Source organism: Tursiops truncatus, chromosome 18, assembly GCF_011762595.2.
Source record: "Tursiops truncatus isolate mTurTru1 chromosome 18, mTurTru1.mat.Y, whole genome shotgun sequence".
Lineage (NCBI taxonomy): Eukaryota > Metazoa > Chordata > Mammalia > Artiodactyla > Delphinidae > Tursiops > Tursiops truncatus.
In genome coordinates this window covers 78024860-78151963 of record NC_047051.1, presented here as the reverse complement: position 1 = coordinate 78151963, position 127104 = coordinate 78024860, and the positions used below count along the sequence as shown (strand labels likewise).

The 127104-nt window shown below is 46.2% G+C and overlaps 2 protein-coding genes across 8 annotated transcripts; one reads left to right on the top strand and one right to left on the bottom strand.

Moving 5' to 3' along the window:
* The first annotated feature begins 44210 nt into the window (after positions 1 to 44210).
* Positions 44211 to 53243, top strand: CHAMP1 (chromosome alignment maintaining phosphoprotein 1). The gene is made up of 3 exons (XM_019921162.3): positions 44211 to 44364; positions 47053 to 47172; positions 49715 to 53243. Exon 3 carries the CDS (start codon positions 49753 to 49755, stop codon positions 52231 to 52233), a length of 2481 nt encoding a protein of 826 aa, XP_019776721.1. The 5' UTR covers positions 44211 to 44364; positions 47053 to 47172; positions 49715 to 49752; the 3' UTR covers positions 52234 to 53243.
* Positions 53244 to 70643: 17400 nt separating this feature from the next.
* UPF3A (UPF3A regulator of nonsense mediated mRNA decay) lies at positions 70644 to 110810 on the bottom strand. Of its 7 annotated transcripts, none has more exons than XM_019921175.3 (11): positions 110552 to 110803; positions 109747 to 109853; positions 108009 to 108115; positions 106730 to 106828; positions 106503 to 106613; positions 103168 to 103223; positions 102932 to 103078; positions 97821 to 97981; positions 95812 to 96106; positions 86703 to 86851; positions 70644 to 71312 (listed from the first exon to the last, which is right to left on the bottom strand). In XM_019921175.3, exons 1-11 carry the CDS (start codon positions 110756 to 110758, stop codon positions 71045 to 71047), a joined length of 1707 nt encoding a protein of 568 aa, XP_019776734.2. In that variant the 5' UTR covers positions 110759 to 110803; the 3' UTR covers positions 70644 to 71044. The 7 variants fall into 7 exon arrangements, with proteins under 7 accessions (XP_019776734.2, XP_019776731.2, XP_019776736.2 ...); XM_019921172.3 differs by having other exon boundaries at positions 102920 to 103078; positions 110552 to 110802; XM_019921176.3 differs by lacking the exon at positions 70644 to 71312 and having other exon boundaries at positions 85812 to 86851; positions 102920 to 103078; positions 110552 to 110800.
* Positions 110811 to 127104: the final 16294 nt, after the last annotated feature.

Below are 127104 nucleotides of genomic sequence, written 5' to 3'. Positions count from 1 at the left end.
CCCTAACCCGTACGCTAACACTAACCCGCGCCCTCACACGCACGCTCCCCCTAAAGCGTTGCCGTACCCTCACCTGGACCCTAAACCGTCCCCGTCCCCTAACCCTAACCCTAGCCCGAACCCTAACCCTAACCCTTCCCCGAAGCCTGACCCTCACCCGTCCCCTAATCCTAACCCGTACGCTAACACTAACCCGCGCCCTCACACGCACGCTCCCCCTAAAGCGTTGCCGTACCCTCACCTGGACCCTAAACCGTCCCCGTCCCCTAACCCTAACCCTAGCCCGAACCCTAACCCTAACCCTTCCCCGAAGCCTGACCCTCACCCGTCCCCTAATCCTAACCCGTACGCTAACACTAACCCGCGCCCTCACACGCACGCTCCCCCTAAAGCGTTGCCGTACCCTCACCTGGACCCTAAACCGTCCCCGTCCCCTAACCCTAACCCTAGCCCGAACCCTAACCCTAACCCTTCCCCGAAGCCTGACCCTCACCCGTCCCCTAATCCTAACCCGTACGCTAACACTAACCGCGCCCTCACACGCACGCTCCCCCTAAAGCGTTGCCGTACCCTCACCTGGACCCTAAACCGTCCCGTCCCCTAACCCTACCCTAGCCCGAACCCTAACCCTAACCCTTCCCCGAAGCCTGACCCTCACCCGTCCCCTAATCCTAACCCGTACGCTAACACTAACCCGCGCCCTCACACGCACGCTCCCCCTAAAGCGTTGCCGTACCCTCACCTGGACCCTAAACCGTCCCCGTCCCCTAACCCTAACCCTAGCCCGAACCCTAACCCTAACCCTTCCCGAAGCCTGACCCTCACCCGTCCCCTAATCCTAACCCGTACGCTAACACTAACCCGCGCCCTCACACGCACGCTCCCCCTAAAGCGTTGCCGTACCCTCACCTGGACCCTAAACCGTCCCCGTCCCTAACCCTAACCCTAGCCCGAACCCTAACCCTAACCCTTCCCGAAGCCTGACCCTCACCCGTCCCCTAATCCTAACCCGTACGCTAACACTAACCCGCGCCCTCACACGCACGCTCCCCCTAAAGCGTTGCCGTACCCTCACCTGGACCCTAAACCGTCCCCGTCCCCTAACCCTAACCCTAGCCCGAACCCTAACCCTAACCCTTCCCCGAAGCCTGACCCTCACCCGTCCCCTAATCCTAACCCGTACGCTAACACTAACCCGCGCCCTCACACGCACGCTCCCCCTAAAGCGTTGCCGTACCCTCACCTGGACCCTAAACCGTCCCCGTCCCCTAACCCTAACCCTAGCCCGAACCCTAACCCTAACCCTTCCCCGAAGCCTGACCCTCACCCGTCCCCTAATCCTAACCCGTACGCTAACACTAACCCGCGCCCTCACACGCACGCTCCCCCTAAAGCGTTGCCGTACCCTCACCTGGACCCTAAACCGTCCCCGTCCCCTAACCCTAACCCTAGCCCGAACCCTAACCCTAACCCTTCCCCGAAGCCTGACCCTCACCCGTCCCCTAATCCTAACCCGTACGCTAACACTAACCGCGCCCTCACACGCACGCTCCCCCTAAAGCGTTGCCGTACCCTCACCTGGACCCTAAACCGTCCCCGTCCCCTAACCCTAACCCTAGCCCGAACCCTAACCCTAACCCTTCCCCGAAGCCTGACCCTCACCCGTCCCCTAATCCTAACCCGTACGCTAACACTAACCCGCGCCCTCACACGCACGCTCCCCCTAAAGCGTTGCCGTACCCTCACCTGGACCCTAAACCGTCCCCGTCCCCTAACCCTAACCCTAGCCCGAACCCTAACCCTAACCCTTCCCCGAAGCCTGACCCTCACCCGTCCCCTAATCCTAACCCGTACGCTAACACTAACCCGCGCCCTCACACGCACGCTCCCCCTAAAGCGTTGCCGTACCCTCACCTGGACCCTAAACCGTCCCCGTCCCCTAACCCTAACCCTAGCCCGAACCCTAACCCTAACCCTTCCCCGAAGCCTGACCCTCACCCGTCCCCTAATCCTAACCCGTACGCTAACACTAACCCGCGCCCTCACACGCACGCTCCCCTAAAGCGTTGCCGTACCCTCACCTGGACCCTAAACCGTCCCCGTCCCCTAACCCTAACCCTAGCCCGAACCCTAACCCTAACCCTTCCCCGAAGCCTGACCCTCACCCGTCCCCTAATCCTAACCCGTACGCTAACACTAACCCGCGCCCTCACACGCACGCTCCCCCTAAAGCGTTGCCGTACCCTCACCTGGACCCTAAACCGTCCCCGTCCCCTAACCCTAACCCTAGCCCGAACCCTAACCCTAACCCTCCCCGAAGCCTGACCCTCACCCGTCCCCTAATCCTAACCCGTACGCTAACACTAACCCGCGCCCTCACACGCACGCTCCCCCTAAAGCGTTGCCGTACCCTCACCTGGACCCTAAACCGTCCCCGTCCCCTAACCCTAACCCTAGCCCGAACCCTAACCCTAACCCTTCCCCGAAGCCTGACCCTCACCCGTCCCCTAATCCTAACCCGTACGCTAACACTAACCCGCGCCCTCACACGCACGCTCCCCCTAAAGCGTTGCCGTACCCTCACCTGGACCCTAAACCGTCCCCGTCCCCTAACCCTAACCCTAGCCCGAACCCTAACCCTAACCCTTCCCCGAAGCCTGACCCTCACCCGTCCCCTAATCCTAACCCGTACGCTAACACTAACCCGCGCCCTCACACGCACGCTCCCCCTAAAGCGTTGCCGTACCCTCACCTGGACCCTAAACCGTCCCCGTCCCCTAACCCTAACCCTAGCCCGAACCCTAACCCTAACCCTTCCCCGAAGCCTGACCCTCACCCGTCCCCTAATCCTAACCCGTACGCTAACACTAACCCGCGCCCTCACACGCACGCTCCCCCTAAAGCGTTGCCGTACCCTCACCTGGACCCTAAACCGTCCCCGTCCCCTAACCCTAACCCTAGCCCGAACCCTAACCCTAACCCTTCCCCGAAGCCTGACCCTCACCCGTCCCCTAATCCTAACCCGTACGCTAACACTAACCCGCGCCCTCACACGCACGCTCCCCCTAAAGCGTTGCCGTACCCTCACCTGGACCCTAAACCGTCCCCGTCCCCTAACCCTAACCCTAGCCCGAACCCTAACCCTAACCCTTCCCCGAAGCCTGACCCTCACCCGTCCCCTAATCCTAACCCGTACGCTAACACTAACCCGCGCCCTCACACGCACGCTCCCCCTAAAGCGTTGCCGTACCCTCACCTGGACCCTAAACCGTCCCCGTCCCCTAACCCTAACCCTAGCCCGAACCCTAACCCTAACCCTTCCCCGAAGCCTGACCCTCACCCGTCCCCTAATCCTAACCCGTACGCTAACACTAACCCGCGCCCTCACACGCACGCTCCCCCTAAAGCGTTGCCGTACCCTCACCTGGACCCTAAACCGTCCCCGTCCCCTAACCCTAACCCTAGCCCGAACCCTAACCCTAACCCTTCCCCGAAGCCTGACCCTCACCCGTCCCCTAATCCTAACCCGTACGCTAACACTAACCCGCGCCCTCACACGCACGCTCCCCCTAAAGCGTTGCCGTACCCTCACCTGGACCCTAAACCGTCCCCGTCCCCTAACCCTAACCCTAGCCCGAACCCTAACCCTAACCCTTCCCCGAAGCCTGACCCTCACCCGTCCCCTAATCCTAACCCGTACGCTAACACTAACCCGCGCCCTCACACGCACGCTCCCCCTAAAGCGTTGCCGTACCCTCACCTGGACCCTAAACCGTCCCCGTCCCCTAACCCTAACCCTAGCCCGAACCCTAACCCTAACCCTTCCCCGAAGCCTGACCCTCACCCGTCCCCTAATCCTAACCCGTACGCTAACACTAACCCGCGCCCTCACACGCACGCTCCCCCTAAAGCGTTGCCGTACCCTCACCTGGACCCTAAACCGTCCCCGTCCCCTAACCCTAACCCTAGCCCGAACCCTAACCCTAACCCTTCCCCGAAGCCTGACCCTCACCCGTCCCCTAATCCTAACCCGTACGCTAACACTAACCCGCCCCTCACACGCACGCTCCCCCTAAAGCGTTGCCGTACCCTCACCTGGACCCTAAACCGTCCCCGTCCCCTAACCCTAACCCTAGCCCGAACCCTAACCCTAACCCTTCCCCGAAGCCTGACCCTCACCCGACCCCTAATCCTAACCCGTACGCTAACACTAACCCGCGCCCTCACACGCACGCTCCCCCTAAAGCGTTGCCGTACCCTCACCTGGACCCTAAACCGTCCCCGTCCCCTAACCCTAACCCTAGCCCGAACCCTAACCCTAACCCTTCCCCGAAGCCTGACCCTCACCCGTCCCCTAATCCTAACCCGTACGCTAACACTAACCCGCGCCCTCACACGCACGCTCCCCCTAAAGCGTTGCCGTACCCTCACCTGGACCCTAAACCGTCCCCGTCCCCTAACCCTAACCCTAGCCCGAACCCTAACCCTAACCCTTCCCCGAAGCCTGACCCTCACCCGTCCCCTAATCCTAACCCGTACGCTAACACTAACCCGCGCCCTCACACGCACGCTCCCCCTAAAGCGTTGCCGTACCCTCACCTGGACCCTAAACCGTCCCCGTCCCCTAACCCTAACCCTAGCCCGAACCCTAACCCTAACCCTTCCCCGAAGCCTGACCCTCACCCGTCCCCTAATCCTAACCCGTACGCTAACACTAACCGCGCCCTCACACGCACGCTCCCCCTAAAGCGTTGCCGTACCCTCACCTGGACCCTAAACCGTCCCCGTCCCCTAACCCTAACCCTAGCCCGAACCCTAACCCTAACCCTTCCCCGAAGCCTGACCCTCACCCGTCCCCTAATCCTAACCCGTACGCTAACACTAACCCGCGCCCTCACACGCACGCTCCCCCTAAAGCGTTGCCGTACCCTCACCTGGACCCTAAACCGTCCCCGTCCCCTAACCCTAACCCTAGCCCGAACCCTAACCCTAACCCTTCCCCGAAGCCTGACCCTCACCCGTCCCCTAATCCTAACCCGTACGCTAACACTAACCCGCGCCCTCACACGCACGCTCCCCCTAAAGCGTTGCCGTACCCTCACCTGGACCCTAAACCGTCCCCGTCCCCTAACCCTAACCCTAGCCCGAACCCTAACCCTAACCCTTCCCCGAAGCCTGACCCTCACCCGTCCCCTAATCCTAACCCGTACGCTAACACTAACCCGCGCCCTCACACGCACGCTCCCCCTAAAGCGTTGCCGTACCCTCACCTGGACCCTAAACCGTCCCCGTCCCCTAACCCTAACCCTAGCCCGAACCCTAACCCTAACCCTTCCCCGAAGCCTGACCCTCACCCGTCCCCTAATCCTAACCCGTACGCTAACACTAACCCGCGCCCTCACACGCACGCTCCCCCTAAAGCGTTGCCGTACCCTCACCTGGACCCTAAACCGTCCCCGTCCCCTAACCCTAACCCTAGCCCGAACCCTAACCCTAACCCTTCCCCGAAGCCTGACCCTCACCCGTCCCCTAATCCTAACCCGTACGCTAACACTAACCCGCGCCCTCACACGCACGCTCCCCCTAAAGCGTTGCCGTACCCTCACCTGGACCCTAAACCGTCCCCGTCCCCTAACCCTAACCCTAGCCCGAACCCTAACCCTAACCCTTCCCCGAAGCCTGACCCTCACCCGTCCCCTAATCCTAACCCGTACGCTAACACTAACCCGCGCCCTCACACGCACGCTCCCCCTAAAGCGTTGCCGTACCCTCACCTGGACCCTAAACCGTCCCCGTCCCCTAACCCTAACCCTAGCCCGAACCCTAACCCTAACCCTTCCCCGAAGCCTGACCCTCACCCGTCCCCTAATCCTAACCCGTACGCTAACACTAACCCGCGCCCTCACACGCACGCTCCCCCTAAAGCGTTGCCGTACCCTCACCTGGACCCTAAACCGTCCCCGTCCCCTAACCCTAACCCTAGCCCGAACCCTAACCCTAACCCTTCCCCGAAGCCTGACCCTCACCCGTCCCCTAATCCTAACCCGTACGCTAACACTAACCCGCGCCCTCACACGCACGCTCCCCCTAAAGCGTTGCCGTACCCTCACCTGGACCCTAAACCGTCCCCGTCCCCTAACCCTAACCCTAGCCCGAACCCTAACCCTAACCCTTCCCCGAAGCCTGACCCTCACCCGTCCCCTAATCCTAACCCGTACGCTAACACTAACCCGCGCCCTCACACGCACGCTCCCCCTAAAGCGTTGCCGTACCCTCACCTGGACCCTAAACCGTCCCCGTCCCCTAACCCTAACCCTAGCCCGAACCCTAACCCTAACCCTTCCCCGAAGCCTGACCCTCACCCGTCCCCTAATCCTAACCCGTACGCTAACACTAACCCGCGCCCTCACACGCACGCTCCCCCTAAAGCGTTGCCGTACCCTCACCTGGACCCTAAACCGTCCCCGTCCCCTAACCCTAACCCTAGCCCGAACCCTAACCCTAACCCTTCCCCGAAGCCTGACCCTCACCCGTCCCCTAATCCTAACCCGTACGCTAACACTAACCCGCGCCCTCACACGCACGCTCCCCCTAAAGCGTTGCCGTACCCTCACCTGGACCCTAAACCGTCCCCGTCCCCTAACCCTAACCCTAGCCCGAACCCTAACCCTAACCCTTCCCCGAAGCCTGACCCTCACCCGTCCCCTAATCCTAACCCGTACGCTAACACTAACCCGCGCCCTCACACGCACGCTCCCCCTAAAGCGTTGCCGTACCCTCACCTGGACCCTAAACCGTCCCCGTCCCCTAACCCTAACCCTAGCCCGAACCCTAACCCTAACCCTTCCCCGAAGCCTGACCCTCACCCGTCCCCTAATCCTAACCCGTACGCTAACACTAACCCGCGCCCTCACACGCACGCTCCCCCTAAAGCGTTGCCGTACCCTCACCTGGACCCTAAACCGTCCCCGTCCCCTAACCCTAACCCTAGCCCGAACCCTAACCCTAACCCTTCCCCGAAGCCTGACCCTCACCCGTCCCCTAATCCTAACCCGTACGCTAACACTAACCCGCGCCCTCACACGCACGCTCCCCCTAAAGCGTTGCCGTACCCTCACCTGGACCCTAAACCGTCCCCGTCCCCTAACCCTAACCCTAGCCCGAACCCTAACCCTAACCCTTCCCGAAGCCTGACCCTCACCCGTCCCCTAATCCTAACCCGTACGCTAACACTAACCCGCGCCCTCACACGCACGCTCCCCCTAAAGCGTTGCCGTACCCTCACCTGGACCCTAAACCGTCCCCGTCCCCTAACCCTAACCCTAGCCCGAACCCTAACCCTAACCCTTCCCCGAAGCCTGACCCTCACCCGTCCCCTAATCCTAACCCGTACGCTAACACTAACCCGCGCCCTCACACGCACGCTCCCCCTAAAGCGTTGCCGTACCCTCACCTGGACCCTAAACCGTCCCCGTCCCCTAACCCTAACCCTAGCCCGAACCCTAACCCTAACCCTTCCCCGAAGCCTGACCCTCACCCGTCCCCTAATCCTAACCCGTACGCTAACACTAACCCGCGCCCTCACACGCACGCTCCCCCTAAAGCGTTGCCGTACCCTCACCTGGACCCTAAACCGTCCCCGTCCCCTAACCCTAACCCTAGCCCGAACCCTAACCCTAACCCTTCCCCGAAGCCTGACCCTCACCCGTCCCCTAATCCTAACCCGTACGCTAACACTAACCCGCGCCCTCACACGCACGCTCCCCCTAAAGCGTTGCCGTACCCTCACCTGGACCCTAAACCGTCCCCGTCCCCTAACCCTAACCCTAGCCCGAACCCTAACCCTAACCCTTCCCCGAAGCCTGACCCTCACCCGTCCCCTAATCCTAACCCGTACGCTAACACTAACCCGCGCCCTCACACGCACGCTCCCCCTAAAGCGTTGCCGTACCCTCACCTGGACCCTAAACCGTCCCCGTCCCCTAACCCTAACCCTAGCCCGAACCCTAACCCTAACCCTTCCCCGAAGCCTGACCCTCACCCGTCCCCTAATCCTAACCCGTACGCTAACACTAACCCGCGCCCTCACACGCACGCTCCCCCTAAAGCGTTGCCGTACCCTCACCTGGACCCTAAACCGTCCCCGTCCCCTAACCCTAACCCTAGCCCGAACCCTAACCCTAACCCTTCCCCGAAGCCTGACCCTCACCCGTCCCCTAATCCTAACCCGTACGCTAACACTAACCCGCGCCCTCACACGCACGCTCCCCCTAAAGCGTTGCCGTACCCTCACCTGGACCCTAAACCGTCCCCGTCCCCTAACCCTAACCCTAGCCCGAACCCTAACCCTAACCCTTCCCCGAAGCCTGACCCTCACCCGTCCCCTAATCCTAACCCGTACGCTAACACTAACCCGCGCCCTCACACGCACGCTCCCCCTAAAGCGTTGCCGTACCCTCACCTGGACCCTAAACCGTCCCCGTCCCCTAACCCTAACCCTAGCCCGAACCCTAACCCTAACCCTTCCCCGAAGCCTGACCCTCACCCGTCCCCTAATCCTAACCCGTACGCTAACACTAACCCGCGCCCTCACACGCACGCTCCCCCTAAAGCGTTGCCGTACCCTCACCTGGACCCTAAACCGTCCCCGTCCCCTAACCCTAACCCTAGCCCGAACCCTAACCCTAACCCTTCCCCGAAGCCTGACCCTCACCCGTCCCCTAATCCTAACCCGTACGCTAACACTAACCCGCGCCCTCACACGCACGCTCCCCCTAAAGCGTTGCCGTACCCTCACCTGGACCCTAAACCGTCCCCGTCCCCTAACCCTAACCCTAGCCCGAACCCTAACCCTAACCCTTCCCCGAAGCCTGACCCTCACCCGTCCCCTAATCCTAACCCGTACGCTAACACTAACCCGCGCCCTCACACGCACGCTCCCCCTAAAGCGTTGCCGTACCCTCACCTGGACCCTAAACCGTCCCCGTCCCCTAACCCTAACCCTAGCCCGAACCCTAACCCTAACCCTTCCCCGAAGCCTGACCCTCACCCGTCCCCTAATCCTAACCCGTACGCTAACACTAACCCGCGCCCTCACACGCACGCTCCCCCTAAAGCGTTGCCGTACCCTCACCTGGACCCTAAACCGTCCCCGTCCCCTAACCCTAACCCTAGCCCGAACCCTAACCCTAACCCTTCCCCGAAGCCTGACCCTCACCCGTCCCCTAATCCTAACCCGTACGCTAACACTAACCCGCGCCCTCACACGCACGCTCCCCCTAAAGCGTTGCCGTACCCTCACCTGGACCCTAAACCGTCCCCGTCCCCTAACCCTAACCCTAGCCCGAACCCTAACCCTAACCCTTCCCCGAAGCCTGACCCTCACCCGTCCCCTAATCCTAACCCGTACGCTAACACTAACCCGCGCCCTCACACGCACGCTCCCCCTAAAGCGTTGCCGTACCCTCACCTGGACCCTAAACCGTCCCCGTCCCCTAACCCTAACCCTAGCCCGAACCCTAACCCTAACCCTTCCCCGAAGCCTGACCCTCACCCGTCCCCTAATCCTAACCCGTACGCTAACACTAACCCGCGCCCTCACACGCACGCTCCCCCTAAAGCGTTGCCGTACCCTCACCTGGACCCTAAACCGTCCCCGTCCCCTAACCCTAACCCTAGCCCGAACCCTAACCCTAACCCTTCCCCGAAGCCTGACCCTCACCCGTCCCCTAATCCTAACCCGTACGCTAACACTAACCCGCGCCCTCACACGCACGCTCCCCCTAAAGCGTTGCCGTACCCTCACCTGGACCCTAAACCGTCCCCGTCCCTAACCCTAACCCTAGCCCGAACCCTAACCCTAACCCTTCCCCGAAGCCTGACCCTCACCCGTCCCCTAATCCTAACCCGTACGCTAACACTAACCCGCGCCCTCACACGCACGCTCCCCCTAAAGCGTTGCCGTACCCTCACCTGGACCCTAAACCGTCCCCGTCCCCTAACCCTAACCCTAGCCCGAACCCTAACCCTAACCCTTCCCCGAAGCCTGACCCTCACCCGTCCCCTAATCCTAACCCGTACGCTAACACTAACCCGCGCCCTCACACGCACGCTCCCCCTAAAGCGTTGCCGTACCCTCACCTGGACCCTAAACCGTCCCCGTCCCCTAACCCTAACCCTAGCCCGAACCCTAACCCTAACCCTTCCCCGAAGCCTGACCCTCACCCGTCCCCTAATCCTAACCCGTACGCTAACACTAACCCGCGCCCTCACACGCACGCTCCCCCTAAAGCGTTGCCGTACCCTCACCTGGACCCTAAACCGTCCCCGTCCCCTAACCCTAACCCTAGCCCGAACCCTAACCCTAACCCTTCCCCGAAGCCTGACCCTCACCCGTCCCCTAATCCTAACCCGTACGCTAACACTAACCCGCGCCCTCACACGCACGCTCCCCCTAAAGCGTTGCCGTACCCTCACCTGGACCCTAAACCGTCCCCGTCCCCTAACCCTAACCCTAGCCCGAACCCTAACCCTAACCCTTCCCCGAAGCCTGACCCTCACCCGTCCCCTAATCCTAACCCGTACGCTAACACTAACCCGCGCCCTCACACGCACGCTCCCCCTAAAGCGTTGCCGTACCCTCACCTGGACCCTAAACCGTCCCCGTCCCCTAACCCTAACCCTAGCCCGAAACCCTAACCCTTCCCCGAAGCCTGACCCTCACCCGTCCCCTAATCCTAACCCGTACGCTAACACTAACCCGCGCCCTCACACGCACGCTCCCCCTAAAGCGTTGCCGTACCCTCACCTGGACCCTAAACCGTCCCCGTCCCCTAACCCTAACCCTAGCCCGAACCCTAACCCTAACCCTTCCCCGAAGCCTGACCCTCACCCGTCCCCTAATCCTAACCCGTACGCTAACACTAACCCGCGCCCTCACACGCACGCTCCCCCTAAAGCGTTGCCGTACCCTCACCTGGACCCTAAACCGTCCCCGTCCCCTAACCCTAACCCTAGCCCGAACCCTAACCCTAACCCTTCCCCGAAGCCTGACCCTCACCCGTCCCCTAATCCTAACCCGTACGCTAACACTAACCCGCGCCCTCACACGCACGCTCCCCCTAAAGCGTTGCCGTACCCTCACCTGGACCCTAAACCGTCCCCGTCCCCTAACCCTAACCCTAGCCCGAACCCTAACCCTAACCCTTCCCCGAAGCCTGACCCTCACCCGTCCCCTAATCCTAACCCGTACGCTAACACTAACCCGCGCCCTCACACGCACGCTCCCCCTAAAGCGTTGCCGTACCCTCACCTGGACCCTAAACCGTCCCCGTCCCCTAACCCTAACCCTAGCCCGAACCCTAACCCTAACCCTTCCCCGAAGCCTGACCCTCACCCGTCCCCTAATCCTAACCCGTACGCTAACACTAACCCGCGCCCTCACACGCACGCTCCCCCTAAAGCGTTGCCGTACCCTCACCTGGACCCTAAACCGTCCCCGTCCCCTAACCCTAACCCTAGCCCGAACCCTAACCCTAACCCTTCCCCGAAGCCTGACCCTCACCCGTCCCCTAATCCTAACCCGTACGCTAACACTAACCCGCGCCCTCACACGCACGCTCCCCCTAAAGCGTTGCCGTACCCTCACCTGGACCCTAAACCGTCCCCGTCCCCTAACCCTAACCCTAGCCCGAACCCTAACCCTAACCCTTCCCCGAAGCCTGACCCTCACCCGTCCCCTAATCCTAACCCGTACGCTAACACTAACCCGCGCCCTCACACGCACGCTCCCCCTAAAGCGTTGCCGTACCCTCACCTGGACCCTAAACCGTCCCCGTCCCCTAACCCTAACCCTAGCCCGAACCCTAACCCTAACCCTTCCCCGAAGCCTGACCCTCACCCGTCCCCTAATCCTAACCCGTACGCTAACACTAACCCGCGCCCTCACACGCACGCTCCCCCTAAAGCGTTGCCGTACCCTCACCTGGACCCTAAACCGTCCCCGTCCCCTAACCCTAACCCTAGCCCGAACCCTAACCCTAACCCTTCCCCGAAGCCTGACCCTCACCCGTCCCCTAATCCTAACCCGTACGCTAACACTAACCCGCGCCCTCACACGCACGCTCCCCCTAAAGCGTTGCCGTACCCTCACCTGGACCCTAAACCGTCCCCGTCCCCTAACCCTAACCCTAGCCCGAACCCTAACCCTAACCCTTCCCCGAAGCCTGACCCTCACCCGTCCCCTAATCCTAACCCGTACGCTAACACTAACCCGCGCCCTCACACGCACGCTCCCCCTAAAGCGTTGCCGTACCCTCACCTGGACCCTAAACCGTCCCCGTCCCCTAACCCTAACCCTAGCCCGAACCCTAACCCTAACCCTTCCCCGAAGCCTGACCCTCACCCGTCCCCTAATCCTAACCCGTACGCTAACACTAACCCGCGCCCTCACACGCACGCTCCCCCTAAAGCGTTGCCGTACCCTCACCTGGACCCTAAACCGTCCCCGTCCCCTAACCCTAACCCTAGCCCGAACCCTAACCCTAACCCTTCCCCGAAGCCTGACCCTCACCCGTCCCCTAATCCTAACCCGTACGCTAACACTAACCCGCGCCCTCACACGCACGCTCCCCCTAAAGCGTTGCCGTACCCTCACCTGGACCCTAAACCGTCCCCGTCCCCTAACCCTAACCCTAGCCCGAACCCTAACCCTAACCCTTCCCCGAAGCCTGACCCTCACCCGTCCCCTAATCCTAACCCGTACGCTAACACTAACCCGCGCCCTCACACGCACGCTCCCCCTAAAGCGTTGCCGTACCCTCACCTGGACCCTAAACCGTCCCCGTCCCCTAACCCTAACCCTAGCCCGAACCCTAACCCTAACCCTTCCCCGAAGCCTGACCCTCACCCGTCCCCTAATCCTAACCCGTACGCTAACACTAACCCGCGCCCTCACACGCACGCTCCCCCTAAAGCGTTGCCGTACCCTCACCTGGACCCTAAACCGTCCCCGTCCCCTAACCCTAACCCTAGCCCGAACCCTAACCCTAACCCTTCCCCGAAGCCTGACCCTCACCCGTCCCCTAATCCTAACCCGTACGCTAACACTAACCCGCGCCCTCACACGCACGCTCCCCCTAAAGCGTTGCCGTACCCTCACCTGGACCCTAAACCGTCCCCGTCCCCTAACCCTAACCCTAGCCCGAACCCTAACCCTAACCCTTCCCCGAAGCCTGACCCTCACCCGTCCCCTAATCCTAACCCGTACGCTAACACTAACCCGCGCCCTCACACGCACGCTCCCCCTAAAGCGTTGCCGTACCCTCACCTGGACCCTAAACCGTCCCCGTCCCCTAACCCTAACCCTAGCCCGAACCCTAACCCTAACCCTTCCCCGAAGCCTGACCCTCACCCGTCCCCTAATCCTAACCCGTACGCTAACACTAACCCGCGCCCTCACACGCACGCTCCCCCTAAAGCGTTGCCGTACCCTCACCTGGACCCTAAACCGTCCCCGTCCCCTAACCCTAACCCTAGCCCGAACCCTAACCCTAACCCTTCCCCGAAGCCTGACCCTCACCCGTCCCCTAATCCTAACCCGTACGCTAACACTAACCCGCGCCCTCACACGCACGCTCCCCCTAAAGCGTTGCCGTACCCTCACCTGGACCCTAAACCGTCCCCGTCCCCTAACCCTAACCCTAGCCCGAACCCTAACCCTTCCCCGAAGCCTGACCCTCACCCGTCCCCTAATCCTAACCCGTACGCTAACACTAACCCGCGCCCTCACACGCACGCTCCCCCTAAAGCGTTGCCGTACCCTCACCTGGACCCTAAACCGTCCCCGTCCCCTAACCCTAACCCTAGCCCGAACCCTAACCCTAACCCTTCCCCGAAGCCTGACCCTCACCCGTCCCCTAATCCTAACCCGTACGCTAACACTAACCCGCGCCCTCACACGCACGCTCCCCCTAAAGCGTTGCCGTACCCTCACCTGGACCCTAAACCGTCCCCGTCCCCTAACCCTAACCCTAGCCCGAACCATAACCCTAACCTTCCCCGAAGCCTGACCCTCACCCGTCCCCTAATCCTAACCCGTACGCTAACACTAACCCGCGCCCTCACACGCACGCTCCCCCTAAAGCGTTACCGTACCCTCACCTGGACCCTAAAACGTCCCCATCCCCTAACCCTAACCCTAGCCCGAACCCTAACCCTAACCCTTCCCCGAAAGCCTGACCCTCACCCGTCCCCTAATCCTAACCACGTACGCTAACACTAACCCGCGCCCTCACACGCACGCTTTCCCTAAAGCGTTGCCGTACCCTCACCTGGACCCTAAACCGTCCCCGTCCCCTAACCCTAACCCTAGCCCGAACCCTAACCCTAACCCTTCCCCGAAGCCTGACCCTCACCCGTCCCCTAATCCTAACCCGTACGCTAACACTAACCCGCGCCCTCACATGCACGCTCCCCTTAAATCGTTGCCGTACCCTCACCTGGACCCTAAACCGTCCCCGTCCCCTAACCCTAACCCTAGCCCGAACCCTAACCCTAACCATTCCCCGAAGCCTGACCCTCACCCGTCCCCTAATCCTAACCCGTACGCTAACACTAACCCGCGCCCTCACACGCACGCTCCCCCTAAAGCGTTGCCGTACCCTCACCTGGACCCTAAACCGTCCCCGTCCCCTAACCGTAACCCTAGCCCGAAACCTAACCCTAACACTTCCCCGAAGCCTGACCCTCACCCGTCCCCTAATCCTAACCCGTACGCTAACACTAACCCGCGCCCTCACACGCACGCTTCCCCTAAAGCGTTGCCGTACCCTCACCTGGACCCTAAACCGTCCCCGTCCCCTAACCCTAACCCTAGCCCGTACCCTAACCCTAACCCTTCCCCGAAGCCTGACCCTCACCTGTCCCCTAATCCTAACCCGTACGCTAACACTAACCCGCGCCCTCACACGCACGCTCCCCCTAAAGCGTTGCCGTACCCTCACCTGGACCCTAAACCGTCCCCGTCCCCTAACCCTAACCCTAGCCCGAACCCTAACCCTAACCCTTCCCCGAAGCCTGACCCTCACCCGTCCCCTAATCCTAACCCGTACGCTAAACCTAACCCGCGCCCTCACACGCACGCTCCCCCTAAAGCGTTGCCATACCCTCACCTGGACCCTAAACCGTCCCCGTCACCTAACCCTAACCCTAGCCCGAACCCTAACCCTAACCCTTCCCCGAAGCCTGACCCTCACCCGTCCCCTAATCCTAACCCGTATGCTAACACTAACCCGCGCCCTCACACGCACGCTCCCCCTAAAGCGTTGCCGTACCCTCACCTGGACCCTAAACCGTCCGCGTCCCCTAACCCTAACCCTAGCCCGAACCCTAACCCTAACCCTTCCCCGAAGCCTGACCCTCACCCGTCCCCTAATCCTAACCCGTACGCTAACACTAACCCACGCCCTCACACGCACGCTCCCCCTAAAGCGTTGCCGTACCCTCACCTGGACCCTAATCCGTCCCCGTCCCCTAACCCTAAACCTAGCCCGAACCCTAACCCTAACCCTTCCCCGAAGCCTGACCCTCACCCGTCCCCTAATCCTAACCCGTACGCTAACACTAACCCGCGCCCTCACACGCACGCTCCCCCTAAAGCGTTGCCGTACCCTCACCTGGACCCTAAACCGTCCCCGTCCCCTAACCCTAACCCTAGCCCGAACCCTAACCCTAACCCTTCCCCGAAGCCTGACCCTCACCCGTCCCCTAATCCTAACCCGTACGCTAATACTAACCCGCGCCCTCACACGCACGCTCCCCCTAAAGCGTTGCCGTACCCTCACCTGGACCCTAAACCGTCCCTGTCACCTAACCCTAACCCTAGCCCGAACCCTAACCCTAACCCTTCCCCGAAGCCTGACCCTCACCCGTCCCCTAATCCTAACCCGTACGCTAACACTAACCCGCGCCCTCACACGCACGCTCCCCCTAAAGCGTTGCCGTACCCTCACCTGGACCCTAAACCGTCCCCGTCCCCTAACCCTAACCCTAGCCCGAACCCTAACCCTAACCCTTCCCCGAAGCCTGACCCTCACCCGTCCCCTAATCCTAACCCGTACGCTAACACTAACCCGCGCCCTCACACGCACGCTCCCCCTAAAGCGTTGCCGTACCCTCACCTGGACCCTAAACCGTCCCCTTCCCCTAACCCTAACCCTAGCCCGAACCCTAACCCTAACCCTTCCCCGAAGCCTGACCCTCACCCGTCCCCTAATCCTAACCCGTACGCTAACACTAACCCGCGCCCTCACACGCACGCTCCCCCTAAAGCGTTGCCGTACCCTCACCTGGACCCTAAACCGTCCCCATCCCCTAACCCTAACCCTAGCCCGAACCCTAACCCTAACCCTTCCCCGAAGCCTGACCCTCACCCGTGCCCTAATCCTAACCCGTACGCTAACACTAACCCGCGCCCTCACACGCACGCTCCCCCTAAAGCGTTGCCGTACCCTCACCTGGACCCTAAACCGTCCCCGTCCCCTAACCCTAACCCTAGACCGAACCCTAACCCTAACCCTTCCCCGAAGCCTGACCCTCACCCTTCCCCTAATCCTAACCCGTACGCTAACACTAACCCGCGCCCTCACATGCACGCTCCCCCTAAAGCGTTGCCGTACCCTTCTCTGGACCCTAAACCGTCCCCGTCCCCTAACCCTAACCCTAGCCCGAACCCTAACCCTAACCCTTCCCCGAAGCCTGACCCTCACCCGTCCCCTAATCCTAACCCGTACGCTAACACTAACCCGCGCCCTCACACGCACGCTCCCCCTAAAGCGTTGCCGTACCCTCACCGGGACCCTAAACCGTCCCCGTCCCCTAACCCTAACCCTAGCCCGAACCCTAACCCTAACCCTTCCCCGAAGCCTGACCCTCACCCGTCCCCTAATCCTAACCCGTACGCTAACACTAACCCGCGCCCTCACACGCACGCTCCCCCTAAAGCGTTGCCGTACCCTCACCTGGACCCTAAACCGACCCCGTCCCCTAACCCTAACCCTAGCCCGAACCCTAACCCTAACCCTTCCCCGAAGCCTGACCCTCACCCGTCCCCTAATCCTAACCCGTACGCTAACACTAACCCGCGCCCTCACACGCACGCTCCCCCTAAAGCGTTGCCGTACCCTCACCGGGACCCTAAACCATCCCCGTCCCCTAACCCTAATCCGAGCCCGAACCCTAACCCTAAACCTTCCCCGAAGCCTGACCCTCACCCGTCCCCTAATCCTAACCCGTACGCTAACACTAACCCGCGCCCTCACACGCACGCTCCCCCTAAAGCGTTGCCGTACCCTCACCTGGACCCTAAACCGTCCCCGTCCCCTAACCCTAACCCTAGCCCGAACCCTAACCCTAACACTTCCCCGAAGCCTGACCCTCACCCGTCCCCTAATCCTAACCCGTACGCTAACACTAACCCGCGCCCTCACACGCACGCTCCCCCTAAAGCGTTGCCGTACCCTCACCTGGACCCTAAACCGTCCCCGTCCCCTAACCCTAACCCTAGCCCGAACCCTAACCCTAACCCTTCCCCGAAGCCTGACCCTCACCCGTCCCCTAATCCTAACCCGTACGCTAACACTAACCCGCGCCCTCACACGCACGCTCCCCCTAAAGCGTTGCCGTACCCTCACCTGGACCCTAAACCGTCCCCGTCCCCTAACCCTAACCCTAGCCCGAACCCTAACCCTAACCCTTCCCCGAAGCCTGACCCTCACCCGTCCCCTAATCCTAACCCGTACGCTAACACTAACCCGCGCCCTCACACGCACGCTCCCCCTAAAGCGTTGCCGTACCCTCACCTGGACCCTAAACCGTCCCCGTCCCCTAAACCTAACCCTAGCCCGAACCCTAACACTAACCCTTCCCCGAAGCCTGACCCTCACCCGTCCCCTAATCCTAACCCGTACGCTAACACTAACCCGCGCCCTCACACGCACGCTCCCCCTAAAGCGTTGCCGTACCCTCACCTGGACCCTAAACCGTCCCCGTCCCCTAACCCTAACCCTAGCCCGAACCCTAACCCTAACCCTTCCCCGAAGCCTGACCCTCACCCGTCCCCTAATCCTAACCCGTTCGCTAACACTAACCCGCGCCCTCACACGCACGCTCCCCCTAAAGCGTTGCCGTACCCTCACCTGGACCCTAAACCGTCCCCGTCCCCTAACCCTAACCCTAGCCCGAACCCTAACCCTAACCCTTCCCCGAAGCCTGACCCTCACCCGTCCCCTAATCCTAACCCGTACGCTAACACTAACCCGCGCCCTCACACGCACGCTCCCCCTAAAGCGTTGCCGTACCCTCACCTGGACCCTAAACCGTCCCCGTCCCCTAACCCTAACCCTAGCCCGAACCCTAACCCTAACCCTTCCCCGAAGCCTGACCCTCACCCGTGCCCTAATCCTAACCCGTACGCTAACACTAACCCGCGCCCTCACACGCACGCTCCCCCTAAAGCGTTGCCGTACCCTCACCTGGACCCTAAACCATCCCCGTCCCCTAACCCTAACCTTAGCTCGAACCCTCACCCTAACCCTTCCCCGAAGCCTGACCCTCACACGTCCCCTAATCCTAACCCGTACGCTAACACTAACCCGCGCCCTCACACGCACGCTCCCCTAAAGCGTTGCCGTACCCTCACCTGGACCCTAAACCGTCCCCGTCCCCTAACCCTAACCCTAGCCCGAACCCTAACCCTAACCCTTCCCCGAAGCCTGACCCTCACCCGTCCCCTAATCCTAACCCGTACGCTAACACTAACCCGCGCCCTCACACGCACGCTCCCCCTAAAGCGTTGCCGTACCCTCACCGGGACCCTAAACCGTCCCCTTCCCCTAACCCTAACCCTAGCCCGAACCCTAACCCTAACCCTTCCCCGAAGCCTGACCCTCACCCGTCCCTTAATCCTAACCCGTACGCTAACACTAACCCGCGCCCTCACACGCACGCTCCCCCTAAAGCGTTGCCGTACCCTCACCTGGACCCTAAACCGTCCCCGTCCCCTAACCCTAACCCTAGCCCGAACCCTAACCCTAACCCTTCCCCGAAGCCTGACCCTCACCCGTCCCCTAATCCTAACCCGTACGCTAACACTAACCCGCGCCCTCACACGCACGCTCCCCCTAAAGCGTTGCCGTACCCTCACCTGGACCCTAAACCGTCTCCGTCCCCTAACCCTAACCCTAGCCCGAACCCTAACCCTAACCCTTCCCCGAAGCCTGACCCTCACCCGTCCCCTAATCCTAACCCGTACGCTAACACTAACCCGCGCCCTCACACGCACGCTCCCCCTAAAGCGTTGCCGTACCCTCACCTGGACCCTAAACCGTCCCCGTCCCCTAACCCTAACCCTAGCCCGAACCCTAACCCTTCCCCGAAGCCTGACCCTCACCCGTCCCCTAATCCTAACCCGTACGCTAACACTAACCCGCGCCCTCACACGCACGCTCCCCCTAAAGCGCTGCCGTACCCTCACTTGGACCCTAAACCGTCCCCGTCCCCTAACCCTAACCCTAGACCGAACCCTAACCCTAACCCTTCCCCGAAGCCTGACCCTCACCCGTCCCCTAATCCTAACCCGTACGCTAACACTAACCCGCGCCCTCACACGCACGCTCCCCCTAAAGCGTTGCCGTACCCTTCTCTGGACCCTAAACCGTCCCCATCCCCTAACCCTAACCCTAGCCCGAACCCTAACCCTAACCCTTCCCCGAAGCCTGACCCTCACCCGTCCCCTAATCCTAACCCGTACGCTAACACTAACCCGCGCCCTCACACGCACGCTCCCCCTAAAGCGTTGCCGTACCCTCACCTGGACCCTAAACCGTCCCCATCCCCTAACCCTAACCCTAGCCCGAACCCTAACCCTAACCCTTCCCCGAAGCCTGACCCTCACCCGTGCCCTAATCCTAACCCGTACGCTAACACTAACCCGCGCCCTCACACGCACGCTCCCCCTAAAGCGTTGCCGTACCCTCACCTGGACCCTAAACCGTCCCCGTCCCCTAATCCTAACCCTAGCCCGAACCCTAACCCTAACCCTTCCCCGAAGCCTGACCCTCACCCGTCCCCTAATCCTAACCCGTACGCTAACACTAACCCGCGCCCTCACACGCACGCTCCCCCTAAAGCGTTGCCGTACCCTCACCTGGACCCTAAACCGTCCCCGTCCCCTAACCCTAACCCTAGCCCGAACCCTAACCCTAACCCTTCCCCGAAGCCTGACCCTCACCCGTCCCCTAATCCTAACCCGTACGCTAACACTAGCCCGCGCCCTCACACGCACGCTCCCCCTAAAGCGTTGCCGTACCCTCACCTGGACCCTAAACCGTCCCCGTCCCCTAACCCTAACCCTAGCCCGAACCCTAACCCTAACCCTTCCCCGAAGCCTGACCCTCACCCGTCCCCTAATCCTAACCCGTACGCTAACACTAACCCGCGCCCTCACACGCACGCTCCCCCTAAAGCGTTGCCGTACCCTCACCTGGACCCTAAACCGTCCCCGTCCCCTAACCCTAACCCTAGCCCGAACCCTAACCCTAACCCTTCCCCGAAGCCTGACCCTCACCCGTCCCCTAATCCTAACCCGTACGCTAACACTAACCCGCGCCCTCACACGCACGCTCCCCCTAAAGCGGTGCCGTACCCTCACCGGGACCCTAAACCGTCCCCGTCCCCTAACCCTAACCCTAGCCCGAACCCTAACCCTAACCCTTCCCCGAAGCCTGACCCTCACCCGTCCCCTAATCCTAACCCGTACGCTAACACTAACCCGCGCCCTCACACGCACGCTCCCCCTAAAGCGTTGCCATACCCTCACCTGGACCCTAAAACCGTCCCCGTCCCCTAACCCTAACCCTAGCCCGAACCCTAACCCTAACCCTTCCCCGAAGCCTGACCCTCACCCGTCCCCTAATCCTAACCCGTACGCTAACACTAACCCGCGCCCTCACACGCACGCTCCCCCTAAAGCGTTGTCGTACCCTCACCGGGACCCTAATCCGTCCCCGTCCCCTAACCCTAACCCTAGCCCGAACCCTAACCCTAACCCTTCCCCGAAGCCTGACCCTCACCCGTCCCCTAATCCTAACCCGTACGCTAACACTAACCCGCGCCCTCACACGCACGCTCCCCCTAAAGCGTTGCCGTACCCTCACCTGGACCCTAAACCGTCCCCGTCCCCTAACCCTAACCCTAGCCCGAACCTTAACCCTAACCCTTCCCCGAAGCCTGACCCTCACCCGTCCCCTAATCCTAACCCGTACGCTAACACTAACCCGCGCCCTCACACGCACGCTCCCCCTAAAGCGTTGCCGTACCCTCACCTGGACCCTAAACCATCCCCGTCCCCGAACCCTAACCCTAGCCCGAACCCTAACCCTAATCCTTCCCCGAAGCCTGACCCTCACCCGTCCCCTAATCCTAACCCGTACGCTAACACTAACCCGCGCCCTCACACGCACGCTCCCCCTAAAGCGCTGCCGTACCCTCACTTGGACCTTAAACCGTCCCCGTCCCCTAACCCTAACCCTAGACCGAACCCTAACCCTAACCCTTCCCCGAAGCCTGACCCTCACCCGTCCCCTAATCCTAACCCGTACGCTAACACTAACCCGCGCCCTCACACGCACGCTCCCCCTAAAGCGTTGCCGTACCCTCACCTGGACCCTAAACCGTCCCCGTCCCCTAACCCTAACCCTAGCCCGAACCCTAACCCTAACCCTTCCCCGAAGCCTGACCCTCACCCGTCCCCTAATCCTAACCCGTACGCTAACACTAACCCGCGCCCTCACACGCACGCTCCCCCTAAAGCGTTGCCGTACCCTCACCTGGACCCTAAACCGTCCCCGTCCCCGTCCCCTAACCCTAGCCCGAACCCTAACCCTAACCCTTCCCCGAAGCCTGACCCTCACCCGTCCCCTAATCCTAACCCGTACGCTAACACTAACCCGCGCCCTCACACGCACGTTCCCCTTAAAGCGTTGCCGTACCCTCACCTGGACCCTAAACCGTCCCCGTCCCCTAACCCTAACCCTAGCCCGAACCCTAACCCTAACCCTTCCCCGAAGCCTGACCCTCACCCGTCCCCTAATCCTAACCCGTACGCTAACACTAACCCGCGCCCTCACACGCACGCTCCCCCTAAAGCGTTGCCGTACTCTCACCTGGACCCTAAACCGTCCCCGTCCCCTAACCCTAACCCTAGCCCGAACCCTAACCCTTCCCCGAAGCCTGACCCTCACCCGTTCCCTAATCCTAACCCGTACGCTAACACTAACCCGCGCCCTCACACGCACGCTCCCCCTAAAGCGTTGCCGTACCCTCACCGGGACCCTAAACCGTCCCCGTCCCCTAACCCTAACCCTAGCCCGAACCCTAACCCTAACCCTTCCCCGAAGCCTGACCCTCACCCGTCCCGTAATCCTAACCCGTACGCTAACACTAACCCGCGCCCTCACACGCACGCTCCCCCTAAAGCGTTGCCGTACCCTCACCTGGACCCTAAACCGTCCCCGTCCCCTAACCCTATCCCTAGCCCGAACCCTAACCCTAACCCTTCCCCGAAGCCTGACCCTCACCCGTCCCCTAATCCTAACCCGTACGCTAACACTAACCCGCGCCCTCACACGCACGCTCCCCCTAAAGCGTTGCCGTACCCTCACCTGGACCCTAAACCGTCCCCGTCCCCTAACCCTAACCCTAGCCCGAACCCTAACCCTAACCCTTCCCCGAAGCCTGACCCTCACCCGTCCCCTAATCCTAACCCGTACGCTAACACTAACCCGCGCCCTCACACGCACACTCCCCCTAAAGTGTTGCCGTACCCTCACCTGGACCCTAAACCGTCCCCGTCCCCTAATCCTAACCCTAGCCCGAACCCTAACCCTAACCCTTCCCCGAAGCCTGACCCTCACCCGTCCCCTAATCCTAACCCGTACGCTAACACTAACCCGCGCCCTCACACGCACGCTCCCCCTAAAGCGTTGCCGTACCCTCACCTGGACCCTAAACCGTCCCCGTCCCCTAACCCTAACCCTAGCCCGAACCCTAACCCTAACCCTTCCCCGAAGCCTGACCCTCACCCGTCCCCTAATCCTAACCCGTACGCTAACACTAACCCGCGCCCTCACACGCACGCTCCCCCTAAAGCGTTGCCGTACCCTCACCTGGACCCTAAACCGTCCCCGTCCCCTAACCCTAACCCTAGCCCGAACCCTAACCCTAACCCTTCCCCGAAGCCTGACCCTCACCCGTCCCCTAATCCTAACCCGTACGCTAACACTAAGCCGCGCCCTCACACGCACGCTCCCCCTAAAGCGTTGCCGTACCCTCACCTGGACCCTAAACCGTCCCCGTCCCCTAACCCTAACCCTAGCCCGAACCCTAACCCTAACCCTAACCCTTCCCCGAAGCCTGACCCTCACCGGTGCCCTAATCCTAACCCGTACGCTAACACTAACCCGCGCCCTCACACGCACGCTCCCCCTAAAGCGTTGCCGTACCCTCACCGGGACCCTAAACCGTCCCCGTCCCCTAACCCTAACCCTAGCCCGAACCCTAACCCTAACCCTTCCCCGAAGCCTGACCCTCACCCGTCCCCTAATCCTAACCCGTACGCTAACACTAACCCGCGCCCTCACACGCACGCTCCCCCTAAAGCGTTGCCGTACCCTCACCTGGACTCTAAACCGTCCCCGTCCCCTAACCCTAACCCGAACCCTAGCCCTAACCCTTCCCCGAAGCCTGACCCTCACCCGTCCCCTAATCCTAACCCGTACGCTAACACTAACCCGCGCCCTCAGACGCACGCTCCCCCTAAAGCGTTGCCGTACCCTCACCTGGACCCTAAACCGTCCCCGTCCCCTAACCCTAACCCTAGCCCGAACCCTAACCCTAACCCTTCCCCGAAGCCTGACCCTCACCCGTCCCCTAATCCTAACCCGCACGCTAACACTAACCCGCGCCCTCACACGCACGCTCCCCCTCAAGCGTTGCCGTACCCTCACCTGGACCCTAAACCGTCCCCGTCCCCTAACCCTAACCCTAGCCCAAACCCTAACCCTAACCCTTCCCCGAAGCCTGACCCTCACCCGTCCCCTAATCCTAACCCGCACGCTAACACTAACCCGCGCCCTCACATGCACGCTCCCCCTAAAGCGTTGCCGTACCCTCACCTGGACCCTAAACCGTCCCCGTCCCCTAACCCTAACCCTAACCCGTACCCGTACCCGTACCCTAAGCCTAACCCTAACCCCTAACCCCTATCCCTAGCCCTAACCCATAACCCCTAACCCTAACCCCTTACCCCTAACCCTAAGCAAGTCCACAAGTAAACCTCTTGCCCTCCTGGAGAGAGTGATTTAATTTTAAAGAGTAAAGACACAATCAGCTCAGTAATTGGCCACGGGGTCTTGAGGGGCCAAGGCTAACCTGAGCTGGAGGAACATGGATGCTTGCCTGGATGCTCAGAGGCCAAAGGGTGTTCTGAGACCTGCTTATACACCCATGCAGATGGAACAAAGGATCCATCCAGTCCCAGGAGGGCCCCACCAGCCCTCAAGAACACAGCACCGGACTTCCCTGGTCGCGCAGTGGTTAAGAATCTACCTGCCAATGCAGGGGACATGGGTTTGAGCCCTGGTAGAGGAAGATCCCACATGCCACGGAGCAACTAAGCCCGTGCACCACAACAACTGAGCCTGAGCTCTAGAGCCTGTGAGCCACCATTACTTAGCCTGCGCTCTAGAACCCGCGAGCCACAACTGCTGAAGCCCACGTGCCTAGAGCCTGTTCTCTGCAACAAGAGCAGCCACTGCAATGAGAAGCCCCCACTCACCACAACTAGAGAAAGCCTCCGCGCAGCAATGAAGACCCAACACAGCCAAAAATAAACTAATTAATTAATTTTTTAAAAAAAAGGCAGCACCTGGGGGCTGGCAGATTGATGCACCAAGTCTTATATAAACACACACACGTCTACTTAGTACCTGCATGTCAGGGCCATGCTGGACCTGGGGCTGCCCAGACAGAGTGGGGCCTGCATCACACTTCCCAGAACGGAGGGTGGAGGGAAACCCTGCATGACCTCTGAAGCCCTAAGAACACTTGACTAAGGCTGAGCTCAATTTGAAACAGTGAGTGACCAGAGCAGACATTTCATTCATCTATCAATCAGAATCCAGGACTGGAGGAGCAGAAAACAACGGCCGAGCTCAACCTTGACGCTAATCCTGACATGGATCCTCACGCTAAACTCTGGTCCTGACCCGAAGTCCTGACCTAACCTTAGCCCTAACCCGTACCCTAAACCTGTACCTTACCCTAACCCATACTCTACCCGTATCGTACCTGTACCTCAATTCTAACCCATACCCTAACACCCACTCTAACACAGAACGCTAGCACCCTGAGACCAAAACCATAAACCTTAACCAATAAGCAAAACCATAACCATAACCAAACCATAAACCATAAAATACATTCATTAACCATACACATAAATAAGTCATAACCATAAAACATAACCATAAAACATAAACCCTAACAGCAATCATAAACCATACACAGCCTCAGCCCTCACACCAGTCCCAGCCCTAATGCTAAGCCTCCAAACCACTTACACTGAGCCAAATCTAATCAGATTATACAAATACATCTTAAAAAAGAAAACTATGGAATTCTCTGGTGGCCCAGTGGTTAGGACTCTGTGTTTTCACTGCCAAGGGCTCGGGTTCGATCCCTGACTGGGGAACTAGGATCCCACAAGCCATGGGATGTGGCCAAAATAAATAAATAAATAAAATGAAATAAAACCACTATTTAAAAAAAGATTTAAAAATAAAGACAAAAAAGAAAACTACCCCAATATAACTTATAAATATGAATGCAAAAATCGATCATGAAATAATAGCAACATGAAACCAACAGAACTTTAAATGGATAATGCCATAAGCAAGTATCTCTACACCAGAAGTTTCAGGTTGCTCAACATATTAAAAGTAAGCAATGTAATAAATCACAATAATGGTATGAAGTAAAAACACATACTCATATCAATTAATGCAAAAAAACTACAGTGAAAATCCAGTGTTATTTCATGATAAACACTCAAGAAAGCAGGACTAAAAGGAAATTTGTTCAATATGGAAAAGAGTGGTACAAAAAGCCACAGCAAACATCATGCTCAATGCTGAAGACTGAAAGATTTACTCCTGAAATCAGGAGCAAGGCCAGGAAGCTGGCCCCCATCACCGTTACTCAGTAGTGACTGGAAGTTCTGCCCAGACTCTTGAGGAAAAAATTAAAGGCATCCGTGGGTGAATGGAAAAATTAAAACTGTGTCTCTTCAAAAAACGTAGGTCACATCATCTTATATATAAAACTACCTAAAATCAGCAAAGAAATTAGTTGAGCTAATCAACTAATTAAGCAAAGTTATAGAACAAAATATCAATTCATGAAAATCTGTCTTATATGTATATGCTAGCAAAAAATAATCTGAAAAAGAATTTATGAAAACAATTCCATTTTAAATAATGTCAACATCAATATTTAGGAGTATATTTAATCAAGGTACAAGACTTGTTTTATGCATGTAAAGTTGTATGTTTGAAATTACTGGAAAGTAAATTACTTTTCAAAATATCATGTATGCCAATAGCACGCCAGAAAAGCAGAGAAAAAATCAAACTTCCATATAGAAGCCAAGATTTACCCAGATCCAGTTCACCCAAAGTCCACATGTCATTTAGAGGCACTGTGGGAAGGTTATATTAGGAGCCACTGTCCTCCGTGTTGTGGACGACCTGGATATGATAGAAACAGTGGGATTTTTGAATTCCAATTTTCCACCTCATTCCACAAAAAAAACTATTAGAACTAATAAATAAATTCAGTAAAGTTGCAAAATCAATACACAGAAATCAGTTGCATTTCTAAACACTAATAACCATCAGAAAGAGAAAGAAAGCAACCCTATTTACAAATGCATCAAAAAGAACAAAATACCTGAGAATAAAGTTAACCAAGGATGTGAAAGACCTGCACACTGAAAACTTTAAGACATTGATGAAGAAATTGAAAAACACACGAATAAATGGAAAGACATCCTGTTCTCAGGGAATGGAACAATTAATATTGTTAAAAATACCCATTCTACCCAAAGCAATGGACACAGTGAATGCAACCCCTCCCAAAATTCCACGGTATTTTCCCCCAAAATAGAGCAAATCCTCCTAGTATCTGTGTGGAGCCACAAAGGACCCCAAATAGCCAAAGCGACCCTGAGAAAAGAGAACAGGCTGGAGGCATCTCCCTCCCTGACTTCACACTACATTACGAACCTACAGTCACCAAAACAGTGTGGAAGTGGCTCGAAACAGGCACAGGGACCATAGGAACAGGACAGAGAGCCCAGAATTCAACCCACACGGACGGGGTCAGTTAATTTATGACACAGGGACCAAGGACACACCACGGAGCACGACACTCCCCACAATAAATGGTGCTGGGAAAACTGGACACCCCATAACTCATGCTGGCTACCCTGCACACAAACCTGACCAAAAGCCCAGCTTTGCACACCGAGCCCTTCCTCGGTCACATGAAGACGGACCCCCTCAGCCGTCAGTCGCACACAGGAATCTTCTCCCCACTTTTCCTCACTGTCTCCTCACCTTTCCCTCAGGCATCACCTGGGTCCTCAGGAAACCTGTTCCCTAGTCAGCGTGGACGCAGCCCCACTTTGTCCTGAAGCCGAAACCCCGGCGAGTCCTAAGGAGACGGAGACCGAGCTCCTGTCAGCAGAGACGCTGAGCCGGGCGTCCCACCCGAAGCCCCCGCCCCCGCGCCTGAGGAGGCACAACTCCTCTCAGCTGCGCTCAGAATCGAGTCCGCAGGGAACGGGCATACGCTGTGGGTCAGAGAGGGGAGCTCGGCGCCACCATGTGGTCAGTGCAGGAAGTGCAGGCAGCGCCTCCCTCACAGGTCACTGGAGACAGCGGCCCCTACTGACAGAACTGCTGAATCCATTAAACTGGAAATTCAAACTGAAATGGAGTCTCTATCCCAAACGTTTTCTAAAATTAGTTAAGGAACAATTAACTGGAAACCATTTGGAATGAAATGAATGTAGATGCAAACTTTACAACTTATACCAAATTCATTCAAAGTTATTCAGAGGCAAATTTTATTTTATTTTATTATTTATTTTTGACTACGTTGGGTCTTCGTTGCTTCATGGGGGCTTTCTCTAGTTGCGTCGAGTGGGGCTACTCTTCGTTGCGGTGCACGGGCTTCTCATTGCGGTGGCTTCTCTTGTTGGGGAGCACGGGCTCTAGGCGCGCAGGCTTCAGTAATTGTGCCGAGCAGGCTTAGTTGCTCTGCAGCATGTGGGATCTTCCCGGACCAGGGATCGACCCCTTGTTCCCTGCATTGGCAGGCGGACTCTTAACCACTGCGCCACCAGGGAAGTCCCCGCAGGCAAATTTTAAATACAAAACTATTCAAAATTATAGAAGAAAATTGACATGAGCTTGGGTTTGCCCATGTAAATCATGAACTTTGGAGTTTTAACACACAACACAAAAAGGCAATCTAAAAATGAAAGCAAGCAATAACATGGACTTAATTAAAGATTTGTACTCTGTGAATGACCTTACTCAGAAAATCAAAAGACAAGTCACAAACCAGGAGAAAAATATTTGCAAACACATATCGAATAAACGTTTTGTATCAAAACATACAAATAACTCTAACACAAACAACCCAATTAAAATAGGGAAAGATCTGAATGGACACCTGGCCAAAGAAGATACACAGACAGTACACAAAACTATGCCCAGGACTAGGGGGCAGAAAAACAATGGTCCAGCTCAACTCCCTGAACCATTTGTAACTGTGGACTAGTCCTGTCCTTCGTGGAGGTGTCAGAGACATGGAGAGAGAGGAAGGGGAAGAGGCCCAGTTATGCTTAAACCTAACTCTAACCCTGACCATTCCGGCCACTTTCATTTGACATGGTTTAAGAAGTCCTAGTCATAGTAATTAGATTTAAAAAAATAAAAATAAAAGAATCTCATGGCAGAAGAAAAAGTAAAACTGTCACTGTTTGCAGATGACAGGGTGCTCTATACAGAAAATCTTGAAGATGACACCCAAAACCAAATAGAACTCATCAGGAAGCACTGTTAAGTTGCAGCACACAAAATCAATCTACAGAAATCGGTTGCATCTCTATACACTCACAACAAAATGCCAGAAGGAGAAATTAAGAAAACAACCCCATAGACAATGACATTAACAAAGATAAAATACCTAGGAATACATCGAACCGAGGAGGTGAAAGACCTATACTCAGAAAACTGGAAGACATTGATGAAAGAGACTGAAGACGACACAAATGGAAAGACATACCATGCTCATGGATTAGAAGAATTCGTATTGTTAAAAGGATTCCACACCCCAAGGCTATCTAGAGATTCAATGCCATTTCTAGCAAAATACCAATGGAATTTTTAGGAGAACTAGAACAAGACATGAAGCCATAAAACTCCTAGAAGAAAACATAAGCAGTACACTCTTTTTTTTTTTTTTTTTTTTTGCGGTACGCGGGCCTCTCACCGTTGTGGCCTCTCCCATTGCGGAGCACAGGCTCCGGACGCGCAGGCTCAGCAGCCATGGCTCACGGGCCCAGCCGCTCCGCGGCATGTGGGACCTTCCCGGACCGGGGCACGAACCCGTGTCCCCTGCATCGGCAGGCGGACTCTCAACCACTGCGCCACCAGGGAAGCCCTAGCAGTACACTCTTTGACATCAGTCTTAGCAATATTTTTTGGACCTGTCGCCTCAAGAAAGGGAAACAAAGGCAAAATAAAGCAATGGGACTCCATCCAACTGAAAAGTTTTTCAATGGCAAAGGAAACCATACACAAAACAAAAAGGCAGCCTACTGAATGTGAGAAATATTTACAAACAATATGTCTGGTAAGTGGTTCATACACACAATAGACCAAGAACTCACTCACACAAGTCAGCCTCCAAAAAAAAAACCCAAATAAAATATTGGCAGAAGACCAAACATGTTTCCAAAGAATATATAGAGTTGACCAAAAGACACATGAAAAGATGGTCAACATCACTCATCATCAGGGAAATGCACATCCAAACCACAGTGAGATTATCAGCTCACACCTCAAAGAATGGCTACCATATAAAAGACAACAAATAACAAGTATTGCTCAGGATGTGGAGAAAGGGGAACCCTCATGCACTTTTGTTGGGAATGTTCATTGGTACAACCACTATGGAAAACAGTATGGAGGTTCCTCAAGTAATTAAAAATAGACCTACCATATGATGCAGGAATTACACTTGGGGGTATCTTTCTGAAGGAAACCAAAACACAAATTCAGAAAGATACATGCAGCCTTATGTTCATGGCAGCTTTATTGGCAATAGTCAAGATGTGGAAGCCACCAAAGTGTCCATCAATAGACGATTGGATAAAGAAGTTTTCATATATATGTATGAAAACTGGACACACACACACACACACACACACACACACACACTGGAATATTACTCAGCCATAAAAAAGAATGAAATCATATGACAACATGAATGGACCTAGAGGGCATTATGCTAAGTGAGATGTAGCAGACAGAGAAAGACAATTACCTTACGATATCACTTATATGTAGAATCTACAAAACAAAACAAATGAACAAACACCACAAAACAGAAATGGACTCATAGATGCCAAGAACACGCTGGTGGCTGCCAGATGGGAGGGAGTGGAGGGATGAGTGCAATAGTTGAGAAAGATTGAGAAGTTCCAAATTCCAGTTATAAAACAAAAGTCCTGGGGTGTAGTTTACAGCATAGGGAATAGAGTCCGTAATACTGTAATAACATTGTATGGTGACAAATTGTAACTAGACTTATCTTGGTGATCATTTTGTAGAGTATAAAAATATCAAGTCACTATGTTGTGTTCCAGAAAACTAATATATAATATTGCCTGTCAAGTATACACCAATTTTACAAAAGAAGAGAAAACACTATCTTAAAAAGAGGAGGGGGTTATAAAGCAGAAACTAACACACCATTGTAAAGCAATTATACTCCAATAAAGATTTAAAAAAAAAAAAACCTCAGGTATAAAGAGAAAAAAAAAAGAGAAGGGGGAACTTCCCTGGTGGCGCAGTGGGTAAGACTGTGCTACCAATGCAGGGGGCCGGGGTTTGATCCCTGGTCAGGGAACTAGAACCCACATGCATGCCACAACTAAGAGTTCACATGCCACAACTAAGAAGCCCACCTGCTGCAACGAAGTAGCCCACATGCTGCAACTAAGGAGCCCGCCTGCCGCAACTAAGACCTGTTGCAACCAAATATATAAATAAATATATATTTTTTAAGTGTTGGGGAATTCCCTGGTGGTCCAGTGGTTAGGACTCTGTGCTTTCACTGCTGAGGGTGCAGGTTCAATCCCTGGTCAGGGAACTAACATCCGGCAAGCTGCACGCTGCAGGCAAAAAAAAATTTTTTAATTAAAAATGTGTAAAAATGAGTGTGGTGAGATAAAGAGCGGGCGTCAGATGAAACTTTGAAAGGATGCTGATTGAAAGGCCAAGTGCCTCCTGAAGTTTGACTCTCAAGTGGCCCAGGCAAATTGAGGACTTGAAGAGGAGGAGTCATGTGATGCTACTGGAATGTTCATTTGTTTCTTTGTTTAAATGGGGTTTATTATTTTTTTAAAGAAGTTTTGAATTCACGGCAAAATTGGGCAGAGTACAGAGAGGTGCCACGTGCCCCCTGCTCTGCTGTTACTGCTCTCTCCATCCACCCCCTCACCCCCCCACCCACACAGGTGCTCAGAGTTTCCCTCTCCCCAACTAGCCTATCAACATTCTGTGTGTTGGTCACTATCGCTGAATCTACATGGACACATCATGGTCATCAGAGTCCAGAGTTTACACTAGGGTTCACTGCTGGTGTTGTACATTCTATGGGTTTTGACAAATGTGTCTCGCCATGAATGTATCACAATGAATAGTTTCACTGCCTTGAAAGTCCTCTGTGCTTGAGCTGTTTATCATACCCCACCCCTTAACCCCGCCACAAACCCCTAGCAACCCACCCTTTCCGTGGTTTGCCTTTTCCTGAATGTCATAGGTAGTTGGTACCCTAAGCTATGCCACCTTTCCAGATTGGCTTCTTTCAGTGAGTGACATGCAGTTAACGTGCCCCACCTGCCACCCCGTGGCTCCCTCTCTCTCTCATTTTTCTTTTCAGTGCTGAAGAACATTCTGCTGCATGGATGGAGCCCCGTCTATCTGTCCATTCACCTCCCGAAGGACATCTTGGTTGCTTCCAAGTTCTGGCAGTTATGAATAAAGCTGCCGTAAACGTCCAGAGGCAAGTTTCTGTGTAGATGGAAGCATTCGACTCGTTTAGGTCCATCAGTACCAAGGAGTTTGAGGGCTGGATCATAGAGGAAGAATGTGTTTCATTTTGAAAGACAGAGCCCACGTTCACAGAGCTTCTGAAGATGGTAGCTGAGAGCACGTCAGCATGCTGAGGACTCAAGCCAAGGAAGGAGGTAGAATTCAAAGGTGCCGGCGGGGAAGATGTGGCCGAGACAGAACCTGACCTCCACCCTCTTAGAGCTGACGGCTGGTCCTGAGAATTAAATGGGCGTGAAACAGACTCACAGGACGGAACCATACACATTTATTTCCCACAAGTTTTACCTGACCCAGGGCGCCCTCCTAAGGAAATGAAGAAAGACCCAGAGAAGTGGCGAAACCTAAATTCTTTTCTGTTGGGTTGAACAGAGAGGTGATTGTGGAAAAGGAGCCACACTGTGTGGGGAGGCTAAGGAGGTTGAGAATTAGGTTGAACAAGGTCTGTTTGTACAGAATTCTCTCACTCTTCACTCTCTGCCCTTGACAATCGCAATGTCACTCTCCTTCCAGCAGAGGGAAGGCGTCTTCCTGGGGGTGGGGCGGGGGGACATGTTATCTGCTGCTTCCAGGAAGAAAGAGGAGAAGGCTCAGAACGCCCTTCTGCACCTGCTGTATTGTGGAGGGAGGAGGAGTTGGTTTTGCTTTGTTTTTTGAAGTGTCCGCAGCTCAAGACAATATTCTGGTTTCCTTTACATCTAAGTCCTTTACCTGGGGTTAGGCTTCTGACAAGAGGAGGGACACATGTTTCTGACATGACGGGCGGGGCAGGCAAGGAGGGATAAGATGGGTGCGGGCCTGTGCCTGTTCTCTTCTCATGTGTTGGGAAGATGATTCTGCTCTTGCCAAATGGGATCTAACTTCTCCACGAACGATCTAGCAAGATATCAGCTGAAAAGAGGAAGAGTAAAGGTCAGAGAAATACGGAGAAGGTCGCTGACAGACGCTGGGGTCTCCTGAGCAGTGATTTTATGGGAGGCGCATGCACATCTCTGGTCTCTGAACCACCGTGTTTAAGGCCGATTTGGTGTGTAGGTCATTTTCAATGTACGGTGGTACCATCAGGCCACTTTGGGGTACTGTCTCCGGCTCACCTGAGTGGTGCCGTCGTGCCCACATAAGACGGGGCTCACCCGGGGTTGGCATGGTGCCAGAGAAAGGGAGACAGCGGTATGTCATTGAGCTTAAGGTATTTCTAAGAGAGTGGCTCTCTGGAGAGGTTGAGGTGGAAGGAGGCCAGCTGGATGTCTGTCTGCTTGTTTGTTGGGTATTGGGGGGGAGGGGCGTGTGCTGTTTATTTTCTGGATGAGGCGAAAGAACTCTTCAAGTAGAGGTGTTTGTACAAGGGGTCTGGCAGGATGGGAGGGTGGGGCTCGGTCCATGTGCCAAGATATCTAGAGAAGCTATAGCGGCTCAGACTCAGGCCTTTCCTCATAAACAGGCAGGAGAGGAGCTGGCTTTGTCATCACAAAGCTGACTAGCGCCACAGAACTCACGACAGAAGGTTCCCAGAATGAACTGATTTGCAGGAGCCAACACACACAAACTGGAAAAGCATTCCTCATAACCAAGGCCGGAGAATACCTCTTGAAAATCAATGTTCTAAAAAGAGAGCAAACACATGCAATTCCACTGAGAGGCCGTGCATATGGCCAGTGTATGTGAGAGATGCTCAGCCTCTCAGATGAGGACACATGCAAACATAAACACTGTGGAGACAGCTTTCGTCACCGTCACACTGGCAGGTTTCTAGTCTGGTGACCACCAGCCCAGGGGACAAAGTGAGGAAGAAGAGGCCCCAGCAGATCCCCTAGAGGGAAGAGTGACCAGACACTCCTCTCTGGGAGAACAGTGTGCAGGACCCATCAAAGTCCCACAGGTGTGACCCTTTACTAGCAGTGCTGACTCTTAGAGTCGATCCCACTACAATCCCTGCACCATTTTTCAAAGATGTCATTTCAAGGATACTCATCACAGCACTGGCTGAAACAGAAGGTGATCGGAAACAACACTAATGTTCATGGAGAGGGGGTGAGATCCATCAGTCCTGGTCCACACGGATGAATGGATGCTGTGCAGCTGGGAAAGTGGTTGCAGGGTCTCTACCTGACGACAGGGGAGACTTCAGGGTTTATATGTGGGATGCATGTAAACCAACCGTCTGCACCCAGGATCCCATCTGTAAGACTGCATATATGTGAAATCAACATAGATGTAAATGAATCTGCTTGTGTGTGAGAGAGAGAGAGAGAGACAGAGAGAGAGACAGAGAGAGAGACAGAGCCTGAGGGAGATGCACCAAGCCGTCCGTGACAGTCGCCTCTGGGGGTGGGGTTTGCAAAGCTCTCCTCTTCTCCCTTAGGTGATACTTCAATTTTTATAATGTGTGTATTACTTTAATAATTCTACAAAGATTAAAGTCGTATGTCGTGTGATCCATTTGTTTTCATCTATGGAGTAACTAAAGTACATTATTTCTTTTTTATTTTTAAAAGATTTATTACAAGGACAATAAATACTTATGACAATAATGAATTCTAAAGGAATTAAGAATTAAGTAAATAACAAAGGCTTTCGGTGACTCAGTTCCAGGCCAGCTAGGTGGCAGTACACGGCAGGGTTGGGGCAAATTTCTCCAGGAGGTTGTGTATGTTCTGAATCAGCATTCAGTAGAAGTGAGGAAAAAGGTGGATAAGACTTGTACACTGATCTGATGACATTGAGAAAACGCAAAAAGACTTGCACACTGAAAACAACAATAGCTTGTTAAAGAAATTAAGAAAAATTTCTAAATTTCTGGAAAATAATCCCATAGTCATGGGTCAGAAGGCTTAATTCTGTTAAGGTGGAACTACTCCATGAATAGATCTAAAGAGTCAAAGAATTGCTACCAAAATCCCAGGTTGTGTTTTGCGGAAACTGACAACCAATCTAAAATTCACGTGAAAAATGCAAGGGGCTCAAAACAGATCAAGGAATCTTGAAAAAGAAGAAAACGTTGGAGGTATGGAGAGTCAGGCGGAACCCCACGATTGGTATAAAGACAATTTATACCTGAATATACTTGACATTCAACAGATACAGAAAAAAAGCCTTCTCGGAGTTCCCCTTATCTGAATAAAAGCAGAAACTTTTGAGAAATGACCACGGCCATAAATTCCTTCTTCAGGGTGGCTTCTATTCCCAGGAGAGAGACCAAAATAAACCTACCATAAATCCCTTCTGTGAAGTGTTTTATGACCCTGAAGAAGATGCAGAGAACACTCACACACAGACAGACAAACATGATCACAAACTTTCTTATAACACGTTGTTTTCCAAAGAACTCGTTAGTCTCTCCTGAAGAAACCCATCTGTTCTTCCCATAGAAGCCAATTCTCCCTCTCCCTTTCCCCTATGAAGTGAGGTTTATAATCCTTTAACTTTCATCATTAACACGTTAGTTACTTTTTTGATTGGTTCCTGTGTGCCTAGAAATAAACCTTTCCTCTGTTCATCTACTCTTTATTTCTTTGGCTGTCTTTGGGAGTGACTCTGGATCATGGGGGCTGCTCTCTTTTCACCTTCTTTAGTGACATCTTTTTGTCCATGGTTAAGCTATAAAAAGGCTTATTGGTTTTGAGCCACATATGGAATAGGTATACCTTTGGAGACCTCCTGGAAGGAAATAAAAGTTCGATACTGCCAGGAGAATTTACTGGTTGTCCTGGCCAAATACATAATGAGACAATATTTGCAAGGATATTTTTTTCAAGATTCTCACCCTAAGACAAACATCCTATGGAACACTCTCCATTTTGAAAATTCCTGGCTAGATGATGACTTGTCATTGGTGACCCAGCTCAGAGGTCACCTCCTCCATGAAGCCCTTCATGATCCTCACCACCCCCTACAGCCCCCTCTGCCCTCACCTGGGACCTGATCACACTCTGATTACCTCTCCAGCCTGTGAGCTCTGTAAGGGGACTGGGCCTGATGCAGGAAGGGACTCAGAAAAATGTAATGAGGATTAAAACACCAAATAGATGAAAGGACTAAACACGGGCCATGTGTCCACCAAGTTCACCTTCTCCGTCCCTCCAGGACTAGGGCTCCATCATCAACAGGAACCAGAGGGAACTGCTCTCACCCTCGTGCTCATTTAGACCACTAACTGTCTGGATTTTTTTTTCCAATATTAATTTTTTAAAATTTGGAAGCCATGTCACAACAAGTCCCCTCAGTAGTGACCAACTTAATCACTACTTGAGGAGTGGGATCCGTGTGTCATGCCTGAGCTGAGACTGGATGAAGTGGAAACGCAGGATGTGGAGGACGAGACTGCTCAGGGCTGGGTCTCGGGCACAGGAAGGGGAGATGGAGAGAGAGGGGGAAGCAGAGGTGCCAGGGCCTGGGTCACGGCAGAAGGAGGGGAGCCCAGGGGTTCCCAGGGTCCCTCCTGTCACTTCCTGTATGCAACTCCTTCCACTTTTGCCAAAGATGGGACCATGCCATTCAGTAGCTCTCACCTACCAGTTTCTGCCAGAAAAGCAAGGAAGAGTTGGCCCAAAAAAGTGGCTGATCATTTTACGTTCAATTGTATAAATTAGGCTGCTGTAAGTTGTAGCACTTTGGAGTGGAAGCCCATCAAAACCTTCCCACATCAGTGCCTGCAGTGTTTCTCCCTCCAGCCAAACCTCCTTGTGGATGGAGACCACAAAGCTCCTTCACCCTCTTAAAGAATCCGCATAGAGAGCCTGGGAGGGTGGCAGACACATTAAAGTTTTCTCCACTTTTTTTTCCTCCATTAAAGCTGAGTGTGTTGAGGCAACCAGGTCCCAGCCCTCCTGCCGGCTGTGCTCACCAGGACAAAACGCCATCTCTCCGACTATGTCCGCATGTTACTATTGCCAAAGACTGCTTTGCCTTATTTCTCTCGTGCAGTGCTGTCTCTACTGGATCCACCCAAACCTAAAGCACAGATTTTTCAAATCAGCCATAGTGAAAGAGGGATTCCACAGTTTGCTCTGTACATGTTTGCACTGTTTGAATTTTTATAATGAGAATGTATGTGTTGATTGAGGACTTCAAAACAGACAAATAAGTGAAGCAGGGAGAGGCAGGTGGGAATGGGTTGCCCCTGGACAATCTGGTGCTAGGTCTCCTGGGTCTGTCCGCATTCACATCATATTGATGCTTCAAGGGGGCTGATGCAAGCCTTAATATTTGATACTTTTTCAAGAGAAATTATCTCTGACTTGAATTCAAATATTGCAGGCATGTTCAGGCCATGTAGAATAGAATGCCCAAGCTGTAATCAAGACCTGATTTTAAGTTGTCTTGTCAGCACTATAAAGAAGATTTCAGGGGACTTCCCTGGTGGTCCAGTGGTTAAGAATCCGCCTTCCAACGAAGGGGATGCAGGTTCAATCCCTGGTCAGGGAACTAAGATCCCACATGCCCCGGGGCACCTAAGCCCACGTGCTCTAGAGCCCGCACACCACAACTAGAGAGAAGCCCATGAACCACAACAAAGAGGCCATGCGCTGCAACGAAACATCCCATGTGCTGCAACTAAGACCCGACACAGACAAATAAATTTAAAAAAAAAATTCAAACTTGTTTAGAGCAGCAAGGTTTATTTCATATTAAAACCTTCCAGCTAAATACATCCTAGGAGTCACTCCAGCTTCAGGTGCCCCCACGAGGTCAGCTGAGGCCTCTGTGGGTCCCGTATCACAGCGCAATTTCTCCCTCTGCCCAACCCTGCCTCCTTCTCATCCCTTCCCTTCCACAGGTGTTGATACAAGACCTCTGCCTGGTAAATATCCTGCATGTTCACCTTTGAGTTAGTGAAACCATGCCCAGTAGGATTAACAGAAGCTGGCACCGTAACAGAAATCCTTCAGTGTGTCTCACACAGCAGCAGATAAGGGAACAGCTTGTTAGAAGCTCCTCTGCGTGTAACTTGCCTTTACTGATTAAGGCTGCTGCCCAGTGGCAGCAAGCCAAAGCCCGAGACGCTGAGGTTTGCAGCAGAGAAAGGGTTTACTCACGAGGCAGGCAAGTGAGGAGACAGGAAAACATTGGGCCAAATACCAAACTTTCACTCCACCATACAAAACACTGTTCAGTGTTCATTCAGTAAAGGTAACCTTAAAACTTCCTTTAGCTCTCTATAAGATGCTACCTATTCCTTCATCAAACGTATGGGCAGGTTCAAATTCATTAAATTTTTATTGTCCCCTCTATGCAGGACCAACCACTGTGAAAACTATTTTGAGTATTTTTGCATCAATACCCATGAGGGATATTAGTTAGTAGTTTTCTTTTTTTTCATAGTATCTTTTTCTGGCTTTGGTAACAAGGTTATGATGGTCTAAAATGGTGAGTTAGAAGTGTTCCCTCCTCTTCAATTTTTAGGAAAAACATGACAAGAATGAGTATTAGTTTTTCTTTAAATGTTTGGTAGAATTCATCAGTGAAGCCATGGCTTTTTGTGTGTGTGGAGATTTTTTTTATTACTAGTTCAATCTCCTTACTACTTATGGGTCTATTCAGATTTTCTATTTCTTTGTGATTTAGTCTTGGCAGGTTTTGTGTTTCTAGGAACTTGTTCATTTCTTCTAGGTTATCCAATCTATTGGTGTACAATTGTTCATAGTGTTCTCTTACAATCCTTATTTCTGTAGAACCAGTAGTAATGTCTCCACTTTCATTTCTGATTTTAGTAACTTGGTGTTCTCTTTTTTTCTTACTCCCATCCAGCTATAGCTTTGTCGATTTTGTTGATCTTTTTGAAAAACCAACTTTTGGTTTCATTGTTTTTTTCCTATTGTTTTTCTATTCTCTATTTCATTTATCTCTGCTTTAATCTTTATTATTTCCTTCCTTCTGCTGGCTTTGTGTTTAGCTTGTTTTCCTTTTCCAGTTCCATAAATTGTAAAGTTAGGCTGTTGATTTGAGATCTTTCTTGTTTTTTTTTTTTACCACAAACATTTATAACTATAAACTTCATCCCTTTGTGGTCAGAGAAGACACTTTTTAAATCTATTGAAACTTAATTTGTGGGCTCACATATGATCTATCCTGGAAAATGTCCCCTGTGCACTTGAGAAGAGTGTACGTTCTGTTGTTTTGGGCTGGAGGGTTCTGTGTCTGTCTGCTGGCGCTAGTTGGTTTATTAAGTCCTCGATTCCCTTGCTCTTCTTCTGTCTGGTTGTTTGACCGATCATTGTGACTGGGGTACTGAAATTTCCAACTATTACTGTAAAACAATTTCTCCCTTCATTCAGTCAGTTTTCACTTCGTATATTTTGACGACCTGTCATTAGGGACATAAACGTGTATAACTGTTATGTTAAACCTTTTATTAAGCCTGTGTTAGAACTTTTATTCACATGTAATGTCCCACACTAAATCTCTCCCAGACTGAACCAAGAGGGGGTTGGACCCTGCTCTGTGCCCAAGTGAAGCCTGAGCCCGACTTTAACAGCCCCCTCCTGAAGGATCCCCATCGCCAGAATTCACATCCTACTACAGCATCAGTCCCTGGAGGCCCAAGTTGTCTCAGACCAACCTATGGGGTGCAACTCAGACTTGGCCACCACCTCGGGGATGCGAGTCAATGTCCTTCCATTTGCTTCGAGCCACTGCTGGCTTCCACCTGTGGCATTAGCCACGCAGGCCCCAGCCTTCCAAGGCCAAGCTCACTCACACTGGGAGCAAGCGACCTCAGAGTTCCAGGCACACCCATCAACCAAGAGCACATCGGCAGAGAGTAGATTTTTCACGTGTAAATAGGCTTTCTCCATTTTGTCTGCTGAGTCTAGGAAAGTGGTAAATAGGCAAGAGGTTCCTTTGTCCTCAAAACTAACTTGGAGGATGCTAATCATATTTTGTTGTGTTAAGCTTCTAATGGGAGCAGTCAAATAACTATACCGAGGAAAAAAGCATGTAAATTTAACCTGTGAATTCTATGAGTACAGGTCACTAGGTGGAATTAGGAAACGAAGATCTTGGGCTCTGCTCATGACTCCAGCAATAAGTATTTGTGTTTCCTTGAACATTTTTCTCACCTTCAACCCTGAGGTACTATCTGAGGGTTATTTTCATGAAGAGTGTTAACAGCACTGGTTAAAGTCTTGTTACAAACGGGCACACAGGGCACATGAAAGCCTTCCAAAAACAGGCATCATACATCCTTATTTCCAATCTTTATATTGGGAAAAGCCCAGTAACCATATCAAAACTAGGAATGCACTTGATTCTCATGTTTATATTGATTCTTATTTAATTTGTGGTTTAAAGAATTGTCCAAAACTTGGAACTAAGGCAAAAGAGTGATTTCACAGCTTTCTCTGTCAGGTCTGACTGGGTAAGGATTATTGAGTGTTTGATCTGTTATCTCTTTTTGATTTGGACCCACACACATGAAGTTGTATGCTAACATGTAGATTTTTGTATAGTAGAGATGTGAATGATTTCTGTCCGACAGGAAAGACAAACTCAAAGGCTATAGGTTCACTGCCCTGTATGTAACCACTTTCGTATCTAACTAGCATTCTTTCTTCTATGGCTATATATTCTCAGTCTTATGAATTCTCTTTGAATGAGCTTTATTCTTCTTATTCCCTTGAGCTAATAAATCTCTGATATGTGTTCACTTTATATTTGTGTGAGAGTCATGTTTTTAACCTTTGAAAGTATACTGACATTCACCAAAGTCGTACTCCTCATTAAAATACTAACATCATTTTAGTTAACATTATTTTGCATTATTATAAATTAAGTAGGGAGAGTTATCTGTCTTGTTTTTATTACTCTTAAAGTGGATAAGTTAATTGTATTCGATCTATATTATAATCTGGGCTGCTTTTATTATTTCTCTTACAGGAAGCATTCCTTAATTTATGTCTCAGTCATTTTTATAATTCGTCACATGTATATTAATGCACTAGTTTGAATTGAAAAACTGTCTTTTTTTCTGACAGAAAAGTCAGTCTGATTTTGACCACTTCATTTGACAATGTGCACAGGGTTTGGGTTTGCAGTCGTGATTCTGTGTAGGTTTTGAGTATGTGCAGAGGCTCAATGTCATTATCCTTTATGCACATATGACAAATGACAAAGCCCAATGCCATTTTGGTTGTGTGTTGGGTCCTCATCCCCAGAACTGTTAAGGTTGTCACTTCTCGCTGCAATTTTAGTTCACCTGCCTCCACCAATTCATTCCCGTCTTCAAGTTTGGCACCTGGAATCTAGTGTAAGTTGAGAAAACACCCAGATTAGTTATTAAAAAGTATGTGTTAAGTAGGAGCCTTAAACTAGATTGTGTTTGAAAGCCTGTAAGTCCTCATTTTAGTGGGTTGTGTAAGAGTTATTTCTGCTTTCTTTGCATACTTTCAAGTTTAGGGCACTATTCTGAGAAGCTTTAAAATACCAAAATTTCAATAATTGGGAGCTCCGTTTGTGTCATTCATCTTGAAGTATTTATATATTCTAGAGCTACAATAGCTTTGTTTACATTTCAATTCAAAATAATGGCAGGTTTTTTGGTGTTTTGTTATTTTTTGTTGTTGTCTATTCATAAAGAAAACATCAATGAAAAAGACGCAGAGTTACTGCCCCAGCACAATCTAGATATTGGCTTCCAGAAGTTGCCCTGTGCTAGAGGCTTGTGCAGAGTTCAGCTGGAATAATCAACTCATTCTAACACAGAAGAAAACAAAGTAAAGAACTTGTTCAAGCTACAGCCTGCAGCCACAACGAGCCTTGTTTCTAAAGGTGAATTTCGTAACAGAAGGTAAAAAGGCCCCAGAGGCTTCTTAAAGGAAAGGAATCCAGAACTCCGGCACTCCAGCAGTGTCCTCACACGCCACAGCTGCCTCTAGATGGAAGGGACTCCTTTCTGCAGATGGACTAAAGGAACAGGTACACATCTACACATTGATATTTCACTGACACGTCACTCCAACTGATCTTCACCAATGGCAGAAATAATAAACTGATATCTTGCTAACAGTCTCTGGGCTCTAACCAGCTCTTTAACTGGAAATTGTGTGATATGGATGACAAATTAAACTACCTTTCAGGAGGCGGCCTCACAAGTGACAATAAAAGACTGCAACAACAACACAGGGTTGCAAGTTATTTTGGTAACGCTGACGTAACAGCAACACTTACAATAAAATTATTAAAGACTTTTAAAATACAGACTTAAAATAAGAAAATCAGCACTCCATCTATTCCCAAGCTGAATTTCACAACATAGCTTCATATTCAAGATAACGATCTCAAAAGTTCTTAAAATATAAAACTTGATCTTCAAAGAAAAGATCTCATTTCTACCTTTAAAATTTACAGCTTTAAACGTGTTTTTATTTGCATTTTTATTATTAAAGCTTTAGATTTTTTTGTTTATTGGACATTTATGTTCTTCTTTTCTAAATAATCTGTGTCCTTTGCCTGTATTTCTAGTGGCGTTTCAACTTTTATTTTTTGACACAGAACTTTTTCATAAGTTAGGAGACAAGAGTTCGTTTCAGGGTTGGGCCTTGGGGGATGGGAAGCGTTTGCCTAGGTAAAGACGAATGGTGTTCATTTATTTGTGGTCCCGTCACCCATTCCCCCTCCCTCTCCCCTCCCAGAAGTGAGGTTACAGTGAACCTGGGCAGGTTCTCTTCAGCCCAGGCGATGCCTCCCTCCAGGAGTCCACGCAGCTCAGGTAAAAGATAACTGAAAACTGTAAAGCCTTTAATTATGTGGAAGGTCTTCTTTTAAAGCTATTAAATCTAGGGCTTCCTTGGTGGTGCTGTGGTTAAGAATCCGCCTGCCAGTGCAGGGGACACGGGTTCGAGCCCTGGTCCTGGAAGATCCCACATGCCGCGGAGCAACTAAGCCCGTGCACCACAACGACTCAGCCTGCACCTTAGAGCCCATGCTCCGCAACAAGAGAAGCCAACGCAATGAGAAGCCCGCTCGCCGCAACTAGAGAAAGCCCGCGCGCAGCAACAAAGACCCAACACAGCCAAAAATAAATAACTAAATTAAAACCGGTCAAAAGTATGGATCATTTTGCTGCAAAAACCTGAAAATTTCCTAGAAAGCACCCCAGTTACTATTTAAAGTTAGACTATTTCCAGAAATTAAAAGAATGCAAGGTTTTAAATTTGGCGTGAAAGTGAGCATAAAACAAAAAACATAGGCATAGACCAGAGGTGCCTGCAAGTGAGGTAGTGGATGCCGTTGGCTCTCACAGGGAACCTGGCGGCCAGCCGTTTTCCTCCCTACGCAGCACTGTCTCGGCGGGGCACTTAAGCGCTACGGAGCTGTTAACTTTAAAGAACCCGGCCAAAGACAGAAACAAATCCCAAACTCAGAGCGGCCGGGTGGTCCCAGGCCGCGGCTCGGATCCGCGACCCGGCGGGAAGGACAGGTACGGCCACCCTGCCAGCCCTCACCGTCCACGGCAGCAGAGACAGTCCCTGAAGCCCGCCTGCTCGCTGTAACTTCTAGGGCGGAGCCGGGGCGGGCGCGTCCGGGGGGCGGAGTGGGAGCACGCGTCACTTCCGGGGGCGGGGCGGGCCGCTCAACAGACCAGCGCTCTCTCCACAAAGCGGCGCTCCGCGACCAACGATCTGATTGGTCTTCGCGGGAGGGCGCGCGGCGCCAAACTCGCTTCCCGTCAGCCCCCTCCGGCCCATTCTGTGGCCGCGCACACGTTCGCGCGCCCGTAGCTCGCGCCTGCGCCTCGTCGCCATTCGGGAGGCCGCCGCGCCGCAGGGCCTCGCGGAGCCGCCTCGGACCGCGAGCCCGGCCTCCCGCAGTCCTTCCCCGCCTGGACGCCGCCCGCGGCCCACCGGTGAGAAGCGGGGCGGGCAGGGAGGGGCGTCGTCTGGGCCGCAGTCCCGAGGAAGCCTGGGGCGGCCGCCGAGGAGGGGCCCGGCCGCTGGCGCCGGCGGAAGGACCCCTCCCCCCAGAGCCGCGGGCGGGGTAGGGCTGCCGGCACTAGGGGTGGGAGGCCCTGCGTCATCCCGTGGAGGCACGAAATGTTTTGTTTAAAACCGCGCTGGGAAGGCGGGACCCGGCCCGGCGAGGGTCCGGTCCTGGAGGCAGTTTTCTCTGCCGCCCTCGGCTGCGTGGGCTTTGTCATCAGTGCTGTTCAGAAGTCGGCGGGGTAACCCACGGAGTGGGAGAAATGTGGTGTGCATCTGATAACCCAGCAACAAAAAGCTGTGTAAAAGTGGGCAGAGGGCTTGCGTGGGGGTCTCTCCCGGGAAGATGTGCAGATCGCCAGGCAGCACATCAAAGGATGCTCTTAGCCGGCAGAGTTACGGAAAGGGAATCCAGAACGAGATGCCGCTTCACACCCAGAGTGTTGGTTCGGAAGTGGAGAAATTGGAACACTCCTGCACTGGTGGCTGGGAATTAAAATGGAGCGGCCATCAGCTGTGGAAAAATGGTTCAGTGGTTCCTCAAAAGTGTCAACATGGAGTTGCCCATGGTCCAGCACTTCCCCTCCTAGGTGTGAACTCCAAAGAATTGAAAGCAGGGACCCAGGTACTTGGACACCAGTGTTCAGAGCAGCCTTCTTCGAAGCAGCCAAAAGGCGGTGACTCTAAATGACCATCAGCAGGTGAACGGGAAAAAGTTGGAATGCTGCTTATCCTTAAAAAAGAATAAAATTATGATCCATGATTCAGTTTAGACGTGCTAAGTGAAATAAGCCAGACACAAAAGAGCAAGTGTTGTATGATTTGACTCAAAGAGGGTATTGTTGAACGGGTATAGAGTTTCTGCTTTAGTTAACAGTAACATGTTATTTGTTTATCGGTTGTAACAAATCTACCGCACTAATACAGGGTGTTAATAATAGGACAAAGGATGTGCAGGGGAGGAAGGGAGGTATATGAGAGCAGAGAACTTTCTGTTCAGGTTTTCTTTAAACCTAAAACGTCTCTGAAGTTTAATAATTTTTTAAAAATCAGCAAGGATGAAGAGCCGTGCTACTGTATATATATTAATAGAGCAAATTAGCTATAGACATGCTCTGCATAGAGTTTACATGGGAGAGCTGTGCATCAAAATGTTTTAAAAGACCAATGGTGCTAGATGTTAAGAAAGAAACTGGATGGGAAATGGAAATAGGTGTGATACCATATGGTAGAACTTCTCTGAAAAATACAGGATGGTGGACTGGCAAAACACTCGTGATTAAAACTTATGTTTTTTAGACACAATATGTGGTCTGTAGAGGTGAAATGTAGGATGAGAGATTTTTATTAACCTGCACAATGTAGAGTTACTTTCATAATTAGGCTAAGGAACTCTGAAACTTAGGGGAAAAAAATGCTATAATCTGGAAGCTGGAAGTAATCTCAGTTTCTAGCCTCTACCCAGCAGCTGAATTCTGAACTCAATTCTGCAACATCCCCGTGGGGAAGACATCATTATTGTTACAGCAGAGATCCAGAGTGAGGAAATCAGGGTCTTCTGTTGCTTTCTTTGACCTAACTGTTGTGATCTTTAACAAGTCACTTCTCTCCCTCAGCATCACTTTTCTCAATTATAAAATGATGCGGTTGGACTTAAGTCCTCTGAGGACCCTTCTGGTCCTGTACTAATCATTGGCTCCCAGTTATGGAGGGCTCCTGCCTGACAGCGCAGCTCACTCTACTCCATGATCGAGTGCTTGGTAAAACTTTATGTTGAGCTGAAATCTCTTTTCCTGCTGGCTTCCGCTTGTTTTTGGACAGCTTGTGTATTATCCATAATTCTTCCTCTTTTGAAGTTAAGTGTCTGTGCTCACCAATGACATGTTTTTAAAGACTTCCTACCATTCTGTTTGCTTTCTTTTGCATATTCCCACTGCTTGGACTCAAGATCTTAAAGTGTCCTTCCTGCCCAGAGCTGGAGACAGTGATCCACTGGGATACTCTGCCTAGTGCAGTTCACTATAGTCCTATGTTTTGTAATTGATATTTGGATTCTAAATGTTTGATAAATTTCATCTGTCTGATTTGGGCCCATTTACTGGCTTTTCAGGATCTTACTAAATTCCACTGTATTAGGTTGGTCAAGATATTTGAGGAAGAACCTGGATAGATAGCAGAACATGGTCTGCTATGGTCCTTCATCAGACGCGGACTGCCTAACCTTGAGCAAGTTATTAATGTCTGGGTTTGAGTTTCCTCAACTATAAGAAGTTTTAATTGACAGAATAGCCTGTAGTCACGGCAGGAGTCTTCTGAGTGCTGGTCATGTTAGCTGAAGTTAGATGATGGGTTTGAGAAGGGTTTGGTTGGGTGAGGGTCAGGCATTAATTCCATAGAGGATCATTAAAATAAAATTCAACAAGGATGGCGTCGTGGATGGTATCTACTGTAGTCTTTGGTGTCGTTTCATTAAAGTTAGTGTCCAGGCCTTGGATTGGACCCCTCTTGCTATTGGAAGGGGCAGGGTAGTGAGGGAAATGGGCAGAATTCTGTTACAGAGGGCACAAATTTTCACAGAGAAGTAATCTGGATTCCCCTTCCCTTTTGTTTCTCAGGTCCAACTGCTCATCTTGTCCTTCATGTACTACACACTGTCTTCTGTGGTTTAGTCGAAAAGCCATGTAGACTTGCCTGCCCTTTGAAGACCACTTTTAAGACTTCTAGTAAGACAGCTGGTAAGTCTACTGGGGGAAAAGCATGTTGGTCTGTATTTCTTCCCCATTCTAAAAGTACTTGTCCTGGATTTATATTGTAAATTAAATATACAATATTTAATAACGGTATTGTACCAGCATTGCTTTGCACGTATTCTTGTGTGCTTTTAACATTTCTTTCTAACGTTTAAGAGAATATTTTATGATGAGTATGTTTTTGAAAAGTGCTTGGAGTTCTTGAGGGAAAACTGTAAAAGCACACACACCCATAGATAATGATGCATGAACGCGCGCTAAATGCGGTAGGTACAGACATGAACGCGCGCTAAGTGCGGTAGGTACAGAACCTGTTTGAGCAGTCGTTGGATACCCATGCTAAGAAGAGCATACCAGATGGAGCTGGTGGGGAATAGAACAGAGCCCAGAATAGCATCATACACAAAACTTAGTAATTGCTAAATAGAACATTACATGTCATTGGTTACATGTGTCATCAATGTTGAGATGACTGAACTATCCATTTGGGGTCAAATATAGGCTGCATCACAGAGGATTAAAGATACAAATGTAAGAAAAGAATGAAATTGTCATAGGGAAAATATTGAGTGATTAAAAAAAATAATGGGATGGAAGGCATAACTTAAAACACAGTCATAAGGGAAGCACTTTTAAGTTTTTAATTTTTATGTAAACCAATTGTATGTAGCAAAAAAAAAAATCATAAAGTCGAGACAAATAATAAAGTGAGAAGATAGTTTCCATAAAAGGACTGACTTCTTTCACATACAAAGACTATTTACAAATAATTAGGAAAAATGGGCAAAGCACATCCTAGAAAAAGAAATACACATGGCTGGGCTTCCCTGGTGGCACAGTGGTTGAGAGTACGCCTGCCGACACAGGGGACATGGGTTCGTGCCCTGGTCTGGGAAGATCCCACATGCCGCGGAGCGGCTGGGCCCGTGAGCCATGGCCGCTGAGCCTGCGCATCCAGAGCCTGTGCTCTGCAACGGGAGAGGCCACAGCAGTGAGAGGCCCGCATACCGCAAAAAAAAAAAAAAAAAGAAATACACATGGCTAATAAACAAGGGGAAATATTCAGTCTTTGTCATTAAACTACATTAAAACAGTAGTGAGATATCAGTTTTCACCTAAGAAGTAGAAAGGATTCGAAGTTTAATGATACTCTGATGCTGAGGGAGCTGGGGAATTAGTCTTCACATCAACATTCTTGGTTGGTGTGTAATAGTACAACAACTTTTTGAGAGTTTGGTAAAATGTCAGTTTCAATTGCAAATAGCCTTTGAACCAGGTAATCCATTTCTAGGAATTTCCCTTTCAGAAATACTCTCACATTCAAAGGAAATTCAGTGCTTACTCTGTATGTAAAAATATCCTAGAAAATGCCTTCTAATTCAACAGAACTCCTGAAACCTGTATCTGCCCTTACTATAGAAACACAGAAACCTGGCCCAGTTGTTTCCAGAATCACCAAAACATGTACCTCTCACTTCCCTGGAGTCTGGCCCTGTTGTTTCTCCTGAGCCACAGACACCTTCTCTTCCTTAAATGAGCGCTCGTTGCAGAAAAATATGCTTAATATCTCATTTGTGTAGAATGTGTAAACATAGACATTCTCTTCGGTGACACATAAGTACAGTGGCTACCCCTGGGGAGTGATACTATGTGAGTACCTTGTACTGCGTGAATGAGTATGTTTTTAACTGTGAGCTTCTGTTACTTTTACCACCTTAACAAGGCTAGCTTAAAAGTTTAAAAGTCTTGTTTTCTGGCCAGCAAGTTGCCTCAAGTGTGTCCTCCATCTGAATTGCCGTTTGTGGCACACTCCATCGCATCATTCAGGATCTCTGCTTGAGGTGCCTTCCTGTGCTGCCCTCCACATTCTTACCTCCCCAATTGATATAAGCACCATATTGCAAGACACGCCTTTAAACCCAAGCGCCTAGAAAAGCATGGGGCACAAAATAATTAATTTATTAAACGAATGGATAAAGTATATTAGGATGGATAAAACATTACAAGATATGTTGACTTTTTTTTAAAGCTGTCTTTTCATGTTAGATTTAGTTTAACAAGTGCTTTCTGAAATGGACCTAAAGTTTCTTGCTCTGCCTTAATAGCCTAGCTTTAGCTTTGATATTTACTCAGCTTTGCGTACTGACAGCTTGTTGATTCGCGGTTTTAGAGTCAAAGTGTAAGGCACATGCAATAGATAATTCTGGAGTGAAGCTTGGGTCCCTGATAGTCCTGTAACCTGGGTAAGTCGTTTCTTTGAACATTAATTTCTTCATCTGTAAATGAAAGTAATATTTGAGTCATATTGTTAGGAGTGTTAAATGAGATGATGTATGTAAAAATAGCAGAGTTCCTGGGACTCAGTTTAAAATTAATTATTATTTTTCCCATCTCTTCAAAATCTTTATAGAGATATTATCTAATAGATGCACGTGCCATTCTAGACTTATGCAAGTAAGAATGGACTAGAAACAGCATTTTATTCAAAAACGTTCTCTGAAAATCATTTATTTCTGCTTTATTGCAGCACTGTTTTTAAAGAATATAATCGTGTATGTTAGAAAAATGGAAGTATTCCAGGAACTTCGTAAGCCATCGGCACGTTTGGAGTGTGACCACTGCAATTTCAGAGGCACGGATTATGAAAATGTACAAATCCACATGGGTACCATCCATCCAGAATTTTGTGATGAAATGGATGCTGGTGGGTTAGGTAAAATGATATTTTACCAGAAAAGTGCAAAGCTGTTTCACTGCCATAAATGCTTTTTCACCAGCAAGATGTACTCTAATGTATACTATCACATCACATCCACACATTCAGCCCCAGAGAAATGCAGTGAGAAACCAAGAAATCAGTTAAACAAAGACGCAGATCCTGTGAGAAGCCCTTCTGTTCCTGAACACCAGAAAATGGCCTCTAATTCAGCAGAACTCCTGAAACCTATACCTGCCCTTTCCATAGAAACACAGAAATTTGGCCCAGTTATGTCTCCAGAATCACCAAAACCTACTCCTCTTACTTCCCTGGACTCTCAGAAACCTGGCCCTGTTGTTTCTCCTGAGCCACAGACACCTTCTCTTCCTTCTCCCGAGCCTCCGAAACCTGCCCCTGTTTCTTCTCCTGAACTTCCAAAACCAGTCCCTCTTGTTTCTGAATCTCAGAAACCAGTCCCTGTTCCTTCTCCAGAACCACAGAAACTTGCTCCCGTATCTCCTGAGCCAGTGAAGGCCACTCTTACTAATCCCAAACCCCAGAAACACTCTCATTTCCCAGAAACATTGGGGCCACCTTCAGCCTCATCTCCAGACTCACCAGTTCTGGCTGCCTCCCCTGAACCTTGGGGACCTTCCCCAACAGCGTCTCCAGAGTCTCGGAAGCCGGTCCGGACTGTCTCCCCTGAGCCAAGGAAGCTGTCCCCATCGGAGTCTCCTGAACCTTGGAAGCCATTCCCTGCTGTGTCCCCAGAGCCTCGGAGACCAGCCCCAGCTGTGTCACCAGGTTCTTGGAAGCCAGGGCCACCTGGGTCTCCCAGGTCTTGGAAGTCCAGTCCGTCAGCATCATCAGGACCTTGGAAGCCAGCTAAACCTGCTCCATCTGTGTCTCCTGGACCTTGGAAACCAATTCCTTCTATATCACCTGGACCTTGGAAACCAACTCCATCCATGTCCCCTGCATCCTGGAAGTCTTCATCAGTCTCACCTGGTTCCTGGAAATCTCCCCCCGCATCTCCTGAGTCATGGAAGTCTGGCCCACCAGAACTCCGAAAGACAGCGCCCACCTTGTCACCTGAACACTGGAAGACAGTTCCTCCAGTGTCTCCTGAGCTCCGTAAATCAGGACCTCCCTTGTCTCCTGAGCTTCGCAAACCAGGCCCACCACTGTCCCCAGAGATCCGTAGTCCAGCGGGATCTCCAGAGCTCAGAAAACCCTCAGGGTCTCCAGAGCTTTGGAAGCTTTCTCCTGATCAGCGGAAAACTTCTCCTGCTTCACTTGATTTTTCTGAGTCCCAGAAGAGTTCCCGTGGTGGTTCCCCTGATCTCTGGAAGTCTTCCTTTTTTATTGAACCTCAGAAACCTGTCTTCCCTGAGACCCGGAAACCAGGTCCTTCTGGGCCATCTGAGTCCCCTAAAGCTTCCTCTGATATCTGGAAGCCTGTTCTCTCTATTGATACTGAGCCTAGAAAACCTGCCCTGTTTTCTGAGCCTACCAAAACAGCCTCTCGTGCTTCTCCTGAACCACGAAAACGTGCCCTTTTTCCAGAGCCCCGGAAACATGCCCTTTTCCCCGAACTTCCCAAAGCTGCTGTCTTCTCAGAATCTCAGAAGGCAGTTGAGCTTGGTGATGAACTACAGGCAGATGCCATAGACGATCAAAAGTGTGATGTTTTGGTTCAGGAAGAACTACTAGCTACACCTAAGAAACTCTTAGAAGACACTTTATTTCCTTCCTCAAAGAAGCTCAAGAAAGACAACCAAGAGAACTCGGATGCTGAGCTTAGTAGCAGTGAGTATATAAAAGCAGATCTGGATGCGATAGATAGTAAGGGCCAAGAATCGAGCAGTGATCAAGAGCAGGTTGACGTGGAATCGATTGATTTTAGTAAAGAGAACAAAATAGACATGACTAGTCCAGAGCAGTCCAAGAATGTACTGCAGTTTACTGAAGAAAAAGAGGCTTTTATCTCTGAAGAGGAGATTGCAAAATACATGAAGCGTGGAAAAGGAAAGTATTACTGCAAAATCTGTTGCTGTCGTGCTATGAAAAAAGGTGCTGTTTTGCATCATTTGGTTAACAAGCATAATGTCCACAGTCCCTACAAATGTACAATTTGTGGAAAGGCTTTCCTTTTGGAATCTCTCCTTAAAAATCATGTAGCAGCTCATGGGCAAAGTTTACTTAAATGTCCACGTTGTAATTTTGAGTCAAATTTTCCAAGAGGCTTTAAGAAACATTTAACTCATTGTCAAAGCCGGCATAATGAAGAGGCAAATAAAAAGCTAATGGAAGCTCTGGAACCTCCACTGGAGGAGCAGCAAATTTGATTTTTAAATACAGTGTGGATATATGCTCTACAGAGTTGTTTATTGAACCCATTGTTGAAAGTATAGTTAAATAGCCTAGTTGGATCAGTAGATGTTGACATGTATGGTATACTGTGTCTCAGTAGTGTTACAAAGCATAAGCGTTTGGTTATTTTTTTCTTGATCTTTGTTTATGTGGTTGTCGTGTAAGTCAGTAAATTCATATTGTATATTCCAGATGGGTAAAATTAATTTCAGTATATTTGAATAATATGAAGAGGTAGGCATTCCATTTAACAATCAAGAGAAAGTTGTACTCAATTTAAAACATCTAGTTAAAGTGTATCTTTTTGTGCAACTAATTTCAGACATTGGAAATTATTCGTTAGAATGTTTAAGAATTAGGCATGAAAATTTTGAGAAATTTTGTTCTCAAGTATTTTCACATCATAAAAATTATTTTAAAGTTTCTATTTGGTCATATAAAGTTATTTATAAATCTTGAACCCCTTCTAGGTGTTTATTAACTTTTATATTATGGAAGATTGGAGTCTCAGGGTTGCTGATTTTCTGCTAAAAGAGGGGAAATTGAGTCCGTTTAAAAAATAGTTTGCAGCCTTCTCCTGTAGGAAACTGAGAAACATGAGTGTGATTTTAGGCCTTGTCTTTAGTTGTTTCCTTTGGAGTCTTCCATTCTGGACCTTACCCCAAGATCTGGCCCTTCACTTCCCCGTGAGCTCAAAGCAATAGGTGATCCTTATTTGCCAAATGTGTCAGGGTTGCACCTCCTACTTCTGGGCCTTCCGCACCATCTGTCGGGGCTTCAGACCAGGGTAAGGAGCAGAAATGAAAGTCTTCCGGATTCACAACAAAAAATTTTATAAATAGACATTACTGTTTAAGAGTACATCAGTTTTATGTTTTTCACAGTTGTTACTGTAAATACCTTGTGCCTGTTAATGGATTATTTTATTCTAAAATATTTTGTCAAATGTGTATCAATCAAATTAAAAACAAAGGCTTTCATGTTAGCAACATATTCATGTGTGTTTTCTTTTGTGTAACTTTCATTGTATGATACCAAATTCCATTATTCTTTCCTATTTCCACTTGTTTTTAGCATACTAATTTTCATACCTGGAGCAGCATTTTCTAAGCTCGGTTTTCTCAGAGTTCTGTGGTCAGGTAGGTTAAGGGAAACACTGTACAGTCATCCCTTGGTGTCCACAGGGAATCAGTTCCAGGACCCCCTGCAGATTGCATATAACCTACACATGTCCTCCCATATGCTTTAAATCATCTCCAGATTACTCATAGCACCTGATACAATGTAAATGCTATATAAACAGTCGCCAGCAAGTGGCAAGTTCAAGTTTTGCTTTTTGGAACTTTCTGGAAATTTTTTTCTAATATTTCTGATCTGTGATTGGTTGAATCCACGAATGTGGAAACCAAGGATACAGAGGCCTGGCTACATTAGGCTCTCTATGAAAATTCTCATTAATCCACATTAGCCCATTAAAGGTCATTTAATCTCAGTGGAGGTCAGTCCTGAGTGCTTCATTTAAACAATGGGAAGCATTTAGTGCCATAAGGACTCTGATACATGGCCGGGGTTGAGATACTGGCTTTTATCAAGGTGTTCCCAGACACCTGAACAAGGAGCGCTTTATTCATGGCATCCAAATGCATATGCCAATTGGGAAGACAATGTTTAGATAATACTGGGAAGACCTTACAAGCTTCAGACCTGTCACTTGTTTGCAGAGCACAGTCTGGCAGGCAAGGTACTGGTTGATGGGATTGTTGGTTTATACTGGGCACCTTGACAACAAGCTTCCAGTTCTGGAGTTTGCCTCTAGGCATGATGCCAGCAAGTAGAGAGGTAAGATGTCCTGGCCATATCCGTCTTGCATACTGACTTGATTAAAATGATGGGTAGAACAACGGGCCTCCAGTGCCCAGAACCCCTTTTGAAGCCTGCAGTCAGACCAACCATGCCTGAGCATATGCAACAACATGCAACAGGTTCTTAGGACGTCACCTTCCGGTGCAGACTTCTCACAGAGTCCTTCCTATGCCTTTGCTCGAGGGGGCGCTAACTAGATCCTACGACTTGGCATCTCATGGTGGGTTTTTAATAATATTTTTATAAGATAGAGGATATTAACGCTAGGGTAAGCAGCGGTGATGCATGTGTAGTCTGGGCATTAAGGCCTTAATTTTAGACCAAAGCACGATGTTCTCGGCTCACCTCAGTTGTGGCTTCCCACTTTTTTCTCCTTTTACCTCTAAGGTCAAGGGTTAGTTAGCTGTGCCCTTACTTTAGAACCTGTTTACGTTCTTTTTAATCGTTGGTAACTTTGCCTTCTATACAATAGCATCCCTCACTAATCAATATGACCCACTCTATCTTTTCATTTTCTTATTTACCTATGAAATTACAACCTTCTAATGACTCCCCAGTGATTTTACATAACATGAAAGGGAATAAAAATTACCGTACCATTTTTACACAACATTCATGGCCTTGATGCCGTTATGTTCTAGGGAGCCAATGTCGTTTTCATTAATTTGACTCTGAGTACGTGAATTGTAATGTGTCTGTGTGGCAGATGCTGCTTTTGTTTTTAATATTGGTGTAGATTCCATAGCTTTGTCTTGGATGAAGACAGACTGATGCTTAATCAGATCTGATCTGCAAGCATCACAAGATGAAGGGTGCCTCTTTAAGATGAATTACACCCTTAGATTAAAAAAAAAAACACAGAAATTGTCTGCTTTCTCAATCTAGCTCTTTCTGTTCACATGTAATTTTGATCATTCACTTCCTATTGCTGCTATACATTGCATGAAATTTTGTGGCTTGAAACAATGCAGATCTGTTAAAGTTACGAAGTTCACTGGGCTGAAGTCAAGGTGAGAGCAGGGCTGCATTCTTTCCCGGAGGCTCTAAAAGGGAATTCATCCCCTTCACTTCTCCAGCTTCTAGAGGCCACCTGCACTCTCCGCATGATTCCCTTCCTGCATCTGTGAGCTAGCACATGGCATCTCTGACCCTGCTTCTGTTATCACGTGTTTCTCTGACTCTTTCCCTCATACACTTAAAGACCATGTTATTACATTGGGCCCCTAGACAATCTAGGATGATCTGTATTTTAAAGTCAGCTAATTAGCAACCTTAAATCTCTGACATAAAGACTACCACACTCACAGATTCTGGCAATCTTGTACTTTGGGGGTCATTCTGCCTTCCACACCTGGGCTTGAAAATTGGGGTTTTGATTCCTCTGCTTAGCCTATAGCAAGCCAGGTTGGGTTTCTTTGGCAACATGTCTGTTGCTACCGCCTCACTGGTCTAGGCCCTCATCGTTGGTGCAGTAGACTGCCCCATGGCCGGGGGCTTCCAGTATCAACCCCAGCCCACCCTTTACACACCAAAATAAGGTCTCCACAATACTGATTGTATGTTGCATTCTTTATACAAAATTACCCCTTAAGGTACAGTTACTTAAGGCCTTCCATTGGCAAACCACACCTTACTCAATAACCTTCTCACCCCACCTCATAATACTTGGTCAGTCCTTCCTATTAAAGTCCTACCCTTACTAAGCCTGGCACGGTTCTCTCCACCTTCCAAGTCTACTATTGCAAGACTACTTTTTTCATTTTATGAATTGAGGAAAAAAAAACCCTATAGGACTGATTTGGACCTAATTTAGCGTTAATGCAACACGGGAATGCTATTTGTTATTACAAATACCCCACACTGGATGCTACATTCAACCCTAAAACTGAAAATGCTGTTGGAATAAAATATGACATTTCAACCCCTTTGATCCTGATCAACTACCAGCTTAGTTGGATTGAGCATACTTTCAATTAACTTTGCTTCTAACACCCACTGATCTCTTGTAAATGTTTGCCATGGGCCACACGGAGGATTAGATGAAGTGGATGGGAAGCCTACTAAATTCTTACTAGATTTGTATAAATGGAAGAGTTCTAGGTCAAGTGAACAAAATTCCAACTTGAATCATAAAAACAGTCATGGCCCCTCAGTCATTTCCCAGACTTGAGCCAGTTTACAGACCTTGAATGAAGGGGAGGCTGGGTCCCCTTGAGCAAGGATCCCAGTACACTGCCAGAAATGTATACTGTTAACCTTTTTCCCAGCCTTCCCCAAAGGTACAGATGGCCATTTACCAGGGTGGCTGCACTGGGCAAAAGGAACTAATCAGACCCTTCAGGAATGCCTGGACACTGGTTCTGAACTGACACTGATTCCAGGAGACACCAAGCATAACTGTGGCCCTCCAGTCAGAGTAGGGGCTTATGGAGGTCAGATAATCAATGGAGTTTCAGCTCAGGTTCATCTCACAGTGGGTCCAGTATCCTCAAACCATCCTGTGGTCATTTCTCCAGTCCTAGGATGCATAATTAACAGTAGACATACTCAGGAACTGGCGGTATCCCCACATTGGTTCCCTGACCTGTGAGGTGAGGGCTATTATTGTTGGAAAGGCCAGTAGGAAGCCTCTAAAATTGCCTCAACCTAGGAAGCATGTAAATCCAAAGCAATCGGGCAGAAAGGATTCTGGGAAGATGGTGGAGTAGGAAGCCCAAGGAATCTGTCTCCCCACCTAGACAGCAACTGTACTGGCAGAATTCATCTGACATAACTATTTTGGAACTCTGGAGTCTGTTGAAGGCTTGCAACTTCCAGGGGAAGGACTGGACAGTAACTTGTGGTTAACTTCGGTCAATTTTGGCTTTTCACAGAGTAGCAGCTACTTGTTCCCTACCCACAGCCACGCAAGCATCTTGCACACAACTTGCAGGATCTAGTGTGGGTAAGAAGGTCCCTGTCTTGCAAATACCTCAAAGCATCTGTGCTTTGATTTCTAGTTGCTGCTTTTGCTCACAGAGGTGCAGACAAAGAGGCAGGCAGCCATTCCTTCTGTAAATACTTCCACCTCTAGCTGAAGAGGCTTTCAGGTGATTTAAAGGGCCAGCACCCTCCCCAACCCCCACCCCCACCCCCTGCCCCTGACACACTTCATTTTTTGCTTTTCTCCTTTTGGGAGCCAGACGTTAAATACTACTGCATATACAGGGAAAATTAGAAAGTGACTGCACCTGCCCAAGGGAAGGCTCAGAAGAGACATAAAAAAAGACATTATTTGCAGTTCAGGCTGATCCTTGGCACAGAGACAGCCTACAACAGTAAAACAAATAAGTACATAAATAATAAACATGGCAAACCCTGGGGAAGGGGAAGAATCTGATTTCCAGAGTTACACATTATTATATTCAAATGTCCAGTGTTCAACAACAACAACAAAATCACAAGGCATACAAAGAAAAAGGAAAGTATGGCCTGTTCAAAGGGAAAAAACTCAACAGACTGTACCTAAAAAAGATGTAATGGCAGACATACTAGACAAAGACTTTAAAACCACAGTCTTAAAGATGCTCAAAGAACTAAGGAAGATGGGGAGAAAGTCAAGAAACTGGTGTGTGAACAAAATGTGAATATCCATAAAGAGATAGAAAACCTAAAAAGGTACCAAAAAGAAATTATGGAGCTGAAAAGTACAACTGAAATAAAATTTCACTAGAGGGATTCAAGGCAGACTAGAGCAGGAGGAAGAAGGAATCAGTGAACTGAAGACAGATCAATGGAAGTTATTGAGGCTGAGGAACAGAATGAAAAATGATCGAAGAGAAGTGAGCAGAGCCTAAGGGACTTGTGGGACATGATCAAGTTGACCAACACAAGCATTGAGGGGGAAGAGAGAAAGGGCAGCAAGAATATCTGAAGAGATAATGGCTGAAAACTCCCCAAATTTGATGAAATACATGACCATAAACCTCCAAGAAGCTCAACAAACTCCAAGTAAGATGAACTCAAAGAGAACCACACTGAGACATTATAATCAAACTTTCAAAGATAAAGAGCAAATCTTGGAAGCAGTAAAAGAGGAGAGATTCATCACCTGCAAGGGATCCTCAATAAGATTATCTGAAGATTTATTATCAGAAGTTTTGAAGGCCAGAAGACACTGGGTTGATATATTCTCTGTGCTAAAAGAAAACTACTGTCAACCAAGAATCCTGTATTCAGCAGAACTGTCCTTCAAACGTGAAGGAGAAATTAAGACATTCCCAGTTAAACAAAAGCTGAGGGAGTTTGTGGCCACTACACCTGCCCTGCAAGAAATGCTCAGGGAGTGTTGCAGGTGAAATGAAAGGACACTAGACAGCACCTTGAAGCCGTGTAGAGAAATAAAAATCTTAGTAAAGGTCAAATAGGGCAATTATGAGGCTAGTATTTTTATGACATTGGTTTGTAACTGTACTTTTTGTTTTCTGCATAATTTAAGAGACTAATACATTTAAAGAAAAAAGTATTAGTGTATAACTAGTATTAATGTATATTACTGTAACTTTGTAACTCCAAATTTTGTTTCCTGCATAATTTAGGAGACTAGTGCATTTAAAAGAATTATTAATGTTTGGGGCACACAATGTATAAAGATGTAATCTTGTGACATCAATAGCCTAAAGGGCTGGGGATAGAGCTGTAAAGGAGCAGAGTTTTTGTGTTATTGAAGTTAAGCTGCTGTAAATTCAAATTAGAGGAATAATTTCAGGATGTAAATCCTCATGGTACCACAAAGAAAATTGCTATAGAATATAAACAAAAGCAAATTAAGAACGAATTTAAACATTTCATTACAGAAAAAGTCAACTAAATTCAAAAGAAGACAGAAATGCAGGAAATGAGGAACAAAAATATAGACAAACATTGTATACGCTCTACGTGCTATAGGGCATACAGAAAACAAATAGCACAATGTCTCACCTAGTGAATGGTGCAGATGCTTTCCACGTCAGCAAGAAAGAACTGGATGGCCAATCATGAGTCCCCTTATAGGAGGGACCAGCAGGGTGAACCTGGGCCCCCAGAATCCTTTGCTCTTTCTCTGCTGCCAGGCAGAACTGGCTCTGCTGAATGACCATCTAAGGGTCACACAGCCAACCAGGGTGAGGCAGGTGAAACTGACAGGATCAACTGATTCCCCAGTGCCTGGCACATGGTAGGCACTTAATAAATACTAATTGAATAAATGAATGAATAGGTTTTTCACACACCTGCCGATGAAAGGTTACCAGGAACCTGACACTGGTCTGCTGAGTTCTTTTATGCATGGCCAACGAATCGTCACAGTGCGAAGCCAACCTCTTCCAAACGGTCTTCTTTGCACCAATGAAGGGAGTGGCAGAGGGTACTTTTTGATTCAAGCAGGCTGCCCCAAGTGTGAAGGTCACCTGCTCTTGCTGGTGAAAAAAAATAAATAAGGAGCAGCATAGAAACCGACCTGGCCTTGGACACTGTGCTTGTGGAGCTGCCGAAGGAGCCCATGACTTCTCTCCTGCCCAGCGTTCTGTATGAGGCTGGAAGCCGAGCTCCCACTCCAAGCAAGGACTTCCATCACCTGGCCATCGCCAACACTGAGGTAAGGCACCAGTAAAGCTAAGGAGCTGCCTTCCTGGGTGTTACAGCTTCAATGCTTGCCAAGCACACACTTCCTCTCCTGCTGGGAATAAAGGGCACACTCTTTGAGACCTTGAGCTATGAAGTCAGACAAACCTATGTTTGAACGTGCCTCCATCACTCTGTGTGTGTGTGTGTGTGTGTGTGTGTGTGTGTGAGAACTTGGGCGACCTAGTATCTTCACACGCACAATGGGGCAGTCTCGTAAGACCTGCCTCAAGGTGGTTTTGGCACAAGACAGAATGAATTGCACAGAGCGCTTGATAAATGTTAGATGCCATTGTTACTTACTGCTCTGACTGAATTATACTAACAAGGACTTGGCCACCGGCAGGGAAACTGAGTCAGGATTGAAAGCTAGGATTTTATGGCTTGCCTCGTCCTGGCAGTGAGTTAGGTCCTTTGGGGATTTCATTCTATCGAACATCTGAGTTATGCGTAGCCAACTCGTCACCACCCTGAAAATGTCTACAGTGGACCCCCATCTGGTCTGGGGCTCCAGTGATCAAGAAGTTGTTCCTGACTCCCTGTGCACCCTTCCTGCTGTCACCACAGAAGTGAGGCCTCAGGTCCTGATGAAAACAGCCCAGGCACCACCTCCTCAGCTAAGAAGGCTTTCCTGCCACCCGGGCTGGGCAAGTCACGCCTTCTCTGACTCACAGACGCCTAGTCCTCTATTGTTACTGGCTTTTATCGGACTGCCTCCCCCACCCTGAGGGCCTTATTCCTGGAATATAGTACTTTCTCAAATAATTGTTGAAAGAGCAGAGGAGGGGGCATTCTTTGCTACCCAGCGTTTTCCCATAGATACAATATTACCTTCCCATAGATACAATATTACCTTCCCATAGATACAATATTACCTACCAGCTGTTTTCAAATCTGGCTGCACATTTGAATCACCTGCAGAGCTTTAAGAACGACTGGTTCCTGGGCCGCACCCAGACTAGTGAAGTCTTTTGGGTGTGGAGCACAGGACTGGGTGTTTTGTAGAGTCTCACATGCTTCTAATACAGCCAAGGTTGAGAACCACGGTTATGAGCCATGACTGTTAGGCCCACAGGCTTGCCCACGCTCTGAGAAACTACTTGTGTGGGAAGAAGAAGACCAGCCTCCAAGTAAGGGGGCAACTTACGTCTTTCCACCTCGGGTTCTTTTGTCTTTAAAATGGTGATGTGACATCTACTGCATGGAGCAGTTAGGAAGAAAGTGACTGAGAGGAAGTGTCTGCTCGCATCGCGAGTCACATTTGTGATGAAGCAGGAACGTCCTAGCTCACACTGTGGTTTTAGTTATAAAATACAGTATCTAAACAAGCAGAGAAGATGCCAAAGGAGTTCAGCTCTTTAACTGTGGTCTGTCTACCTTCAGGGACGGAAGGGGGTTGAAACAAAGCCAGATTGAGCCACGTGGGTGCCCAATGTGGTTAATAGGTTGGTTCCCCTTCAAGCTGATTGTTTTAAAATATTTGCTCAACATTCATTCAGAGGAGGCTGAGGGCCAGGTGGGGAGAACACAGGTTCTCCCTGCTGCCCTGAGCAATTCAGCTCTAGCCTCAGAAAAGACCCTCAGAAGGCAGTTGAGGGCCCAATCACTGCTCCTTCAGGAAACCCATCCACAACGATCATTTCTCCTAAGTATTTCTTTCTGCCACATGGACTTCTCTCCCTGAGAGGAGTTCTGAGGAACAGAATTTTCACCATCTGGGTGCATCTCAAGTCCAGACTGTCCTTGTCTTCATCCAGCTCTGAAAAGGGGAGGCCTGGTCTCCCTGGGGGTTAAGTGGGGCTTGCACGTTAAAAGATCACATGACTGTTCCCAGCAGGGAAACTCGACGGCCCACATTTCACCTGTGGAGCTTCCTATCATCCGTGAATCCATGTTCCTCCACCGGAAGAGAAGCACCAAGGTGGGAGCAGGCCTGCCCAGGGCTCCTGGCTCGGTGGGAAGACAGCAGCGTCGCTCTCCTTCACCAGCTTCTTCCACTCCAGCGGTGGGATTCGCTCTGGACAGAGTTAAGGCAAGCAGAAAGGATCAGGAGACTACATATCTATCCAAATGATGAATCGAGCTTTCCTGTTATGAAGTCTAAATTTTCCTGTATTATTCCTTTAAGTAGTAGGCTGGAGGAGGGATGGCATTTGAGGCTTTGGGATAAGTGAACAAATGGCAAAGAGAATCAGTGATTTGGTACAACAAGACCTGGGCTAAGACCCCGCTCACTCACGGGTCTGCTGATCTTTGGCACATTAAATGGTTTGTCTTTTAACACACCTGAGATGATGATGCCTGCTTCGCAGGATGAGTTCCGGGACGTGATGGGATAAAAGAGTTGAAAATTTAGAAAAACTGTTAAGGGTGTGTGGGCTTGAGGTCCAAGTACGATTTCCAGAAAGTGACACCAGAATGAATACATTTCAGGGTTTAATCAGCTTGTGAGCTTGCGAGTGTGGAATGAGCGAATGAGCTAGTTCAGAGGAGAATTTAGGGAACAGCAGTTTAAATAGTAAAGGCAGGCTGAAATAAGCTTGCTAAGTTAGAGAAAACTGGTTAACGGGACGATGTCCAAAATACATTCCATAAAGTCTATGGGTAAAATTTTATGTGATTTCTTCCTGATAAGATGTGTAGTAATCATTAAGATAGTTTTAAAAAACTCTTTTGATCAAGTATATTTACCAATTACAATCATTCTTCATCCAATTAAATATTTTATCATTCATGCCTCCCATTGATTAAAAAGTGAATTTATATGCTAGTTGCCAGGCAGGGTAGCTTCTAGCAGTATATTTTACTGTTTTTTAAAATGGTATAAAACAGAATCAAAGGATTTATTTGTGAGTTTTAAAATAAATCTTATTTAAGTTTTCCCAAAAGCTCAATGCTAGAGTTTGATATATTCATGTACACATATTTACTGAAGAAATATAACTTCCATTATCACATTCTTTGCTTCATCAATAACCCATTGGTTTAGCTACACATTATTCTAAGTTAGCTAATAAGAAAGACTATTAACTCCATTTAATTTTAATCTTGACATTACTGCATTTACTTACAAGATGTTTCTAACTTTTGTATAAATAGGTCCTCATTTTGAGACATCAATTTCATGTTTATTTGAATTGAAAAATGAAGTTTTTCTGAATAAATAAGGCTGATTTGGCTGACTGGCTTGATAGTAAGAACTAACTGGCAAAGGTTATTACATGGTGACTATTTTCCATAAATTGGATTCATTACATTTGCAACCCAAGGCTTTAGAAAACTCTCTATGAAAATATACTGGCAACGATGTTCTGAAAGGACTGCCTTGATTATTTTTCCCCAAGCCTTTTTGAGTAGATCAGATTAAACTGTTCACTTCCAAGAATGAAAGACTAGGGACTTCCCCGGTGGTCCAGTGGTTAGGACTCCGCACGTCCACTGCAGGGGGTGTGTGTTCGATCCCTGGTCGGAGAACTAAGATCCCACATGCCGTGTGGTGCAGTCAAAAAATAAATAAATAAACCAAGAATGAAAGACTAGCAGGTACAATTAATAATTTTTTGAGATGTTGGAAAAGACTTTTGTATACTTCCCAGGAACCGAGAAACTGAACGACTCCAATCATTGAATTGCAAAGCCTTTCAAAAGTCAGATGATTTCTAATTCTTTGCTTTCAATTAAATTAGAAGAATTATCAAATGGTAGACATTAGAAGTAATTTTTGATTATAGATAACTATGAACAGTTGGTATATAACTTGAAAGAATTTTAAAGGGTTAAGTGGTATTTTATAACAAAACTCCTCTGCTCCATTCAGTGTCACCAAGGTTTCTCAGCAGTTAGATCAATAAAAATGGAAACCTGGAATAGAATTGTCCAACATTGTCTTATTCTACTAGCAAAAGGTATTCATTAAATTCATCTGTCAATATATGAACCCATTGGGGAAAATATCCCCATCTTTCTGAGAGAAATTTTCTTTTTAACACTTTATTGTTGACTATTTTAAACACGCACATAAGTAGAGAGAGTAGAGAGAGAAACTGGGCTCTCACCAGTTTCGAGAATTATAAACATCCTGCTGTTTTTAATTCAAGGAAGGTTATTTCTAGCCATCAGACTTTTATGTTTATGTCTTAGTTGGTTTGGACTGCTCTAGGAAACTGCCTTCGACTGGGTGGCTTATAAGCAGCAGAAATTTATTCCTCACAGTACTTGACACGGGAAGTCCAAGATCAAGGGGCTGGCAGATTCAGTGTTTGGGGAGAGCCTGCTTCCTTGTCCAGATGAGGCCATCTTCTCACTGTGTCCTCACATGGCAGAATGCGTGAGGGATGCTCTGGGGTCTCTTCTGTAAGACCCTAATCCCATTCCTGAGGGCTCCACCCTCATGATTTAATGACCTCCCAAAGGTCCCACATTCAAATGCCCTCACACTGGGGATTAGATTTCAACATGTGAGTTTGGGGGGAGGGGCACAAACATTCAGGCTATAGCAGTTTATACCTCTATTTTAATATTTGTTTTGATTAGTTGTGTACTATTGTAATAGAGATATTTCTTAGTACTTAAGACCTGTGATAGGAAGTCCAAAATTTTAATTAACATGCACATTTTTATTGCTGGGAATTTTGTCCTTCTCATTAAGATAAAAGTATGTGAAATTAAATTATGAAAATTCTTTTGGAAGGTACAGGAGCAAAAGTTTTGCGGACCACTTGTTAAGGAAACAATAGTAGGCTAAGTGTAAAGCTTTACTAGTTTCAAACTGGGCCAAGTCTTCCCCGGTTCCTCAGCACGTTTTGTGATTTTCTGGTGCACGCAAACCCGACACATTGTTTATCAGCCAGTCCCGTAGAGACTGGAGAAGGTGAAAAAGTCTGACATAGCTTGTAAGTACCGCTTGGGGGTTTAATAAATGCAGACTGTGATCCAGTGGGCCTGGAGAAGGGCCCAGCAGCTTTCCTTCATGGTACATCTCAATGAAAAGGTTTCAATGTAGATGACACATCCACATGCATGAGCCCTTCCCACACTGGAGCTTCAGGACCATGTCACGTCAACACTCACAGACCAGCCAAAGGAGTTGGCTAGCGGCTTCCCTGGTGGCGCGGTGGTTGACAGTCCGCCTGCTGATGCAGGGGACATGGGTTCGTGCCCCGGTCCGGGAAGATCCCACATGCCGCGGAGCGGCTGGGCCCGTGAGCCATGGCCGCTGAGCCTGCTCGTCAAAAAAAAAAACAAAAAAAAAACAACAAAGGAGTTGGCTAGATCCTGTCTTTATTAAAAACGTTTAGGGGGATTGGTGGTGGTGGGATGAATTGGGAGATTGGGATTGACATATATACAGTAATATGCATAAAATAGATAACTAATAAGAACCTGCTGTATAAATAAATAATAAATAAATAAATAAATAAAATTTAGGAAGTAAAAAAAGAAATTACCCAGCCCATAAAAACTAACCACCCTGTACCCTGGGGCCTCTTGACCTCTGAGATGGCCCATACTCTGTCTGTGGAGTGTGTTTCTCTGTAAATAAATCCACTTCTTACTTTAAAAAAAAAAAAGTTTATATTTTGCTATTCATAGATTCCTTAGCATTAATTTAGATTTTTAAAAATACCGCATGGAAATAGTATTTACATCAACTACTGAGTTTCTGTGCCAGTGCCTCACTCACCCTGCCCATATCCACAATGCTTTGGGAGCTCTGCTCTCTGGCCTCCGTGGTGGGCAACTTCTGGGCCAGACTGTGTGTGTTTGCTTTTGGGGGCAGGTTATCTGGAAGTCGTGGATGGTTTCTCTCCACCTAGAAGAAGAAACAACCCTCCCTAGAGCAGCGAGGGCGCCCCCTGCAGGCTTCCTGCTTAACGAGCAGCAGCACAGCAAGTACTGGGCTTTGGCGGGTGTGGCAGTTTCAAAGTGTCCCAGGCACCCGTGGCTGTCCCTTCCTCCCTCTTTAAAGAAAGCCTTTTGTTGCTGGCCCTAGAAGCCTGCCTGGGAACCGTGAGGGAGCCCAGGGGCAGCCCCGCTCGGCTGAACTCCCACAGGGCATCCACGGTGTGCAGCAGCCCAGGGCAGAGCTGCAGTGCCGCCCGTGTCTAGTGGCTGCCAGGAGTCCTGCACGGGCCACATGGTCAGCTGCTCTTCTTATATTCCATCCAAGGAGTGGGGACATGCGTTAGACCAGCGAAGGGTGCATTGATTTATTCCCTTGGTGGGCGTTTTTAGGTGCCTACTATGTCAGATGCGAAAAGGCTGAAGCAGCCCTGCTCCGAGACGGAGGGGCGGGGCCACAGGTAACCAGCGCTGTGAGGGGCAAGCGGACACTGTGCTGAGTCTAGGGGGAGAGTGAGCTTCCCAGCAAGGCCCAGGCATGTGGGAGCCTTGATTGGTCAGGAGGTCTGGGCGGGGCCTGAGATTCTGCACCTCAAGCAAGTTCCTGTGTGAGGAGGTGAGAGAGAGGCTTCCCAGCAGCTGTGGGGACGGCCAGATGAGGACGACACAAAGCCACAAAGACGTGGAGGTCGAGGCAGCATGGTATGTCGGACACAGGGATGCGCGGGGGCACAAGGAAGTACCAGCTGTCCCTGAGGCTCACCACGTCAGGGCACCCAGGTTTGCAGCAGTGCTGTCCCCAGGCTGGCCCCGTCGGGTGCACCCATGCTTGTCCCCTGCGTCCCCTACTTGAGACAGTCGACTCCACAGTTGCTCACAAGATGCCAGGAGCTGAGGTCCTGCTGGCATCCTTGCCCTGCATCTTTGTGGCAGAGGCCCTGCGAACAGAATGCAGTGTGAAGCTTGTGGATTTTGGTCAATCTAAGGTAAATGCCTATAGGAAGAAGAGTCACGTAAGTTCTCACAAGGCTCTTCAAACGTAGCCGTCTTTCCGAATAGTCGAAGGTCTCTGGGTCTGTGAACTGACTCTTATCTAGAAATTGGTTGAAGGGCCATGTCTCACTTTCATGGTGAATCAAGTCACACCTGCGCTCACAAGACCCAAAACGGGCTTTAGCTCTGCAGACCAAGCAGGAATCTAGTGGGTGGTTCGTCCATTTCAGCCCCAGAGCGACTGGGGGCGGGGCTATTCTGATTACCGTACAGGCCCTTCTGACTGTTAGGGTCACCTTCCTGACCTTGACTCTAAAACGCCTGTATTTTCCCTTTAAGTCAGGGAGCCTGTGAGTTTCCTACTGCTGCTGTAACAATTACCATGAGTTTTGTGGCTTCAAAGGACAGAATGTATTCTCTTACAGTTCTGGAGATCAGAGGTCTGAAATCAGTGTCAGCGGGGCCCCTCCCTCTGGAGGCTCTGGGGGAGAGTCTGTTCCCTGCCTCCTCCGGCTTCTGATGGCAACCCTAGGCTGGCGACAGCAGCTCCCCGGTCCCCAAGGCCACATCTTCCCATGTCTCTCCTGCTCGGCCTTCATGTCACCTTCTCTTCTGCATGTCTGCGAGGAAAATCTTTTCCTGATTCCCTCTTAAAAGGACACGATTGAATTTAGGGCTCACACGGACAATCCAGGAGAAGCTCCCCATCTCAAGACCCTTAACTTAGTTGCATCTGCAAAGATCCCCCCTTTCTCCCACATACGGCAATAGTCACAGGTTCCGGAGATGAGAATGTAGCTATCAGTCTACTACAGAGCCCACTTTAATTGCAGTCACTAAAGTCTTTTCAGAGATTCTGGTGTTTCCTCATCAGTGCATTCTCAGTGTTTTGTAGAAAAGAGTATTATTGGCCCCTTGGGGGCCATAGTTCAGAGGAAGAGGGTGGGTTGCCCATAACCAGTTCATTCCAGCCTTACTATCCTGGGAAGTCTCTGAATTCTGATGGAAGTTTTTGGCATCTCGACTTTACTTGGCTGCCACTCAGTTTAGGCTGCTATTAATCAGCTGAGTAAACAACTAGAACTGATGTTTAAACCACCACACTGTCCATAAATTCAGTCCAACCTGTATTCTTTTCTTTCTTGTTCAGAACCCTACACTCGGAATCCATTCCTACATTTGTTCCCCTCACGTTTGCTGACGTGAAGTAATAAAGTGCTTGTTCTTTTGGTTGGAAGCTGCCTCCTCCAGACATTGACTTTGTTATTGGCGACTTCAGATCTGGAAAAGGCTGTGGCATGGGGGGAGCTTAAGGAAGTCAGCTTCCTTGGTGGGGGGATGGCGTGGAGAATCAGCTGCGTATCTGTGGGTCTGACGTATTCTGCGTCTGCTGAGGCCTGCGGCATACCTTCATTCTGAGACATAGAGTCTCATTCTTTCCAGATTGTTGAACCAACTTTCACACAGACACTTTGTGGCTATTTCAACCCTCTGACTGTAAGGCACCCATTATTTTAGCATGTGCATAGCAAGTCCCAATTCTTACGTTTGACGACTTCAGACATTTTGTTTGCCATTTGACAATGTTCAGTGCTGTTAGGAATTGCTTCTCTTCCCTACAGTCTTGAATCCCTCTTACCTTCCACACTGTTCTGTGGCAGCACCAATGCAGTTTCCCCAAACCTGACCCATAATGAACAGTTTATTTCAGGGGACCACAGGTAATTGGCCATTTTCCACCATAGGACATAGGCTGCCAGATTCTCATTCCTCAATATTAGTGGGATTTTTTACTCAGGGCAGTGTAACTTATTTCCCCAAATTTCCTTTCTCCAAATGTCTTTACTGTTGCCTCTAACCATCTCCCTGTTTATCAGTTTTCTTTTGAAATTCTTGGTTTTAAGCAACAGAAACCAATCCTAGCTGACTTAAGCAGAAAGAGAACTTATTGGGAGCATCTCAAACAGCTCAGAGAATCAGCTGGAAGACTGGAGAATGGGATGGGGCTCAGAAGCCAGAGGCAGGGCAGCATATGCACGAGCACACGCCAGGCCCCTGTGGAGTCACTGCTGTCACCTGTTGGGCACCGCTAGCAACACCCCACACGCTGCTGTGAACGGCCCCAAGCCATCACCTCACCTCTGCATCACTCGTGAGGCAGGGTCATAGGCAGGCGCTCCTCACTGGTTGAGCTCTGGCCTCCTGTTGCCAGGGCAAGGGACCCCAAATTTTATTCCTCCCAAATAGATCAGTGTACTTGGGGAGAAGATGGTTGATAAAATAAGAAGTATCCTATTTCCTGTCCACACCTTACTTCAGCGCACATCCCAGTGAATTATAATCACCCACTCACTTGTGTGGGTCCCTGCCAGCTGGAAAGACTGTTGTCAGCAAAGTCTTGTGCTTTGTGTCTTGAGGGTGTAGCAACAGTCCCTAGCACAAAGTTCACACTCAGACGAGCGTAGCTGAACTGAACGAATGACGAGCAGACCTTGGGTAGGGCTGTCCTTGGCAAGTGGGAGCTTGTGTCTGTGGTGTGCAGAGGTGGAGAAGCAGCTGTGCCCCTTATTCCTTAGAGGGTAGAACCTGTAATTTACCTCTTAGAAGCAGCACAAGAGGTTTATTGAAATGTGTATTAAATGGAAACGCTAGGCTCCAGGACACCTGGACGACTTAGAATTTTTCTGAACGCTTCTTGTTTAACTAGTCAAAGTTGCAGGACGAAGCACAGCTTTATCGCAGTCTACCAGTCAGTTCTAGGTTAGAACCTTGAGCCTTTGGGGTGCTTCTCTGTGGTTATTTTGTAAGTGGAGGTTATGGCTGAAAGCTGGTGTGGCCTCCTGGTCTTACAAGGCAGCATGGTGGAGGGAAGGGGGTCCCTAGAATATCAGTAGTTCTGAGGCAGGGCTTGAGAAGAGCTGAGGCCTGAGCACCACAGCAGCAGGGTTTTCCGCCAAGTCAAAGCTTTCTCATACGTTCAACCCAAAGCAAAGCTGCCAGTTAAGATCAGATTTCACTAGAGTAACAGACACAGTCACTCACACTGCTTTAGTAACAAGACACGCCCCCGTCCCCCAACAAGCCCGCAGGAAGGTGGGCTCCAGGGTGAGCTGGTCCAGCAGCTCCAGCACTGCCGACAGGAGCCCACCATCTTCTCACCTCTGCTCTGAGTGCACACTTCAGCTCCATGGGAAGGTGGACTCCCCTTGGGCCTCCTTGGTCACATACAGAACGACAGGGTGAGTTTGCCCTGCCATCCCGTTGGACTCGCACGTCACTTGGCCAGCGCAGCCCCCAGGCACACGCTAGGAGAAGACCGGCCCATGTCTGGGGGCTGCCCTGATCAGACTGGCCTGAGCCACGTGGGCCTGGGGAGGGGTGGGAGGGGTGGAGAGCTGCAGTGCGGGGAGGGGCAGGTTCTGTTCAGTATAAAGAAGGTGACAGTGATGACCCCCCAACTCTTCAGTGGAGAGAACATACTTATGAAGTGTCTGTTACTTTAGATGATAGTTTCTGCCTATAATATCGAATTGCTCCATTTTATGTTTGTGGCAAGAAGATTGTGAAAACAATTCAATGCTGGATTACTGACAGCCTACTGTATAAAAATTTTTACTTTTTAAAAGTTATTCCTTTGAGGATCTGATGAAAGCTTATATGGACCATTCTACAGAAAAATGTATGATATGCTTATTCATAACATGATACTAAGTTAGGGAACCTATGATGACCACAAGAGTGGCAATGTTACAAGAGCAGCCAACACGGATTTCGAGTTAAGAATTCCAGGGGCTGCCCTGGTGGCGCAGTGGTTGAGAATCTGCCTGCCAATGCAGGGCACACGGGTTCGAGCCCTGGTCTGGGAGGATCCCACATGCCGCGGAGCGACTAGGCCCGTGAGCCACAGCTACTGAGCCTGCGCGTCTGGAGCCTGTGCTCCGCAACAAGAGAGGCCGCGACAGTGAGAGGCCCCCGCACCGCGATGAAGAGTGGCCCCCGCTCGCCACAACTAGAGAAAGCCCTCGCACAGAAACGAAGACCCAACACAGCCAAAAGAAATTAATTAATTAATTAATAAACTCCTACCCCCAACATCTTCTTTAAAAAAAAAAAAAAAAAAAGAATTCCTGATTTAGGGGAACTGGTGAGCTTTTAGGGGGTTCCACCCCTTTTAAGTGAAAGGAAGGGTTTCGAGGCCTGTGAAGTCAGGAACTGGTCTGCTTTGCTCCCCACTGAATGCTTGACGCCTAGAAAAGTGCCTGCCACACAGAGGCACGCAGTGACCATTTGACGAATGAATGTGACAATCACTGTGTCTCCAAAGAGCTGTTGTCTCGATGTAAAGAACTTCATAAATGGGAGTATCTACTCCACTTAAGCTAGGACTGCTCAATGGTGACTGTCTCTTCAGTGGGACAGAACTTTATTCTAAAGACAGGTTCATCTGTGTTAAGAAGCACAGGTGCTTTTAAATTCAAGTGACTTTTTTGTGAGGGGGTGGGATTCAGCTGGCCTGTCATAATTTAGTCTGTCTCTCAGTTTCTCTTTCTCACTGATGTTTAGGGCAGATGGAGAAAGTGCTTGAGAAAGAAGTACTGGATTATCCTTTGAATGTGTGTCAGGGGCAGTCTGACTTGCTAGTTCGCAGGCCTGACAACATAATCCTTCAGATCTTCTCCTTTCCTGATTTGGATGACACTGGGCAGCTGTCAAAAACCTGCAAACAATTCCAAAAGGAAGACCTTAAGATAATTTTTACTGGTAAATATTACACAGAATTTCAAAGAGAAAGGGAATGATTTAGAAAATTTTAACTTCATATAATGACAAACATGGGGTTTGTGCAATAATAAAACTTTTTTTTTAAACCTATAACCTAAAAAACTGGCTAAGCGACTCTGCTCAAGAGGAAACAGTAGCACAGGAAGAGAGAATGATAAAGTGGTCACATCTGTGAAATGTGAGGGTCACAAACAAAGCAATTCTAGCAAGAAGAAATATATCACGCTGCATTCCAAGGTAAGTGACATTTTTAAAAAGACACACATTAGAGAGAATGTTGAAAATAGTACTAATATAGTTCCTACTCATGCATAAACTTAAGCAAATACCAAAAACAGGAAAAGAAATTGCATAGGAATTCCTAAGTGCAGACTTTGCCATTGTTCTTCCCTGGGACACTCAGTAGCAGATTGGTAGAGATCCTTGGAGAAAGAATTAGTTTTCAAATTCCTCATTTCAAATTCAAATGCCTCATTTCAGGCATTTATATACATGTGGTAATTATAAGCTTTGAATCCATTTGGAAAGAGAAGTAAAGAAAATCTATTTTTTGTACATAATCATTGTTCAAAAATTAGAAAGAAAAGAACTAAAAATCATCTTAATCCTACCTTCAGTTGCTATTAAATTTTGGCATATTTCTTATCAGTATTTGTCCTAAAAGCTTGAGTACTTTTAAAGCTATTTCACTGTGAGGTTTAGGTGGTTTCTAGACCAAAATACATACATAAAAATATTCAGGTAGTCAGAAATTCTAGTCATAAAACAATTTGTTATTTGTAAGATAAATATTGGCTTAAAGATAAATTTTCTCATTTAAGAACGAGCAAGTTGCAATATAAGGTATTTTGTCTTTTTACTCATTTGAGCATTTATTCAATAAATACTGAGTTCCACCAATTTGGCATAAACAGTAGTAAACATCTCAGTCTCTGCCTCCATGGGCTTGTCATCCAGTGGGTGGGCCGTGGAGGAGTGACGGGGCCATGGGGTGGGGGGTGACGGAGTCTGCGGAGGTTTTACAAAGCAGGATTTAAAATGTGTATCAAAACATAAAAGCTCTACTTCCACAGTGTAGTCCCAATTCTTAGCCACTGTAAACATGTTAGCAATTGGCACACATCTTCCCAAACATTTTCTCTGCAAATGCAAACATCCCGTGAGTCTGTAAAGGGTTTGAAGCGCATTCTGCACTTCGGACTTTACCCCACCCTGTGGAGAAGCTGGTGTTAGTGTTGCGCATTGTGGAGCTGCCACTTAGCCACGTCCCAGGAGGAACACCTGGGCTGTTCCAAAAAGAAGGGCATCTAACGGCTGGTGTGTCTATGCTTGGTAGCAGCAGTTCAATCTGTAGGGCGCAGTGTTAGGAGTTCCAATGCTGGGTGTAAGGATACTTCTATTTTATGTTTTGATAGATAAGGCAATTTAGCTTGAGGAATTTTTTAATAACATAAGAACTAACAAATCTCATTTGAAAGCTGACAGAAATGATCCAAAATAGGAAGACTTGGGGGTCCAGGAGAGAGGAGCCATTGCTGCAGGCCACCACCATTGGGTTCCTTCCCTTGCAGTCCTTGGGTTTCCTGGGACAGGCCTGTCTCAGCCTGATCAGGCTGCCATAACAAAATACCACAGAGTGGGCAGCATAAACTGAGACATTTATTTCTCACAGTTCTGGAGGCTGGAAGTCTAAGATCGAGGTGCTAGCCTATTGGTGCTGGTGGGGGCCTTTCCAGATGGCAGACAGCGGCCTTCTGGCTCTGTGCTCATGTGGCAGAGAGAGCTAGTGAGTCTGGTGTCTTCTTTTATAAGGATACTACTCCTATCGGATCAGGGCCCCATCCTTATGACCTCATTTAGTTGCTTCTTTACTTCAATACGGCCACACTGGGGGCTAAGGGTTCAACAAGTGAATACTGGGGTGGAGGGGGACACAATTCAGCCCATAGCAAGGCCTGAATCCAAACGTCATGGGTTCTACCACCTATTAAGATATCCTAGAAATGCCAGCAGTTTGGTGTCCAAATAGCATCTCCTACATTGGCCCTCACACCCCAAACTGGCATAAGAATCCTCTGTCCAATCAACTGCTCCATTTTTTGATTCAGAAAAGTATGATCCTAGTGATGTAGGAAATGGCTACTCCATGAGCATGTGATGGAGTAATTGTATGTACCCTGTAGGCACACTGTGTGTAACCTGTAGGCACACTGCTCGCAACTTGGCACACTGATTTTTCTACCATGATAATAATTTAAATTATTTTACTGAAGAATACCATTCTTTCTGTGGGGCAGGCTGCTTACGTTTAACTTGACTAAGACTTTTTTTAAAAAAATCTCTTTTGTGATATAAGGCTACTTCTGTATTTATTTTTCTTTTAGATGTGTAGCAACGAAGAATTCTGGGAGAGATTTAGAGCTTCACAGGATAAACATGCTTTTGATACAAAGAAGATAGGGATAACCATTTACAAGAAACTGCTAGCTTTCCACCAAAATGCAGCCTGGCAGAAATTCACACAAAGAAGACAGACAGCATTTTTCTAAACCTAACTGAAGTGACAAAATTAAAAAATAATGATTAAAACTGAATTTTCATGTAAAAATAACTACGAGTAGACCTTGCCTATAGCTAAGATTGGGTTGAAGCAATTATCTGGTAGATTTAAGTGGGAAAATCTGTTTTTTAAAAAACCTCTTGACTCTGAATAGTGTTCTGAAAATAAACTTCTCTTTTTTCTTTTTCTTTACTGCTATTAATCTATGAACAGATCAAGAGGATCAAATACCTACTTAATTCTCCTCTTTAACCTAATACATGTCCTTAATTTTAAAGATAGGAAGAACAGAATAGAAAGCAAATCTGCTTAAAGTATAGATGATTATCTGTCTTTTCATCAGAGTTAAGACAGACACAAAAATGAGAATTCAGTGAAAGAGATGAAAGTAAATGATCCTTTCTCATAGTGTGTTGTGAAAAAATTCGCGCCCTTGTCCGCGTGGATCTTCCCCATGTGCAGAATTCACTCACCCCACGAGGAATGCGGTTGGGGAAGAAACAGTGGGCTGCTGGGAAGTGGCTGGAGCAGCCACTCTCCTTCCTTGGATTTGCTGGATTTGCTGCAGAAACATCTGCAGGTGTTTCACTGCCTTGGGATTTATGAAATGGGAGACGATTACTCAGTAAGTACTACTATTATTTAGCAAGTAAAAACTTGTTTCCAAAGATGGTAAATGAGATCCTTCAAAGGGCCTATATTTCATGTCAGATTTGAGGAATTACTTCAGTTGGTGTCTATGATTTACTAGCAAAGGCTGAGAGCAATGAAAATCCCAATAGGCAGCCCCTCTCCTTTGTTATGTTCATGTTTAGAATATAATTATTAAAATCACTAAGTAGTTGAATAAAACCAAGGACTGAAATCCAAAATGAGAAACAACAGAAAACATTAAAAGAAAGTTTTGCAGAGGAATTACGAAGAAGTGAAACAGGAGGCCAACCCTCACTCGAGCCCTCAGTCACACGGAGAACTCGGTCCCTCCCCACGACTGTCAGCTGTAATTCCACGCGATGTGTCCACACGAACGGTAATTCTTTCCTTAACATTTTTGCCATTTCTTAGACATATGATAAACTCAAAGTTTTTCTGTAATTGGTAATAAAATCTTCACACATATGTGAACAGCTTTTGATCTTACCAGCCACAGGTTGCTAGACATCCCCAAACCTCAGACACTGTGCGTGCCCTGCCCAGCCAATCTGAAAGCCTACATTGGGAAGTGTGTACCAATATAAAGAGGTATTACTGTTTTAAAACAGTGGTCTCAAAATGAGTTCTGATAATCCCTGAAGAGGTATCTTAGGCACCTTTCAGAGGGTGTAACTATTCAATACTTTTGTATTTATATATTTTTCAGCTTTATTGATATATGATTGACAGATAAAAAATTGTGATATATTTAAAGTGTACAATGAGATGATTTGATGTATGTACAGTATGAAAGGATTCCCACTAAGTTAATCAATATACGCTCATTGCCTCACATATTTACTTTTTTTTTTTGATTAGAATACAAGTTCTACTCAGCAAATTTCAATTATAGAATACAGTGTTATCAACTACAGTCACCATATTATACATTAGATCCTCAGACCTTATTCATCTGATAACTCAACGTTTGTACCCTTTTACCAACCTCTCCCTACTTTCCCCATGCCCCAGTCCCTGGTAGCCACCAATCTACTCTGTTTCTATGAGTTCAACTTTTTTTTTTAGGTTCCAAATATAAGTGATACCATGTAGTCTTTGTCTTTCTCTGTCTGGCTTATTTCACTTAGCATAATGCTCTCCAGGTTCATCCATATGGTTGAAAATGGCAGGATTTTCTTCTTCTTTAAGGCTGAATAATATTTTGTTGCATATAGATAGATAGAGATATATCTATAGATATCTATATCTATGTAGCTATCTCACATTTTCTTTATTCAGTCATCCATCGATGGACACTTAGGTTGTTTCCATACCTTGGCTATTGTGAATAATACTGCAGCGAACATGGGGATGCAGATGTCTCTTCAATATCGGGATTGTTTCCTTTGGATACACACCCAGAAGTGGGGCTGCAGGATCATACGGCAGTGCTATTTTTAATTTCTTGAGGAACCTCTGTACTGTTTTCCATAGTATGTATCCGTTTACATTCCTCCAACAGTGCACCAGGGCTCCCTTTTCTCCATACCCTCACCAACACTTATCTCTTGTCTTTTTGACAATAGCCATTCTGGCAGGCATGAGGTGATATCTCGTGGTTTTGATTTGTCTTTCCCTGGTAACTAGTGATATTGAAGAGCACCTTTTCATGTACCTGTTGGTCATCTGTATTTCTTCTTTGGCAGTATGTCTGTTCAGGTCCTTTGCCCATTTTTAAACTGGGTATAGCTCTTCCTTGACTTATGGTGGGGTTATATCCCAATTAAGCCATCATAAGTTGAAAATATCATTAAGTCAAAAATGCATTTAATACACCTAATCTACCAAACATCGCAGTTAGCTTAGCCTATCTTAAACATGCTCAGAACACTTACATTAACCTACGGTTGGGCAAAATCATCTAATAAAAAGCTATTTTTAGTATGGTATTGAGTATCTCGTGTAATTTACTGAATACTGTACTAAAAGTCAAAGCCAGAATGGTCGTATGGGTACAGAATGGTTGTAAGTGTATAAATGGGTTGTTCAGCCTTGTGATTGCCTGGCTGACTGGGAGTTGCAGCTCACTGACACTGCCCAGCGTCATGAGAGAGTATTGTACTGCGTATTGATAGCTGGGAAAAGATCAAAATTCAAAGTTCCTACTGAATGTATATTGCTTTCACACCACTGTAAACTTAAAAAATCGCAAGTCAAACCATTTTAAGCTGGGGACAGTCTGTAAGTGGTTTGGTTTTTCTTTGCTGTTGTGTTGTATGGGTTACTTGTATATTTAGGGCACTAACCCCTTACCAGACATGTGGTTTGCAAACATTTTCTCCCATTCCATAGGTTGCTTTTTTTTAACCTCTTCTATTGTAATTTATTTTTTATTATTTACTTATTTTTCTTAATTTTTTTCGCTGTGTCGGGTCTTATTTGTGGCACACGGGGTCCTCGTTGTGGTGTGCAGGCTTCTCTCTAGTTGTGGTGCATGGGGTCCAGAGCGCCGTGGGCTCTGTAGTTTGCCACATGCAGGCTCTCTCATTGAGGCACGCGGGCTCAGTAGTTGTGGCACGCAGGCTTAGTTGCCCCACGGCATGTGGGATCTCACTTCCCCAACCAGGGATCGACCCCACGTCCCCTGCATTGGAAGGCAGATTCTTTAACACTGGACAACAAGGGAAGTCCCTGTAATTTATTTTTAAACATCACTTCCTTCACAATTATTTGAAAAGGTGTTTAGTTCAGATATTTTTTTTCAAATTAATTTTTATTGGAGTATAGTTGCTTTACATTGTTGTGTTAGTTTCTGCAGTACAACAAAGTGAATCAGCTATATGTATATATATATCCCCTCTTTTTTGGATTTCCTTCCCATTTAGGTCACCACAGAGCATTTAGTAGAGTTCCCTGTTCTATACAGCAGGTTCTCATTAGTTATCTATTTTATATATATTAGTGTACATATGTCAATCCCAATCTCCCAATTCCTATTTTGTTGATGGTTTCCTTTGCTGTGAAGAAGCTTTTTAGTTCCATGTAGTAGCATTTGTTTATTTTTGCTTTTGTTGCCTTTGCTTTTTGTGTCAAATGCAAAAAGTCTTGCCAAGACCAATGTCAAGGAGATTGCCCCCATGTTTTTTTCTAGGAGTTTTGTGGTTTCAGGTCTCATAGTCAAGTCTTTAACACATTTTCAGTTGCTTTTGTGTATGGTGTAAGAAATTGCTCCGTTTTCATTTGCATGTGGCTGTCCAGTTTTCCCAACACCATTTATTGAAAAGACTATCCTTTCCCAATTGTATTCTTGGCTCCTTTCTTGAACATTAATTGATCATATATGTATGGGTATATTTCAGAGCTCTCTATGCTGTTCCATTGCTCCATGTGTCTGTTTTTCTGCCAATACCATACTGTTTTGATTACTACAGCTTTGTAATATAATTTGAAATCAGGGAACATGATGCCTCCAGCTTTGTTCTACTTTCTCAAGATGGCTTTGGTTATTTGAAGTCCTTTTTGGTCTTCTTTTGGATTTTTTTTTTTTTTTTTTTTTTTTTTTTGGATACACGGGCCTCTCACTGTGGTGGCCTCTCCTGTTGTGGAGCACAGGCTCCGGACACGCAGGCTCAGTGGCCACGGCTCACGGGCCCAGCCGCTCTGCGGCATGTGGGATCTTCCTGGACCGGGGCACGAACCTGTGTCCCCTGCATCGGCAGGCAGACTCTCAACCACTGTGCCACCAGGGAAGCCCTTTTGGACATTTCAACAATATTAATTCTTCCAACCTATGAACATGGAATGCCTTTCCACTTATTTGTGTTTAATTCTTTTATGAATTTTATAGTTTTCAGTGTATAATCTTTTACCTTCTTGGTTAAATTTATTCCTAAGTATTTAATTCTCTTTGACGCTATTTAAATGGGATTGTTTTCTTAATTTCTCTTTCTGATAGGTGCATTTCTATACACTAACAACAAACTGATTTCTGTATACAGATTTTGTATCCTGCAATTTTACTGTTTCCATTTATTATTTCTAACAGATTTTTTGTGGCATGTTTAGTGTTTTCTGTACATAGTATGTCATCTGCAAACAGAATATTTGACTTATTTTTAATTTGGATGCCTTTTATTTCTTTTTCTTGCCTATTTGCTCTGGCTAGGACTTCCAGTACTATGTTGAAAAAAGTTATGAGAGTGGGCATCCTTGCCTTGTTCCTGATCTTATGGAAAAAACTTGCAGCTTTTCACTGTTGAGTATGATGTTAGCTGTGTGTTTGCATATATGACCTTTAACATGTTTAGGGACCTTCCCTCTATACCCAGTTTCTCAAGAGTTTTTACCATGAAAGGACATTGAATTTTGTCAAATGCTTTCTCTGTATCTATTGAGATGATCATATGAGTTTTATCCATCATTATGTTAATGTGGTGTATCACACATTGACTGATTTGTGTATATTGAGCCATCCTGATATCCCTGGATAAACCACACTTGACATAGTGTATGATCCTCTTAATGTACTGGTCAAATCGGCTTGCTAATATTTTGTTGAGGATTTTTGCATCAATGTTCATCAGGGATATTGGCTTGTGATTTTCTTTTCTTGTAGTGTCTTTGCCTGGCTTTGGTATCAGAGTAATGCTGGTCTCATAAAATGAGTTTGGAAGCATCCTGATCTGTTCTACTTTTTAGAAGAATTTGAGAAGGACTGGTATTAATTCTTCATTAAATGTTTAGTAGATTTCACCAGTGAAGCCATCTGGTCCTGGACTTTTGTTTGTTGGGAAGTTTTTGACTACTGATTCAATCTCCTCCCTAGTAATTGTTTAGATTTTCTACTTCTTCATGATTCAATCTTGGCAGGTTATAGTTTCTAGGAATTTATCCACTTCTTCTAGATTATATAATTTGTCGGTGTATAACTGTCCATAGTTGTTTCTCATGAGCCTCAGTATCTATGTTATCAGTTGTAATGTCTCCTATTTTCATTTCTAATTTTATTTGTCTTGTTTTTTCCCCCTTAGTCTAGCTAAAAGTTTATCAATTTTCTTTATTAAAAAAACCACAAAAACCCAGTTCTCAGTTTTATTGATCTTTAAAAAAATGATTTTTCTTTTTTAGTCTCTACTTCCTTTTTTTCTGGTCTGATCTTTGTGATTTCCTTCTTTCTACTAACTCTGGGCTTAGTTTGTTGTTCTTTCTCTGGTTCCTTGAAGTGTAAAGTTAGGTTGTTTATTTGAGGTCTTTCTTTTTTCTTGATGTAGGCATTTATCACTATAAACTTCCTTCGTAGAACTGCTTTTGCTGCATCTCATAAGTTTTGATGTGTCATGTTCCCATTTTCATTTGTCTCAGATATTTTTTGATTTATCTGACCCATTGGTTTTTCAGAAGCATGTTGTTTAATCTCCACACATTTTTGAATTTTCCAATCTTCTTCTTCTAATTGTTTCTAGTTTCATACCATTGTGGTTGGAAGAGATGCTTGATATGATTTCAATCTTCTTAAATTTATTAAGACTTGTCTTGTGATCTAATATTTGATCTATTTTGGAGAATGTGAATTCTCCTGCTGTTGGTTGACATGTTCTGTTAGGTCCATATGGTCTAATGTGTAGTTTAAGTCCAATGTTTCCTTATTGATTTTCTGTCTGGATGATCAGCCATTGTTGAAAGTGGGTCTTGAAGTCCCCACTATTATCTCATTGCTGTCTATTCCTCCCATCATATCTGTTAATATTTGCTTTATATATCTTAGGTGCTCCAATGTTGGGTGCATAAATATTTATAATTGTTAAATCCTCTTGATGAATTAGCTCCTTTATCATTGTATAATGACCTTCTTTGTCTCATTACAATTTTTGACTTAAAGTCTATTTTGTCTGATATAAGCATAGCTAAACCTACTTTCTTTTGGTTTGCATTTGCATGGAATATCTTATTCCATCCCTTCACTTTCAGTCTGTGTGTGCTCTTAAAGCTGAAATGAGTCTCTTTGAAGCAGCATAGAGTTGGATCTTTTTTTTTCCATCCATTCAGCCACTCCTTTTTTCTTTTTCTTTTTTTTAAAATTGATGTAGAGTTGATGTACAATATTACATAAGTTATAGGTGTGCAACATAGTGATTCACAATTTTTAAAGGTTAATATATTCCATTTATAGTTACTATAAAATACTGGTTATATTCCCTGTGTTGTACAATAATACATCCTTGTACGTAAATATTTTGTACATGATAGCTTGTACCTCTTAATCCCCTATTCCTATCTTGCCCTTCCTTCCTGCCCCTCCCCACTGGTAACCACTAATTTGTTCTCTATATCTGTCAGTCTTTCTTTTTTGTTTTATTCACTAGTTTTCTTTTTTAGATTCTACACATAAGTGATATCATACAGTATTTGTCTTTCTCTGTCTGACTTATTCCACTTAGCATAATGCCCTTGAAGTCCATCCGTGTTGCTGCAAATGGCAAAATTTCATTCTTTTTTATGGCTCAGCAGTATTCCAGTGTGTGTATGTATGTGTGTGTGTATATGTATATTCCTTCTTCTTTATCCATTCTTCTGTTGATGGACACAGGTTGCTTCTGTACATTGGCAATTGTAAATAGTGCTGCTATGAACACTGGGGTGCAAGCATCTTTTTGAATTAGTGTTTTTTTTTTTCAGATATATACCCAGGAGTAGAATTGCTGGGTCAAACAGTTCTAGTTTTAGTTTTTTGAGGACCTCCATACTGTTTTACAGAGTGCCTACACCAATTTACATTCCCACCAACAATGTATGAATAGGGTTCCCTTTTCTCCACATCCTCGCCAACATTTTTTATTTGTGTTCTTTTTGGTGATAGCCATTCTGACAGGTGTGAGGTGGTATCTCATTGTGGTTTTGATTTGCATTTCCCTGATGATTAGCGATCTTGAGCATCTTTTCATGTTCCTGTTGGCCATCTGCATTTCCTCTTTGGAAAGATGTCTATTCAGTTCTTCTGCCCATTTTTTAATTGGGTTGTTTTCTTGATGTTGAGTTGTATGAGATGTTTATATATGTTGGATATTAACCCCTCATTGGTCATATCATTTGCAAATATTTTCTCCCATTCAGTAGATTGTCTTTTCACTTTGTTGATGGTTTCCTTTGCTGTGCAAAAGCTTTTAAGTGTAATTAGGTCCTATTTATTTATTTTTGCTTTTATTGCTCCTTGCTTTAGGAGACAGAGCCACAAAAAGATTGCTACAATTTATGTCAAAGAGTGTTCTGCCTATGTTTTCTTCTAGGAGTTTTATGGTTTCTGGGCTTACCTTTAAGTCTTTAATCCATTTTGAGTTTATTTTTGTATATGGTGTTAGAGAATGTTCTAATTTTACTGCTTTACATGTATCTTTCTGGTTTTGCCAGCATCACTTATTGAAGAGACTGTCTTTTTGCCATTGTATAATCTTGCCTCCTTTTTCGTAGATTAATTGACCATAAGGGCATGGGTTTATTTCTGGGCTCTCTATTCTGTTCCACGGATCTGTGTGTCTGGTTGTTGTGCTGGTACCATACTGTTTTAATTACTATAGCTTTGTAGTATATTCTGAAGTCAGGGAGCATGATACATCCAGCTCTGTTCTTAAGATTCTTTTGGTTATTTGGGGACTTTGGTGTTTCCACACAAATTTTAAAATTGTTTTAGTTCTGTGAAAAATGCTGTTGGTATTTTGATAGGGATTGTACTGAACCTGTAGATTGCCTTGGGTTGTATAATCATTTTAACAATATTAATTCTTCCAATCCATGAACACAGTATATCTTTCCATCTGTTTGTGTCATCCTCAATTTATGTGTCTTATAGTTTTCCAAGTACAAGTCTTTTACCTCCTTATATAGGTTTATTCCTAGGTATTTTATTCTTGTTGATGTCATGGTAAGTGGGATTGTTTCCTTAATTTCTCTGATAACTTGTTGTTAGTGTTTAGAAATGCACAGATTTCTGTGTATTAATTTGTATCCTGCAACTTTACTGAATTCATTCATGAACTCTAGTAGTTTTCTGGTGTCGTCCTTAGGGTTTTCTATATATAGTATCATGTCATCTGCAAACAGTGACAGTTTTACTTCTTCCTTTCCAATTTGGGTTCCTTTTATTTCTTTTTCTTGTCTGATTGCTGTGGCTAGGACCTCCAATACTACATTGACTAAAAGAACCACTCTGTCTTTAGACTGGAGAATTTAGTTCATTTACATTTAAAATAATTATTGATATGAACTTACAATTGCCATTTTGTTAATTGTTTTCTGGCTGTTTTGAAGTTCCTTTCTTCCTCTTTTGCTCTCATGCTTTCTGACTTGATGATTTTCTTTAAAGGTATGTTTTGATTCCTTCCTCTTTATGCCTTGTGTATCTACATCAGGTTTTTGCTTAGTGGTTACCATGAGGCTTACATAAAACATATTAAAACAGTTCACTTTTAGCTGATAACAACTTAACTTCGAAGGCATACAAAAGCTCTATATTTTTACTTCCCCATCCCACATTTTTTTCTTGGTGTCACAATTTGCATCTATTTATATTGTGTAGCCATTACCAAATTATTGTAGTTATAGTTATTTTAAAACTTTTGCCTTTTAACCTTTATACTAGTTATAAGTGATTTACCCACTACCATGACAATATTAGAACATTTTGAATTTAAGTATGTATTTACCTTTGCACCACTGAGTTGTATACTTTCATATGTTTTCCTGTTGGTAATCAGTGGCCTTTTGTTTCAGCTTGAAGAACTCCTATTAACATTTCTTGTAAGGCTAGTCTAGTGGTGATGAATTCCTTCAGCTTTGTCTGGAAAACTCCTTATTCTCCTTCAATTCTGAAGGACAACTTTGCCGGGTATTCTTGGTTGGTGTTTTCCCACCCTCCCCTCCAGTATGTTGAATATAACATCCCACACCCTTCTGACTTGCAAAGTTCCTGCTGAAAAATCCACTGACAGTCTTGTGACGGTTCCCTTGTGCATAACAAGTTGCTTTTCTCTTGCTGCTTTTAAGATTCTGTCTTCTTTAACTTTTGACAATATAATAATATGTCTCAGTGTGGGTCACTTTGAATCCATCTTATTTGGTATTCTTTAGGCTTCCTGTATCTGGGTGTTTCTTTCCACAGGTTATGGAAGTTTTCAGCCATTATTATTATTTTTTAAATAACGTTTCTACCCCTTTCCCTCCCTATTCTCCTTCTGGGACCCCCTATAATGCACATATTGGTCTTCTTGTGGTATCCTATAAGTCCCTTAAGCTATCTTTACTCTTTTTTTTTTTTCTTTTTGCCCCTCTGACTGGATGAATTCTACTGCCCTACCTTTGAGTTTACTGATCCTTCCCTCCACTCGATTTAGTCTGCTGTTGAACTCCTCTATTGAAATTTTCAGTTTAGTTATTATAAGATTCAGCTCTATGATTTCTGTTTGGTACTTTTTAATATTTTCTATATCTTTGTTGAAATTCATACAGTGCTCCTGCATTGCTCTCCTGACCTCAGTGAGTACCTTTGTGACCATTATTTTGAACTCTACTGGGTAAACCACATATCTCCATTAAGATCAGTTTCGAGATATTTACCTTGTTCTTTTGTTTCAAACATATTCCCCTATTTCTTATTTTCCTTGAGCCTCTGTGTTGGTTTCTGTGCATTAGATAAAACAGCCACCTCTCCCAGTCTGGACAGACTAGTCTCATGTAGGAGATAAACCTTGTCCATCAGCTTGGCCAGAGCATGTGGTTGCCTCTCAAACCTTTATGACTGTCCACGCTCCTGTCTTTGTTCTTAGTGGCTTCCAGTAGTGGAAGGTGTGCCAAGACCCATCAATGTCTCAGTCCACTTCCACGCACGTGCAGGCTGATTAGAATCTGGGCTCTCAAGTAGCAACCAGAAGAGTACGCAGTCCACCCTTCCAGGGAGAATCTGGTAGATGAGCGTTTTTGCCTGCTCCTGTGCGGAGACCTGGGGGGATAGCTGCAGAGAGGGCTCTCATGCACACCTGTCTTGTGGGTCTCATGGACAGAAGCCCCATTGGCTTTCAGAACCAGGTGATTTAAAGGTCCATCCCTCAGATGGGGAGCCTTAAAAGTCGGGGTGCTAGATGTGGCAGCCCTAGCTTTTCTTCAGGAAAAAGCTGGGAACTGGGGGTTCCCTTGCGATTGTATGGTGCTGTGCTGGGGTTTGGGCTTATGGTGAGAGGTTGTCTCCGACTTTCCCACCTGTTTCGATGTGGGTATTGACTCATTTGTCTGGTGTGTAGGAGTCGCTTGGCTAGTTTCTGGATTTTTCTCTGAGGGAACTTCTGTGTGTGTAGCTGTACATTTGGTGTGTCTATGGGAGGAGGGACGTTCAGGAGCCTCCAATGTCACCATCTTGGTCCCTCCCTTGGGTATAATTACTCATTAAGAGACTAAAAGACATTACTCGCCTTTTTACTGTGATCTTCTCACGGGTGTATAGTGGAGTTTTCCAGAGGCTAAAATGATGTGTATTGATGTTATTACTCTGACAGCTATAAAAAGAACATGTGTTTATGTATTCTTGTGCTTAAACATTTTTGCTTTAATGTTGAATACATTAAACATCAATAGATATAATCTAGCTAATAAACAAAAGTCCTTTGGGGTTGTTAATAATTCTTAAGAACGTAAAGTGTTCCTGAGACCAAAAAGTATAACAACCATTGTTTTAAACCATGAATCTTGAACACTAACCAACTATGGCCCACAGGCCAAATATGGTGTGCTGCCTGTTTTTATATATTAAGTTTTATAGGAACACAGCCCTGCCCATTCATTTTCTATTGTAAATGTATTTTAAGGCTCACTATGATGGCAGAGTTTAATCGTTGTGACAGAGGCCGTATAGCCTATAAAGTCTAAAGTGTTTACTATCTAGCCCTTTTCAGCCAGAGCTGATGCTGCTGGATCACCTGGAACTCACTGAATCCACAGCAAGTTCTTCTCTCCCCTCCCCCACCTTCCGGAGCTCGTAAGTCAAGAACACGAGCACAGCAATGCTTGAAACTGACCTTATGTCTAACAGTCATAGAGGTTTTTTTTAATAATAAATCTCAGTTTTTTATAAACATTTTATATTTTATAAGGAATAGATATAATAAGCGAAATATTCAGATGATTAAAGCTACGTTTTAAAAAGCAGTATTTTGTTATATATAATTCTATATAGGAAAAGTACCATAACTGGAGTTCAAATTCATAGCAACTAAAATTTTTATTTAATAAATGGTTCAAAGCACAGTGCCAAAAGCATTAACATTTAAAAATTTCACTAAAAGGAAAAAATACTGTAGAATGCACAGCTGCAGAAAACTATACTAAGTTATGAAAAAACTGCCTCAGACTGCAAAAAGAAAGACTCCAGATGCCATACCTAATTATTCCTCTCTAAAATAATGCCATTTATGTTATAAAACATGAGCACTCCATCAAAAGACTGGAACTCTTTTCGTTAATTCAGTGGTCGTATTGTTAAAAGGGCAACAATTAAAGCTGTTGGGCTTTATACGGTGTTAAAGTTCCTATCAGAGGGAATGCAGCACGACAGGCTTCAGCTAATCCTTACGACTGAAGGTGCATGAACGACTGAATTACAATGGTTATGAGAAATGAGAGCTGCTCACTCTCCAGAAACTACAGCTCACAGAAAACCAACAAAAAGCACAATGAGATACAGACCATTGACTTGCAAATGTGTAAAACTGAAAGTCCAAGTTATTCCTACACCATGTTTGAAATGCTTCAGAATTCACACTGATACAATACTCGCTTTCTTCTGGTTTTGGTCATACTTTGCTACTTTCTGAAGGAGATTATTTTTCTTCTGCTTTGGCTAAATTACATATACTAGTTTATATCAGAAATGGCCAAATCTATAACTCTGTTCAAAGTTTTAAAAGATCGCTTGAGAATGGTTTCTAGGTATTTCTATGCCACCTTCATAGTTCTAGTTTCTCTATAAGGAGTAGTTTCACCTTGTCGGTTTTATTCCAGGCTAATTTACATGCTTCCGGAAGGAATGCCCTCTCTAATCCACAGAGTGTGGGTGGGAGACCACCCACGTCACCAACATGCACATTGACTCACTCTGCCTCTTCGCTCTTCTCAGCTCCAGCCCCTGGTGAATCTTCCACCTCACCCCTCCTCCCGTCACGGCCCTCCTCAGGGGGTCTTCCATCACATTCACGGGCTCGGATGCCACCTCTGGGCTGGTACAGCTGCAAGCCTGGTCGGTCCTGCCAGGACAGAGGGCGTGTTACTCTTCCAAGGGCCAGCAATACAGGAGGGGGCAACAGGTCTATCTATTTCTAGGGCCTGATAATCCTAATTATCTAAAGAAAATCAAGCTAAAAATCAGACTTTTTCACAGCACTATCTCAGAAATCAGGCATTGAGATTAAAAAAAAAAAGAGCCACGAACAAGAAAGACAGTTAATAATAACTTGTAAGTAAAGTTAGTGTCTGGGAAACTGTTACTGCTCAAAGCCAGAAGACTCTGTGGAATTAATACAATCACGGCATTCCCTCCTATTTTGAGAGGTGAAAACTCAGACACACTCATCTCAGCCCCTCAAACTCGCCACGCAGGGTGGATGCGAAGTCTGGAACATAATGAGGCATGGTCTCTAGAGATGTGGCTTTTTAGAGCTATGACCTGAACAGTCACACACATTTGTAATTAGCAATTTCTGTGTAGCTTATTCCTCAACTGTCCCCTTTATGGAAAATGCTAACCAGCCATCATACTAATCTCTTAGAGGTGGTGGGATAAAAACATTCCTGGATACAGTACCTAAAATGAAATGAAACTGCTTCAGGGAATGAGGAAAGCAAAGCCAGGGAAGGACAAAGCGATTCTGCAGGCCAGGACCAGCCTTGGGGAAGCCAGCCAGCTCTGCCGTGGACCCACCCGAGGGAGCCGTCTGCTCATGTGGGCGGAGCAGCAGCCGTAGCCTTCCACGGCCACCTAGGGGCCAGGCAGTGTGACTCGGGTGGGCACGTCCTATGCTGTTTCTCCAGGGCTCACCACTCACCTTTGCCCACTCCTGGGCTGTGTGTGGAGGCCCCACAGTTACCACCATGGGGTTTACCAGAATGTTCTTTTCCTTAATATCAGCCTGGCCAATGAGAAGGGTGGGAAAGGGCTTGGCAGGCCATACAGACCCGAATCCCATGTAGACAGAGAGACAGGCTTCACACACCACCTCTGCCCGGGGCCAAAAGCACGGCTCTGCTTTCGCAGGGTAATGTCTGTGTGTACAGACGGATTCTAGAAGGACATCGCAGCTCACCTCGTGAGAAAGGAGCTATGACATATAGCACCTTATCGCCACTACAGCACCACAGCTTTAACTGAGCGGAAGAGTCACCTCGGGTTCCCACTCCCAAAGCTGTGCCGATGCCCGTCACTCACTGCTGCTAAATGAAGAGGCAGGTGAGAAACCAGTGCTCGCGTGAACGAACGCAGCAGAAAGCCCTGAGGTTACAGTAACTGCAGAAACCTCTGAGTAGATGGACGGGGCTGGTCAAGGGTGAAGATGAGCAGACTCCCTCTGGCTGGGGCTGGCCTTGCCTTCACTGCAGACACTTTAAAAATCAACATAGCGGGACTTCCCTGGCGGCGCAGTGGTCAAGAATCCGCCTGCCAATGCAGGGGACACTGGTTCGAGCCCTGGTCCGGGAAGATCCCACATGCCGTGGAGCAACTAAGCCCGTGAGCCACAACCACTGAGCCTGCGCTCTAGAGCCCGCGAGCCACTACTGAGCCCGTGCGCCTAGAGCCCACGTTCCGCAACAAGAGAAGCCACAGCAAGGAGAAGCCCGCGCACCGCAACAGAGTAGCCCCCGCTCACTGCAACTACAGAAAGCCTGCGCGCAGCGACAAAGACCCAACGCAGCCAAAAATAAATAAATAGATTTATAAAAAATATAAATAAAGAAATAAAAATCAACATCGCTGATACCCACCACCCCCTGGATGGATCTGTGGGGATTATGCTGAGTGAAAAAGCCAGCCTCAAAAGGTTCCATGCTGTGCTCCCATTTCTACAGCTTCCTGAAATGACAGAATCAGACACAGGACAGAGGGAGGCTGCCAGGGTCGGGGGTGGCGGGGCACGTGGATACGGCCTGCAGCCCAGGCCTCCGTGCCCTCGGCTCACCTGGACGCCAGGCTGTGAGGGCTGGCCAGCACCACGGGGCCGGGCCTGGCAGGGAGATGACCCGTTACAGTGCTCCTCTGCGACGCTGTGATCCCAATGCCATGCCGGTTGTGCAGAGCTGGCCTGGGTGTTTACGGCCACCTCATTACCCACTAATAATCAGAACGCTCTTGGAGGGGGATCATCTCCCCCCTCAAACACATCAGAAACACATCTACCTGTGGAATGGTTCTCACAGAAACTGGCAGAAGACCCTCTACACAGCCAAAGCTGCAAGAAAGAGCTCCACGTAACTGGCCTGGACAGAAAGAAAGGCACCGGGTCAGGACCTGTGCCCCGGGGAGATCTGTAAGGAGGAGAAAGTCCTCGTGGGTGGACTCTCACCCCGGGGAGCAGGCAGGCTGAGCAACACCCTGGGCATCCCAGTCCTAGGGTCCCGCACGGAGGAGACGGCCCCCCTGCCTGCTGGGAAATCCGCTGAGACAGACAGAGGTGCTGGAGAAGCTGGGACTCTACTCACAAGGAGGGCCTTTGTGCAGCGTGCTGACAATCAGGGTGGAGAGAGCTTTGCAGTCACAGCTGCCACTTCTCTGCACTCCAGACCTGAAGGGGTGAACACCCTGGCATGGCTCCCTGCACGCCACAGCCTGGCATGAGATCTGGGCAGAGACTCGGCCTAGCAGTGAAGAGACAGACCTGTGTCTCGGGTGGGGTCCAGGTGGGGCGGCAACAGCCATTGTCAGTGTGAGCCCCTGGCTCCGCCCAGTCCACATGGCAGCTTAGTGCTGGATCTGGGGCAGACAGGTCTCACACAGCAGTGCAGCCACCTCAATTCCTGTACCCACAACGTCCCAACCCCCAGCCCCAGCCTACTCCACACCACAGCCTTGCGTGAGATCTGGGATGAACACAACAGAGAAAGGGATGCGACCCCGAGCTGCTTCTGAGCAGAACTGTGGACACCTACACAGGTGACGCCTAGGTCCTCTGTGGCCTCAGCTGCTTCAGCACTCACCTCCTTTGGGGCAGACACTCAAGAGCAACGGAGCCTGATTGAACTCGACCCTCAGGGCTTCTACTCCAACAACTGGGGAGCAGAGCCCCCACCCCCGACAGGGCAGTGACAGCCACGGAGCAGAGAGGAGGCCCCACCTCACAGCCAGCCCAGGCTCTGGATAGTACAACACTGACCACACCCCTATCACGGGGCTTACGGACAGCACACCTGAGGAATGACGTGGCTGGTGGGCATACCAAAACCAGCCCTGGCACTAAAAACACTGAATACACACCGTCTGCACAGGGACAGTCCCACATAAAAACACACTTTCAAGACCTCAGTAGATAACTCTTTCTCCTAAATTCTCAGAGACAGAGAAAATTAAGTAGAGTGAAAAGGCAGAGGAACTCCCAATTAAAAGAACAAGAGAAATCTCCTGAAAGAACAAATAATGAAACAGAGCTCATCAGTCTACTGGACCCCAAGTTCAAAAAGGAGGTAATAAAGGTGCTACCTGAATTAAGAAAGATTATTGATAGAAATGTAGATCACTGTAACAAGGAACTAGAAACTATAAAGATGAAGCAACCAAAAATAGACAATTTCTGAGAGAAAAAACAATCAAGCAATGAACAGCAGACTAAGTGGCACAGAAGAATGTGTAAGTGATCTGGAAGATGGAATAATGGAAATCACCCAATCAGAGAAGAAGACAGAAAGACAAATTTTAAAAAAATGAAAACAAAATATGAGATCTATGGGATAATATCAAATGTGCCAACCTACACATAATAGGGATTCCAGAAGGAGAAGAGAGAAAGAAGGGGATTGAAAATGTATTTGAAGAAATTATGGCTGAAAACTTCCCAAACCTAAAGAAGGACACACATATCCAGGTATAGGAAGCACAGAGGGTCCCACACAAGATGAATCCAAACAGACCCACACCAAGACACAGAATTAAGATGACAAAAGTGAAAGATAAAGAGAGAATTCTAAAGGTAGCAAGAGAAAAACAAGGAGTTAGTTACAAGGGAACCCCCAGAAGGCTATGAGCTGATTTCTCTGCAGAAACTTTCAGGCCAGAAGGGAGTGGCATGATATACTCAAAGTCCTGAAAGGGAAAAACCTGCAGCTAGGATACTCTACACAGCAAGATTATCATTTAGAATAGAAGAAGAGATAAAGAATTTCTCAGACAAGCAAAAACTAAAAGAATTCAGCAATACTAAACCTACCCTTAAAGAAATATTGAAGGGTCTTCTCTAAATAGAAAGGAAGCAAGGATCTACAGGAAAGGCAAGTATATAAAATGATTGGAGATCACTTAAATAAGCCAGTACATAGGTTAAAAAACAATAAAAAAAACTGTAAAAGCAATTATAACTACAATTAACAGTAAAAGGATAAGCATGAACATGTAAAACAGGACATTACAAGTCACAAAATGTGGGGGAGGAGAGTTTTAAAATGTAAGTATTTTGGAATGTTTTTGAACTTGAATTACTATCAGTGTAAAGAAAATAGATATAGTGATGGGTTAACATACTCAAACTCCATGGTAACCACAAATAAAATATACAATAGATTCAAAAAAACCAAAAAGAAAGAAACTCAAGCATACCACAAAAGAAAATCATCAAGCCACAGAAAGAAAAACAAAAAGAAGAAAAAGAAGAAATGAACAAAGAACTACAAAAAGCAACGGGAAAACAAGGATTAAAATGTCAGTAAGTACATATTTATTGATAATTACTTTAAATGTCAATGGTCTAAATGCTCCAATCAAAAGAGTGGTAGATTGGATAAAAAAACAAGAACCTACAATATACTGCCTACAAGAGACTCACTTCAGGGTGAAAGACACACACAGACAAAGTGAGGGGATGGGAAAAGATATTTCATGCAAATGGAAATGACAAGAAAGCGGGAGTAGCAATACTCATATCAGACAAATTCGACTTTAAAACAAAGGCCATAAAGAAAGACAACGAAGGGTATTATAAAATGATAAAGGGATCAATACAAGAAGAGGATATTATACTTGTTAACATACATGTACCCAACAGAGGAGCACCTAAATATGTAAAACAAATACTAACAGACATAAAGTGTGAAATTGACAATAATATAATAATAGCAGGAGACTGTAACACCCCACTGACATCAGATCCCTGGACCAATCATCCAGACAGAAAATCAAGCAACAGAAATCCTAAATGACACAATAGACCAGTTGGACTTAACTGATATCTACAGGACACTGCATCCAAAAAAACCCAGAATACACATCTTTTCAAGTGCGCATGTTACGTTCTCTAGGACAAACCATGTGTTAGCTGACAAAACAAGCCTAACAAATTTAAGAGGACAGAAATTACTTCAAGCATCTTTTGTGACTTCAGTGGTATGAAACTAGAAGTCAACCACAGAAAGGACAATGGGAAAAGAATGAACCCATGGAGACTAAACAACATGCTACTAAAAAACCAATGGGTCAACGATAAAATCACAGAAGATATCAGAAAATACCTTGAGTCAAAAATGAAGACACAACCTTACAAAAATCTACGGGATGCAGAAAAAGCAGTTCTAAGAGGCAAGTTCATAGCGATACAGGCCTTCTTCAAGAAACAAGAAAAATTTCAAATAAACAACCTAACCTACCACCTAAAAGAATTAGAAAAACAAGAACAAAAAAAACCCAAAGCTAGCAGAAGGAAGGAAATACTAAAGATCAGAGAGGAAATAAATGAAATAGAGATTAAAAAAACAACAGAAAAGATCAATAAAACCAAGAGCTGTTTTTTTTTGTTTTTGTTTTTTTTTTTTCAGTACGTAGGCCTCTCGCTGTTGTGGCCTCTCCCATTGCAGAGCACAGGCTCCGGACGCACAGGCTCAGCAGCCATGGCTCATGGGCCTAGCCGCTCCGCGGCATGTGGGATCTTCTTGGACCGGGGCACGAACCCGTGTCCCCTGCATCGGCAGGCGGACTCTCAACCACTTGCGCCACCAGGGAAGCCCAAGAGCTGTTTTTTTTAAAAGATCAATAAAATTGACAAGCCTCTAGCCAGGCTCACCAAGAAAAGAGCGAGGACCCAAATAAATAAAATAAGAAATGAAAGACATGAAAATAAAAACTAATACCACAGAAATACAAGTCATAAGAGAACACTATGAACAGTTATATGCCAACAAATTGGACAATCTAGAAGAAATGGACAAATTTCCAGAAATATACAGCCTAACAAAACTGAGTCAAGAAGAAACATATAATTTTAACAGACGAATCACTGGATGTGAAATAGAATCTGTAATAAAAAATAACTCCCTACAAACAGAAGTCCAGGACCAGACAGCTTCAGTGGGGAATTCTACCACACATACAAGAAGAACTTATACCTATCCTTTTAAAACTATTCCAAAAAATTGAAGAGGAGGGAACACTCCCAAATTCATTCTATGCAGCCACCCTCACCTTGATACCAAAACCATACAAAGACACTACAAAAAAAGAAAATTACATGCCAATATCTTTGATGAATATAGATGTTAAAATCCTCAACAAAATATTAGCAAATCAAATCCAATAACACATAAAAAGAATCATTACACCATGATCAAGTTGGATTCATTCCAGGCTTGCAGGGATGTTTCAACATATACATATCCATCAATGTGATACACCACATTAACAAAAAGAAAGAGAAAAACCACAGGATTATCTCAGTAGATGCACAAAAAGCATCTGACAAAATTCAACATCCGGACTTCCCTGGTGGCGCAGTGGTTAAGAATCCGCCTGCCAATGCAGGGGACACGGGTTCGAGCCCTGGTCCAGGAAGATCCCACATGCCGCGGATCAACTAAAACCCGTGTGCCACAACTACTGAGCCTGTGCTATAGAGTCCGCGCGCCTAGACCTCGTGCTCCGCAATGAGAAGCCACTGCAATGAGAAGCCCGCACACCACAACGAAGTCTAGCCCCCGCTCTCTACAACTAGAGAAAGCCAGCATGCAGCAACGAAGACCCAATGCAGCCAAAAATAAATAATAAAGTAAATTAAAAAAAAAAAATTCAACATCCATTCATGATAAAAACTCTCACCAAAGTGGGTATAGAGGAAACATATCTCAACATAATAAAAGCAATTTATGGCAAACCCACAGCCAACATAATACTCAGCGGTGAAAACCTAAAAACCTTCTTGCTAAATTCAGGAACAAGACAAGGATGCCCACTCTCACCACTTCTATTCAACATAGTATTGGAAGTCCTAGCCACAGCAATCAGACAAGAAAAAGAAATAAAATGTATCCAAATTGGAAGGGAAGAAGTATACTGTCATTATTTGCAGATGGCATGATACTTTCTATAGAGAAACCTAAAATCTCCACACATAACTATTAGAACTAATAAATGAATTCAGCAAGGTAGCAGGATACAAAATTAATACACAGAAATCTGTTGTTTCTTTACACCAGCAATGAAATATCAGAAAGAGAAAGTAAAGAAAGAATCCCATTTAAAATCATGTCAAAAAATAAAATACCCAGGAATAAATTTAACCAAGGAGGTGAAAGATCTATATGCTGAAAACTATAAAACACTGATAAAAGAAATTGAAGATGATACAAAGATATAGAGGGCTTCCCTGGTGGCGCAGTGGTTGAGAGTCCGCCTGCCGATGCAGGGGACACGGGTTCGTGCCCCGGTCCGGGAAGCCCCTACATGCCGCGGAGCAGCTAGGCCCGTGAGCCATGGCCACTGAGCCTGCGCGTCTGGAGCCTGTGCTCCACAACGGGAGAGGCCACAACAGTGAGAGGCCCGCGTACCTCAAAAAAAAGAAAAAGAAATAGAAAGATTTCCCATGCTCTTGGATCAGAATAATTCATACTGTTAAAATGGCCACACTACCCAAAGCAATCTACAGATTTTATGCAATGCCTATCAAAATACCCATGACATTTGTCACAGAACTATAACAAATAATCCTAAAATATATATAGAACCACAAAAGGCCCAGAAGTGCCAAAGCAATCCTGAGGTAAAAGAACTGTAGTCAAGATATGGAAGTAACCTCAATGCTCATCAACAGATGAATGGATAAAGAAGATGTGGTATATATACAATGGAATATTACTCAGTCATAAAAAAGAATGAAATTCTGCCATTTGCAGCAACATGGATCGACCTACAGATTGTCATACTAGGTGAAGTTAAGTCAGACAGAGAAAGACAAATGCTATATGATATCACTTATATATGGAATCTAAAAATAATACAAATGAATGTATATACAAAACAGAAACAGGCTCACAGACACATAAAACAAACTTATAATTACCAAAGGAGAGAGGGAAGGAGGGAGGGACAAATTAGGAGTATGGGATTAGCAGATAGACACTACTATACATAAAATAGATAAGCAACAAGGATTTACTGTACAGCACAGGGAACTATATTCAATATCTTGTAATAACCTATATTGGGATATAATCTGGAAAAAATGTCTGAATCAGTTTGCTGTACACCTGAAACTAACACAATATTGTAAATCAACTAAACTTCAATTTAAAAAAATCGTAACTCTGTTAATGATGTAAAAGAAAGCACCATGACATGTCATTAATATTTTCCTTACTGTCTTAGGGGTAAAATGTATAATCTTTCCATTACTTATTCTCAAGCAAATAGTGTGAATGTGCCAGTTTTATACTAAATAAAAGGTTCTTTTTCTTTCCTGGTTAAAAAAACAATTGATTCTCTGAGAAAAGATGATGCTGGTTTCATTTCAGCACTTGGTGCCTCTCACTGGACAAGAATAACTGCTCTGCAAATACAGACTCTCAGGGCAGTGAGCTCCCTAGGACGCTGTCAGAAGCTACGATCCTGCACCTCAAGACACCTCAAGACTCTTGGTTAGATAAAACATTTCTGTCTGGAAAAGCAGTTGTAAGCCTGCAGGATTACAGCTGATACTCTGAGCAGACGAAAATGAAGTGAAAGGTTATCCCCAGTGAATAAAAGAACCTTGCTTCCCGCGTCCTCCTTCTGGGGTGCCAGCTCATCTTCACTCTTCTCCCTTCCTGGTGTCTCTGCTGCCCCCACAGGGCCGCCCCCATCCTGGCTCCCCTTCTTCCCTCGGTCTGGGGTGAATCCTTTCCCCCTTTTCAGCTCTTCTCTGCTTCTTCCTGAAAACTTATCCAACTCATAGCGAGCTCTATGTTTTCTGCTGTCATCCAAGTGGCATCTTTGTGCTTCAAGTTCTTTTTCTCGGAATCTTCTCTCCACGTCCCTTTGCTCTTTATCACTGTCATTTTCTGACCTGTGATTCAACACAAATTATCAATAACCTTCCATAAACTGCTTGTCAATTACCCGTCTTCCCCTCCAGACTACAAGTTCAAAAGCAGACAGGGGATGTGTAAGTCTGCTCATCACTGCAGTGCCAAGTTTGCACATGACGGGCACACGACAGGCATTCAATAAGAAACTTTTGAAAACATGAATAAACAATAGTAATAACAATATTTACTGTTACACTTGAGTCACACATATGTAATAGGCACTATGCTAAGGTACCATATACACATATTTTTATAGTTCTTAGTAAATATAATCCTCCCTTTTTTTACAGATAAAATAAATGAGACTAAAAGTACTCAAGGGACTTTCCTAGCAGCCCAGGTGCACATCCGTCGTGACACAGAGCTGGTATTTACAGCTGAGTTTCTGTTCCAAGCAGAGCTAAAATTAACTAAAAAAATTAATGCATGCATATATCAAACTGAATTAAAGGAACAGTAAGTAAATAAGTTGCTGCTTAGCTCATCTGGTTCTTAAAGTCCTTCTCTCCACGAGCCTCATATACGTACGTCTGTGGCTCCCCGCACGCAATGGCAGCAGGGCTGATGGGAACAAAAAGAGCTACAAGCACAAATCTGTGCCAGAAACATGCCAAAGGCGCTGCTGTATCATAAGCAATAATAAGAGATATGCCCGTAACATAAACCAGAATGATCACAGATTTGACAGTCATGCACAAATTAATCTTATAAACAAACCAATTAACCAGAATCCCTATAAAGAAGAAAGGAAACCTTTATCACAACCGTGCAAGAAAGGTAGTAGGAAGTCATTCCGAGTACTGTGATTCTGGGCGAAAAGCAGCCTCATCCCACGACCTTGCCATTTCCCCTCCAAACTCACCCCTAGCCACCCCTCTGAGCAGAGTGGTCCTGGGCTCCAGGAAGCTCTGCAGGCACCCACGTGCAGGACATGGGGAGGAGCCCTGGGTCAGGGGAACAAGAATCCCAGCTGCACACGGCCCCCTGACTGTGGACCCAGGAGGGAGGGGCTCCCTGCTCAGAGGCTGCCGTGCATCCCGTCCCCAGAGCACTCTGCTCAAACTCCTCTCATGAGCCGCTGTGCGTGAGCAGGCGGGGGACACCCCCGCCGCGTAGAGGCGGGGCCCGTGGACACCAGCATCCACGGCTGCTGGGCAGATCCTGGCGGGACCAGAGGACTGACCACTCCAACAGAGAAAGGGCAGCACTTGGGACTCTATTTCTGTATCACAGAAGATCTCCAGCACCTAAAAGGCTGGGCTCTCCAATTTACAATTCTGCAGCTACACTGAAGGAGGTCTGGAAGATCAAAAGGGCAAGATATCTCAAAAGACAGAGGAAAATTACAAACTGATAAAATCACCAAGTAAAGAGAGTGGGAAGGAGATCTTGAAGATGGAAGTGCAGAGGCAGGAATCCAAGAGAATAACCAGGAGAGGAGATATGGAGGAAACAATACCAGGACACTTCCCTGTTTGAAGACAGCCTCGAGGATGCAGACTGAGCAGTCCACCATCAGCGTGACTGCTGGCCAAGGAGAGACAAAGGTGTGGGCAAGAGCAGCCCAGCAAACTCCTGAATTCCAGGTAGATTATGAAATACAAGCACTCATACTGACAAAGGATGTACAACCACAACTCGATGACAACCTCGGGTGCTTAACGTGGTCAGAGAAACAAAAGCACGGCTCACTTTTCCCTGAGCTCCTGCAGCGAGCTCTCCAAGGGCCTGGGCTTCACGACTACACAGCTGGGACCGAGTTCCTGTTTCCCACCTCTGGTGTCAATTTCCTCTCCTCTTTCTTTTGGCTTCTCAGTGCTTGACTCCTCTCCCTTTTCTGATTTCTTGAGAAGCTGAGAAATTATAATGATAGTAAAATATCACTTTAGGAATATATTATAAAAGAAGGTATTTAATAAATAATTTAAAATATACACCAATATTGAGCCCAAACGTTTGAATAGCAAAAAAACATAAGCTAAAGGTCCAATGAACAGGTTTTTGGTTAAATACACAGGGGAACATTCTTTCAATGAAATACTTTCTAGTTATGAAAAACAATTTAGGATAATGTGATAAAAAAGATATTACATTAACGAAGAAAAGAATGTTACAAAGTGGAATGATCCAATTTCTATTTGCATGTTCATTCACACACATAGAAAAACCTCTAAAAGGCTTGCAACACTGTGTTAAGAGTTATTATTTTTAGTTGGCAGAAATGAAATTATTTTCTTTCATCTACAGGTTCCAGTTTTTCTAAAATGAACATGTATTACTTCAGTAATAAGGAAAAAAATTTTTTTAAAGGATGGCTTTATATTAATGACTGAGAATAGTTTTAAAAACACCTATTACTCTCTTTCTTGAAACAGATTTATAAGGTTCCTATGATACGTTCGTTTAGGTATGAAATTAGGCCTCTTCCTCCCTGTTCCTGCTCTTTGAACTTTAAGTACCACAGGTACAGTCAGTTTGTAGAATATGAACCGAAGTCTACTTGTGAGAATTTTGTTCTCACTTATAAAAGTGAACTTATGTAAGTTGTGGGAGACAAAAACTACACACAGATACACCTAGACTAAACGAGTCCATTTAAGGATGAAACATAGACCGTCAGGCAAACGCTGCCAGCTGCTTCTCATCAGTGGACTATGTTCCCTGCCTGTGGGGGATCCTTTCAGACAACAGTGTATCTTTTTTTAATTAAAAAATTAATATATGCAAACCACAGGGCAGTGCAACAGTATAAGTCTCCATCCATCCAACAAATAATTTTGTGCACCTATGAACTGTTTTTACAATATTTCTGAAGCCAAAGCTTTTTCCAACACCACCTCCCCAGCTGTCCAGCACAGGCTGGGTGTCCCATGACTCAACCCAGTTCTGACACTATCCACCTGGAATTAATGTCAGATCCCACAGGACTGTCCCCACTTCAGAGGCCAGTTGCAAGTCCCAGGTTGTCACCAGTACTTCTGACTGGCCGGCTATAAATTCAGGGAGCTCTTGAATGAGACTGACTCATGGAACTTAGGGAAGTGCTTTACTTACTATTACTGGTTTATTATAAAGGATACAAATCAGGCACAGCCCGATGGGAGAGATGCACAGGGCTCTCTCGGCTCCACCCCCGTGGCAGTGGGATACGTGTGTTCACCAGCTGGGATGCTCTTCAAACCCCACGCTTCAGGGACTTTTATGGAGACGCCGTTACACAGGCATCATTGATTAAACCTCTGGCCATGGGTGACTGAACTCAATCTCCAACCCTTTCCCTCTTTAGAGGTGGGGATGGGGCTGGAGGTTCCAATGCTATAATCACGCCTGGTCTTTCTGATGAGCAGCTCCCATCCTGAAGCTCTCCAGGGTCCCAGCCACCTGTCAGCTCATTAGCATACAGAGGACACTCCTGTGTTTACACGGGTTTTAGCAGCTGTGTGCCATGAACTGGGGTAAAGTCCCTGGGCTCAGGGCTAGGAATGCAGTTGTGGGTAAGAGACAAGTGCCCACAATTAAGGACTCACACTTGATAGTCTTGCCAAGGCGGTGGTGGCCATGGGGGTGGGAGGACGGTATACACAGTGACAAAAATAGAAAACCGTGAACCAGATAATCTCAGGTGGTATGAAACGCTACAAACACATGATAAACAGACTAAAAGGACAATGAGGTGTGGGGCAGGGGAGGAGGGGGAATGGTTTCTCAAGGGGGTCAGGGAAGGCAGGGACCAGACAGTGGGGGGGGGGGCTACTCATGAGAGGGCCTGAGTCTGGTGGGGGGGAAGCTCCCTGCGAGGGGAGCCGGTGGTGGGGGGCGGTCAGGCCAAGTGTCCCCGTGCAGCCCACATCTATGCTTGTTCTACATGCGTGTAACCTATCTCACACACACATCTGTTTCTAAAGAGCTTCGTGGAAAGGATCGCACAACTCTTTCAGATACAGTATTTGTAGCCTACAATTTATATACAGTATTCGGGAATTTTACTTGTGACTTTGGTAACCTGACTTCCTACTTCAACTTGAGCTCACTGCTTAGTTCTCAAGTCTCAGAGGAAAATAAACCACTGGGTGGCTCTCCTTGAATCATATTCTTCTTTACTGTTAACAACAGCCACGAGGACCTCTCTCTGCCTCTTTACTTTTAGGGTATTAATACAAATTCTTTTGGGTTTTTTTTACAGGTTTTATTTTTTAGGTTTTCTTTTTTTTTTTTTTAATTTGAATTCTCTAGATGAATCTTAGGTCAGAGATCCCCAAATTGAGCACAGACGCTCACTAAAGGCCACCCTGGGAGTCAAATATGTACTGTCAGGTCAGAACACCAGACACTCGAAGGACAGAGATGTGGGTGGCCCACGTCACTGGGGTCTAACCTGCCACCAGGATTCTGTTTTACCAGATTCAGTAAGACTAAGCCTTTCTCTTGCTGTGCCTGTGTTGGTTTCTTTGTTTCTGTATGAAGAGCCCCACAGTTTGTGTTGGTTTCTTTGTTTCTGTATGAAGAGCCCCACAGTTTGTGTTGGTTTCTTTGTTTCTGTATGAAGAGCCCCACAGTTACTTTTTGACATCATTTGCTTTTATGTCTTTGGTTTATTTTGGATTCTAATTCCATATTCAAACGTGTAAAAATAAAATGCTATATTCCAAATACTGTAAGTCTTACTTAAAATTATAGGCAAAATTGTAGGCTACACGTTTTAATGATTCTTCTTGAAAAACTCTCAAAGCTATTGACAAAAATGCTTTTCAGAATATAAAGCATTAGGTGCTATTATTCTTTGCTGAGAAAGGTAAAGGAAAAGGTTAGACAATATTTGCATACCTGTAGATGGATACCTACTTGCCCCCTGGTCATGACAGAGCTGTCTTTCCAAGATGACAAAGGCCTTCCCATAATATTAAGGTTTCATTTTATTATCTTTCAAGGGCTGTTAGTTTATACTGTTGAGACTACATATGATTGTTATAGGAAGTATATCTGCTACACTTTTGTTATGAAGAACTGTGTTCATACTTAAACCACATGGACAAACAGAGAACAGTCTCAGAGTTATTTCCAGAGGGACACCCTGGCTACGCCCATTATTAGGTCCATGTCCTGGCAGAGGTGGGATGGACGATCTTCATTTAATAATCTTGACTGGGCTCCTCAATTTCATCAATGGTACTAACAGATTATGAGATTTTAAAACTACATGGATCTGTAACAATTGTCATCAAAGCCAAAATGAAGGAAACCACTCTGGCTGATTTCTTGCGGGTCAAACGGCTACCTACTCATCTTGCCCACTGAGGTTTTATCTTTGCAGTAAATGTGCTGCAGCAGCATGACCTGGCCCACACCTTCCATCAGGTTGAGTTTTTCAGCAAATCCTTGAACTTAAAAAGAGCCACTTCAAGCAACAGTCTTCAGAGGTTATGTTATTCATTAGTGCTGTTCATCAGCTGTTCCAGGTTTTCCTCCAGGCACTTGCAATGTCCCTCAGCTTGAGAGTAGGTGGGGACGTGCACCGCGTTTTGGCCAGTGGAATGTGGGCACATGGGACCTGTCCCTTCTGTGTGGAAGGTTTAAGAACCAGTGTGCAACCTGCTGTGTTACACACCTCCTTCCACTTCATAACGACTGCGGAAGCAAATGCAAGATGGAGCCTCGTCAGCTTGGCTCACTGAATGGCTACGATGAGCAATGCACAATGGACACGTAATGTGAACAAGAAGAGAACCTTAGCTGCACGAAACCAATGAGACCTTGAGACTATTTTTACTGCAGCATAGCCCAGTCAGTTCTGATCGATACAGATGGCTGTGTGTGTCACAGGAATATGGTTAAGAAATCCCCCCCATTGCTAGTGAACCCCACAGGACCACCTACGGGAGACACTGTTTTAGAAGCAAAGGCCTAGAAAAAGCTTTGCTTTCCTTGAAGATATGACATGTTTTCTCCTCATGAATAGTGAAAACTACGTTTCTGATCAACTCTTCTGTTTTTGACTGCCGAGCATATCAGAAACGAATCTAGGGCTCAACTACGGCAACTGTGGTCTCTTCCCTATCCTTTCCTTTCTGCCTCCGTTCCCTCAAGTCCTGACCTTCCATTTTTTTCCTTTATATTATACAATGTTAACGAATCCCTAAAAGGCACCTTAAACCCTTTGTGGAAGAGGTAAGATTCACATGCGGTTGAAATCTAGGCTTAAAGTCATCTGAGCAGAATACTAAGAAGGTAGGGGCTGACCCCAGTTTAGGCAATAAATTTTACATAGAGGATAATTCCCTCTGTGGGAATTAAACCACCCTCATAAATGAATGCATCAGTCAAAGGAAAAACGGGCAAGAGATGTAGAAACCATTGCTGCTACCACAAAAGAAATGATACAACCCAGTTCTATGAGTCCGTCAGCATAAAGAAAGGCCAGTAGACACAAAGCCAGCGGGTTTCAAATGTGTCGTGTTTTAGTTAGGAAATCTCTCTTGAAAGGCAAATATAAGCAGAAGCCCAGCCTAGGACATTTAAATGTGGGCTCCTCTGGGTGAAGTGCTTCTGTCACACCCAGGAACCTGGTCCTCGCCCACTCTTCCACCCATGTGGTCCCCCAAACACAGCAAGCTCAAGAAAGCCTGGGGCTCAGGGAACACCATCTGAGAACCACTGTCATAGAACAGAGAAAAAGAACTATAATAGTGAAAGACTACACTAATGAAAATGTTCTGCAAGTTCTGAAGAGCTAAAATACCGAAAAGGTTGAACCATTTTTGGAAAAAAGAAATGAAATGTCTCCTCAAAATTACCTTCCTCCTTACTTCTTTCTCAGCAGTTTTCTGCTGTTTTTCCGCTGCTCTCCTCTTACATCTCTCCTCTTCCCTTCTCCTTCTTGTCTCTTCTTCCCGTAAGCGCTTCCTTTCCAACTCCCTCCTCCTCCGTTCTTCTCGCTTTTCTTCTCGAATTCTCTAAAGATGTGGAAAGTATGTGTATAAACTGTCTGCACAGACATGATGGGAACAAGAAGGCTATTCACTGGGTAAAAGGCCAGACCTACCTGCTTTTCTAATTTTCTACTTTTAATATACTCCAAAAGAGGTGTGGTTCTTCTAGCTAAAATACAAAAATTGCAATGTAGTGTTTAACTCTAAAATAAGATTTCTTTATTTTAAATACTTGCTTTCAATTTAATCTTTAAAATAATTAAGGGAAGACTGTATCATTTTAAAACTTTCCTACTCTATCACTATAAAGTCAAGTAATTTGGAGGCACTGACAGACTTATACACACTAGGCATTTAATTCCTGAGTCTTAAGGGAGTCCCATACATTACTCACAAAAATGTATAAAGCAAAAAAGCAAAATGAAAACAATACATTAAACTTCCCAAACGTTATAACGTATTTATATACAGACGGCCCTCCGTATCCACTGGTTCCACATCCGCAGATTCAACCAATTGTGGATCAAAAATATATGGGAAAAAAAATTCCAGAAAGTTCTAAAAAGCAAAACTTTGACTTTGCAACTCAGTGGCAACTATTTCCATAGCATTCACAGTGTATCAGGTATTACAAGTAATCTGGACATGACTTACCGTACACAGTAGGATGTGGGTAAGCTGCGTGCAAATATAATGCCGTTTTACAGAGGGGACTTAAGCACCCACAGATGTTGGCACCCATGGGGTCAGGGCGGGGCTGGAGAGGCGTGAGGACTCTGCCCTGTACGGCGGTGGTTCTGGGCTTGTCAACTAGGGCAGAGCTGAGACCTACCCGGGTGGGGCTGGGGAGCCGATGCTGAGGCTCCACCCGCCTTCCCTCCTTCCTTACAAACACCCGCCTTGCTCCCCCAAAGGACTGATGTGGTGGGTAAATAGGACCCTGTATAAGAAAGTGCTTTACAAGCCATAAAAGTGTATCATTTACTAAATACAAGATGCACAACCACGCAGTACAACACTGATTTAACCAACAGTAGAACCGTTCTCGCTTACTAGGCTTGGCGACAACCACGTATGAGGAAGCCGGTCCCACGGCTGCTAAGTCTCAGAGCTGGGACCTGAGCCCAGGTCTGTCCGCGCTCTGAAGACCCTGATATGCCTGCACTAATCTGCAACTTCAGAGTGAACTAACATTTGCATTTAACCCACACTGCTCAGCCTTGACCATAAGAATCCACTAAAGGTCAAAATCTAAGAAAAGAAAAAGGCATTTGGCACGAATTGCCTGATTAAGACTAAATTTAAATAGGCAGAAAGAGGAGTCACAGTTCTACAGGCTCGTCCTGGGCTAGTGGATTCTAAGTCACATTCATTCATTCAGTAAACAATTACGGTGCACCTACTGTGCACCAAGCACTGGGCGAGATGCTGGGAACGGGAGAGGACAGGCTCGTCCCTCCTCTGCAGGAGGGTGGCTGGACTCTGGTGGGGGATGTGTGTGTGATCAGCAAGTGGATATCTAACAACTGCCCAGAAGTGGAAGATCTTGCTACTTCCCTGCAGCGGCCCTGTACAAAGGCATTTAAGAAGAAGCAGTAAAGAAACAGGACGAGGAGGGTGAGTTCTGTAAATAATTTCTAATTTGCTGCTTCGTTTAACTCTTCTGAAATTTATCATGTTCTACAGTGAAATCACGATTTGCCCTCAATACTGTTTCCTCCCCACGTCAGTCCTGGTGCCATAACCCACTGATCTCCTCAAGTCAGGCTCCCGGAGGCTTTGATCCTTTCTGCTTTCTTACCCTCACACCCAATCCTCAGCCGGTCTGGTCAGTTCAACCTCCAGAACACATGCTGACTCTGCCGCCCTCGTTCAAGCAGCCTTCTCTGACGACAGCGAGGGCCTCCTAACCAGAGCCCAGCTTCTCCATCTTATGGAGCAACCAGAGTGACGGGGAAAAAAAATCAATCAGACCACATCACTCCCTCGGTCCCCAGCTGTCCCTCAAATAAAATCCAGCCCATCATGCTGTGGTCCCACCTCTCCAGCTACTCTGCTCCTTGCCCACCACGTGCCAAGCACACAGGCGTGCGCCCCGCTCCTGCAGGCCCAGAGCTCCAGCCTCCAGCCCTTGTGTTTGCAGTTCCCCCTTCTTCCATCTCTTGGCCCAGCTGGTCTCGGCTCAAATACAGTCTCAGAGGGCCTCTCTCTCTATCCCATTATTCTATTCCATTACGTCTGTGGCACTTATCACAAGTGGAAATACTCTGGCTTGAGCATTTCTGCATGTGCTTGCTGCAGTCACCCCAGTAGGAGGGCAGCTGCACGAGGGCAGAAGCCTGTGTGTCCTGTTCCAGTGCTGTCCCCGTGCCCAGGCTCGGAGTCGGTACCCAGTCCACATGTGCTAAGCACACCTCCATAAATACTTCAGTGATTAAAGATCCTTCGAGCCTCACATTGAATCGCCTCTTATAAGATACAGAACTTCACTATTAGACTAACGAAGAACGCTTCACTGATGTTAACCTTGTTTTATTCATTTACTCAAATACCTAAACTTGTTCAAGCAATTACATGCCTAGACTACAAAGACAAAAATACAGTTCTCTTGGGGGGTGGAGAGACAAAGTGAGAGGAGAGTTAATGCAGAGAGAGACAGACAAATAAGAAGATAAATTATCAACAGCGTAACCGTTCTGTCCTGTAAGTCTTGGTGGGTGAGCAGGAGGTAGGCATGGGGAAGGGAGGGCAGAACAGGTGGGAGGGGCACCGGGCTGCACGGTGAGGCCCCAGCCCCGGCAGAGGCAGGAAGGGAGACACTCACAAGCATGTTTGGGAGAGACAAACAGGTTGCCTGATAGAGAAAGGAGTTTCACGTCTACTCTTGAGTTCTGGGGGAATGCTGCTAGGAGAGAGCCGTTTCCAAAATATTCCACTTGGGGCTAGAGGGTTGAAGGCCTGATTCAAACCAGATTCTGTGCTCTGGCTGGGCTTATCCACTCATCTGCCTCACTCGCTCAGGGGCCTTGATAGTTTTTTGAACAACAGCAAGATGACCTCATACTTAAGCAAAGCATCTCCTTTCTATGACTGCTCTTTGCAAAGATGACTGACTTCAACTTTGAGACATAAGCTTACCTGATGCAGCCCGGCACACAGCACTCCAATGTCTTCTCTACTGCTCATTCAGAAGCGTCATAACTTTGAAACAAAGTGACTGTAACTGAAAACTCAGGTGTTCTCCCTCCATCAACAGATGCTCAGAAATATTTTCCCAAGTTACCATCCTGCTACCCTTTTCCTTTTGTCAAAACTGGGAAATACTCTGTATTTCTGCCAAGCCTGTCACATGTGTCAATTTTCTATAATAATCATGAAAAAGGAAACACAAATATATACTCTATAAATACATATCTCAATAAAGAGGAAAACAATGAGCAAAACAGACCAATAAGTCCTCTTGTCTTTGCCTCTATGTCCCCCAGAAGAGCTTCAGCATTGGCATTAGTTTTCTCCTCCTCCACACAGTAAGTTTCTAAAAACTTCTTATATTCTGGATCTGTATATTAAGATAGAAAGAAAATCAATATATTCTTCCCCATATAGGGAGAGAAATTATATTTGACCAATGTGTTTAATGCAGTTTCACAATCCAGCATTTGAAAAAGGACTCACCGTCTTCAATGCTTCCAGCTTGGGTGTCGTTTTTCTTTAGCTTCTTTTTGGCTGTCTTCTGGAATGGAGCAAATTCTACCACTGCAGGATATTCTAGGCCTTTAACAGGAAACAAATTACAAAAGCCATTCTGAAATTCTGTATTCATTTTAAAACAATAGTCTAGCTTACTTAAGCACTGAGCATAGCATTGACAATATTATTGTTTAAAATATAATTATACTTTCAAGTAACAGTAATCTTAGCACATCAAACTCCAGATTTAAACAAAGGATGAGCACTTATTTACTAAATAACACAATTCCTCATATTGTAGTTGTGGTTACATGACTGAATACATTCAAAATTCTTTCAACTGTATACCTTAAAGTGGTTTTTTTTACCATATGTAATTTCTACCTCAATAAACCTTATCGCTCTCCCACCAAAGAGTTTATTTTGGAATACCTTTCAATAGGTGTCCTAGTAACATCTTACAGTTTCTAATTTTAAAAGGTTAATTTAATTATCAATCTGGTATATGAGTTCAAGGAAATGACTCTGTTTACAAGAGACACTCAGCTAAAAGAGAGGGTTTCAAAGGGTGTTCATGATATCCAGGTAAGATTTGCTTCATATAGAAAAATCTAGAATGAAAGTCACTTGAAGCTGACTCTGTTGTTATGTAGGGGTGGCGGGGAACAGACACACAGAAACGCTCGCGGACAGCATCTGCCTCACGGAGAGAGGGAACACTTCCACCCTGCTGCCAAACCCGCTGAGTGATCACTTTCACATTTGCCAGAGGGCTATGATACTTTAACTCTCATGTATCTGGAAGACACTTTTGAGTATTTATTTTATCCTCAACTACTCAGAATAAAGTCAAGAACCAGGAGGAGAGCAGGGCTTCAGACAGACAGGGACAATGTCTGCTGCATTTTCAGCGCTGCATCCATGATGCCTAGTACATAGTACCAGGATAAAATAATTTACTTTGGGAACGTAAAAGAGTAAAAAGTTCACTTTTCCAGAAAACTCATTTATGTGAAAAACTTCATTCTCTGACGATGATACCTAACTAGGTTGTCACTACTACACAAAATTGCTATTAATTCTTTGGTTTATATGTAATTTTAATTTTTAACATAAACCCATAATCACAATAACATACTCAAAATTTATGAATTTATTTTAGATTAGCATCTAAGGACTCAATTAAAATTCACAAACATCCAGCAAAACTTAATTAAAGTACTTAGATATTACAATAAAGAGTTTAAAAAGCCAATGACCCAACCTTTACTGTCAATGAAGATATATCCATCAAAACGATCTCTAAAAAGCAGGATGTCATCAGGATTTCTAAAATTAATGTATGCTCTTGAATAGAGATGAGGATAAAGACTGAAAGAAGAGATAACAATGAAAACAGTAAAAAACTTAAGACTTCTTTTAATTTTGTCTTTTTTTTTTTTTTCTTCTTTTCTGGATACAACAAACTACTTCAGATAAAACCTTTACGCCAAAGAACCATTTGTCAGTTAATTACAGCAATCTGGATATTCTTTAGCAAATAAACCAAAAACGAACAAAATATTAACCGAGATCTTTTTAATGATTTGGGAGAGACACTTTAGGTTGGTTTTTCTACTGCACAGAGCCAGGGTTAAAATACTGGTGCTCAGAGGTAGAAAATCAAAGGCAAGGTTATTCAAAGATCATCCCTAATCACATATCATGACTGCAATACAACCTAGTCACGATTCATTCAGAGAAGGAAATGTTGTATTGTAAATGAGCTCCTTTACTGATTTAGAGAACACATTTAGGTATCTTAAAAGGGTATTTATTGTAGCACATGGCATAGGATCTACAGAAGAACTAAGCCTTTCCCCTCTAGCTCACAGCTACCAATGTCCTTCATAGGTGGGAACTTTCAACCCCATTTCACAGATGAGAACACTGAGGCTCAGAGAAATTAGGTGCTCACAGAGGGAGCAGTTAGTAAAATGGTGGGACTGGGATTCCAATCTGAGTCACTCTGAGTCCAGTGCCTGACCTCCTGTAACTGTACTAGTTTTCCTAAACTTTAGTCATTTCAAAAAATCATGTTTATGTTGTGTTTTTTTTAACCAAATCTACATTTACCTGTGATATTTTTCTTTGACCGAACTGACATTTTTTTACTTAAATGTATTTATTCAAAAGGAAAGTTTATAATGGCTACCATAAATGAGAACTCATGATATTGAAGAGAAAAAGAATAATAAAGATAATAAGAAATCACATAGTGAAAATCACCAAATTCTAGCTGAACTGTCATCTGTTGGGCTAACTTGAGGTCTGCTCTCTTTTTTAATAAAAAGGAGATTTTGAAGTGTTAAATTATTGTCAGAAACATCTTCCTACCAAGCTGTAAAAGGTAACTGAAAAAGATATAACTTAGTGGGCGTGGGTTGAGGGTGGGGATGTCAGTGATAGAAGGGAACACTAGGGGCTGCTGGGGTCTGGAATATTCTGCCTCTTTATCTGGTCTTAGTTACATGGGTGTGTTCACTTGTAAAAATTCATTAGGTTATACATCTATTATTTATTCACTTTTCTTTCTTATATCTTAATACAATTTACTTTAAAAGGTTATATGAAGTAAGGTTTAGTGATATCCAAAATAAAAAAATTAATACGTTGTTACACTGCTTTCCTTTTTAGGCTATGGTGGTGGTACGGAGATCTTCAAATCTATTTTAGGTAAATTTAATTATCTGCCTACTTAGAAATAACGTGCAGAAATAAAGGCCTGCACTGATTTCCGCATATATGTGGGAACGAAGATGGAAACAGAGATGGCTTCTATTATCTACATTCCTTTACCATCAACTGACAAAACCTCTCAGCCTTTTTTTTTTTTGGCCATGCCGCACAGCTGGTGAGACCTTAGTTCCCCGACCAGGGGTTGAACCCGGGCTCCGAGTCCTAACCATTAGGCCACCAGGGAATTCCCTCTCAGCCTCTTAACGTTGGTAAAATCTTCTCACCTGAGATCAGCAGTAAAGAGCCCGAAGTAATCGTGTGCAGGAAGGGGGTGAAGCTGCTGTTCCAGCTGCTCCTTGGTGAGGCTGGGAGGAAGCCGCCGGATGACCACCTGGGGAGAAACGCTGGCTGGGTTTCCTTTCGCTAGTACTGTATGAAGCTTACCTGAAAGCTTGGTCACCTGTGTTTATGCTCAGAGTAAAATCTAACTCAGGAGTCCAGCAGAAACACGCATTTTAGTAAAGATTAAGAAACATATGCATGGAGAACATGGCTGTCAAAAGAATAACAAGGGCTGAATAATGTAAAAGGGATCGGTGAGGTCAGAAAAGGCTGGGCATAGCAGCCGTTTTTCATAAAATCTTTTCATTAAAACCAGATAACTGTTGGTATGTGCCCGCCTCCACGCTCCCTACCAGGAGGTAAGGTACATGCAGGGCAACATCCACAGCAGCACCTTCCGCCTCCCGCCCGCAGGGTCCACCCGCGTCCACTCCAGCGCCACGGGCTCTGCTCTCCCGGCTGCGCCGTCTCCCCTGGACCGGACCGGACCCTCGGCAACGTGGAAGGCTACTGCCCGGCACTGGTAAGCCCAGCGTCCCAGCCTCGACGGGAAACACATACAGGCTGAAGTGACTTTTCTTCCTCCAAAGCCAGAAAAGATCGCGTCAAGGGCGCCCTAGCAGCCCAGACGCCGCGGGGGCAGCGCGGCCCGGCCGCTGTCCGCGGTGCTGAAGCGCCCGCGGCTCCGCCCCGGAGCGCAGGGATACCGCACCTTCGGCCCCGCCCCTCACATCGCCCCGCCCCCACCTTGCTGAGGACCGTCCTCTTTTCCTCGCGAGGTTCGACTGCACCGCCCCCACAGCCGGAGGACCAGGCTACTGGCGCTTCAGGCTCCCGCCGCTGAGACTCCCGGCGGAAGTGGCTTTCTGGGGGCGACGGCTTCTCCTTCCCGCTCGGACCCCGCGTAGTAACGGGCAACCCTGGGCCCCCCTCTCCCTCCTTCTGCGAGCGCATCCCAGACCCGCCGCCGAGCCGCTTCAGCCTCTCGTCAGGGCCGAAATCTCGCGAGGACTGGGCCGCCCCACCCAGTCCCCACTATTCAGAGGCCGCACGCCCCCTCCCCCGTCCCTGGCTGCAGTTCCGCATCCCTCTCCCGTACTCCGACTTCCGTTGCCGCGCCCGTCCGGGGCCCGGGGACGCGCGTGGGGAGGGACGTTCGGCTCCTGGACGAGGGGGCGGGGGTGGGGGGGCGTATGCGGGGCCAGGACCTGCAGCTGGAGCTGGGCTGCCGAGGGCGGGCCCTGGCCCTGCGGGGGCGGCCCCGAGAGCAGCGGTCAGCTCGGGGCCGATGCCCTGGTCTCCTTGCAGCCCGACTTAGAAGGGTCTGGGGGTGGACGGGGGCTTGGCGGCCTCGCTCAGGAGCGGGTCAGCGGGAAATTCGGGACCTGAGGACTTGGCTCAAGCGGGAGCCTTGAATTGGGCTGTGCAGGGCTGGATCTCTTTCCCACCGAGAAGAGCTGGCCGTTTGGCTAAACATCCCAGAGAATGACATACACATGCTTAATAAAGTGTTTACAGCTATTTAGTCTTTTCCAAGGAAATCTGAACGTTTCATCAGAGAGTAGCAATTACATTCAGGAAAAAGCAAGCGATTGACAAACAGCACAAATCAGTACATGGCTTTCCTCTGCGGAGTAGAATAAATGCCCCAGAGTTGAGAGAAGAAATTGGCCGCAGAGAAAGAAGGCTCACTTCGACGGTCCCTAGGACTCAGGTGGCAAGGACTGGAGTAGCTCAGACTCACGGCACTCAAAATAGGGCCTTATCTCCACACATTCTCCAGCATTTATGGCATGGACATATATACACTACCAAACATAAAACAGATAGCTAGTGGGAAGCAGCCGCATAGCGCAGGGAGATCAGCTCGGTGCTTTAGTGACCACCTAGAGGGGTGGGATAGGGAGGGTGGGAGGGAGACGCAAGAGGGAAGAGATATGGAAACATATGTATATGTATAACTGATTCACTTTGTTATAAGCAGAAACTAACACATCATTGTAAATCAATTATACTCCAATAAAGATGTAAAAGAAAAAAACAGGGCCTTAATGTTTTCCAATATAATTTTCGCTCAACTTTTTGAAGCGCTCAATGGGACAGCAGCCATGTTTTTCTTTTACAAACATTCAGGCAGAAACACTTTTGGTTAGAATAATTCATATAGAGGTTAATTTTTAAATGCCACGTTTTTTCGTATTTTCAACTTATTCGTGTTGGCTATGTTTTTCATTCGTAGCACCTTTCTTCCCAGAACTTTAAGTACCAACAAACAAAGAAACTGGAGAATAGAGTAACTGAGGCATTAAGAGATTAAGGGAATCGCTGGCAGCCGCTGGGAGTAAATCCAGGTTTAACTCAAGCCAGTCCTTTATCCCTGAACCACTCACTACCTATGAACACAATTGAAATGTGTCATTTTAAATGGGCTGAAAGACTCAAAAGAGCAGTTCCAAACCTGAGTTCTCTAAAACCCCACAAAGGAGGCCAGGAGCAGTTTTCATTATTTCAAATCAAGTCTAAAGGAATCCTATAGGAACAAACTATGCTGAAGTTGCACACACACTAGATCCAGTTTCCTTTCCTGCCTCCAATCAACTCGGTATCGAAAGCCTAGTTCTGCTGATCAAAAGCTCTTATTGTGACAAAGAAAAGGAAAATGTGGTTGTCGGAGAAGATGGTTTATTATATCCCGAGGGTGGGAGGGAGGGGCACAAGGGGCTGATGGTGAGAAATGGCAGAACTTCAGAATTCGCGGCGGATGGAATTATTCTTTAAATACAATTTTATAATACCAATTTCAAGACAGTGAATGACATACACTTGTTAAATCGCTCATGATTTTATATGAAAGAAAAGTACAGCGTAAAGAATATCTACCTTCCTACACATTACCCAGCATGTTTTGTTTAAAATACACATAGAACTACATCCAAAACAAAGCCGTATTAACTAATCTCCACATGTCAGTGAACCTAACCCTAACTGAACACTCCACCTCCTGGTCATAGGAAGGGTTACATTTTGCTCCAGAGCACGGGTCTAATTGATGGATGACCATGACCTAAAGCAACTGGTGACCGTTACACTCTGTTTTTCTTCAAAGATGACAGCACAGTCACTTTAAAGGTGGCAAGAAGGCTGACTTCTTAGGAAACTAGGCATTATTATGAGATACTAGAGTCATATCAGAAAAATACTTGGCACTACAATTACACACTACCCTCCCTTTTTTTTGACACTTTCTGAAGACTAAACATTGATATTAAACTTGTTAATGTGAAAAACAGCTTAGTCAAATGTCTTGAAGTTCTTGTTCTTTTATGTCTTAAAGCACTGTCAACAAGGTCATGGGTTAATTATCAGGCGTTCACTTTTCCAGAACATGAAAAAAAATCACACCACGTGATCGATGAAAAAACTAAATGAAGCAATGTTATTGTCTGGTGGGTAAAATAAGTGTGGAAGAGTATTAATACCTTCATTTTAATTTATTTTAAAAGTGATTATTTTCCGTTCCATAATTTGATTTTCTAGCCCAGCTAAAGAGAGGAGAGGCATAAAAATAGGCACATGTGATGCTTGACAGAGAAGAGACAGAGAAGCCATTTTAAAAGAAAAATGAAAACTCAGGAACACACTATTTGAGTCTAAATAGCAGTAGGCTATCAGGGACTCTAAGCGCCTCACTGCACACAGCCCATGTGTAGTGTGAGGGGCTGAGACAGGAAATGGGGCCTGTGCGCTGCCTTGGATGCATCGCTAGCTGGGCTCAGATTCCTCATCTGTACAGGTCTTACTCCAAAGACTTACGGGAGTTATTAGCACATGGGGACCTCAAGAAATGACAGCTATTATTCTTCTACCTTATAAATCGTATTTTTCTGCCTTAGCTATTATATTTCTAACCCTTAAAAAGGTACAAATATATAAGATACATTTTAGGCTAAGATAAAAAGTTTTAGTGTTTAAGAGAGAATATTAGGTGCTTGGAAAATTCATTTCTATACAATACCTTATTTGTTAATGATGCTGTAAATAAATGCCTTGGAATAAAACATTTTTCTATGAAAAAATAGGATAATGTGTCTAATATGAGGATAAGAGCTTGAAAGAAAAGATTTGAACAAATGAAGGACCTAATCCCATCTTTTTATTAGAATGACTAAGAGTTGTTCTTTTTTTTTTTTTTTTTTTTTTTTTTTTTTGCGGTACGCGGGCCTCTCACTGCTGTGGCCTCTCCCGTTGCGAAGCACAGGCTCCGGACGCGCAGGCTTAGCGGCCATGGCTCACGGGCCCAGCCGCTCCGCGGCATGTGGGACCTTCCCACACCGGGGCACAAACCCGCGTCCCCTGCATCGGCAGGCGGACCCCCAACCACTGCGCCACCAGGGAAGCCCCGAGTTGTTCTTTTTTTATTATAAATTAATTTATTTATTTTTGGCTGCGTTGGGTGTTTGTTGCTGCGCTAGCTTTTCTCTAGTTGCCGTGAGTGGGGGCTTCTCATCGCGATGGCTTCTCTTGTTGCGGAGTAAGGGCTCTAGAGCGCAGGCTCAGTAGTTGTGGCGCACGGTCTTAGTTGCTCCGCGGCACATGGGATCTTCCCGGACCAGGGATCAAACCCGTGTTCCCTGTGTTGGCAGGCAGATTCTTAACCGCTGCACCACCAGGGAAGCCCTGTATAAACTTTTTAAAGACAATTTTAACATGTCTTTCATGGAATAAACCACCTGCCAATGGGTGAAACTATAAGAAATTTTCTTTCTTGCCCCCCAAAAATGTGCTACATCATTTCAGTAAGTTCTGCCACAACTGATCCAGATGCTTGGACAATTACCTAAGCTATGACATATTAAAAATGACATATTATGGGAGAAAAGCAGCTCCAAAACTAAGACTCCCTAATCAGCTCAGGCTCCAGCCCAGAGGACTGGGCGTGGCTGTATTTACCTGCCTGGGAAATGGCTCTGGAAGGATGCTGGCTCAGCATTACAAAACTCCTGGATTGGCCAAGATGGTGGAGCAGAAAGCGCCTGAACTCACCTCCTCTTACGAGCACACCAAAATCACAACTATTGGCAGAACAACCATCCGTGAAGAAGGCTGGAACTTTCCAGAAAAGATCTTCCACAATTGACGACAAAGAAGGAACCACGAGATAGGTTGGAGGGACAAACTTGCGATATAGTCAAGTCCCATACCTCCAGGGCCCAAAAACTTGAGAATAATTACATTGCAGAGGTTCTCTCAAAGGAGGGAGGGGTTTGAGCCCCATGTCAGGCTCCCCAGCCCAGGGGTCCTGAACTGGGAAGACAAGCCCCCAGAGCACTTGGCTTGGAAGGCCACAAGGACTTACTTTTGGGGGGGCCAGAGGGCTGAGGGAAATAGACTTCATGCTTAAAGGGCACACACAGAACCTTACACGCTCCAGGACCCAGGGCAGGGGCAGTAATTTGACAGGAGCCTGGGTCAGACTGGCCTGCTGATCTTGGAGAGGCAAGAAGCCACTGCAGCTCACCCTGGGGACACGGGCGCTGGCGGCAGCCATTCTTGGAAGCTCGCTCCTTCTACCACATGGACACTGGTGCTGGGAAGGGCCACTGTGGAACCCTTCCTCTAGCTTATTAGCCCCAGGACACAGCCCTGCCCTGGCCCAATAGCTTGTAGGCACCACTGCTGAGATGCCTCAAGCAACTAACTGAGTGGGGACACAGGCCCACCCATCAGCAGAGAGGCTGCCTTGAGACCTCCCGAGCCCAGAGCCACCCCTGGATAAGGCCCTCCCACCAGAGTGCCCAGGAACCAGCTCAGCCACCAGTCGGCAGGCACCAGCCCCAGAATCCCCTGGGCCTCAACCCTGCCCTTCAGGAAGCCGGCTCTAGCATCCAGACCAGCCTCATCCACCAGGGGGCAAACGCCAGACGCAAGAGAACCACAGCTCCACAGCCTGCAAACCCAGCCTCCCGCAGCCAGCCAGACCTACCCTGGGACCAGCTGGGCCCCAGCCCTGGCCACTAGAAGGCCAACACAAGCTTCAGGACACCCTGGACCCTGGACCCAACTGTGTCAGAACTAGTCCCCCCAACCAGAGATCCAACACCAGCTCTGGGACCCCTGGGCTCTGCAACCAGACCCCAGCACCTGGCTCTGCCCACCAGTAGGCTGGCACTAACCCCAAGACCTGGGTTCACCCACCAGTGGGCAGGCAATAGCCCCGAACTCTTCTGGACCGTGACTCCACCCACCAGTGAGCCAGCACTAGCCCTGGAGCCCCTGGGGATTCTGCAGCTAGCTGCCTCCTGACCAGGCCCCACCAAGCAGCAGCTAGCAGCCTCCACTCAAGGCAGAGCTTGGCAACCACCCCAACCAGGTGCCAACCAAGCCCACCAGACTGCCCACATAGTCAGCCTGCCACAACAGAAGGACCCACACAGTCCTCACAGGGGGAACACCTAGAGCATACAGCTTGGGAGACGAGAGGGGAGTGCACTGCTGCAGAGGACGTCTCCTACAGAGGGCCACTTTTCTAAGGTTGTGAAACATAACCAACCTACCAGATACCTAAAATTACAAACCGCAGCTTAAGTGAAATGAGGCAACAGAGGAACGTGTTCCAGACGAAGGTACAAAATAAAACCCCAGAAGAGCTAAGTGAAGTGGAGATAGGCTCCCCACCCAAGAAAGAGTTCAGGGCAGTGACTGTAAAGAGGACCCAGGAACTCAGGAGAAGAATGGATGCACAGAGCAGGAAATTAGAAATATTTAACAAAGAACTAGAAAATATAAAGAACAACAAAACAGAGATGAAGAATACAATAACTTAAATGAAAAATACACTAGAAGGAATCAACCATGGACTAAATGATATAGAGGAACAGATCAGTGAACTGGAAAACAGAGTAGTGGAAATCACTGATGCTGAAAAAAAGAAAAATGAAAAGAAATGACCGTTTAAGAGACCACTGAGACCACATCAAGTGCACTAATATTCACATTATAAGGGTCCCAGAAAGAGAAGAGAAAGAGAAAGGGGCTGAGAACATATTTGAAGACATAATAGCTAAAAACTTCCCTAACCTGGGAAAGTAAACAGTCACCCAAGTCCAGGAAGCACAGAGTCCCATACAGGACAAACCCAAAGAGATACACACCAAGACACACAGTAATTAAAATGGCAAAAGTTGAAAATGAAGAGAGAACATTAAAAGCCGCAAATAACATACAAGGTAACTCCCATAAGGCTATCAGCTGACATTTCGGCAGAAACCCTACAAGCCAGAAGGAAGTGACATGATATATTTAAAGTGATGAAAGGGAAAACCTACAACCAAGAATATTCTCCCTGGCAGGGCTCTTATTTAGATTTGATGGAGATCAAAAGCTTTATAGACAATAAAAACCTAAAAGAGTACAGCACCACCAAATCAGCTTTACAAGAAATGTAAAGCTTCTCTAAGCGAAAAAGAAAAGGCCACACCTAGAAACATGAAAATTACGAAAGGAAAAAGCTAATCAGTAAAGGCAAACATAAAGGAGAGGTAGGAAACCATCTAAAGCACAAAGCTAGTAGGAAGGTTAAACGATAAGAGAAGTGAAAATCATCTATATCCACAATAAGCAGTTACGGGATACGGAAGACAATCAGATGCAAAATATGATATCAAACATAGTAATCGTGAGAGGAGGAGTGTCCAAAGCAGGGATGTTAAAATGCATTTGAAATTAAAAGATCAGCAACTTAATTCAATCACGTATACGTACAGATTGCTATATAAAAACCTGATGGTAACCACAAACCAAAAATTTGTAATAGATACACACAAAAAAGAAAAAGGAATCCAAATATAACACTACAGGTAGTCATCAAATCAAAGCAGAAGAGAACAGAAGAAGAAAGGAATGTAACAGACCTACAAACAAACACAAAACAATTAACAAGATGGTAATAAGAACATAATATCAATAAATACTTTAAATGTAAATGGCCTAAATGCTACAATCAAAAGACACAGAGCGGCTGAAATCAACACGAAAACAAGACCCATATATATGCTGCCTACAAGAGACTCACTTCAGATCTAAAGACACACACAGACTGAAAGTGAGGGGATGGGTTCGTGCCCCGGTCCGGGAGGATCCCACATGCCGCGGAGCAGCTGGGTCCATGAGCCATGGCCGCTGAGCCTGCGCGTCCGGAGCCTGTGCTCCGCAGCAGGATAGGCCACAGCAGTGAGAGGCCTGCGTACCGCAAAAACAACAACAACAACAACAACAACAACAAAAAGATATTCCATGCAAATGGAAATCAAGGGACAGCTGGGGTAGCAATACTTATATCAGAAAAAATAGACTTTAAAATAAAGACTGTTACAAGAGACAAAGAAGGACACTACATAATGATCAAGGGATCAATCCAAGAATACATAACAATTGTAGATACACGCACCCATCATAGGAGCACCTAAATACATAGAGCAAATATTAGCAGACATAAAGGGAGAAAAAGACAGTAACGCAATAACAGCAGGGGACTTTAACACTCCACCTACATCAATGGACAGATCACCCAAGCAGAAAATCAATAAGGAAACACTGGCCTTAAATGACACATTAGACCAAATGGATTTAATAGATATATAAAGAACATTCCATCAAAAAGCAGCAGAATGACACATTCTTTTCAAGTACACATGAAACAGTCTCCAGGATAAGTCATATGCTAGGTCACAGAACAAGCCTTGGTAAATTTAAGAAAATTGAAATCATACTAAGTATCTGTTCTGACCACAATGCTATGAGACTAGAAATCAATTACAAGAAAAAAGGTGCAATAAATACAAACACTTGGAGGCTAAACAACATGCTACTAAACAACCAATGGGTCACTGAAGAAATCAAAGAGGAAATAAAAAAATACTTCAAGACTAATGAAAATGAAAACACAACCACCCAAAATCTAGGGGACACAGCAAACACAGGCCTGAAAGGGAAGCTTCTAGAGGTACAAACTTATCTCAGGAAACAATAAAAATCTCAAGTGAATAACCTAACCTTACACCTAAAGGAAATGAAAAAAGAACAAACAATATCCAAAATTAGTAGAAGGAAAGAAATCATAAAGATCAGAGCAGAAATAAATGAAAGAGAATTAAAAAAAATAGAAAAGATAAATAAAAGCAAGAGCTAGTTCTTTGAAAAGATAAACAAAATTGATAAACCTTTAGCCAGACTCATCAAGAAAAAAAGAGGGCCCAAATGAATAAAATCAGAAATGAAAAAGGAGAATTTACAACCAACACCACAGAGATACAAAAGATCATAAGAGACTACTAAAAACAACTAAATGCCCATAAATGGATAACCTAGAAGAAATGGACAAATTCTTAGAAATGTACAATCTCCAAAGGTTGAACCAGGAGGAACAGAAAATATGAACAGACCAATTACCAGCAATGAAACTGAATCAGTAATTTTAACGCTCAAGAAACAAAAGTCCAGAACCAGATGGCTTCACAGGTGAATTCTACCAAACATTTAGAGATGAGTTAACACCTATTCTTCTCAAACTATTCCAAAAAACTGCAGAGGAAGGAACGCTTCTGAACTCATTCTATGAGGCCAGTATCACCCTGATACCCAAACCAGACAAAGACATCCCCCCAAAAAGAAAATAGGCTCAATGATGAGCATAGATGCAAAAATCCTCAACAAAATATTAGCAAATTGAATCCAACAATACATTAAAAGGATCATATACCATGATCAAGTGGGATTTATCCCAGGGATGCAAGGATTTTTCAATATCCCCAAACTGATCGATGTGATATATACCACATTAACAAGGTGAAGAACTGAAATCATATGATCATCTCAAAAGATGCAGAAAAAGCTTTTCACAAAATTCAACATCCATTTATGATATGTTTTCCAGAAAGTGGCATAGAGGGAACATAACTCAACATAATAAAGGCCATATATGACAAACCCATACCTAACATCATACAAAATGGTGAAAAGCTAAAAGCATTTCTTCTAAGATCAGTAACAAGACAAGGATGCCCGCTCTCACCACTTTTATTCAACACAGTACTGGAAGTCCTAGCCACAGCAATCGGACAAGAAAATAAATAAATAAATAAATACATGGAATCCAAATTGGAAAGGAAGAAGTAAAACTGTCACTGCTTGCAGATGACATGACACTACACATAGAAAATCCTAAAGACGCCACCAAAAAACTACTAGAGCTCATCAATGAATTCAATAAAGTTTCAGGATACAAAATTAATATACAGAAATCTGTGCATTTCTATACACTAACTTCAAGTTATCAGAAAGGGCAATTAAGGAATTAATCCCATCTACGATCACATTAAAAAAGTACCTAGGAAGAAACCTACCTAAGGAGGTAAAACACCTGTACTTGGAAAATTAAAAGATACTGATGAAGGAAACTGAAGGTGAAACAGATGGAAAGATACACTATGTTCATGGATGGAAGAATTGATATTGATAAAGTGACCATACTACCCAAAGCAATCTACAAATTCAATGCAATCCCATCAACATACCAAGGGCATTTTTCACAGAACTAAAATAAATAATCCTAAAATTTGTATGGAAACACAGAAGACCCCAAATAGCCAAAGCAATCTTAAGAACAGATCTGGAGGAATCATGCTCCCTAACTTCAGACTACACTACAAAGCTATGGTAATCAAAAAACATCATACTGGCAAAAAAACAAGACACACAGATCAATGGAACAGAATAGAAAGCCCAGAAATAAATCCACACACTTATAGTCAATTAATCTGTGACAAAGGAGGCAAGAATATACAATGGCAAAAAGACAATCTCTTCAATAAGTGGTGCTTGGCAAACTGGACAGACACATATAAAACAATAAAATTAGAACATTCTCTGATACTATATTAAAAAAAAAACTCAAAATGGATTAAAGACCTAAATGTTAAGACCAGAAACCCCAAAATTCCTAGATAAAAACATAATTAGAACACTCTTTGACATAAATCGTAGCAATATTTTTGGATGTCTCCTAAAGCAAAGGAAATAAAAACAAAAATAAACAAATGGGACCTAATTAAACTTAAAAGCTTTTGCACAGCAAAGGAAACCATCATCAAAATAGAAAGACAACCTGCTGAATGGGAGAAAATACTTGCAAATGATGACTGATAAGGGGTTAATATCAAAATATATACACAGCTCACACAACTTAATATCTAAAAAACAAACCCAAGTAAAAAATGGATAGAAGACCTGAACAGACATTTTTCCAAAGAAGACTGCAGACAGTCAACAGGCACATGAAAAGATGCTCAACATTATTAATCATCAGAGAAATGCAAATTAAAACCACAATGAGATATCACCTCCCACTGGTCAGAATGGCTATCATCAAAAAGAACACAAATAACAAACATTGGTGAGGATATGGAGAAAAGGGAACCCTTGTACACTGTTGATGGGAATGTAAATTGATGCAGCCACTATTGAAAACAGTATGGAAGTTCCTCAAAAAACTAAAAATAGAACTACCGTATGACCCAGCAATCCCACTCCTGAGTATATATCCAAAAAAACCCCAACATTAATTCAAAAAGATACGCACACCCCAACATTCATAGCATCATTATTTACAATTGTCAAGATATGGAAGCAACCTGTCTGTCAACAGAAGAATGGATAAAGAAGTGGTATATATATAGATAGACAGATAGATAGATAGATATACACACACAATGGAGTACTACTCAGCCATAAAAAAGAATGAAATTTTGCCATGTACAACAACATGGACAAACTTCAAGCATATTATGGCTAAGTGAAATAAATTAGAGGAAGACAAATACTGTATGATACCATTTATATGTGGAATCTAAAAAATACAACCAAATAGTGAATGCAACAAAAAAGAAACAGACTCACATATACAGAGAACAAACCAGTGGTTACCAGTGGGGAGAGGGAAGGAGGAGGTGCAAGATAGGACTAAGGGAGTATAAGGTAAAAACTATTATGTACAAAATAAATAAGCTACAAGGATGTATTGTGCACACAGGGAATATAGCCAGAATTTTAACTATAAATGGAATGTAACCTTTAAAAATTTTGACTATGTTGTACACCTGTAACGTATGTAATATTGTACATAAGCTATACTTTTATAAAAAAAATTTTAAAAAGACATATTAATGATCACCTGCTTATTTCATATGAATTCAGAAGCTGTAACAGGTATAAATATATATGCATCTGATAGGAGTCCCAAATATATGAAGCAAAAATGAACAGAATTGAAGGGAGAAATAGACAGTTCTACAGTAATATTTGGAGACTTCTAACAGCCCACTTTTAATAAAAGAACAACGAGGCAGAAGATCAACAAGGAAATAGAAGACTTGAACAACACCATAAACCAATTAGACCTAACACACATATACAGAACACGCCACCCAACAAAAGCAGAACATACAATCTTCTCAAGTGAACAGGGTACATTCTCCAGAGGGACCATAAATTAGGCCACAAGAAGAGTCTTAATACACTTAGACTAAAATCACACAAAATATCCTTTTAATAAGCACAATGGAATGAAACTAGAAATCAATAACAGAAGGGAAACTGGAAAACTCACACACATGTGGAAATTAAACACATTCTTAAACAACCAATGGGTCAAAAAAGAAATCACATGGAAAACTAGAAAGTACCTTAAGACAGAAACAAAAACAGGAAAAGTTATGGGATCAGCAAAAATGGTGCTCAGAGGGAAATTTATAGCTATAAATGCCTACATTCAAAAAAAAGTGCCAATTCAATGGTCTGTACACTTTAAGGAACCAGAAAAAGAAGAGCAACCTAAAACCACAGCTAGCAGAAGTAAGGAAACAATACATTAGAGTGGAAATAAGATATACTTGAGAAGAACAACAGAGAATGTAACAGCTAGCAGAAATACGGAAACAATACATTAGAGTGGAAATAAGACATACTTGAGAAGAACAACAAGAGAATGTAACAGCTAGCAGAAATAAGGAAACAATACATTAGAGTGGAAATAAGACATACTTGAGAAAAACAACAGAGAATGTAACAGCTAGCAGAAATAAGGAAACAATACATTAGAGTGGAAATAAGATATACTTGAGAAGAACAACAGAGAATGTAACAGCTAGCAGAAATACGGAAACAATACATTAGAGTGGAAATAAGACATACTTGAGAAAAACAACAGAGAATGTAACAGCTAGCAGAAATAAGGAAACAATACATTAGAGTGCAAATAAGATATACTTGAGAAAAACAACAGAGAATGTAAACAAAATTCAAAGTTAGTTTTTTGAAAAGCCATAAAAAATTGACAAATCTTTACCAGATTTACAAAGAAAAAAAAGAGAAGACTCAAATTTCTAAATCATAAAACGGAAGAGAGGAAATTATTACTCACTTTACAAAAATAAAAAGGATTATAACAGGATACTATGAACAACTGTACACCAACAAACTGAATAACCCAGATAAAAAAAATTCCTAGAAACATACAAAGTATGAAAACTGACTCAAGAAACAGCTATAACAAGTAAGGAGACTGAATCAGTAATCAAAAACCCTCCAACACAGAAAGGCCCAGGACCAGAGGGCTTCACTAAAGAATTCTACCAAACATTTAAAGAATTAACATCTATTCTCAAACATTTCAAAAAAATTGAAGACTTATCTCAGGACTGCAAGGGTGGTACAGTATATGAAAATCAATAGAAATGAAGGGAAAGAAACCTAAAAGATGTTGCACAAATGAGTCAAATAGGCCCCTGCATATTGATCCTCATGTTGTTTACTTCTTCACAGCAGGCTAGGATGGTTAGCTTAAGTCCACCAGAGCCAAATCAAAATTTTCACATGCACCTGTTTATATGTAGCCCAGACAAGCATATCTTCAGCCATTCAGAGCCTGCCTGTTTTGCATACTCATCAAAACTACACCCAGTGTCTGGTAGCTGTAAATAAGACAAAAAAGACCCCAAGGTGCTGCTGCACTTTGTACTTCTGTAACCCAGAGACCCCCTGCATGCTGCTACTCCATCATGGAGACATGTGAGCCCCTCTGGAACTTCCCTCTGCCCCAGGAGTTCCATTGCCCTCTTCCCCTTCTGGGTGGTGACCTCATGCTGCTGTCTCTGGAAGGGGCTATCCCCTCTTGCAACCTGTCAAAACAGGGCTCAAATAAAGCTACCCCAAATAAAGCGTGCGACTGCCATTTATGGTTGTGTCTTTTCCTTGAACAGTTCCAAAATCCTAGAACTCATTAAACCTGAACATCTCAACTGATCCAAAGAAAGCATTTGACAAAATCAGCACCCGTTCCTGATTAAACAAAACATTCAATAAACCAGGAATAGAAGAGAACCTCTCCAACACTAAAAAGGACATCTATGAAAGACTAAAAGCTTTTCTTTTAAGATCAGGAATGCCTACTTTTGCCACTTCTTTTCAATAAAATACTGCAATTCTAACCAAAGCAGTTATGTAAGGAAAAGAAATAAAAGGAATCTAAATTGGAAAAGAAAAAGTAAAACTATCTCAACTTGCAGATGACATGATCCTATTGCACAGAAAATTCTGAAGAACGAACACACACACACAAATTGTTACAGCTAATGAACACGTTCAGGATACAAAGTCAACAAACAAAAATCAGTTGTATTTCTATACACTAGGAATGAGACAATCCAAAAAGGAAACTAAGAAAACAATTCCATTCACAATAGTATCATAAAGAATAAAACACTTAGGAATGAATTTAATCAAGGAGGTGAAAGACTTGTACAACGAAAACTGGAAAACATTGCTGAAACACATTAAAGACATATAAATGAAAAGACATCCTATGTTTATGGATTAGACATATACTAAGAAGACATACATATTCAACTAAATCCCTATCAAAATCCCAGTGGCTTTATTTTCAGAAATGGAAAAAAAAATCTAAAATTCATATGGAAATTCAAGGGACTACAGTAGGCAAAACAATCCTGAAAAAGAACAAAGTTGGAGGACTCACACATCCCAATTTCAAAACTTACTACAAAGCTACAGTTGACAAAACAGTGTGGTACTAGCATAAGCATATACATATGGACCAATGGAATAGACCTCAGAGCCCATAAATAAACCCTCATATTTATCATCAATTCAACATGGATGCCAAGACTATTCAATGGGAAAAGAACAGTTTCTTCAAGAAATGGTGCTAGGAAAACTGAATATCCACATGCAAAACAATGAAGTTAGACCCTTAACTTACAACATTTAAAAAAATTAAAATGGATCAAAGACCTAAATTTAAGAGCTAAAACAATAAAAATCTCAGAATATCAGAAGTGAAACTCTGCATAACCTTGGATTTAGCAATAGTTTCTTAAATGACACCAAAAATACAGTCTACAAAAGTCAAAAACAAAAGAAAAATAGATAAATTGGATTTCATTAAATTAGAACTTTTGCATATTGAAGGACACTATCAAGGGAGTGAAAGGACACCCCAAAGAATGGGAGAAAGTGTGTGCAAATCATGTATCTGATAAGGGTTTAATATCAAAAATCTATAAAGAAATCCAACAACTCAACAACAATAAGATAAACAACCCAATTTTAAAGTAAGCAAACGATTTGAATAGACATTTCTCCAAAGAAGATATACAGATGGCCAATAAGCGCAGGATAAGATGCTCAACATCACTAGTGATTAGGGAAAGGCAAATCAACCAAAATGAGATACCAGTTCCACCTACTATAATGGTTACAGTAAAAAACAAAACAAAAAACAGAAAAACAGTAAAAAGCATTGGTGAGGATGCAGAGAAATTGGAACCCTCGTGCACTGGTGATGGGAATGTAAAATGGTACAGGCACTGTGAGAAAGGTTTGCTGGCTCCTCAAAAAGTTAACCACAGTATCATCATATGACCCAGCAATTCCACTCCTAGGTATATATCCAAAGGATTGAAAACAGGGACCCAGATAATCAGGCAGCCATGTTCACAGCAACATTATTCACAACAGCCAAAAGGTGAAAACAACCCAAGTGTCTGTCAACAGACGAATGTGGTAAATATATACATTTTGGAATAGTATTCAGCCATAAAAAGGAACGGAGTTCTGATAAAAGCTACAACGTGGATAAAGCTTGAAAATATTATTCTAAGTAAAATAAACCAGACACAAAAGGACAAATATTGTGTGATACCACTTACACGAAATTATCTAGAATAGGCAAATTCAGAGACAGAAATTAGATTAGAGGCTACCAGAACTGAGGGACTTTCTGCTTAGTGGGTACAAAGTTTCTGTTTGGAGTGAAAAAAAAAAAGTTGGAAATAAATGCCACTGAATTAGACACTTGAAAATGATTAAAATGGCTCCCTATCCACACATGCACACACTTTATTTCTTCACTTACAGAAAAACGGGACAGAAGAGTTCCCATATACTAACCGTGTCCCCATATCCCTATCTTGCATTGATGCGGTACAGTTGTTACCAAGAGTGATGCATTAGTATTAACTAAAGTCCATAGTTTATGTTGTATACATACGTTTTACCAAAATAAAGGAAAAATGAGAAGAAAAAATGGAGGCACGTCACAAGGACATAAGATGAAGGCATGTCACAAGGACATAAGAGCCAAGCTGAAGACTTCCAATGGCCAAAGCTGAAACAACTGACGCCACAAAATAAATAACGTTAGCATAAAATTATCACCTAAAATAGAAAATATGTATACATGAGTTTATGCTGATAAATAAATGGGATAAATAAATAAAATGAACAAATGGGAGAGAACAGATGAAACTGTCAGGGGATGGAGCTTAACTTAAACCCCTCGACAAACGGAGGGTAGGCTGGACTTAGTGATTTGCTTCTAAAGTGTGGGAAGAGGGAAACAGTGACTTTGCAGTGGGGAAACCTGGCAGACACCATTGCCACCAAGTGATCAGGTCCACACCTCCTGTGTAAGTCATGCTGATAACATGTAACCCTGACACAATGTGGTGAGAAAGGTACTTCACACCCAAAACCCCAGTCCAATCATGAGAAACACTTGAAACAACTCAAACTGAGGAACATTCTACAAAATATCTGACAAGTCCTCTCAAAGCTGTCCAGGTCACGAAAGATAAGAAAAGTCTGAGTCAAGAGGAGCCTAGGCAATCTGACAGCTAGTTGCAGCGTGGCCCCCGGATGCAGGAGCGGAAAGAGGACATTCACGGGAA

Excerpts from the sequence above, each read along its gene's own strand:
- CHAMP1 (XM_019921162.3), top strand. The coding sequence starts at position 49,753 with ATGGAAGTATTCCAGGAACTTCGTAAGCCATCGGCACGTTTGGAGTGT.
- UPF3A (XM_019921172.3), bottom strand. The coding sequence starts at position 110,758 with ATGCGCTCGCAGAAGGAGGGAGAGGGGGGCCCAGGGTTGCCCGTTACT. Across the intron at positions 103,079-103,167 it reads GTAGAAAATTAGAAAAGCAG|AGAATTCGAGAAGAAAAGCG; the intron begins GTAGGTCTGGCC and ends CCACATCTTTAG. Across the intron at positions 96,107-97,820 it reads CTGCAGGAGCTCAGGGAAAA|GTCAGAAAATGACAGTGATA; the intron begins GTGAGCCGTGCT and ends GTTGAATCACAG.